The sequence below is a fragment of the Anabrus simplex genome, chromosome 5 (assembly GCF_040414725.1).
Source record: "Anabrus simplex isolate iqAnaSimp1 chromosome 5, ASM4041472v1, whole genome shotgun sequence".
Classification (NCBI taxonomy): Eukaryota; Metazoa; Arthropoda; class Insecta; order Orthoptera; family Tettigoniidae; genus Anabrus; species Anabrus simplex.
The window spans coordinates 445,970,834-446,115,012 of record NC_090269.1 but is presented as its reverse complement, the minus strand read 5'-3'; the positions used below and the strand labels follow the sequence as shown (position 1 = coordinate 446,115,012).

General features: G+C 41.0%; 1 pseudogene; it reads right to left on the bottom strand.

The window, feature by feature from the left end:
- Positions 1 to 34,498: 34,498 nt before the first annotated feature.
- Positions 34,499 to 124,255, bottom strand: LOC136875087 (zinc finger protein 160-like; annotated as a pseudogene).
- Positions 124,256 to 144,179: the final 19,924 nt, after the last annotated feature.

Here is a 144,179-nt window from a genome sequence, read left to right as displayed (position 1 = left end):
GACTCCTCCACTACTTTCCTACGCCCTCCTCCTTCTGGAAGGAGTTAGCTGAAGTAGGTACATTTTAACGCCCTCCTCGATCGCTATCAGCAAGAACGCTTCTACTGTGTTAAGTGTAGAAAATTAATCTTTATTGGTAAATGGTTTTATATTCAGAACAAGGAATGGTACCTAGGGGACACGTCTTATGAGAATTACCTTATAAAATCCCCGAGGTGCGATGAGTTGCGTTTTTCCAACATAAATCAGTATCTGCTTGATTGTTTTAAGTGTTTGGAACACTGAACTTTTCAAGAAGGCAGCAGTGAGGTTAGCGATGTTCTGTTGTTGGATTTTCAATTTTGCGCTACGACATGCATAAGGTGGCAGCCTTGAGGTTTACCACCGTAAAGATTGCAACAGTGAGGTTAGCGATGCTCTATTGTCCTTCAAATTGAGGTTAGGGTCCGTCAAGAAGACAGCAGTCATAAAAGCACGTACCTTTGTTTACCAACAAGAGCACGTGGTCGTGACATCATGGTTAAGCGATATGCTACGTCAGCATGCGAAGTTCAATGTCTACACCTACGTAGTTAACACTCTGCTATGTTCACAAGGTTTTTGTACACATAACTATTCTTCATGCTTTAAGTTCGTGCGCATAGGTTATGTTAAGACAGCAGCAGATACAAGCGATGGTCAAACGCTCTAGTAGAAGATGCATGCATCATTGATAAGTGATGTGTACATGCTTTTAAACCTTGCTATTCTTACCGCTGCCTTGTTCACAAGATTTTTAAACATCGCTATTCTTACTGCTGCTAAGTTTACAAGATTTTTAAACATAACTATTCTTTGTGCTTTAAGTTCGTGCACATAGGCTATGCTAAGATAGCAGCACAAACACATGCGAACGTTGTACACTCTAGCGGGAGAAGTTTAGTATAATCGTTGATGCATGCATCATTGATAGGTGATGGTGTACACGCTTTTAAACTTTGCTATTCCTACTGCTGCTCTGTTTACGAGATTTTTTAACATAGCTATTCTTTGTGCTTTAAGTTCGCTTACATACAGGGGTGGTCAAAATAATAGAGCCACCTGGCAAAGGTTTGGAATAAAGTGCAAATTTATTACTAGACATGTTTGCACTATGATGGAAACAAAATTTTACGTTGTACAGGAATCATTACAACAGAGTCACATTGTACCACAGTCAGTTTTATAGATAACACAACTCAAACTGATCAATAATATTCAAAAGAATACCAGACCACAGGGTCAAAAATATAGAGCCATTTGACACAAATATTTTGTACTTGATCTCAGTCTTATGAAATTTACAGGAACAGTCGTTTTTGCATAGGAGTACATGAGTACTCCTTGGGGTAACCTTTATTTTTGAGGATTGCCCTGCACCTCTTACCCATAGAGTCGACTAAACGTCTGCATTCGTCGCTGCTGATCGCATACCAGGCTCTCTGGATTTCTTCCCAAAGGTTATCTGAATATGTAGCTTTTGAGCGGTCAATTCTCTTGTCTACGATCTCCCATAAGTTTTCAATGGGTGATGAGTCAGAGGATTGAGGTGGCCACTCTAATACTTCTTGAAAATAATCTTGAAAAAACTGCCTTATGATCCTTGCAGTATGCTTTGGATCGTTATCGTGGCATTTCCTCTTCAGCATAATGCAGCATCACATTTGTACATTTCTGCGTTCATTATGCCGTTGATGCCGTACCATGAAAAACATCCCCATACCGTATTTCACAGTTTTTAAAGTGTACTTGGTATTAAATTCCTGGTTTGGTGGGCGGCGCACACAGACTTTTCTGTCTACGCCAAACCTATTATACTTGGATTCATCGGACCAAAGGATGTTCTTCCACCAAATATTAGGTTTTTGTTCATTTCTCCGGGCGAAGGCCAACCGCTTCCGCACATTAGCTTTTGAAACATGTGGCTTCTGTCTCGCAATGCGGATCTCAGTCGTCTTTGAATCGTTGAGGTTGATGGTTGAACACCATTTTTGTCGCTAAACGAAGTGGCTTTCAGCCGTGATGTTGAGAAAAATGGGTCTTTCTTTACCTCCCTAGTGGTAAGTCTGTCTACGCGAGGAGTAGTTACACGAGGTCGCCCCCTGTTCTCCACCTGCGGCTTTTCTTGTTTTGCCAGTCTAATGGCGTTCAGGATGACAAAAGATTGACGAATTTAGAAAATAAGAAATAAAATTCCACCGACGGAGAAAATTGTTAGAGTTCAAAACAAAGTAATGTTTAGCCGTCAAAAGGGGCTAAATTGAGACCCATTCAACCACGCTCTGCTACCACTTGTTCCGAGGGTTTGGTGGATCAGCAGAGGTGAAAGAAGGTGCGGACTGGAATGGGTTTAATTACAAAGCCGAAAGATGCATTAAAATTTCACTAAAGGTTATATTTTCACAAAATACCAAAACTTAACAAGATTTAACAAGGAGTTTTAGACTTCAACCAATAACCAACAATAAGGTCTAAGACCAGGAATGTCAGGATTTAGAAGCAATTTAACATATTTTCACTAGGTAATAAAACAAAAATCAGGTACAAGTATGATTTTCCAAACTCAAACACAAGTTCAGGGATCTTTACACGTACTGGGCTTCAAGCCCCAGTTTTACATTCCTTGAGCTATTAGCTTCACTTTACCACGGTACACACTTGATCAAAAGGGCAGAAAACCCTTTCACACAAGGAGCACTTGCTCCCACCTAACACAATCAGGCCTTCTAGAGGCACTTATCAAAATACAAGAAGGAGCCGGACCGCTCTCGATTTTTTAGCGTATCAAAAGGCCATACACGGACTTTACTACAAACTGCCCTCAAGGCACACTTACAAAGAAACAGGGGTATCTTGTACCCATTTACCAGGCATTAGTGGACAAATACTAGGTTAATTTAAAGGGCCCAAAACGCAAAAGAAATGGAGGCGTGAATTAGCACTCCTAAATACACATTTTAAAACCTAAGAGGCACTAGGCCTATTGCATAGGGGCTAATCCCAATCTATGGAGGTGACTTGTATACAAAATAAATTTAACACATTAAGAAGGAAGAGAAAAACGGTTACGAAAACGTAGTCACCTCAAATTCAAAATGAAGGGTAGCTCGAGAGGGTAAAGCACTCTCTATCCCCGAATTACAGTTGAAGATAAATGAAGTTTTACAAGATAGGAAAAGATTTACATGTTTTATGTTATGGGTTACATATTAAAGGTTCGAACCTGCCCCGCGGGTTAAACTGCTGAGCTAGCAAGGAAAAAAGAAAGATGTTAAACGGCCATTACCTTGTTGAAGAGAAGCTGCCTGAAGGAAGAGGCGCTTCCCGCCCCGTGCTATACTTCCATACACTAAGCTAGATGTTGTTGAAGTGGCGAAGAGCCGAGAAAATCAGCAGTTTTTAAACCCTCGTGGAAGATTCGAGACCTTTCATGAATAATAAAGAGACACCCACTCAACTTTATTGGGTAGCTAAGAGTTACACATGGAAATTCGAAGATGAAACCTCTGATAGGTGGAAAATTAATTACAGAAATTACTGATTGGCTGAGTTCAATACAGGCGGAAAGAAAGCTTAATATTGCCAACCCACAAATTAAAGAACAAAATTTAGTAAGGACCAAAACTTATAAATACAAAATTCTTCAACAAAAGTTCCTTCACTTCGCACCAGGGTGCATGATCAGAGTTTTTTGAGTAGAGACATCTGTTAGCGAATATCCACACTTCTTGATCCATAGAAAACAAAACACGTTTAAATCCACACAGTATAGACAACTTTGTAATCCCAAAATTTATAGTAGAGACTTCTTCTAAGAAAACTCATGTGTTAATACAGTTCTAAAAGTTCACAGTTTCTCCGGTAGAGGAGGATTTATTGGCGGAATATTTAAATTTGCTGCGCCGTAGAGGTGTACCGCCCGGTACAGATACCTTCCAGTGTCTCCAGGTATCGTCCACGTATACAGCCGTCGTTTGTGGTGTTTGAACCAAGTATTGGCAAGGACTAAATTATGATCAGTGCAGAATTCAACCAGCCGACTTCCTCTTTCGTTCCTTTGTCCCAATCCGAATTCTCCTACTGTATTACCTTCTCTTCCTTGGCCTACCACTGCATTCCAGTCTCCCATCACAATTAGATTCTCAACACCTTTTGCATATTGTATTAAATCTTCTATCTCTTCATATATCCTTTCGACTTCCTCATCATCCGCTGAGCTAGTAGGCATACAGACCTGCACTATTGTGGTGGGCATTCGTTTGGTGTCTATCTTGACGACAATAATTCTTTCACTATGCTGGTCGTAGTAGCTTACCCGCTACACAATTTTCTTATTCATTATTAAACCAACTCCTGCATTTCCCCTGTTTGTTTTTGTGTTGATAATTCGGTAGTCGCCTGACGAAAAATCCTATTCTTCCTGCCAACGTATTTCACTTATACCAACTACATCGAACTTTAGTCTATCCTTCTCCCTTTTCAGATTCTCTAATCTACCACAACGATTCAAACTTCTAACATTCCACGCTCCGACTCGCAGAATGTCAGTATCCATCAGCCTGATGATCGACCCCTCTGGTGTAGTCCCCACCCGGAGATCCGAACGGGGGACTAGTTTACCTCCGGAATATTTTACCCGGGAGGAAGCCATCATCAGTACAACATTCATACAGAGAGAGCTGCATGTTCTCGGGAGTTAGTTACGGCTGTAGTTTCCCGTTGCTTTCAGCCGTGCAGCAGTATCAACACAGCTAAACCATGTTGAGTATTATTACAAGGCCGTATCAGTCAATCATCTAGACTGCCGCCCTTGCAACTTCCGAAAGGCTGCTACCCCCTTTCGATGAACCATTCGTTAGTCTGGTCTCTCAACAGATACCCATCCTGATATGGTTGCACCTGCGGGTCGGCTACCCGCATCATTGGGACACGCAAGCCTCCCCACCGCGGCAAGGTCACATGGTTCGCAGGTGAAGAGTAGTAGCATAGTCCTAAGTAATTCCGGAGTTCATATACATCTCTTTGGACAGGCCATTCTTTTCCTGCACGTATCTTTTCTGGATCTACGGCTACTCCGTCTTTGGAAACGACATCCCCCAAATAAGTGCCCTTTCTCCGGAAGGGCTGGCATTTATTTGGATTCACCTTGAGCATGGCTCGCTGCAGACGCTTAAAAACTTCCTCCAGGTTCGATAGGTGTTCATCGAAATTCTTACCTTTTGCTATCACGTCTTACAAGTAAAGAAGTTTCCCATGCCAGACTTCGGAGTACTGTTTCCATCAGTCTTTGAAACGTAGCTGATGCATTGCACAGTCCAAGAGGCATGGCCATGATGAACATTCTGGGTTTCCTTTGTGTTCTCTACACGAACAGTGGATTATAACGGATTACAGCAGGCCACCTGAATGCCTCTCTTCAGTGATACTGGGAAAACATTTAGGTCCACCTTTGTGATTATGGTAGACTCCCTAGCATTTACAGCACCTTTTCCCACTAATAATCCTGGGCAGACTTCCTCCTCGGCAACGGTCTCGACAATTCCCCTCACTTCTCGGTCTGTATTAACCATTTTACCCACGATCCCATTATCGCTTCTATGATGAAGTAACTCGTCTGCTTCAGCTGCGATAAATGACTTCTTCGTTTACGAATTTCAAGCATCCTCACTTCAGATCCAATGTGAGCCCAAATTTAGTCATTACATCCCTCGCAAAGTAACATCTGTGACATCAGCCACTATTACTCGATGTTCTGTCAACTTGCTCCTCAGTACGATGTTGAATTATTTCTCGCCGGACGTGTTCATTGGGTCTTCTGTTGCGGTTTTCAATAAATCTATTGTAGGTTTCAGATCTCATTTTAGTGTCCTTCGCGACAACGTTGGTTTGGCCCCGGTGTCCAGAAGCAAATTACGAGCCAAACCATTCTGTTATCCTTCGACAATGATACTGTCTAAGTGAAGCACAAGTGTAATGACATGTACCACTTTTCTCGGGGCAGCAGGGTTGACATGTGGTGATCGCCCCTTAGCGCCGGCCTTTTATTATTTTTCCTGAAACTTTAAATCTTTATGGCAGTGACTACTGACATGTCTAAGCTCACCAAAACTCCAATTGCGAATCTTCCGCCTTCGAGATTCTCCATATTCATTGGACTATTTTTTCAAAGCAATCCTCTCTACTTTTCCGTCCAGAGGCTCCTCTTCGGCGAGCCGTCGAAGCCGTGCCTGTATATTTTAGGTCTGTGTAGCAGATTTAAATTAAAATGCACGAACTCACGCATCATATATCGTGTTTGTGTGCGCCAGAGGAAGGGCTCTTTGCAATCCTGGGTCGTATGTTCCCATCACAAGTGACTCAACATTGTTTGGAGCTTAAGAATATGGAGAATATTGTGGAGTTTTATCTCCCGAATGCAGTTATCAGACTGTGCCTCTTAAACAGGCTTCTGATGAGATCACCCGCATACACCCCAGCGTCAGTGGGTAGGGTCTGACACATCCCACTCTGATGAGTCTAGTGTCAGACCAAAGACGAAACGCTGCTTAATAGAGCAAACGCGTGAAAAGCCATACATCTAATTTTTGATCAGGCTTAAGATTATGCCATACAAGCAAGAGGCGCGAAGTCTGCCTCAAATTCTTGCAGTGTCTCTTCATGTTTTTGGTGTCTGCTGTGAAGTTGACTATTGTAAATTCGTTGAAAGTCTTTATCATCGTACCTCATCTCTAATCGGGCCTCCAGAGAATAGAAATTAGATTGCTGACTGTCTGGAATCGTTAGGAGTATGTCTAACGCATTACCTTGCTGAAGAATAACCAAGGCAGTGGTTTTTACTTCTCTAGTCAACACATTGGTCGCGGCTGCCTTCTATACGTAGACCGCGGAGTTTTGCAAATATCACGTGATGGATTCACACGCATCTTCTATGCAACATTCTCTCATTTTAGTCTCAATTCAGCAGTAGCCCTGTTCTTTCGTATGGACTTCTTTTTTGGTGCGGTTAAGGGTAGGCAGTTGTGAGTTTGCTGTCGGGAGTTATGGGGTTCGACCCCCCTGTCGGCAGCCATGAGAAGAGTTTTCCGTTATTTCGCATTTTCTTACCAGGCTAATGCTTGAACTCTGCATTTTTATGCCTACGTCCGATTCCTTCTCACTGCCAGACATTTCCTATTGAATCGTCGCCATAAAACCTGTCTGTGTCGGAGCGACATTGAGAAAACTGTACTCAAACACGTTCACAGTAATACTGATAATTTTAATCAAAGTAACATTCGGAAATTCCCGAATCCTTATTCATTCACAAGTACATAATTTTTCTTGCCCGGGCATACAGGATGTCATTCAGAACAAACGACAAAAGATTATTGTTCTTTCCGCCGCATATTCTGTCTGTTCGTACTTTTTTGCGTTGTGATATTGAACTGGTCTCCCGGTCCAGCTGAGAGTGTTATACTATGTTCGCGTCACAGTAAATACTATTTTGTCGTCGCCATAAGACCTACCTGTGTCGGTGCGACGTTAAGAAAATAGCAAAAAAACAAGACGTAAAGCAAGTAGCAAAAAAAAAATTTTGCTAGTTGCTTTACGTCGCACCGACACAGGTAGGTCTTATGGCGACGATGGGACAGGGAAGCGCCAGGAGCGGGAAGGAAGCGGCTGTAGTCTTGATTAAGGTACAGCCCCAACATTTGCTTGGTGTGAAAGAGGGATACCACGTAGAACCATCTTTAGGGCTGCCGACAGTTGGGTTCGAACCCACTATCTCCCGCACTGGCCGCACTTAAGCGACTGCAGCTATCGAGCGCGGTATATAAACTATTTGCCACGATTGAGCTGATTTTACTGACTGTCGGCAAAGAATGTCCTGAACACTGGGATTCTTTCAAACGACAAGGGCTTTTACAAGATCTAATTACACTCCTGACACAAACCACAATGTGGTTCAATAAGATCTGAACTCCAAAGCATATGCCGCCCGTTTCGGCTTGACCGCTTCTCCTCGTTCATTCCTTAATTGAGGTAGTCCGTGAGCTCGTACATTACTAAATACTCAGAAGATTATTGCGTTTTGTATTGTGATGTTAGGCATTCGAGAGGAAAGACGCAACATCTCCTCGTTACAAACATGTGCTTTTGATATTCACTATTACACTCTAAATTTGACTTGAGATGTCTTTCATCCTCAGACATGTGATGGTTATTAGGAACGAGCTCTCTGCAGGGGATATCAGTGAGTGAGACTTGTAGTGGGATTGAATGTTGAACTATGGGTCACATGGTTTAAATTTGTCACTGTAGATCGAGCCCAGAACTGAGCAACGCAAATCATCCACCTCCGGAAAGCAGACGTCATCTCAAGAGAATCAAAGGGAATATTCCGATCACTTGCTATCACTGTGGAAAGCTGTTCAGGAACCGAAGAGGTGAGAAACTAAACTCTTGCAATGTCTGTGCAAAGGCATTTAGGAAGAAAGGCGTTCTGACGAAAGAAATTGGAACGCACACAAGTATTCAGCCATACACCTGTAATGTGTGTGGCAAAGCCTTTAGCCGTGACGCCGATCATGTCAATCACCTGCTATCTCATACAGGCATGAAATCTTACAGCTGCAATACGTGTGGTAAGCCCTTTAGACGTAAAGATAGTCTCACCCAACATCTGCGTACGCATACAGACGTTAGGCCATACTTATGCAGCGTGTGTGCCAAGTCATTTATCTATAAAGCGGATTTGACGAAACACCTTCGGACGCATACAGGAACAATGCCATATTCTTGCAATACATGTGGGAAGGGGTTTTACAGAAGATCTAACCTTATGAATCATTTGAGTACACATACAGGAGTGAGGCCATACTGTTGTAATTTGTGTGGAATGGCCTTCAGCGTTAAAACAGCCCTAGCCAAACATCTGCGCACGCATACAAGGGACGAGCACTGCTATTGCAATACGTGTGGCAGGGCGTTCAGCCGTAAAGAGTGTCTGGCCGTACACTTGATGGCACATGCAGGAGAAAGGCCGTACATATGTGATATATGTGGCAAGGCGTATAGCCTTAAACACAGTCTAATCGACCATTTTAAAACTCATTCAGGCGAGAAGTCCTATACCTGCAATACGTGTGGTAAGCTCTATAGTCGTAAGGACAGTCTCACCCATCATCTGCGGATGCATACAAGTGAGAGGCCGTATTCCTGCAATACGTGTGGCAAGGCTATTAACCGTAAAGGTGATATAATCAAACATTTGTGGACACATACAGGGGACAAGCCTTACACATGTAATACGTGTGGTAGGGCATTTAGCCGTACCTATAATCTTAGCAGTCACCTCCGAACGCACACACGAAAGAGGCCAAACTCATGCAATATATGTGGCAAGGTCTTTAATCGTACGAACAATCTTAACCGTCACCTTCGAACGCATTCAGGAGATAGGCCGTAATTTTTGCAAAGTATGTGAAATATAGTCTTAAGGACGATCTAACCATACATTTGTGGACGCATACAGAAGATAAGCCCTGCTCCTACAATACGTGTGGCAAGGTCTTTAGGTGGATATACAATATACCTAAAGACGGCTGCATACAGGATAGAAGCCATGCAGGTGAGAAATACATTCACCCGGAGGCCAACGCTGTTGTAGCAAACTTGTACGGATACGTGCTAGAGGGCAAACGTACGCTGACTAATGCTATCAGATATCCACTCGTGGAACTTAAAAGTGCCATCTGGACTCACACTGGCGACAAGCCTCAATGCGGTATGTTTCTTGGTATACCGATTGCAGCGCCATACTGTCCATAATAATCATGTTACTGATTAAATAATAATGATCTAGCCAAACCTCTGCAGCGGAATTGATTAAATAAAACTGGGATAGTCTGTAACACCCAAACATTTGAAAAACGCGCAAATAATAATAGCTTTAAATATCAAACTACCTTCATTATGAATACTTTAATCACATACACGGTAAGATAGAAAATAAGTTACATAAAAATAGTCATCATTTCAGTCAAGAATCAAGGACTTAGCCAAATGTTTCGCTTGGAGAATGCTCCATGTATACGAGCGATTGTGACGCATTTTATGAGCTTAGAGTGGATTGGATCAAAATTGGACCGAACCACAAAATCTATTGGATTTAAAAAATGTTTGTATTTATCATTTAAAGTTGTTCTAGGTGAATATAACGTGCATTCCATTCCGTTTCATGTAACAGCAGTAACATTCATGTAGTACCGAATATAATTCTTCGCATGAGATATTTATGACGCCACATTATGGACATCGGAGGATCAACTTTTTGAGAGGTAGAAATTATGCCTTCGACGCCCATTTAACCCTGCTGGAGTCCTTCTCATTTTTATGTTAAAAGGGTTACATATATATCATAGGTGCATTTATTAGGAATAAGGAGAATTTATGTATTTATTTTGCGTTCTAAGACTTATTAATATATTACAACAAATGCACGATGAGAACCTTGTCCTTATGTCTTGCAGTGCACTACAACAGCATTTTCCATTTTTCGGTTTTGATTCTGTGGTGTTTGTCCGTTAAAACTAGCTTCAGTGCTCTCTACATGTACGGATGTGACAGGAGAGTACTTGAATTCGGGAGTGAGTGTAGGTGTTAAACATTCCTTTGGATCCTCATCCGAGGTTTCCTGGGAAACCTTTCAGATCACACTTCGCGTCCTCCAAGACACAATCAACGTGTTTGCAGCTTCTTAACTGATCCCAGTATGAATTCGAAGTATGTCTTAATACATGCCTGTGCCCTTTCAACTGGTTCATTGCCGAAAGGGTTCAGGCAGGAATTACATAAGTTTTATCAATATTTCGTTTAGAATAGGTTGAAATATGTAATATAAATGTCGAAAACATGCACAATAAACACGACATTTGAAATGAACGCACTAATCTCAAATATATTAAAATATATCTATGCATGCATTATTAAAAACAATAATTGGTCGAATATTGCATTCAAGCGCACTTCCTTTTCGGTTTTGTAGCTCCACATGTCAGCATTTTTATACAAATCCGATGTCTGCTCATCGTAAACTGTAACTGTGTAAAATAATGATATTAATGAGTCCTTGATGTGAGGCTAGTAATATGAATCTGCGGCTATGTTAATGAGTCCTTGGTGTGAGATTAGTTATATGAATCTGCAGTGATATTAGTGAGTCTTTGATGTGAGGCTAGTAATGTGAATCTGCATTGATGTTAGTCCTTGATTGATGTTATTCCTTGATATGAGGCTAATAGTACGAATCTGCGATGGTGTTAGTGAGTCCTTGATGTTAGGCTAGTAATGTGAATCTGCACTGACGGTAGTTAGTCCTTGATGTGAGACTAATAACACGAATCTGCGATGATGTTAGTGAGTCCTTGGTGTTAGGCTAGTAATAGAAATCTGCGATGATATTAGTTAGCCCTTGATGTATTGCTAGTAATGTGAATCTGCATTGATGTTATTCCTTGATTGATGTTATTCCTTAATATGAGGCTAATAGTACGAATCTGCGATGATGTTAGTGAGTCCTTGATGTGAGGCTAGTAATATGAATCTGCGGTGATATAAGTGAGTTCTTTGTTTGAGGCTAGTAATGTGAATCTGCGATGATGTTAGTGAGTCCTTGATGTGAGGCTAGTAATATGAATCTGCGGTGATGTTAGTGAGTTCTTTGTTTGAGGCTAGTAATGTGAATCTGCGATGATGTTAGTGAGTCCTTGATGTGAGGCTAGTAATATGAAACTGCGGTGATATAAGTGAGTTCTTTGTTTGAGGCTAGTAATGTGAATCTGCGATGATGTTAGTGAGTCCTTGATGTGAGGCTAGCAATATGAATCTGCGGTGATGTTAGTGAGTCCATGATGTGAGGCTAGTAGTATGAAACTGCGGTGATATAAGTGAGTTCTTTGTTTGAGGCTAGTAATGTGAATCTGCGATGATGTTAGTGAGTCCATGATGTGAGGCTAGTAATATGAAACTGCGGTGATATAAGTGAGTTCTTTGTTTGAGGCTAGTAATGTGAATCTGCGATGATGTTAGTGAGTCCTTGATGTGAGGCTAGTAATATGAAACTGCGGTCATATAAGTGAGTTCTTTGTTTGAGGCTAGTAATATGAATCTGCGGTGATATAAGTGAGTTCTTTGTTTGAGGCTAGTAATGTGAATCTGCGATGATGTTAGTGAGTTCTTGATGTGAGGCTAGTAATACGAAACTGCGGTGATGTTAGTGAGTCCTTGATGTGAGGCTAGTAATACGAAACTGCGATGATGGTAGTGAGTCCTTGATGTGAGGCTAGTAATACGAAACTGCGATGATGTTAGTGAGTCCATGATGTGAGGCTAGTAATACGAAACTGCGATGATGGTAGTGAGTCCTTGATGTGAGGCTAGTAATACGAAACTGCGATGATGGTAGTGAGTCCTTGATGTGAGGCTAGTAATACGAAACTGCGGTGATGTTAGTGAGTACATGATGTGAGGCTAGTATTACGAAACTGCGGTGATGTTAGTGAGTACATGATCTGAGGCTAGTAATACGAAACTGCGGTGATGTTAGTGAGTCCTTGATGTGAGGCTAGTAATACGAAACTGCGATGATGGTAGTGAGTCCATGATGTGAGGCTAGTAATACGAAATTGCGATGATGTTAGTGAGTCCTTGATGTGAGGCTTGTAATACGAAACTGCGGTGATGTTAGTGAGTCCTTGATGTGAGGCTAGTAATACGAAACTGCGATGATGGTAGTGAGTCCTTGATGTGAGGCTAGTAACACGAAACTGCGATGATGTTAGTGAGTCCACGATGTGAGGCTACTAATACGAAACTGCGATGATGGTAGTGAGTCCTTGATGTGAGGCTAGTAATGCGAAACTGCGATGATGGTAGTGAGTCCTTGATGTGAGGCTAGTAATACGAAACTGCGGTGATGTTAGTGAGTACATGATGTGAGGCTAGTAATACGAAACTGCGATGATAGTGAGTACATGATGTGAGGCTAGTAATACGAAACTGCGGTGATGTTAGTGAGTCCTTGATGTGAGGCTAGTAATACGAAACTGCGATGATGGGAGTGAGTACATGATGTGAGGCTAGTAATACGAAATTGCGATGATGTTAGTGAGTCCTTGATGTGAGGCTAGTAATACGAAACTGCGATGATGGTAGTGAGTCCTTGATGTGAGGCTAGTAATACGAAACTGCGATGATGTTAGTGAGTCCATGATGTGAGGCTAGTAATACGAAACTGCGATGATGGTAGTGAGTCCTTGATGTGAGGCTAGTAATACGAAACTGCAATGATTGTAGTGAGTCTTTGATGTGAGGCTAGTAATACGAAACTGCGGTGATGTTAGTGAGTACATGATGTGAGGCTAGTAATGCGAAACTGCGATGATGTTAGTGAGTACATGATGTGAGGCTAGTAATACGAAACTGCGGTGATGTTAGTGAGTCCTTGATGTGAGGCTAGTAATGAGGTTTATAATTTGCTTTACGTCGCACCCACACAGAGCTGTTTTATGGCAGCGATGTGATAGGAAAGGCCTAAGAGTGGTAAGGAAGTGGCCGGGGCCTTTATTAGGGTGCGTTCGCATTTGCGTGGTGTGAAAATGGGAAAACTCGGAAAAGAGCATCTTCAGGGGCCCCGACAGTGCGGCTCGAACCCACTGTTTCCGGGTGCAAGCTCACAGCTGCGTGCCCCTAACTGCATGGCAACTCTCCCGGTAGTAATGATGTTAGCACTGGATGTGATGCTAGTAATACGAATCTGCGACGATTTTAGTGAGGCCTTGATGTGAGGATAGTAATATGAATCTGCGATGTTCTTGGTGAGTCCTTGATGTGAGCCTGGTAATATGTAATTTTTCTCTGGTTGGAGCTCTTAGATTAGCTTATTCCTGTTCAGTAAGATGCACAGTTATCAAACCGTCTTGCTGTTGAATGTTTTGTGAAAGTTACGCGAGACCACTCACCATGCTAGGGTATTGTAATTTATTTCCATGTAAATAGTAGTGTTAATGATGTTGTTGGTAGTGTTCTCTGTATTCTGTGGAGTGTCGGTTCAGACCTCCACAATTCTCTAGTTTAGTTATGCTAAGGTTCCATGTTAAAAAGTAGCTCAGATGATCGCAGGATGGTGACTAACCATCGCTAATAATATGTCATAATTATTCTGATTTCTCGCCCTCATGCTAATAATAATAGTAAATGATTACGTCTAAATTTAATAGATAATCATTATAATTAGCCACAAGCAACTTATGATGATAACCTTTCTGTTCTCTAACCGTGAATATAATCACATTAATGAATCATTAATAAGACAGTGAATGGCAAATAAATAGAGCAATAATAATAATAATATGGATGATACTGATATTTGTGATGCATTTAGTATGGGATATGCTGTTCTTCTTGTTGTCCTGTGCTATAGTGGTATTAGTACGTCCACACGTAGTAACGAAGTGTTTCATTAGATAGCTTGTGTTGTAGGGGAAGCTGGACTTTGCCATCTGTTTCCATGTCCCTTTCAGTTAGTAAAAATACATGTATATGCCTACTTTCTGCTAGGATTCAGTCTGGCTTGGACGTTTAAATAACATTCTTGCCTTGTTTTATCTGTAATTAAATGCAATATGATAAAAAAAAGGCTACCATTATGTGATGATATTTTATGCTGTCCATTAGGCCATCAGCGTCTGTTTAAATAAGTTTTAAATCTTCTTAATGGAATAAACTGATTGATTATAAATAATTATTTTTTTATTTCCAGTTGGGCTGGACAAACCAATCAGAGCATTGAGATGTGTTCAGTGATTTAAATGATTGTAAGCTAATATTAGATGATCAGATCAGCGATAACAATAACAATATTTTACTATGATTAACTTTGAGCCATTAAACTAATTTTAAATGATATTCTCTTTTATTTCTAAATTTGAATTATTTGTTACCCATTCCTTCACCTTTATTAAACTTTACCACTTCGACATGGAAGTTTGCCATGCTACCCGGTATGTATAGTCACGAATGTGCAATATATTTTTGAATTAGAGTACTCGGCAATGCCCAAGCATCATATTTTCTATGCCATACGGCAATATTTTACATTGAAAGATTGTATATTACTTTAAGGTATCCTGGTTTTCAGCAGTACACTCCTAGAAAAGCCAAGTGTGAATGCTATAAATGCACTGCCGAGTCTAAACCTTGATATGGTGCTCCTTATTTCAGTGAGAACCTTCATCACAGATTTTTAAGAATATGTACTGAACCCATGAGCTTTGTGTCCCAAGAAATTTGTGTCGTAAAGTTACAACATGAGGCCCCATATTAATCGTATTTTAGAATCTAGAATATATATTTATATCACAGAGGCGACACGAGGCAGGAAGGTGGCTACTTTCTATCCCACGCTATGAGATGTGACGTCATCCGCCCGTGTCGAGGGTGGATGGATACAGAGGAAGGTGTAAGTATGTCTAATAAAATGAATTAGCAGTGAACGTAGTACAATGAGTGTCCTGTAACAATCTGTAAGACAATTGGTCCTTAGTAATACAGATTTGAGATTGCTAAGCCGCTTCCGTGAATATTTCATGAAAAACGCGCGTGTCTATTCAACCCACGCCAAGTCGTCAGAGTATAGTGCCTATCAAATGAGGTCAATTAACCAGTTAATTTGATACGGAAAGCAATTTAGCAAGTACTTGGTTACAGGAAAAAATGCTTCAAATACATTTCCGCAAAGTCGCAAATAGTACGCAAATTTTCTCGGCGGCAACACATATGCGTAAGAGAGGGGACGTAAAACTATAAATAGAGGGAGGCGCAATCTTGAAATAACCCAACATTGTGTAATTGAAGCTCGCGAGAGAAGGTTATACTGCTGAGTCAATTGTTCGGCGAGAAAGAGACTAAGTCCAGCGAAACTTAGATTTTGACCGATGTGGCTGGGGTTGCTTCCAAGTGGAGATAGTATTCAATCTGATGTAAAGACGATTGTCAAGATACCGAAGTAGTAGTAGTGAAATTCTAATAATATTGTGTCGTAAAAGAAAATATTTCGTGTGCGGACGACAGTCCAATCATTCGAGCTTGGTCCGCGAAAACATCGAGTGAAGGGCATTTCTTTTTTCTGTGCTTTATTTTTCAGGAAAAAACTTGAATAAAACCAAACGTGAAGCCAAAATCACCGCCTTTGTGCCTGTTTTACGATGTCACAATTATATGTATTTGTAATGGGCATTTATGACGCAGTTTGGTCACCCACTTGTTTCGTGATTTTCAGATATATTTGTTTTCTTTTTTACGCTTGGATAAATTTTATAAAATATTGCGAGTGCCGTGTAATGTGTTATAAATAGACAATAATGAGGGTCACGGAGTGATATAACGTCCAAAGTAGATCATTTCCGTGAATTTATTGCCTGTATTTTGTGGTGTCAAGTTAATATTTGTTTAATCTGACGTAAAATATTTCTTTTGGAATTATGACCTAGGTGGTGCGAGATATCCGTGGTTACCCAGTTTCAATCGGGTGTAAGCTCGCTGTCGATTTGAATAATGCAGATCGGCGAATATCTGCCACGAAGGGTAATGCTATTCTATGTCCATTTAAACTGTGTCTGATTGGCAATAAATGACAGTAAAGCTTCTCAGTAATTTTTGTGAAAATCTATTTTTAAAGAAAATACGAGGTCACGTTATGGAAGATGCGTTGTGGATTCTAAAGATTATTATTCCATTCTTTTGTCATTGAGATTTGTCAATTTTGAGGCAAGAGGTTGGATTTGTCGTATAAGTTGAGGTAGGATTTTTGAACAGGTGATTGGAAGCCTGTAATGATGCTGGGAGATTCTGCGTGAACCAGAGGAAGACATTTCTATAATGTTTGAGATGAAATCGTGAGAGAATCCACGGAAGTGTTAATTTGTGATGTGTATAATTATTGAATGACATCTTAAGGAAATCTCTGTACATGTCTGTTTGGGCAATAAATGTCGTACTTGTAATTTTATTTGCGAAGTCGAAGATTTCATTCTCTCAAAACCTGTTAAGCATGAAGTATAGGACAGGTGTTTTCATTCAAAGCTATGACAGCGAAGGGTAGCTTCTTCCCGCTAGCCAGCTGAGCGAGGGTTCGCTGCTCGGAGATAACGGTATTTGTCCTGCCTGTTAAATGTTTAAAATGAGATTGTATTCTCTAGAATAAAGTTCGTATCTTTGCAAGAACTAGTAGAAATTTTCATTCATGAGTAACGTGTGTGTTAATAGATAGCATTCGATAATATTAAGTTGCTTAACCGAGAACAGAATGTGTATTTGAAGCCACGAAGTTAGACTATAATGAGCGAAGTCAGCCAATTTCAGGGTGTCCAAAATTAGAATGTTGGTAGTAGTTATTGATTTATTTTTGAGGGGCGCACAAAGCATTATTTAAATGTCATGATGGGATATGACAGTATTTGGCTTACATTTTACGGCGAATTACTTATGCAGACTTTTTGTTCTTAATAACTAGGGTTATCCAAGTGTTAATAATTGCTAGTGTTAGATTAAACTTATAGTGTCATGTCATGAAACAAGATATAATACTCGAAATAAATTATGTAAATTGTCTTCCCGCTGCGCGATACCAAACGACGATAAATATTATAAAAGAGTTATACAATATAATCACGTCATAATTTGAGTAGGTACTTGTTAAAGAAACCATTCGTCCGCGGACATAGAATTATTTGTTAATTAGGATTTATAAAAATCATTTCAATTTATTACATTATTAAAATTAGTGAAAACCGTATTTGTGAAATAACTTAAAGCCAAGTGAATAAACTGAAGGCGTATTCTGGAAATCCTAGTTTATTTTATGGGAAATTTGAAGTATTAACGTAACGCTTAAGGGAAAATGTCCGAAGGTAATGGATTTTACTGCTACAAAGAATTGTGAGCATTGTTTATGTTGTATTATTTGACTTTGATTGATTGAGCATTAAATGTGCTGGGATTAGTAAAGTGGAAACCTTGGTCATCAAGCGATGTAACTTAATTGTGTTAAGCCTTCAGCTTAGAAACTTGGATGGTCATGGTGTCATCATCCTCAGTGATTTAGATTAAGGCCATATGCCACTATTTAATAATTTTTCCAGCCGACATCGTCCGCAATGACTTTAAAGTAAATTAGGAGGTTAGATGTCGGTTAATGACAGCCGCAGGTCACATCGACTCAATTAAGGGTCCATGCCTACAACCACTGTGTGGCACGCACCGATTGGATTGCCTTAATTATACCAATACCCCAGATTTCGTGTTACGAGGGCGGGACCATCACGAATCATTATGATGGTACATGTAGTATCACATGGAAGCCGAATTTAAGGATGTCCAGACTTTCGTTTCTTCATTCTTAACTTAAGACAATGGTTTCTAGGAAGTATGCCCATCAGGCAGTTAAGTCAAAGGCTCAAACATGTATACATCTCCTTTGCGTTTTAAATATTGTTGCACTGATTGGGCAAGATGAGATCAAATTATAATGATGATTTCTAAAACGTTCCTCGTTATTTCTTTAATAAACATAGCATTTTCTTCAGTTAATCTTTCATTCGAGTAGCTCGAGTAGATATAATGAAAGCCGCCCTTACCTCAGCAAGTGACGAAGAGCTCGTAACGACCCAAGAGACAGATCTCATGCGAATTGTTGATAGGTAAGAAATGTAGGTATCCTTTATGGACCACCAAGTGTTCAGTACATTTTAATTTATTCCGTTTGTATTAAAATATTAATCAATCAATCAACCAAACAATCACCACTCATCTGCTTTTTTGGCAATCACACCTATCCGTTGTTTACCTAGTCTCTCCTTTTCAGCCCTACTACAACCCCTAAACACCCTCATAACCGTGTGAGAGACTTTCACCCTACACATACCATTCTGTTGTTCACTAAAATGTGTATGACTGTCAATGATGCTTGACATCATGTTATCTTTAGCTGTCTTCTTCCCTAAATCCAATTTTCTAATAAACTCCTTCAATATTTCGTTACTCCTTAACATGTCTAACTTCATTTATTGTAACCTGCACCTTCTTCTTAGTCTCTTTACTTCTCTGTTATATTACAGCGAGCCTTTACCATCTTTAAATGTATATAACTGTTTTCAGATTCCTCGACAAATGCTGTAAACCCATCCCACGGACTGTTTACATATTTATTTACGGTCTTCCCTTGATCATACTCCCTCATGCCTGTCTTATCAGCCATATGGTGGTGCCTAATAGTCCTGCATTTAAGACCGTCCTTTCTATCACTGTTAGTTTTAACAACGAGGAGAACAGCTTCGTGATCACTAATACCACTGTCCAGCGTGCTGGTCTTTGGTCACAGGGGCCCCTGGTTAGATTCCCGGCATGTTCGGGAATTCTAACCAAAATTTGTTAAATCCCCTGGCACGGAGCCTGGTTATATGTGCCGTCATCTCATCACGACGCGCAGGTCGCCTACGGATGTCAAATTACAGGACCTGCATACGACATTCCGTAGGGGAGCAAACAGTATTCTAAACACGCTGAGTCGGCACTTTCTCTGGTGCGTCACCACCCGGGGTCATTGACCACGTGACCGTGACGTCATCACCACGTGCTCTTGTTTGTAAACAAAGCCACATACTATTTTGACAGCCACGTACATTTTAACGGCTGTCATTCGCTATTTTTAAACAACAACTAATCGCTAACCTCAGTGCTGCCATCTTTACGGCACTAAACATCACAGTCACCACCTTTGGCATGTAGTGACGGGCAATATGAAATTCCACGTGCTTTCTTGACAGCTATCAGCAGCCATCTTTAAACCAAGCCACTTGCTCTTTTTGTAAACAAAGCCACGTGCTTTTGACATCTACCAACTTTAAAAAACAGACGATCACTAACCTCAGCGCTGTCATCTTAACGACACTAAACCTCACTGTGCCACGTAATAGTGGGCAATTTGAAAAATTCCACCTGCTTATCTGACAGCTCTCAAGCTGACAGCCACGTGCTTTTATGACAGTAAACAAGAACGCATCGCTAACCTTAGTGCTGATATCTTTACGGCACGAAACTTTATAGCTACCACCTTAGACATGCAGTGGCGGGCAATTTGAAATTCTACGTCCTTTCTTGACAGCTGTCAGCTCTAGTAAACAAAGCCATACGCTTCTTTTGACAGCGGCCATCGTTAAACAAGAGAGAATCATGACGGGGCTAAATCTTCATTGATGCCACCTTGGGCACATGGGCGCGCGAAATTTGAAATTCAACGTGCTCTCGATTGCAAACAAAGCCTATCCAGTATTCGGGAGATAGTAGGTTCGAACCCCACTTCCCGACGCTAATTACATAAGATGGCAGCTGCTAGCTTAGAGGCTACTACAAAAGATGTGGTTTATACATAGGCTGCTATGACTTCCGCCTCCTCCTCCTCCTCTGTCAAGGCACAATATGGCGGCTATAGATTGGCTGTATTGGAAGAAAGCTAGCTTAGAGACTACTACACAAGATGGGGCTATACATAGGCGGTTATGACGTATTCCTTCTCCTCCTCCACCACCTCTTCCTATTCCTCTGCCAGGGCATAGCTTTATCGAACAAGTTTAAACATGCATTACTGTAACGACGCGAAGGCAAGAGTGTGCACGTGTTTTTAACCTGCAGCGATGACATCATCATAGTTATACATGTTTACACTTGATCACATACTTACGAAGCTGCTGTTGAAAACATATCACGACTCGAATCGCATACTATATTCAATGTTGTGAGTGTTCAGAACATATTAGGACTAGAATCACATACTACATTTGATGTGAGTGTTCAGAGTATTAAATAAGTGAATCGCACACTATAGCCCATGTCGTTACATTCAACAGATGTTCAAAATACTGTTTACTGCATTGCAAGAGATAAACAAGACTAGTATCGAACAACAGAACACTGTTCAGAGAGATACCTTTGTAAAAAAATCCCTTCTCGACATACTAAACGGCACTTCTCCTAGCAAGCTGAGCGCTCGGTAAACGGTAATATGAATATAGCAAACGTACATCTGCAATGATTTGGCTGATAGAGAAATCAGAATCCACGGAAACATATAGTGCACTTACCGTGTAGCTAATTCGCTCAGCAAACGATAATATGAATAAACCAAACGTACATCTTCAATGTTTTGGCTAATAGAAAAACCGAATCCACGGAAACATATATTGCACATATCGCGTAGCTAACTTGCTCGGTAAACAACAATATCAATATAGCAAACGTACATCTTCAATGATTTGGCTAATGCAAGAACCAGAATCCACGGAAACAATTAGGGCATATATCGCGTAGCTGCCTCGCTCAGCAAACGATAATATGAATAAACCAAACGTACATCTTCAATGATTTGGCTAATAGAAAAAACAGAATCCACGGAAATACATACTGCACATATCGCGTAGCTAACTCGCTCGGTAAACAACGATATCAATATAGCAAACGTACATCTTCAATGATTTGGCTAATGCAAGAATCAGAATCCACGGAAACAATTAGGGCACATACTCCGTAGCTAACTCGCTCGGTAAACGATGATATGAATGCAACAAAAGTACAACTTCAATGATTTGCTCAATCCGAAGATCAGAATACACAGATACACATACCGCACAGCTAACACGCTCAGTGATTGAAAATTCATCACAACGGGTTATCGAGCAGAACACTGATATACGCATACACATCACTCATTTTTCCGGAACACACGCGGACAAGAATGTTGTGAGATAGCACTTACACAGAGAGAGAGATGAATTACCTAAGATACATGAAAGCAGTGGAGCTGGAAAAAGATAATATCATATTTTTTTACATGTAGTCTGCTCGAAGTTATAAAGGCAAATGAAAACACTACCGCTACTTCTTGTAATCTGAGCAAAAATACACATTACTTTGTTCGCCTTCTGCTGCTTGCTTGCAAAAATACGTGAACGGAGGTGTCATGTCAACACAGCAAGGTCGCCCACACATGATGGATACTGCGGTTCAAAATCCTGGTGTCTTAACGTCCTGTTACTTGTTAGACCTTTGGCGGCAGGAAGGGCATCCGGCCGGAAAACAGATATTGCGTTGCCGTCAACAAAGCTATCTTTGATTCTTGCTAAAAGATCAACACGGCATACACATGGCCTACTGCTATCTTGGTACGGAATTTAACGGGACAAGCAAGTCCGCCTCTGTAGTGTAGTAGTTAGTGTAATTATCTGCTACCCGGAGGCGCGGGTTCGATTCCCGGCTTTGCCACGAAATTTGAAAAGTGGTACGAGGGCTGGAACGGCGTCCACTCAGCCGCAGGTAGGTCAAATAGGGGCGTTGAGCAGAACCCTTGTTTCTATTCTACAGGAGTAGGCTATGTGTCGGCACCGCGCCGTAGTTTTTTACGAGCTAAATGCTGCGGAGCTGTGAGGGCATATCACGCTGTCTGATGGAGGCGTTGAGCCGAACCCTTGGTTCTATTCTTCTAAAGTAGGCTATGTGCCGGCACCGGGTCTGAGATGCTAAAGTTCCGGGCAAGAAGTACCGTGGGTGTTATAATAATATTATTGTGACATTAGCCCTACCTGGTAGTTACGGCGCTGACAGCAAGTTTAGCTGGTTCAAGGCGCACTTTTTGCAGACCCCTTGGTGCTGGAGCAGGCTATGTGCCGTTACCGGGCCGAGTCGAATAGGCGCGTTGAGCAGAACCCTTGGTGCTGGAGTAGGCTAAGTGCCGTTACCGGGCCGAGTCGGATAGGCGCGTTGAGCAGAACCCTTGGTGCTGGAGTAGGCTAAGTGCCGTTACCGGGCCCAGTCGGATAGGCGCGTTGAGCAGACCCCTTGGTGCTGGAGTAGGATATATGCCGGAATCGGGCTGAGTCGGATAGGCGCGTTGAGCAGAACCCTTGGTGCTGGAGTAGGATATGTGCCGGCACCGGGCCGTGTTTGATGGGCGCCTTGGGCAGAACCCTTGGTGCTGGAGTAGGCTATGTGCCGGCACAGGGCCGTGTTTGATGTGCGCCTTGGGCAGAACACTTGGTGTTGGAGTAGGCTATGTGCCGGCACCGGGCCGTGTTTGATGGGCGCTTTGGGCTGAACACTTGGTGCTGGAGTAGGCTATGTGCCGGCACCGGGCCGAGTTGGATGGGCGCCTTGGGCAGAACACTTGGTGTTGGAGTAGGCTATGTTCCGGCACCGGGCCGAGTTGGATGGGCGCCTTGGGCAGAACACTTGGTGCTGGAGTAGGCTATGTTCCGGCACCGAGCCGAGTCGGATAGGCGCGTTGAGCAGAACCCTTGGTGCTGGAGTAGGATATGTGCCGGCACCGGGCCGTGTTTGATGGGCGCCTTGGGCAGAACCCTTGGTGCTGGAGTAGGCTATGTGCCGGCACCGGGCCGTGTTTGATGGGCGCCTTGGGCAGAACACTTGGTGTTGGAGTAGGCTATGTTCCGGCACCGGGCCGAGTCGGATAGGCGCGATGAGCAGAACACTTGGTGCTGGAGTAGGCTATGTGCCGGCACCGGGCCGAGTCGGATAGGCGCGTTGAGCAGAACACTTGGTGCTGGAGTAGGCTATGTGCCGGCACCGGGCCGAGTCGGATAGGCACGTTGAACAGAACACTTGGTGCTGGAGTAGGCTATGTGCCGGCACCGGGCCGAGTTTGATGGGCGCCTTGGGCAGAACCCTTGGTGCTGGAGTAAGCTATGTGCCGGCACCGGGCCGAGTCGGATAGGCGCGTTGAGCAGAACCCTTGGTGCTGGAGTAGGCTATGTGCCGGCACCGGGCCGAGTCGGATAGGCGCGTTGAGCAGAACCCTTGGTGCTGGAGTAAGCTATGTGCCGGCACCGGGCCGAGTCGGATAGGCACGTTGAGCAGAACCCTTGGTGCTGGAGTGGGCTATGTGGGGCCGTGTTTGATGGGCACGTTGAGCAGAACCCTTGGTGCTGGAGTAGGATATGTGCCGGCACCGGGCCGTGTTTGATGGGCGCGTTGAGCAGAACCCTTGGTGCTGGAGTAAGCTATGTGCCGGCACCGGGCCGAGTCGGATAGGCGCGTTGAGCAGAACCCTTGGTGCTGGAGTGGGCTATGTGGGGCCGTGTTTGATGGGCGCGTTGAGCAGAACCCTTGGTGCTGGAGTGGGCTATGTAGGGCCGTGTTTGATGGGCACGTTGAGCAGAACCCTTGGTGCTGGAGTAGGCTATGTGGGGCCGTGTTTGATGGGCGCGTTGAGCAGAACCCTTGGTGCTGGAGTGGGCTATGTGGGGCCGTGTTTGATGGGCGCGTTGAGCAGAACCCTTGGTGCTGGAGTGGGCTATGTGGGGCCGTGTTTGATGGGCGCGTTGAGCAGAACACTTGGTGCTGGAGTGGGCTATGTGGGGCCGTGTTGGATGGGCACGTTGAGCAGAACCCTTGGTGCTGGAATGGGCTATGTGGGGCCGTGTTTGATGGGCACGTTGAGCAGAACCCTTGGTGCTGGAGTAGGATATGTGCCGGCACCGGGCCGTGTTTGATGGGCGCCTTGGGCAGAACCCTTGGTGCTGGAGTAGGCTATGTGCCGGCACCGGGCCATGTTTGATGGGCGCCTTGGGCAGAACCCTTGGTGCTGGAGTGGGCTATGTGCCGGCACCGGGCCGTGTTTGATGGGCGCCTTGGGCAGAACCCTTGGTGCTGGAGTAGGCTATGTGGGGCCGTGTTTGATGGGCACGTTGAGCAGAACACTTGGTGCTGGAGTAGGCTATGTGGGGCCGTGTTTGATGGGCGCGTTGAGCAGAACACTTGGTGCTGGAGTGGGCTATGTGGGGCCGTGTTTGATGGGCACGTTGAGCAGAACACTTGGTGCTGGAGTGGGCTATGTGCCGGCACCGGGCCGTGTTTGATGGGCACCTTGGGCAGAACACTTGGTGCTGGAGTGGGCTATGTGCCGGCACCGGGCCGAGTCGGATAGGCGCGTTGAGCAGAACCCTTGGTGTTGGAGTACGCTATGTGCACTCAGCGAATTACCTGCACGGTTAATTAAGCTACTTAAAGCTAGAGGTGTGTAAACTGTGTGTGCTCGCTGCTCGCTGACAACGAGTGGACACTTCCTTACTTCTGTAACACACAGATACTTCCTCAAAGACAATATTCTAACTTTCGGTCGGGAGATAAAACTTAAAAAAAGGACTTGTACCTCGCCTAGGCGGCTTTCCCTGCTATTCTGAAGAAAGACCTCGTCCAAACAGAAGTTCTTATGTGCTAGTAAATATATCTACAAGAGGCTGACATATTTAACAAAACACCGAGTACCCGAGCCAGAATTAAAACACGATGTTCCTATGCCAAAATCATTTGCGATTAGAATTACAATATAGCTACGCCGCGTAGCCAGTTCGCTTAGTATAGCTTCTTACTATTTCTTTCTTAATCTGCTTACCCTCTAGGGTTAGTTTTTCTCTCGGACTTACCGAGGGATCCCAACTCTACCGCCTCATGGGAAGTAAGACATTGGGTCGGGATATAAAACTAAAGAGAATGACCAGTACCTCGCCCAGGCGGCCTCACCTGCTATGCTGAATAGGGGGCCTTGGTACGGGATGGCAAGATTCAAAGGTATAGACAAGGAAGCGACCGTAGCCTTTAGTTAGGTACTATCCCGGCATTTGCCTGCGAAACTACGGAAAACTACTTCTAGGATAGCTGAGGAGGGAACCGAACCTACCTATACTCAGTTGACCTCCCGAGGTTGAGTAGACCCCGTTCCAGCCCTTGTGCCACTTTTCAAATTTCGCGGAAGAGCCGGAAATCGAACCCGCGCCTCCGGGTAGCAGATAATTACACTAACTACTACACTACAGAGGCGGACTTACTTGTCCCGTTAAAATCCGTACCAAGATAGCAGCACGCCATGTGTATGTCGTGTTGAGCTTTTAGCAAGAATCAAAGATAGCTTTGTTGACGACAACGCAATATCTGTCTTACGGCCGGATGCCCTTCCTGCCGCCAAAGGTCTAACAAGCAACAGGACGTTAAGACACTAGGATTTTGAACCGCAGTGTCCATCATGTGTGGGCGACCTTGCTGTGTTGACATGACACCTCCGTTCACGTATTTTTGCAAGCAAGCAGCAGAAGGCGAACAAAGTAATGTGTATTTTTGCTCAGATTACAAGCAGTAGCGGTAGTGTTTTCATTTGCCTTTACAACTTCGAGCAGACTACATGTAAACAAATATGATATAATCTTTTTCCTGCTCCCGTTTTTTCATGTAAGTAGAATCTCCTTGAACCATGTCCTAGCAGAGGTATGCATATCATTGTCTGTGTACCTCTGTATTATGCTGCTCTACTTGTGTGTATGTTTCCCCCTCCCCTCGCTTCCGATTACTAGCGAGAAGGCCGGGGCCTTGACCTGTGTTGGGGAATCCATCTTGCAGTTTTACTCCTGTCTACAGCTGGGAACGGTAGGAGCGGAGCGGAGCAGTTGTTTTCGCTCGTCCTCCGGAGACCTCCGGTAGTCCTCCGATTGAATTCACTGGCGGAAAATTCAAATGCTTTAATGTGGGCAATGTTGTAACGGTGATGTTAGGAGGAATTCCAATTTAGATTTCATTACTAATTCCACAGATGCATGTGTTCCTCTACGTTTGTCATTCAAATGCTGTAGTCGTTTCAAGATCGCCGCATTATTTGTTATGCTATGAATAACAGATTTTGATCAGCTGACATTCAGTTTGCAACAGGTAAAGGTGGATTGAATATTGGCATATGTTATACCGTTGCAAATTCATTTACAATATTATTAACAGTAAAAAAAGTTTGAGTAATACACTGACTGACAGAGCAAATGCAACACCAAGAAGGAGCGGTCAGAACTTTATGCCAATTGCAGGGTAGACTGACGTCACTGAGGTATGCTCATGATGTGAAATGCGCCGCTGTGCTGCGCACGTAGCGAACGATAAATGGGACACGGCATTGGCGAATGGCCCACTTCGTACCGTGATTTCTCAGCCGACAGTCATTGTAGAACGTGTTGTCGTGTACCACAGGGCACGTGTATAGCTAAGAATGCCAGGCCGCCGTCAACGGAGGCATTTCCAGCAGACAGACGACTTTACGAGGGGTATGGTGATCGGGCTGAGAAGGGCAGGTTGGTCGCTTCGTCAAATCGCAGCCGATACCCATAGGGATGTGTCCACGGTGCAGCGCCTGTGGCGAAGATGGTGGCGCAGGGAGATGTGGCACGTGCGAGGGGTCCAGGCGCAGCCCGAGTGACGTCAGCACGCGAGGATCGGCGCATCCGCCGCCAAGCGGTGGCAGCCCCGCACGCCACGTCAACCGCCATTCTTCAGCATGTGCAAGACACCCTGGCTGTTCCAATATCGACCAGAACAATTTCCCGTCGATTGGTTGAAGGAGGCCTGCACTCCCGGCGTCCGCTCAGAAGACTACCATTGACTCCACAGCATAGACGTGCACGCCTGGCATGGTGCCGGGCTAGAGCGACTTGGATGAGGGAATGGCGGAACGTCGTGTTCTCCGATGAGTCACGCTTCTGTTCTGTCAGTGATAGTCACCGCAGGCGAGTGTGGCGTCGGCGTGGAGAAAGGTCAAATCCGGCAGTAACTGTGGAGCGCCCTACCGCTAGACAACGCGGCATCATGGTTTGGGGCGCTATTGCGTATGATTCCACGTCACCTCTAGTGCGTATTCAAGGCACGTTAAATGCCCACCGCTACGTGCAGCATGTGCTGCGGCCGGTGGCACTCCCGTACCTTCAGGGGCTGCCCATGCTCTGTTTCAGCAGGATAATGCCCGCCCACACACTGCTCGCATCTCCCAACAGGCTCTACGAGGTGTACGGATGCTTCCGTGGCCAGCGTACTCTCCGGATCTCTCACCAATCGAACACGTGTGGGATCTCATTGGACGCCGTTTGCAAACTCTGCCCCAGCCTCGTACGGACGACCAACTGTGGCAAATGGTTGACAGAGAATGGAGAACCATCCCTCAGTACACCATCCGCACTCTTATTGACTCTGTACCTTGACGTGTTTCTGCGTGCATCGCCGCTCGCTGTGGTCCTACATCCTACTGAGTCGATGCCGTGCGCATTGTGTAACCTGCATATCGGTTTGAAATAAACATCAATTATTCGTCCGTGCCGTCTCTGTTTTTCCCCCAACTTTTATCCCTTTCGAACCACTCCTTCTTGGTGTTGCATTTGCTCTGTCAGTCAGTGTAATTATATTCCATTGCATGTAAACATGTATTATATCCGATGCCCTTACATTAATTATACTCGTAGCTCATTTATTACGGAAGAGTACGTCCGGCTCAATGGCTACATGGTTATCGTGCTGGACTTTGGTCACAGGCGTCCCGGATTCGATTCCCGGCAGGGTCGAGAATTTTCATTTTAATTAGTGAATTTCACTGGCACTGGAGCTGGGTGTATGTGTCGTCTTCATCATCATTTCATCCTCATAACAACACGCAGGTCGCCTAAGGGAATCAAATCAAAAGACCTGCATCTGGTGAGCCGAACTTGTCCTCAGACACCCCCGGCACTAAAAGTCATACGCCATTTCCATTTTTACTGAAGAGTACGAACTGTTTGGAACTAGTTATATGCTGTACCGGGCTGAGTAGTTCAGACGGTAGAGCCTTCTGAGCTCAAGCTTGCGGTTTCAATTCCGACGTTGCTCGGCGATACGAGAGTCTCATGTCGGCAGGTGTACCGGCACATTGAAGAACTCCTGTTGGACAAAATGCCGGCATCTTAGCGTCGCAAAAAACACAGAAGTGGTTATGGGAGTACAATAATAATAATAATAATAATAATAATAATAATAATAATAATAATAATCTTTCTATCAATTTACCCTTCAGGGTTGGGTGTTCTCTCGGACGCAGAGAGGGATCCCACCTATACCGCCTCAAGGACAGTGTACTGGAGTGTGAGACTTTGGGTCGGGGATACGTTTTATGTTTATTTTTACGTCGCACCGCCACAGATAGTTCTGGGATAGGGAAGGCCTGGGAGTGGGAAGGAAGTGGCCGTGGCCTTCACTTAGGTACCATCACGGCATTTGCCTGGAGGAGAAGTTGGAAACCACGGAAAACCATCTTCAGAGCTGCCGACAGTGGGATTCGAACCCACTGCATTACAACACTAGGTTTTCACAGAAAACTAGTATTATTTTAATTAAATTAATGAAGTTAATTCACAAACCAAGACAGTTATAACTTCCAGGTTATCTTCAAGTTGAATATTGGGTTTAATTGAACACACGCAAGTAGATTGTAATTAAATGAGAAATAATGAATAACTGTTTAGACTAACACCTGTTTGGTGATGAAACAAGATCCCGGATTAAGTATGTGATTTTAAGAGTATTGCCTAACACTCTATGACAGTTAATTAAACATAATATCAGTCGTCGTATACATATTGTTAGGTTGAAGTCGGTTATTGGAATAAATTCAAGAAAACCTGTGAAAAGAAATCATGTGCTACTATAATTAACTATGCTATCATTGTTATTACGCTAAATGAAACCCTAAAATGAGATGTGAAGTATACTCGACACACGGGTAACCATTAAATATTATTAATCAGGAGTCTCAACTACATCCGCTTAAACAGCCTTCTAAAATGTAAACACGAAATATTACAAGTACTTCATGTGCAGAGTAAATTGTGCAGTTAAGATTGATTAAACAGACTGACTGACGGTGCTCGCTGTACATGTCTACCTTTTAATGCTTCCATTCCGGAAGTGTTGAAAGATGTACGCTCATGGGACGTCACACATGTGTGTGTCGTATAGGGATGCCGATGTTCTTGAGGCACTGCTGAGCAATTAACGAAGATTATATCAGGGTTATAACCTCGTTGCGAACGTCCGCTGTTAAAGGACGGAGGACAGTATCAGCCTCATGTTCATATCCCCAGAAGTTGCTTTGGCTGTTGAAGTCACCAACTCCAATGTGGACTGCTTGATTGTCGAGGTTCCTTGGTTTCTGGAAATGGAATGCAGACTTTGTGTGAAGCTCATTTGTGACATAAGATGCACTTTGTTTTGTGTGTGTACAATAGGTTATTTATATTTTAAGTTTTTCACCACTCTGACACGAAATAAATAAGTCGGTAGTGTCCCGTGGACTAATGGTAGAGCATTACTACATCGTATGGAATTCCACGTGTTAGCCACTCCCTGAGTCAAATTTTCATCCTCACCTCTCATCTAGGAGTGGGCAAGCTATACTACGGTCCAAAAGATAGGAATAAGTTACGAGTAAACAGCGCAACATGTAATAGACCGCAAATCGCACAACATATGCAAATACCAACCTCATGTGTTCGCTCTGTGTAGGAAAGGAGTGTTCCTTGCTTTGACTAGCGGCGTAACCGTAAGGTAAGCAGAGCCAGTGCCTGAGCTTCATATTCCCTCAGTCGTGGTGGACCTGTTATCGTGTGTGTAGTGTAGCCTTGTGGGAAAGGAGTGGTCCTTGCTTTGACTAGCGGCGTACCCGTAAGGTAAGCAGAGCCAGTGCCTGAGCCCCATATTCCCTCAGTCGTGCTTGACCTGTTACAGTGTGTGTAGTGTAGCCTTGTGGGAAAGGAGTGTTCCTTGCTTTGACTAGCGGCGTAACCGTAAGGTAAGCAGAGCCAGTGCCTGAGCCCCATATTCCCTCAGTCGTAGTGGACCTGTTATCGTGTGTGGAGTGTAGCCTAATAGGAAAGGAGTGTTCCTTGCTTTGACTAGCGGCGTAACCGTAAGGTAAACAGAGCCAGTGCCTTAGCCCCATATTCCCTCAGTCGTGCTTGACCTGTTATCGTGTGAGGAGTGTAGCCTCGTGTTAAACGTGATAACATTATGACACAACTACGCCATTTGGACCCTCTTCTTCAGGGTAGAATACTCGGCCACCCGGAAGCAGGCCAGACAGAGACCGAAGTCGCCCCAACCTTGAATGAGCTACAAGGCTTCATTTCCAGGCTTTGGAGACGATTTCGAGACACAGGAGGTGTCAGTCGTAGGCCAGTGCCAGGTCGACCAAGGGTAACTACCCAACAGCAGGACCGATATCTGGCCTCAAACGCCCAACGAAATCGGAGTGCACCTGCAAAACAATTGTCGGCGGAGCTTGCAGCCACCTGAGGGATTGCCGCTTCCCGGCAAACTGCGTACAGGAGGCTCAGAACAGCAGGGCTGTTCGCCCGACGTCTAGCGGTGTGCGTCCCGCTAACTGCAGCACTGAGACGGGCCCGTTTACTGTGGAGCCGTCAATATCGAAACTGGACCTTGAATGAATGAATGGAGGCATGTGCTCTTCACAGATGAATCCGTCTTCAGTTTGCAGAACGATTCCCGACGCACATTAATCTGGAGAGAACCGCGTAGCCGATACAACCACAGGCACATCGTGGAACGGGACCAGTATGGTGGTAGTGGCGTAATGGTGTGGGGCGGCATCATGTTGGATGGCCGTACGGACCAGCACAACTGCATGGGTGGTCCGAGGAACACTGTTAACGCTTAGAGATAAGGGGATGAGATACTGAGACCACATGTTCGACTCTTCAGAGGAGCGGTTGGTCCAGACTTCCCCTTAATGGAAGATAATGCCCGACCAAACCGCGCTGATCTGGTGGATGAATTTCTGGCTGGGGAAGTCATTCGTCGCATGGACTGACCAGAGAGGTCTGTGGATCTGAATCCTATAAAACATGCCTGAGAAACATTGAGGAGGCGAACTGCATCCCATCAATATCCAACAAGAACCCTCCAAGACTTTTGCACTGTCCTTTCCGAGGAATGGGATCGACTGCCACAAGAGCTCTAGGACCACATCGCTGCGAAACCGTATAAACCGTATTAACAGTAAATTTTGTTGTAGAAGACATTGCCAAGTTTTGTTAGTTGTTGCCAAAGCTGTACCTTAGCTATCAGAAAACTTCTGACCCCCTTTTTGGACAAGTTGTGGGACATATGGTGGGTGATTCAGCTTCTGATTGTTAAGCAATCCGTCTGACATTCCTATCAGGCTGTATGGCCACGTTTAGTGATTATGCTTTACTTTTGGACACTAGAGTACATTATTTCATTGGTCCAATTATGGGCCAGCAATCCCATGAATCCATTCTATGCAGTTCTACCCCAATCCTACTGTTCAACCCCAGGACACACCATCGACAATACTTAACGTATAGATACAATACGAACATAGAACCTACATATCTAAAGACAGTGACACTTAAATAATTATTAAATGGTCGACGGTAATACGAACTAACCCTGTGTTATGGAAACAATGAAACTGGAATATTAAGCCAAATGTTCGGATATGCCATCGAGAGCCCACTCTATGATTTGCCTATGCAAAAGAAATGAACACATGAAAAATCATGCGCCCTAACCCCCGTGTGCGTGGACAACACGGTGCTGCGTTCAAACGATTTCCACAAAACATACACCAGTGAAGCTTCTCGCCAGTATGAAACCAATAAGGCTTTGTTGAGTTGCAAGACGCTCTGGATTGTTTATCGTAATACTCAGCCCACATTTAACTTTTGCCCGTATGATTCCACGTATGTATCGAAAGCGTGCTCTAGAGAATGAAGGATTTGCAGCAAAATCTATAGCAGTATTACTCTACATGTAAACCGACCACGCTCACTGCCTAGTGAAGGAACTGCAACGGATACTGCAGGCAATAGTTTACACCTGATGCAACCGCATCTGATATCTTCTTTCAGGCTACAGGATCTGCCACGTGGTAGGGCACCTTGCGAGGATGAGAACACAAGTGATTGGCCAACTAAGCTTCTTTGTTAAACGACATACCACAGATATTACATAAATATCGCTCCTCGTCTGTATGCGTCCGCACGTGAACGGCTAAATAAGATTTCCGGGTATATGACTTGGCACATATATTGCATTTGTTCAACTTCCCGTCTGTATGACACCGCATGTGTTTGGGTAAATAACCTTTTCTTCTAAAGGACTTACCACAGATATTGCACTGATTGCCTTCACGCCTCTATGAGTTAGCAAGTGTTCGTTCAGATTGGATTTATTCCTAAAGGCTTTGCCTCAGGTTTGCAGTGGAATGGCTTTTCGCCAGTATGTGTGCGCAGGTCTTCGGTTAAGTTTGACTTACGACTGAAAGCCTTCACTCAACCATTACAGGGGATTAGCTTCTCGCCAGTATGCGTCAAAAATGTTTCGTTAGCTAATTTTTAAGGCTAAAGGACACACCACCAATATCACATTGATTGAGTTTTTCTCCTGTATGACGGCGCGAATGTGTGATTAATTGGGGTTTCTGGGAAAAGGACATGTCAGAGATTTGGCAGTAATATGGCTTCTCTCCTGTATGTGTCCAGATGTGTATTTTTTTTATAACTTTTCTGGATATTAGATTTCCCACAACTATTACAACAAAACGGCCTCTCGCCCCATGAGTCCACAAGTGATTGGACAGGAATTCATTCCGGCTGAATGACTTGCAATTGATATTTGATGGGATTGGCCTGTCGCCTACATGAGGCTGCAAATGTTTGTCTAAATGAGCTTTCTTTCTACATGACTTGCCTCAGATAGTGCATTCGCGAGGCTGATTTTCTGTATGAATTCGTATGTGTTTCATTTGCGGTTAAACGTCTTGCCACATGTTCTACATAAGAATTGTTTCTCACCCGTATTCGTCCACAAGTGTTTCGTCAAAGGCCAGAAGTTTTTGAACATTGTCTGGCATACTGAGCAATCAAATATCTGGCCATCCGTATGCAATCGCTTGTGCACTGTCAGTGAGCTCCCATCTGAAAAGCATTTCTGGCAATTTCTTCATAAGTAGTACCTGGTCCACGAGGATCATGACGTGCTCAGACAGGCTGCTTCCGCTACTGTACTGCTTCCCGCAGTGATCGCAAATGGATGGACGAACCTGATCCTGTCTCTTGAAATGTCGTCCGCCATCTGGAGGTAGAACACCTGCGTAGCTCACCTCTGGGCTCGATCTACAGTGACAAATTTAAACTAGCTTTGCAACACATATTGCCATGGAACTATTTCGCGCCAGTATGCGTGCGCGTATGTCTGGTTAGACCGCCATTATAGCGGAAGGCCTTACTACAGATATTGCACGGGTACGGCTTCTCGCCCGTATGTATCTGCATGTGAGAATTTAGAAGTATTTTCAGTCAAAGGACCTTACAACAAATATTGCAAGATTACGGCTTCCCTCCGCGAATGCATCCGCATGTCAGTGTTTAGTGTTCCGCATGTCAGTGTTCTAAGGAACTTCCAGACGTATTGCGACGGCACGGCTACGCGCTTGTATGCGTCCTGACGTGGGTGATTAAATTTCTTTCTGAGTGAATGCCTTGCCACACGCATTGCAGTTCTATAGCTTCTCGCCTCCATGATTCCGCACGTGGTTGTTTAACTTTTGTCTCTGTGTAAAGGCCTTGCCACACGCGTTGCATTTCTATTGTTTCTCGCCTGTATGCTTCCGGACATGCCTGTTTAGGTTGTGTTTCACTGGAAAGGCCTTACCACACGTGTAGCATTTCCACGGCTTTTCGCCTGTATGCGTGCGATCGTGCTTGGTTAACTGTGCTTTCTCTATGAAGGCCTTGCCACACGTACTGCAAGAGTACGGCATTTCGCCTGTATGCGTGCGAACGTGCTTCGTTAACTTTCCTTTCTCTGTGAAGGCCTTGCCACACGTACTGCAGGAGTACGGCTTCTCGCCTGTATGCGTCCGCACGTGGTTGTTTAAGTTTTGTCTGTGTGTAAAGGCCTTTCCGCACATATTGCAGGAGTTCGGCTTCTCGCCTGTATGCGACCGAACGTGGATGTTTAGGTTATGTTTCATTGTGAAGGCCTTACCACACGTGTTGCATTTATGTGGCTTCTCGCCTGTATGCGACCGAACGTGGATGTTTAGGTTATGTTTCATTGTGAAGGCCTTACCACACGTGTTGCATTTATGTGGCTTCTCGCCTGTATGCCTCCGCACGTGGTTGTTTAAGTATCGTCTGAGTGTAAACGCCTTTCCGCACATAATGCAAGAGTACGGCTTCCCGTCTGTATGCGTGCGGACGTGGGTGTTTAGGTGATGTTTCAGTGTGAAGGCCTTACCACACGTGTTGCATTTATATGGCTTCTCGCCTGTATGCATACGAACGTGATTGGTTAACATTCCTTTATCCACAAAGGCCTTACCACACCTACTGCAGGAGTAAGGCTTCTCGCCTGTATGCAACCGGACGTGCCTGTTTAGGCCATGTTTTCGTGTGAAGGCCTTGCCACACGTGTTGCATTTATATGGCTTCTCGCCTGTATGCGTACGAACGTGCCTAGTTAGCGCTCCTTTTACTATGAAAGCCTTACCACACATACTGCATACGTTCGGCATCTGGACATTATGCTCCCTGACGTGAGTGGTTAGGTTACGTTTATGTGTGAAAGCCTTGCCACACGTGTTGCATTTATATGGCTTGTCGCCTTTATGTATCCGCATGTGTAGTATCAGCACTTTTGTCTGTCTGAAGGCCTTCCCACATATATCGCACCGATGCGGTTTTGTGTCTGTATACGTCCGCATGTGCTTCATCATACTCTTTTCGATGCTAAAGGCTTTGCCACAATGCGGTTCTACTGCTGAATGGATCGGCATATGCTCGATTAAGTCGCTGTTACAGACATAGCTTTTGCTACAGATTTTGCAGGAGTAGGGCTTCTCGTCTATAAACGTCCGCAAGTCGCTTATTGAACACTCGAAGCTCCTGACATCTGTGTGCAACCCCATGTGCACTGTCAGGTTGTTAATATTTGTAAAGTATTTCTTGCATATTCCGCACTCATAAAGCGCTCGTTGCTTGTGGATCATGACGTGCTTAGACAGGCTGCTTTGGCCATGGAACAGCTTACCACAGTCATCGCTGTTGAATTGACAATCCCCTTTGTGTCTCGCGAGATCTTGTCCACCATCTGTAGGTGGATGACCTGCGCGGCTCACATCTGGACTCGATCTACAGTGACAAATTGAAACCATGTGACCTATAGTTCAACAGTCAACCCCACTAGATGTCTCAAACAGAGGAATGACTACTGAAAATTTCATTCACTGCTATCCCATGCAGAGAGCTCTTTAATAATGACCATCACATTCCTGAAGGTGAACATTTCAATTCAATATTTTAATTTAAATATACATCATTTTAACACCCATTAACGGTGGATATCGGCAGGACTTCAAGTTCTAATGCAATTTTATTCATCCTTATCTCAACATTTTTGAACTACGCAAGGCAACTTCAAGGACACTGTGAATTCATATCATCACAAGACGTTGTATTTAATTAGACATTAATTAGACTATATTGTGTTTTTAATTTGTACTTGACAAAATGGGATTTTAATTCTATGTTTGTACTATCCAAAATTTTTAAATGTCACATTGTCATACTCATTGTTTTGAATTTTAATGGGGGCCCCCGTATTTTAGTCAGGTCTTATTGTATAATGAATTTTAATCTACTAGCTAAGGAAGAGAATGCATTATATTCTAGAAACATGTACTAGATGTTAAGGTGAAAGGTAAATAAATGAATAGTATTGACTAGGCGGACTATCTTCCAACATATTTATTGTTACTAAGTCAATACGGATCCAATCCCGACCATCATGGTCAAGATTATTAATAATGATTATGCCAGCCAGGCTAGAAAAATGATAAACAAATTTAAGAACACCAAGGTTAAAATTCTTAGTATTTCAAAAGACCTGAACTTTCTTAAGAAATGTATTAAAAGTGACGTTATACCTAAACATTTGATTTCCGTACAAAAGAGAGGTAGATTGCTGCGACATGAAATGAGAACACAGCGGAAAGTAAATCACTTGTGGATTAAAAATGAAATCAGGTTCTTACACCTTAAAAAAACGAAGCTGAACAACACGCTTTATGAATTACACCTACTCATCACTAGTCAAATTTCGACTCTGGAATGGGAGGAGGCGCAATTTAACATTGACCTCTCATTATTTACAATATTAAAGAAAAAAGAAAATACCAGAGGCTCATTGAAGACAAATGCATCACCAAAAATGAAATACGAAATAACAACACATACACGACAACACACACATTTTATCCGCCACTCAAAAACCTGACCAACGTTGATTTCAACGATGACGAAGTCGAAATCTTAAATAAAGGTCCCAAACATAACTGGCCACACACGAATAAGACTGTCCAAAATAAAGAACTAGTGAAACTGATAGCGGAATCTGAAGTAGCAATTGCAGAAGTACCCATAGACGAACAAGAGAACATGAGGTTCGAGGCTAAAAATAAAATTTGTAAAATAATGGAACATAAAACCATCGCAGATACCCACACTAATAACAATCTCCGAAAGATTAATAAGAAGACTAAAGATAATAACATAATTGTCACGAAAGCTGACAAGGGTAACACTATAGTTTTAATGAATAAAGATGATTACATTAGTAAAACGAATGATTTCCTGAAGGGTGACAACTTTCGTCAGATAAAGAAGGACCCTACTAACAACATGCAAAAGACTTTTAAACAAATTTTAGCTAACACTAATTTTTTGATGAATTCGAATGAAACAAAACGCTTGGTAAATATGAACCCAGGATTGCCGAAATTGAGGGCTATGCCTAAGGTACACAAAGAAGGCATACCTATTAGACCGATTGTTAACTTCAGAAACAGTCCTACATATAAAACGGCCAAATTTGTACACACGTTTTTAAAGAAACATTACAGATTTAATGTAGATACAAGTCTCCGCAATACCATAGATTTTTGTGATAGGACAAAAAATTTCATTTTATCGCAATATAATACTATCCATAGCTTTGATGTGAAAGATATGTACTCGAATATTCCGATCACGGAGACTATCAACATTGTTAAGAACAACTTAAACACACATAGTTCGTTGAGTAAAGTAGAAATTGATGAATTCATCAACTTATTAAAGTTTATATTAGAAAACAACTTTTTTACTTTCAACAACAACGTGTACAAACAAGTTAATGGGTTGGCCATGGGATCACCAGCGTCTGGTATCCTTGCAGATATATTTATGGACCATATGGAATCTAATAAAATAATCGGTAAAATAAAAGGATTAGACTTATGGTTAAGATTTGTTGATGACGCGTTCGCTATCATTAACGAACAAGAACTCAAGCCAAACGAACTGTTAGACCAATTAAACAACCTTGATAAACATATAATGTTTACAATCGAGTCGGAAGATAATAAAAGTCTAAACTACTTAGACGTAACATTAACTACAGACAATAAAAACCTGATTTACCAAGTATTTAGAAAACCTACACAGACAGATGTTGTTATTAGGAAAGACTCGAACCACCCAGGAGAACATAAGAAAGCGGCATTTTACAGCTTCATCAATAGAGCAGTAAGAATACCATTAAACAGAAATGATTTTAATAAAGAGATAAACATTATACAAGATATTGCCAAAAGTAACGGTTACCCCAAAAGCTATGTCAATAGGATAAAGAGTAAGGTCGTGAATAGACCTAACACCCTACTTGTAAATAAGGAAGAAAAAAAGAAATTCGCTACATTCACTTACATTAATAAACAATCATATAGTTTGGCTAAACTATTTAGAAAACACAATATCCATGTATCCTTTAGGACAGACAATAATAATAATAATTTATTGTTCAATTCGAATAGCGTAAACACCAACAGTAGGTTCAGTAAATCAGGAGTATACAAACTGTCGTGCCAAGATTGCGGAAAAAAATATGTCGGACAGTCAGGTAGAAGTGTGGTGGTACGGTATAAAGAGCATGTCAATGCACGAAAACATTCTAGATACTCTGCAATGTGTGAACACATGCATGAAAGCAACCATCATTTCACAAATATTGAACGTGATATGACTTTATTACATTCATTAAGCAAAGGCAAACAAATAAATGCCCTAGAGAAATTAGAAATATACAAATTGCAAAAATTTTATAATGAGAACAACCTAAATGAACACATTGCAGAAGACAATCAGTTGTTTAAATTGGTAACCCAATACCCTAGTAAGAGGCCAAATGATGTCAAGCGTGTAAGGGGGGAAGTATGACTGTAGTATCAGGGGCGGTTCCTTCCACCCCTCCTTCCATCCAACACGCAACCCAATGTAATTCTGTAACCAGTTGCCAAACAACATCAGGTGCCTCAACATCTATCTAACACATGCATGCTACACGTAATATTTACATCATCACAATGGTAAGGTTTAATATTTTTACCCCGTTGTATTCTCATTTGTTCATGTCGGAGCCTTTTGTTAATTTTCAATCCATTTCCTTTTTATAGACCATTTTAATCTATTTTCAACCTGGCTGCATAATACATCTATCAACCGAAGATAATGGAAGGACTCCAAGTTTTAACGCAACTTCATTTATTCTTGTACAAATCCAATTGAACTACGCAAGATAGTATTATAATTCCTAGGACACCGTAATTTCACATCATTATACGACGCTGTGTCCAATATTTTAATTTAAATAGACATCATTTTAACACCCATTAACGGTGGATATCGGCAGGACTTCAAGTTCTAATACAATTTTATTCATCCTTAACTCAACATTTTTGAACTACGCAAGGCAACTTCAAGGACACTGTGAATCCATATCATCACAAGACGTTGTATTTAATTAGACATTAATTAGACTATATTGTGTTTTTAATTTGTACTTGACAAAATGGGATTTTAATTCTATGTTTGTACTATCCAAAATTTTTAAATGTCACATTGTCATACTCATTGTTTTGAATTTTAATGGTGGCCCCCGTATTTTAGTCAGGTCTTATTGTATAATGAATTTTAATCTACTAGCTGAGGAAGAGAATGCATTATATTCTCGAAACATGTACTAGATGTTAAGTTGAAAGGTAAATAAATGAATAGTATTGACTAGGCGGACTATCTTCCAACATATTTATTGTTACTAAGTCAATAAGGATCCAATCCCGACCATCATGGTCAAGATTATTAATAATATCAATACGCAAATAATTAGGAAGAGAGATAATATGCGGCAGAAATGAGAACAATTATTTGTCGTTGGTTTTGAATGTCGTGCTGTATGCCAGGCCAAGGAAATATATGTACTTGTGAGTACGAAGATTTTGATTTCTTGCATGTTATTTTGATAAAAATTATTAGTATTGGCGTAAATGTGTATTTGTGTAGAGATATCTCTGTGTCGCACCGACACAGACAGGTATTATGACGACATTGCGATAGGAAAGCCCTAGGAAAGAGAAGGAATCGGTCGTGGCCTTAAATTATGCAGAGCCCAAGCATAAGGCTGGTGAGAAATTGGGAAACAACGGAAAAAATCTTCAAGACTGCCGACAGTGGGGCTCGAACCCACTATATCAAGGATGCACGCTGACAGCCGCGGGCACCTAACCGCAAGGCGAACTCGCCCGGTGTATAGTTTTCTTGGTAGAGCTGTAATCAGATTTACAAGATATTCCTACATAAAGGAAATTGACGTACGTTCGCGGTACTTACGAATGTAACAGGCGTCAGAGGTAGGATAGTATTTGGGCAATTCGTGACCTTTAAAGGATAGTGCGATATACGGAAGACGATACCAGGAATGATGGCTTTGATGAAAGTGACTTTGATCAATTTACAATTTACCGATATGAAGTGCAAGCTGGAAGAACGCGATGAGGATATTTCAGAAACCAATACCGCGTTACGGTCATGACTTCGATCAGTAGTAGTAGCAGAAGGTAATGATACTGATAAAGAAATTATTGAAATAGCGGATGTTGCTGACTTATTGGCACAAATTGTGGAAGTTCGTAAGAAGTTCTAAGAAGACAAGCCGAAAATTTTAGATTATTGGAGAAAAAGCTAGCGAAATGTTCTCAGAAACGAGCTGAAAATTATAGATTGGTAGAATCTAACATAACTGAAATTGATCAAGGACTAAAGCAAATTGAAACTGATGTAGAGCATAAAACAATGACTACAGAGGACCGATTTGCATCACCAGAAAAGGGGTCTATACGAAAGTAGAGGCTTATTACTGAATTCTGAACAAAATCAGATAATGTAGCAGGGAAAGTGCGTGTGAAAGCACCACCTTAAGATTGTAAAACTCCATGGTCTACGTATCGAAGGCAATTTTAAGCCGCAGCCGCCTCCTATGGAGTGACTAGAGAAGAAAAAAGCACTGCCTTGGTTATTGCGCAGCGACGTGATAAGTTGGATATACTCCGAGCGATTCCAAGACAGTGAGCAATCAAATTTCAGTTCCTGGTAGCCCGATTAAAGATTGGATACGGTGGTAAAGACCTTCAACAAATTTAACATCGTCAACTTATCAGACGCCAGAAACGTGGCGAGACACTACAAGAATTTGAGGCAGACTTCGCGCGTCTTGCTTGTATGGCTTATCATTCACCTACATGCAATTTCACAGAAGAACATTAATTCTGTAGAGCCTTTGATGATGAACATATCCGACCCAGAATTGCAACGACCTCTTAGTCTGGCGAACCCAAATACGTTAGATAATGCGGTGGCTCGTGCATTTTAATTCGAAGCTGCTACACAGAGCTCGCATCTACACGTGCAGCTTCGACGGTTGAATGAGGAGGTGCCTCTAGACGAAGAGGTAGATATGATTGCTTTGATAACCCAGTGCAATGCTGATGGACAACCTCGAAGGCGGGAGATTTCTGTTGGAGTGAGCTCGGACATGTGAGTAGCCCTTTCAGACCTGAAAGAAAACTGAAGGTGTGAATTTTTGTTTGTACGTCAAGAACTGAATAAAATGCTCCTCAATACACATATTAATAGTTTATTTTACAAAATAAAAACTAACATCCGAAAAACAGGACCCACACAATTGTGCGTATCAAAATTCAAACCTCGTTGTATCACGTACGATGGTGTAGCTTCAAAATTTACGTTCACTAACCAATGTACACACTTCATTGAATATATTCCGGTATCCAGTAAAGCTTCTAGATTAATATAAACGCAGTAAATAAATACTTACTTTCGGCACTACTGCTTCCTGCCATCTCGCCGATCAACTGTGCTTTTTAAACTCGTCTTCCTTCGCCCTGGCGGTCAAGCGCATACTAAAATCAATTGAAATACACGCCACGTGTCCTGCACAATCACTGCAGTCCGGTGTAGCGCCGAAAAAACATCAAATACGGTCAGGGATAACTAAAATACGAACCCGCACAATTGTGCGTACTCGGTCTGAAAGGGATAAAGACTCAAAGTTTCAGCAAAACTAAAAAGGGCCGGTGCAAATGGGCAAGCACCGCATGTCATCGCTCCTGCCCCGGGAAAATTAGTACATATCATTTCACTCGTGCGCCGGTTAGACATTATTTTTGTCGACGGAGAAGTGAATAGTTCTGCTCGTACTTCGCATCATACATCTGGCCCTAACTAAACATATATAAGCAGGGTGTTACTGAACCGTCTAGTACTCCCTGGACGTCACCCGTGGTTTTAGAGAAGAAAAAGAACGGGTAGATAGGTTGTTGGTCAGCAACTTTTTCGCTCCTTCCAGTTGCTTTTGTTGTGTGGCTAGGGCCAAATTGTTGGCTCAGAAGAATTTTCTGGCCGGAGTGTATGGAAGGTGAGATATGTAAAAGTTGAACAGTAATGGTGAACGAACGGATCCTAGGGGCAATCCAGCGTTAGACTTCCTCTCCTGGCTTATCTTGCTTCCAACGAGTAACTGAAATTTCCAAACACTTAGCATGTATTAGCGCCAAACGATGTCGAAGGCTGGAGTAAAGTCAACAAACACCAAAGTTGTTTTCAAGATGTAAGAGGCACCACTTGCTCACAGCAATTATATTCTTGTCTCAAGCCTGCCTCATAAGTTCAAATATGCTCTATGACAGTGCTACTCATTCTGTTATAGAAGAGACCTTCAATCAGTTTACAGGAGTACGTAGGAAGGGCTATGAGGTGACAGCTTTCAGCCTAGTTGCTTGGTTTGCTAGGTTTTAAAATACAAATGGTCTTCACCTTTTAATGACCAGTCAACAGGATGTTGGTGAAGAATTTTGCCATTCTTTAGCACTTATACGTACATGAATCATGAAGTGAATGCAGGAGCGTTTAGAGTCAATGTCTGAAAATGTGGAGCAATGGCCAGAATCAGATATGATAAAAAACAGTTATTATCAGGTTTTGCAGCTGCTGTCGAATGTACCTGGTATGTTTTAATCAGGAGATAAAAACGTGCCTCGTATACTTTCATGACGTCATTGCAATAGGCAACTTTGATATACACCTATCGAACCTGGAGGAAGTCTTTAAGTGGCTGCAGAGGGCCAAACTGAAGCTGAATGTAAAGGAATGCCAGCTCTTCCGGGAAAAGGTCAGGTATTTGTGAGATGTTTCCAAAGACGGTGTAGTCGTAAACCCGGACAGGATACGTGCGGTAAAAGAATGGCATGTCCCCAGAGATGTATATGAATTCCGGAGTTTCTTAGGCCTATGCTCCTACTATCAATATTTCGTGCCCGGATTTGCCAACAAAGCTAAACGGATGAAGAGGACGAATGAAAAACAGCTTTCTTAAGTTGTAGCCGACAACCAACTTCACTGGGATGAACACTTGCTATTATTTCAATGGCATATCGGTCTTCGGTCCATGAAACGACAGGACAGACTCCGGCCTGTGCTCTCTACGGCGAGGAGCTGCGTTTTCCCTGCGATCTGGAGTTCGGCAGTAGACCCGGCGAGCACCAGACGGCTGGGGATGACTACGTGAGGTGTTCGAGAGAAGGAATGGGTCAGATTCACGGCCTCGATCGAAGAAACACAGAAGCTGCTGGTGGCCGAATAACGCATACCTACGACGCGCGGGCCGTAGAAGGTGGATTCGAAGCCAAGGATTTGGTGTGGCTCTTTAATTTACGGAGACAGCGGGGTCTGCCACACAATCTCCAGCGTTCATGGGTGTTAAAGACTTTATATATCGTATTCTTAGTCTTTCCAGGAGAATGCCAAAGGTGGAGCATTTCAACCGGTTAGCAGCATACGAAAGAGCAACTTCCTTGACTAACGGGTAATCGAAGACTGTTTGCTAACTGGTCCAGCACGGAACAGTCTTAGGGGGGCGGCAGTATTACGAGTGAAGGAGTAGTAATATCTCCCTCAGCTGGACTAGGAGACAAGTGACGATCGCTAAGCGAAAAAGTGAGACAGAATGCGCTGCAGAAGTGAGAATAATCTTTTGTATGTGGTTGATGAACGTCATGCTTTATGCCAAGACAAGGAAATTTGTGTACTCGTGAGTGAAAGATGATTTGCAAAGTGTTGTAGGCTATTTTGATTAAAATTATTAGGATTAGCGTTAATGTGTGTGTAGAGTTCACTTTGTAATTTGGCAATGCGATTTACGAGATATGGAGCCATAGAGATTACTACCGAAGAGAAATGTACGTACGTTACCGGTACTAATGAGTAGTAGGGCAATGTATGTTGTAGAACAAAGGGTGATGCATCAGCATTTTCCCACGACGTCATTGACCCCTAGCAGTGGAGATATGGGGCATGAGTCCCATCTAAATTATAGTCTGTGAGGAGAGAAGGGCATCTGAGCGTCAAAACGGAGCCCAAGATGGCGACTGTGTAGTTAAGCTCTTCTAAAATGGCAAGGGAAAGGCATCTGTCCGTAAAACTGGGCGCTGTGTAGTTAGGCCACTCCAAGTTGGCGACGAGGAGGGCATCTTTACGGAAAACCCAGTCAAGATGGCAAGAGTGTAGTTAGGCCCTCCGAAACGGTGAGGGGAAGAGCATCTAACCGTAAAACAGGGCGCAAGATGGCGACTGTGTAGTCAGGCCCCGCAAAATGGCCACGGGAAAAACACCTGACCGTAAAGCTGGCCCCTCCTAGATGACGTCAGGCAGGGCATCTGGACGTAAAACTAGGTGAGACCCTATGTGTCCCCTCTGGTGGGAGAATCAAAGTGGCGACGGGTAGGTCAACTGACCATAAAGCTGTGCCCCGTGTAGTTAGGCCCCTCTAAAGTGGCGTCGGAAAGGGCATCTGTCCGCCGAACTGAGCCAAGATGCAATGGTGTAGTCAGGCCTTCCAAAACTGTGACAGAAAGGGTATCTAACCGTAAAACCAGGCACAAGATGGCGACTGTGTAGTTAGACGGACCAAAATGGCGATGGTTAGGGCATCTGACAGTAAAACTGGGCCATGTGTAGCGAGTTCCCTCCAAAATGGCGATGGGAAGGTCATCTGACCATAAAACTGTGCCCTGGGTATTTAGGCCCTCAAAAATGGCGACGAGATGGGCATCTGACTATAAAGCTAGGCCCTGTGTAGTTAGGCCCTTCAATGAGATTAGGCATGCTCTCCTACTCGAATTGCCCTATGCCCTATTAATCAAGATGGCGTCGCGAGAATTCCTATTACCCTGCTACTCAAAATGGCTTCGGGAAGGGTATCTAGCCGTAAAAGTGAGGTTAGGCACCTCCACGAGGTTACGCCTGCTCTCTTGAGCGAATCCACATTGCCCTACTACTAAAGATGGCTTCGGAAAAGGCATCTAGCTGTAAAAGTGAGGTTAGGCCTCTGCATGATGGCGAATGTTGGCGTCGGGAAGGGTATATACCCGTATAAGTGAAGTTAGGCCCCTCCTAAATGGCGTCTGTGAGGTTAGGCTTGCTCTCTTATCTAAAATCCGCGTCGGGAAGGGCAACTGACCGTAAAAGTGTGGTTAGGTCCCTCCAGGATGGCGACTGTGAGATTAGGCATTCTCTCTTATGGAAAATCCGTGAATCGGCATTGCCCCACTACCATACAATGGGTCAAAGACCTCATACCCCGGCAGCCCCACTACCAGGGGTCAATGACCTCGTGTGAATATCCTGACGCAGCATCTGTTGTTTTAGAACATACATTGCCCTACTACTCTCGTGAATGTAACATTCTTGACATACAAGTGTAGCATTCTATTATGTCACAATTACATAGATTTCATGTGCAATGAAAGAGAGCCGCCTTAAATATAGTACAACAAGATTATACTAAGAAGTTCATACTCACTACCATGTATTACATCAGTCTATGTCTTAATTGCTTTCTTTAACAGAGGCCATATACAACATGGAAACCATTAATCCTGATGAAATCTTGGAGAAGCTTAAAGATAACAAGCAGACGATGGCTCTTTCCCTAACTTTTGACGTTTCCACATCATCTCCAGGCAATGCTGTCTTAGACGTTACGATGGGGACAAAGAACATGGCTTAGGTTGTAGGTTTTATTAAAATGTTCTGATAGCCTGAAATACCCTTTGAATCCAAATGCAAGCTATACTGGCCATGAGTATTCTTGCAAGTGATTCTTGGAAAGTACAGCTAAAATGAGCATGAAAATCAAAGCTTCAACCATACTTCAATACAATATAACATTGAAATGCACCACTGTGTCACATAGAAAATATCGAAATATGCATACCAAGCAAATTACAGCTGCTATGGACAAGAAAAATAGAAACTTCAAGGTGCCAAATATAGACTGAGTACACATTAAGACGGGAATCCCCATGCAGATTAGTCCAAACTTGTCTGAATATTGTAGACCGGCTTGCAAATGCATTCAGTAACATTTAAATACTGGAAATAGAACACTACACGCACCCATGGCAGTTCAAGTGCAGTAAACATGAAGGTCGATAAGTAATCCCTGCTCTAGACTTAAACATCATTCACAGTGAGCACATCGAATGAAGAGTGCGACAAATTTAACTGTGGACAACAATACTACTGTATTTGTTATGAGCCGTACCATCATTTTAAATGGACGGAAAACGAAAGCATCCGATGTTTACATCAATCCAGTACATTTTGCAGGGATCAGTTTCTTGTGAAATTCAACATCTTCTGGAACTGCCTCATTGTATAGAGCATCATCTTTATTTCCTGTCGAAGAATCAACCAAAATAAGAATTCTATTTCTGCCATGCAAATGCGGCCATACCACGTGGTCCAGGAACACTTTCAAATCCTGCTTTGTCATGTTTGGTGATTTGACAGCATATGTAATTCAAGTGTCCTGCCTGTTGGAAATTTCCCACTGGGTTCTGAGACAAGAACATACATGTGTGGAAGAACGGTGCCATCCATTAAAATAGCAGGCATTATCATGTATGAATGGGTGGTTGCTGCAACTGAACCCATCGCACCATAAATCATCTTTGCTCCCTTAACGGCAAGAGTTCTCCCACAATGTAACTCTTTACTACAAAATCTTGAGTGATCTGCATCAATTATCTGCTCTGCTGTAAAATTATACTCATCAATGGAACGCCTTAATTCCGTAACAAACTCAACAGTTTTCTCTTCTATATCAGCGGCATCGCCAACAGATCTGCTGCCAACTTTATGCGTGATCTTGCAAGAAAAAATCCTGTTTCTCTCAAACCACTGCAGCCATGATTTGGAAGCTTTGAATGTTAAGGTCTTGCTTGCATCAATTTATAGTTTGAAAGACATCGCCGAGATTCGTTAGCGTTTGGTCGTGTATAATTCCATGTTGTTTTCGCACTGCAATGAACTGACAATGTACCTCGTTATTTATTCTTTCTTTTAGCACTTTCCTGTCTCTACCACTTCGTTTCAGCGTCTTTTCGAAGTTTTGCATAATTGTCTTGTTTTTTATTTGTCCTAATGTGCTGTTCCATTAGTAAATAAGACCTTAGGGATACTCCAGGAGGGCAGCACTGTGGAGGATCATATACTCTTGATAGCTTTGTCCACATTTTGTAAGCTACAGCCAAGTAACCTTCAGGATATTTCGTTCCAGTCTTCTTTAGTGGTGATGAATAATACGAGGATCCACTGCCACAGAATGCTAGACCGCTTTTCAAAATCGACTTATTTTCCCGATGGATCATCCCCAAAGTCACCCTCAATATCATCTTCATTGATGAATTCTTCGTGTACCATAAGAGTTACATAATTTTCAACAAGAAACTTTTCATCAAAGAGCTATTCCGCAACTACCCCTTTCTTTACACTCCATACGCCCCTACCCCTCTGCTTCCCATTCCAGCGGTCTATGACACGTCAAATTGTACCAAATATCGCTTCTGATGTTCTGAAACCTAAATAAACTGAGTTCGTCAGTGAGAACAGTTGGGTACTCTTTCTTGTTAGTTCCCGCTGGGACCTGATACTGTTGTCTGAGACCGCCCAGTAAACTCCTGCTCTCGCCTAACTAAAGTTGTTAAATCCCGCAAACCACTTTCATAGGAAAGAAAGGAAAAGCTAATAGCAGGACTCAAGAGGTACTGAGAACGAAAACAACCATTCAAAAAGAACTAGTCATAAGCACTCCCTAGTGGGTTAAAGTAACCTTACTCCATACATTTTATTACAAAATGATCTTAAAACTACCCCAAACTAATCAACAGTCACAAGTTCATTGATACTTCAACCAAGCAGTCTGCTGTCCTCAGCAGGTAGTCTGGGCATGCAACTTTACACATTGACAACGAGCTGCTTTCTGTAACATGAGCTGGCAGTTATTTACTATGTTCAACTGTTTTGTGCATTTCTTATGATGCAATAAGGTCCAAAGTGTGTGTGTCAAGGTCCAGAATAGTGGGAAAACTTTATCCATTGTTTAGCAGCATGTTCCCCATATTAAGACATTTACCATTATATTAAACAATATTTAATTCAGACAATGTACATTGTCCCACGGTAGTTGATAACTGTCATAATTCAAGAAGTCCAAGTTTATGTGTTTCGTATTTCTGACAGTTATTCAGTTAAGTTTGTACTTTGGTACTCTCAGAGAACAAGATAAATACATAAGGTCATTGGTTGAAATGAATAGCACATGGATTAGCTCATAGGTTATTACTTTATCTGAGTTTTTGTTTTATTCAGACTGTTAAGTTTGTGATGAACGGTTAGTTGGATACATGTAATTTGTAAGGTTTTTTTTGCTAGTCACCTTAGGTCGCACTGACACAGATAGGTCTTTTGGCAGCGATGGGACAGGAAAGGCCTAAGAATGGGAAGGAAGCAGCCGTGGCCTTAATTAAGGTACAGCCCAAGTACTTGCTTGGTGTGAAAATGGGGAAACCACAGAAAACCATTTTCAGGGCTGCTGACAGTGGGGTTCAAACCCACTATTTCCCGGATGCGAGCTCGCAGATGCACGCTCCTAACCGCACGGCCGACTCGCCCGGTTTGTAAGGTTGTACCATAATAATTTCGTGTGGCTATTTCTAGCCGGGTGCAGCCCTTGTAAGGCAGACCCTCCGATGAGGGTGGGCGGCATCTGCCATGTGTAGGTAACTGCGTATTATTGTGGTGGAGGATAGTGTTATGTGTGGTGTGTGAGTTGCAGGGATGTTGGGGACAGCACAAACGCCCAGCCCCCGGGCCACTGGAATTAACCAATGATGGTTAAAATCCCCGACCCGGGACCCTATGAACCGAAGGCCAGTACGCTGACCATTCAGCCAACGAGTCTGACAGGTTGTACCTTGAGAATAATTATACTATGGGTATATAACAAAACCACAAATTGATTACTGCCATGGGTGATATTAAACCATCCACACTAACAATGTGCTCATACGTGACCTGTAACCATAGTAAATATGTTTAGAATTCTCACACCAGGCAGTTTATTTATCAGAGAAATCACCATTTCCTGCCTATTAATATTTACTTCAAGAAATGTGAATTCCGGACATGTTCGAATAACCTGGGAAGTCATACATAATACGTGGCTCCATAGGTCATGCCTACAACAAACTGCTGCCTGGCCTCCATGCCTTCCATCTGACCAATCATACTGTTTTAGATCATATCAATCAATTTCCAACATAGAGGATTGAATTTGTACTTGCTCTGAAAACAATAACCACCACCACAACCACCACCTGCTAGGAGTCAGCAAGGTTTCAGAAATGCACAGAATTCTTGTTTAGTGCTAAAATTTCGACATGAAGCATGCAAGACAAAGAGAATATACATGCCCACACTGCAGACTTTGTGAAGAGGATGACAATGCCAGTTTCAAGAGAGTACGTGCTGCAAAGAGAGAGCCCAGGCAGGTGAAATTATTGATACTGACACTGCTAAGGTGATATCTATTAGAGAATACATGGTGTTTAAAGAAGGCAACTCATCTCAACTTCCTTGAGAAAGAGACAGTTTACTATCACTTGCTGGCACTTGCAGATATGTCCACATATTCTTAAGAACTCTATAACAACAATTACAATAAACATTACTTTTATTGCTATCTCATTCAAAATTTAAATGTTTCAAGATTGCATCTGGGGTAATAATCTAGGATTGGGGTAATAATCTAGGATTGTTGTCCGACTCGTTGGCTGAACGGTCAGCGTACTGGCCTTCGGTTCAGAGGGTCCCGGGTTCGATTCCCGGCCGGGTCGGGGATTTTAACCTTAATTGGTTGATTCCAATGGCCCGGGGGCTGGGTGTATGTGTTGTCTTCATCATCATTTCATCCTCATCACGACGCGCAGGTCGCCTAAAGGCGTCGAATAGAAAGACCTGCACCTGGCGAGCCGAACCCGTTCTGGGATATCCCGGCACTAAAAGCCATACGACATTTCATTTCATCTAGGATTGTTAATGTTGGTGCCATATGGAAGCACATATCTATCTTGTATCTATAAATTTTTCATGCCACATCAGATGACTGAACTGACAATCAGCTAGAAAAATACCGAGGAAGGTTCCAATCGAACCTTGCAGACGAAGACAATGTGGTGAACGGTTCGGCATAGAGCTGCACATGCACAGTCTGGAGTAGGCAGCTTGCTCCATTTTTGTACTGCATATGTGCACCTGTCATGGCCTATTCTGATTCTGTTCAGGGAACTCCAGGTCTTGCAAGATATCCGATATACACTTGAAAGTTTAGCACCTGACAAGATGTTAATACAGGTGCAATTCTCTTGCTACTTCTTGTCAAACTTTTCATTCTTCAAGAGATTTAAAACACCTGGCAACCACGTCAGCAGCATCACGCAGTGGTGGATGATACAACTGTAGCCTTTGAAAATGTTTAAGTGGCAGGTCCCTATGTGGGAGTTGAAGAGACATTTTGGAATTCATTTATAAGGACAGCAGATCTGCACAAATGAGGTGGCATTATATTAATCAACAGTGAATTGGAGTGATTGGATTGCACATAGTAGTGGTCAGCTGGGTGTCAACCAAACAGGTGTATAACACTCTGCACTTGAGTAAATCAAACCCAAGGTTGAAGATTACAGGATGGTTGCTCAAGTTCCCCAGGTAGTTCCACATAATTTATGGAAAATGTTCTTATGATTCCTGAATTTCTGAAACTATATTTTGGTTTCCAATTATGACAAAGGACTCTGCTGCTGAAACTGATGCCGAGTTTTATGTTTACCAAATAAAAGCAAGACTGGGTTGAAGTTGCCAGTTTTGGAAGTAAGTATACAATATAGACAAGCTGTTAGTCAGCAACTTTTCTGCCTCTTCTAGTTGCTTTTGTTTTATGGCTAGAGCCCGATTGTTGGCTCAGCAGAATTTTCTGGCTGGAGTGTCAGGAAGGTAAGATATGTACACGTTGAACATTAATGGTGAATGAACTGACCCTAGGGGCAATCCATCGTTAAACTTCCACTCCTGGCCTATCTTGCTTCTAATTATTAACTGGAAATTCCAACTACTCAGCATGTTATTAAGTCCAAACAATGTTGAAGGCAGGAGTAAAGTCAACAAACACCACAGAAGTTTTCAGGATGTAAGAGATACCTAATGTTCACAGTAATTATATTCTTGTCTGAAGCCTGCCTCATCAGTTGGAATATGTGCTAGGACAGTGCTGTTATTCTGTAGATGAGCTTTACAAAGAGCTTATAGGAGTAGGTAAGAAGGGCATTGGGGTGACAGCTTTCGGCCTAGTTGCTTGGTTTGCTACGTTTCAAAATAGAAATGATCTTCACCTTCTTAATGACCAGTCAACAGGATGTTGGTGAAGAATTTTGCCAATGTTTAGCACTTACTCGGATATGAATTAGAAGTTGAATACAGGAGCCTTTAGAGTCAATGTCTGAAAATGTGGAGCAACGTGCACAATCGGATGTGAGAGGTAAGAATCATTTTCAGGTTGTGCACCTGTTGTTGAATGTACCTGGTATGTTTCTTATCAGGAGATATTCTAGTTATATTAATGATGTGAGAAGCAATTTGGTTTGGTGTTACTTCAGGATGTTTTCTGCATACTGGTGGACTACTTCTTCCCTGTTGATGACCTAGTTATTAGGTCCCTTTAAACAACAAGCAACAAGCTAGAACTTCTTCCCAATCTTCTAAGATGACTCCATCTGTCACTGTTGAAGTGGGTAATGACCAATTTCTGCACTGTGTTTGTCCATTTCTGCCTCCGAGAGAAGGCAAAACTAGACAAAACTTGGATTAATAATTCAGGGCCTCCACTTTGATGGAAGTGTTGATACAGTATTTCACTTTCATCATTCCATCCCGGAATGTGTTCTTTACAGTATCCTCGTGGCATACACCCTTTAGCTGTTGTTCACACAGTTACAAAGAAAACTCATTCCAGTCATCTTTCTGTAAGTTCCATCAGACATGTGGTGTTTATTGGATGACAGGGACTATAATACCTACAGGTCTGTATTCGTTGTGAGGATAGGCATCTAAGACTTTTCCCATGACAATCATGGGATATTAGTTTCATTGCAGCTAATAAAACGTAAGTCAGGATTTGGATACTTGAACCCTGCAGCAGACCTGAAAGTACCTTGATGTTGGGCATCAAAGTCTACATGAAGGTTGTCCCCCTTAGCCTATTCTTCAAACATGCTATCACTTACATCTTTATCAGAGTACAGTCAAAATTTATGATGACTTGAAGTTTCCTATGTAAATTGCAGTGTTCTGCAGTGTGTATGACATATTTAGGCCAGAATGTTTGGGTGGCTTATAAACATTTGTGACAGTGAAGCCATGAATATTGTGCGATAACTGTATCTATATCTGCATCCAAATTCTCAGAAATCAGCAAGGCCTCATCTATGTTGCTCCGGACATATGTAGCAACGCCATACACCTCGTGGTATGTTGATCCTAGTGTGGTATACCCCGTAATTTAACCTGTACTTCAGAAATTTTCTTCACTGGAAGCATGCCATTCCTGAATGATGACAATATCAATGTCTAGCAAGAATTTTGACAGGTAGTCACACTTTGCCTTTTTAACATTTTAAACATTAAGTTGGAAGAGTGGAATGATTGGCCCAACGTTTCTCATTAAAGAACTCTGAGAAGAACTATGTTTACTACTTTGATATGTCATTGTGTGTCACTGTCAGGAGATCCTATGGATAGCCTGGCTGCCTGTATTGTTGTTGATCATTCTGCACCATCCACTGATAGACATAGCATATGGACTTAATTTTAAGCCTAGTGCATCAGCAAGCTTACCCAACATGGAGTTCATCTGAGATCTGCTACCAAGTGATACTCAACAGTCATAAAAAAACACCTCAACTGCCCCTTACTCTGACAGCGACAGTAGACAAAAGAACTTCATATTCCTGAAAGGTTCCCTTGACTGATCAGTACGGCTGATTTCTCACCGTCTTATTCTGTGTGCAGGGATTGGTTGCATATCCTGCTGTTTTCCAGTGAGCACCTACTATGTTGCTGATGAACTAAATACAGTCACTTACAGTCATGTTTTTGATAATAGTTCATTTTATAGATATTGAGGACCATTACATCACTCATATGATAAAGAAGTAGAAGTAAGTGGCTGAGGCCCTCTTGTGGCTATATCAGGTTCATACGACTGGATTTAGTAAATGTTGCTTTGTGGATGACACAAGCTCAAGACTCTGACAACTGCTCTCTTAAAATTTTAGTGAACCTTGTAAACAGTGAGATGCTTCACCTAAACTATTACCCTCCCACTGCTTCTGGAAACATGTACCGATTACGTCCATGGTAAAAGAAAGAAACTGAGTGTATACCTCTAACACTTGTCCAGTACTGAGATTACTGAATAGTTTTTCATTCAATAATTTTACATAATTTGATGATTCTGATCAAACTATAGGTTCTGGAAATAACTAATTTTCAAATTCAGAATTAATCTGGGATTAGTGTAATGACTGCAGATAAGGTCCCATTATATCATTAAGTTGCCTTGGGTTACAGGCAATCAGCTGATGCAGTCCATCTGACATGCAGGGCAACAGGTAATATTAATACTGGGTGTCAGTCAATGAATTGTTTTCAATTATCAAGAGAGAAATGTATCATGGTAATGCATGAATTCAGCAAGTGAACCCCTGAATTTTGGGAATGAAGCTGTTGGCAACTGAGTATTGTAACTGGAGGTTGTAGGTTGCTGATTTATTGAGGAAGGTGGAGTTACATTAACCCAATTGCTCCAGAAATAATGCTCCAACGTGATTGGTTAGAAATTAGAATTAAACTGCCCTCAAGAAATATAAACCACCCCATCAGAGATACTGTGCACCATTGTGAAGTAAATATCATAAATTATTATAAATTATAATTATTATTTATTCTCCTTAAATTGTACAAGTACAATCTGGGGGTGGTAGATAGAGAATGTACACAGGAGTGCCTCCATCCCCACATGTATGTTTACATAACCTCTACTGAATATTTACATATGTGTAAACAATTTTAAATTTACATATCTACACTCCAAACACTGTATACTTAGAATAATTATTATCTTGATTTATGCAATACATATTAGAGTAAGAATACCCGGTCCTTTATTCCCTCACTCATACCCCTCTGTAGACACTCATACACAGCCACTCCCACATACACACGCATACATATCCGCGCACATTCGACTTTACTTGCACAAATCGTTCTTAATTTGCATTTATACACGTTGTATACATCACATATGGGATTCTATTTATATATTTTCTATACTGCATGGAGAAGGTGAAGAAGAGGAAGCAGTTTTATTTGAGATGGAAGACAGTTCAAGACATGAGCTGACCCTGCCTAAAATTCATTACTATGAGGTAGTTCTGGCGATGGGGAGGGGGGGTGAGGACACAAGAGTAACTCCTTAGCCTCTACTAACAGAGTAAAAATTAAACTGTAGGGAGAGATGTGTCTTGTCTGTCAGGGATTCCTTAAGGAAGGCTACGTCTAACGAGTTCACTGGTGGCAAAACCTGGCTGTGTATACAGGGATGTTTGTTTATTATATATTTTGCTCGTCAATCAACACCTTCTAATTTCCTCATATTATCTGTTGTCGTTGGGTGCGAGGAAGGAAGACCATATAGTGCTGCACCCGAGAATTATAAGCTGTTTGTAGGGCTTATCTCTTCCTCCAGAGAGCCATCTACAGACAAAACCTAGCGCTCAATATGCCTTGCACCTAATTTCGTTGACGTGCTTATTCCATTGTAATTATCCTTAATATAAATACCAAGCAGTTTGATGGAGTTAGAAATTGGTAGGTGGAGTCCATATAGAGTAGGCAGGTTCGGGAGTGGCTGTCCAGCTCTGCTTAGTCTTACATATTTACATTTCTTAACATTTATACCATACCACAGAGCTATACTATCCAGATCCGAGTAGAACTGTACCAGATCATCTGTAAATGTGTCATCAGCATGCTATGCCATGGTCGAATTTATACAATCCAGTAAGTCAAGAGCATAAATCAGGTACAGGAAGGGCGCTATCTCACTGCCCTGAATTACTCCAGGAGTAATTGGGGTTTGGTCTGATTTGGATACTCCATGTGCAACACACTGCATTCAACCCATCAAAAATGACCTCGGCCATGCCAGCAGTTTACCCTGAATGTTGTAGTTGTCAAATTTTAACACAAGTCTTTGATGTGACACCTGGTCAACAGCTTTGCCCCAGTCCAGTGTCTATTTGTGACACCCGCCTGCTCCAGTCATCAATAACTTTTGTTAAAAGAGTTGTGCAGGATTTTCCAGGGATGAAGCCGTGCTGGTTTGAGTTTAACGGGTTTCTCTCCAACATTTATAAAACAACTAGGCATCCCATACACTTACAGACCCCTGATGTTATTGAAACTGCTCAGTAATCATCCACATTTTCCTTGTGTCCATCTTTGAAAAGTGGGAATACATTGGCTTCTTTCCACAGGCAGTGTCCTGGTATTCATAAAACGACTGAAAGGAGTGGAAAGAGAGGGCACAACTCTTGAGAATTCTTGCTGACATTCAATCTGGCTCGGTCACTGAATGTGGTCTTGTTTACAAAAGCCTAACCTTGACTTCACTTTTTGAGAAATACAGATTGGTTAGAGGGAAGAGAGGGATAGTTGTCCAAGAATAGGGCATGTTCCCTTCCTCAGTAGGGGCTGAGAAGTTATTAAATTTCCTGTTGAAGGTGCCTGCGATTTCTTGTGGTGTAGAGACTGCCGTACTGTTAGGTTGCTATGATGCAACCTCTACTTCAGAGAAAACCCCATAGTTCCATGCAGTTGGTGTTGAGACCGTGAATATAAGAATCACACGAATGTCCAATAGAGTGTTTCGCCTTGGTTTGAGCCAATCTGTACTTCTCCCACTCACAGTTGATTGGGTTTCTTTTGCAATTTTAGTACAGGCGGTTCCTCATTGAATCTCTCGTGCTGCCTCCTTGGTGATCCATGGGGATTTATGTTTGCTGGTTATATTTACTATTGGTGTGGCTTCTTCTACGCATCAGAAAAATGTTCCAATAGTCTTGCCATATCTTCTTTATGTCTGTATTGCTGGTGATTTTTGAGGTGAGAGTGGATAGGCAGTTTGACAGTAAAGTGCACAGTTTGTTCCACTTAGTTAAGGAAAATTTAAAAGATGTTCTAATATGGGGCTAGGGAGATGGTTTTATGTCAGTCAGTGATGTAGGAATTGCCTGAAGGTCACAGAATCCAGGAGTAATATTAAGGGATTGGACACACTGTGATATGTTACCTAGGAAAAGATCAAGTGATGAGCTTGTTGTTCACATAATACGCAGGGCTTGGAATATTGAGGAAGGAATAAATCATAGAAATGGGAAAGGAATCTAATGCCAAGGGTGTTATTTGGAACAGGGGCAGAATTTCTGGACAACATAACTTCTAGTTTGAAATCAGCAACAATAAAAATGGCATCATAATTTTGTTGTACATCTTGTACAAGCTCGAGAGAGAAGCGATTAGTTCATCGTTCATCTCCGGAGATGACTTAGAGGCGTGGTAAATTGATCCCATATGCTATTTACATTTGTTGCATGACCGGAAAAAGCTCCACATTAGCTCACCTAATGAACTGAACTCACATATGAGGCAGTTAGGTGGATTATCGGAGCGATATGACAATTGTGATGTACCCAGCAAATGTTTATTATTATTATTATTAGTGTGTGTGTGTGTGTGTGTGTGTGTGTGTGTGTGTGTGTGTGTGTGTGTGTGTGTGTGTGTGTGTGTGTGTGTGTGTGTGTGTGTGTGTGTGTGTGTGTGTGTGTGTGTGTGTGTGTGTGTGTGTGTGGTGTGCCTTAACCAGTCAGCAGTCCATTTCTTCAGGAAATCCAGGTAAGACTTTTTTGTCTCAGTTAAAGTATGCCCATTAGTCAGGTAGCTACAGTATTTCCTCATGACAATGACCTCTCTAAGAATAGCACACCCCTCACTCCTTCACATAACATAGATGCCGGTAACCTTTTGAAACAAGAACTTTCACTATATCCTCATACTCTCCATTGTTGTCACGTGAACAGCCTAAGCTTGCCCGCACATATTGACGAAATTCAGGCTATATTTAACAAAAATAGCGTCCATTTGATAGGTATTAGTGAAAGCTGGTTATCGCCATCAATTCCAAACAACATGGTTCGCCTTGACGGCTATAAACTCTACCGCCATGATCGTACAAATAAGAGGGGTGGAGGTATTGTTCTCTACTGTAGAGATGACCTGAAGAGCCGTGTCGTTTGAACCTCATCGACCGGTGAATTGCCGAGGATGGAGTTTATGTTCTTTGAAGTAGTTGCTAGTGGACAGAAAATACTTATTGGAGTGGTTTACCGACCACCTAAATTATCTTACTTGACCGAGTTTGATACGCACCTACTTAACCCAACATCGGTCGATCTTAGTAACGTCATATCATCGGTCAAGGTGTTAGCGCAGCGCTCACCCTAATGAAAAAGAAGTTCAAGTCTTTCTTATGTATATCAATCGGAAATTATCTTACTAGGAAGTTTATATTTTTATTCTTTTGTCACCTTACGGAGTACTTTAATTTATTTTTATCACTTTTGGCCTCCAAACCCAAAAAAACGTAAGTCATAATGCCTTATTATGCCATATTTGGCCGGCTTCTTTGGCATGAACTGTCTAAACGCACATCTACCACGAAATGACTCCAGCATTTCGTCAACTGTAGCGTATTCAGAAATGCTGTAGCTGTTCACACATCTTGCTACGAAACCTTCAAACACATTTCTGATCGGGGCTAGTCTATCAAGTGCTCCCCTTGTAAACCTTGTCCGTGCATCATCGAAACAAAAACCTCGCAACAGTAACAGAAACTTCGGTAAATCATTGTAAATCAAAAATATTCTGGAGCAGTCCCATCATTATCCTATAAATCCTCCACAATCTGGTGTGACGAATTTTGCACGCCTGCTAAATACGAGAGACCTGGAACTGCCCTTATTTCATGAGGATTTGTATCTATAACATCACTTTTCCTGCTGTAGTTACTTCGAATTTTATGAAGGCAATCGTTTGTGCACGCTGTAATTTCTTCAATCACTTCGTCAAGGAAAATTATTTTCCATGCATTGAGAACAGTGCTAGCGATTTATACAATTTCTCCTTTGACTCCCGGTGGATGAATAACTATACTTCTGCGCTTCCTACGTACTTACTGGCGTGCTGCACGAGCATGCCAAACAGTCAGTTGCTCCTTACCGATATACTCCACTCAAGGTTCTGTTATTTCCTGCTCATCACCGGCAGATTGTTCACTTACACTATCATGGTCACTGTTATTCAACTCTTCTGCGTCTGAATCAACTGAATCATCTAACTCTTGAGATGAGCCTATTTCAGTGTCATTATCAGATTCTTCCAACACCCACTGAACTACCTGAGCATCTGAACGATCCATAGTTCCTGATGAATACTACATGTAACTTCACGTGCACTGAAATAGCAAACAGTGAACTCAAAATATCTAATCCAATTCTTCTATTTCAATAATCATGACACAACATTACTTAGAATTCAAAGGAACACCATCGGTCGAGGTGTTAGCGCAGCGCTCACGCCTCCACAAATAAGCAGTCTAGGTCACTCTGATGACAACTTCGCAGCCGTTAACAGCACTATTCGATTGTTGACATATCACCGGCCAGTTAGATAGTAGCACACGTCAGCAGAACAAACGAAAAGCAAGCAGTGGCCAGATAAAATCGTTTGTTAGCGCTGCGCTCCTCCCTCGACCGATCTTGGGTTAACTTGCTACCAGCCTATCAACATATCATCATATTAGGCGACTTAAGTACAAATCTACTTATGAAGAAATACGGTACTAAGAAACTACAAGACTTGTTTTCCTCATGTGACTTGACTATCCTTCCCTCTGACCCTACATTCCATGTACGTACTGCCAACAACATTTCCCACACCTTAATAGATCTCAAAGTAACAAACAATCCTCAGAAAGTGGTAACTCACGGACAAACTTCAGTGCTGGCTGTGTCCACCCACGATCTTATATTTCTCGCATACTCACTTCGAGTTCCAAAATATAAACCTAGGCATATAACGTAAATACCTTTAATACGTTAATACACAATCTATACAACAAACATGCACCGAAAAGACAGAGCAGAATATACCACAAACCTAACCCATGGCTAACCCCTGCAGTTAAAAATATGATGTCTCAACGTGATGCTCTTTACCAACATTACAAACGTACTCAGGACCCAAATGACTATGAACAGTATAGAATAATTAGGAATGAAACTAAACAAATCACCCGTAATCTTAAATTTAAATATTTTCGTGAATCAGTAAGTAACCTAAATACAGCTAGTGGCTGGAGGCATCTCTGAGCCATGGGCATAGGAAAAACACATGAACAGCTTCAGGTACCTGACATTCCCTCGATGATTTAAATTAGTATTTCACGGAAGAGAGAGCACAGTCTAACCCGCTTAACAGACCACGCGTAAATAACGTCCCAGCACCTGTCCCGCAAAATGGCCCGTGCTTTGCCTTTCGTATCGTCAGCACTAATGAAGTTAAAAAGGTCTTGTATTCTATTAAATCCAAAGCAAGCGGTGTGCATGAAATTCCTATTACTTTCATACATAATATTATTGGCGCTATTCTACCCATTCTCACCCATATTTTTAATTACTGTCTCAAAAATGGCACATTACCAACAATTTGGAAGTATGCCAATGTAGTTTCACTTCCTAAAATCCCAGGTTCGAAACTCCTATCCGATTACCGTCCCATTTCAATTCTCCCTGCTCTCTCCACTCTCTCCAAGGCAATAGAACGGTTGGTACATGCGCAAATATTGGAATACCCTCAGGCTCACTCTCTTCTTGACCCCCTGCACTCTGGCTTCAAGAAGGGTCATAGCACAGCCACTGCCTTACTCAAAGTGACTGAGGACATCAGACAAGCAACGGATGAAAGACAAGTGACTATACTCACACTCATTGACTTCAGCAGTGCTTCTGACACGATAAACATCCAGACATTGCTGATGAAGCTCAAATCGTTTTTCGGTAATGTTGCTTTAAAATTTTTCACCGCATATCTTACAGATCGTATGCAACGTGTTACAGTACAGGATAGTGCTTCTCAGTGGCGACTCTGGAAGGCAGGAACGCCCCAAGGTTCTGCTCTTGCTCCCCTTTTGTTTGTCCTCTATATAAATGACATCTCCTCTAAAATAAAGTATAACAGATATCACCTCTTTGCCGACGACCTCCAAATTTACGGCCACGTTAATATAAATGATGTATCGAATGCAATAAGAGATATTAACTCCGACCTTCAACAACACAGTGTGTACGCCAGTGAAAACTCTCTCCTCCTCAACCCCCAAAAAACTCAAACAATTATTATCGGTTCTCAGGTATTATTAAACATCATTAATAAAAATTATGCTATTCCTCCGGTGACATAAAATGCCACTATAATCCCGTTCAGTAAGGAAGTGAAAAACCTAGGTATGACCGTGATTGAAACTCTTGACTGGTCTGCACACGTAAGAAATACAGGTAGAAATATGTACGCGACGCTACACCCTCTGAAACGACATAAGGACATCTTGCCAAAAGACGTGGAGATAAAACTACTCCAAACTTTGATACTACCAATACTTGACTACTGCGACTTTGTCCTCATTGATGCTACCCGTGAACAAACTATGAAACTTCAATGAGCATTGAACTCTGGTCTTCGATTTGTTTTTAACTTGAGTTACGATGCACACATAACCCCTAGCTACACATTTCTTTCCTGGCTGAAACCCGAGAGGCGACAGAAATTCCATGTACTTACGTTGATATATCGATCTCAGAAGGAAAATCTACCCAAATACATCTCTTCAAAATTCCATTTATTATCCACATTCCATAATTGTAACACTAGATCTGGCACTTCCCTCGCTATTCCCGTCAACCACTCTTCAATGTATAACAGATCCTTCGTTGTGGCTGAGTCACAACTTTGGAATTTACTCCCAGCTGCTGTCAGGAACTCAAAATCAATATCGAAATATAAGACTGAATGTGGAGATTACCTGTTGAATACCGCTGATTGTTTCGTGTGTATAATGACGTATGATAGGTTGTGTGATTATGATGATGATTATTATTATTATTATTATTATTATTATTATTATTATTATTATTATTATAGTGCAATGTACATTATATTTAGCTACTTACTCATGTACATAGATCACTTTTACGGCCATACTTATATTTCCATTTACTTTATTACTTACTGTGTTCTCTTTATGCACTGCTTATTTCTTCCAGTTTGTATCTTACTTTTTCATTATGACTGTCTCTTTCTCATTATCTATACGCTCAGAATTTTATTCTATTTTATAAATAGAAATTATATGTTGTCCAAATCTGTAATTTTTAGCTTATCTTTGATTTTATGATAGAATAGTGTTTTTCTTTTATATATGTAATTATCTGTAGATTAATTATGTGGTTAAGTGTAAGAGACGGCCACGAGCCCTAACTTCGCCACTGCTAAAGTCAATAAATAAATAATAAATAAATTTCTACCCACAGGGCTTTGGCAATTGTCTCCACGTAACAAACTCAAGTTGGGTGACATTCTGGCTTGACTGCTATTAGAACTCCCCCTGCACAGCTATGGGACCGAGCCTTACGGAAATATATCAGCGCGTCATGAAACAGTTCTGAGTCATAAATTTTGTTGGACAACCAGCTCTCACTGACACATACAATGGTCAGGTCAAGGCTTTCACGTGATGCGTGGATATTTTGTAACCATCCAGGTGGCATAATACTGCGCACATTTACGGTGAAAAGTGACAGATGTTTATTTACATATAGAATTATTCACTGAGTCACTGTTAAATGTAAAGAATGAGCCTGATAATGGCCAGCATAACCATCCCGGAACCGTTCTTTATTTTCCTGACGTCAGACTTTGAATGCATTGTGCAGGTTCTATGGCCATTTAGCGAGCAGCTACTACACCACACGAATAATCGGCTCCTCCTACAGCTATTTCCGCAAATTGTGTACTATTGAGAACCTGGATGAGTTTGATATCCTCACTTAGGTCAAGCACCAACCATAATGGTGGCAGATCAGCTAACGGCAGTCTGACAACACTGTTCACATCGCTCCGCTGTGGCCGACGTATGGATGCCAGCTCCAGGCTTTCAGCACTGCATTATGACAAACAGTGGAGAGTACATTTTTCATTCACCAATAATTTTTCCAATAGAAATGTTATCTGAAGTGATTATAGCACTTTTGGAGTATTGCACTGCAAATCATTACCACCAAAAAATATCATTAAACTCTGCCAAGGACCTTCAGAGCTCTGATGCCATGGGTTACGTTTCAAAGTTTACGAACCTGGGATATCAGAATGCAGAGAGCAAAGCAGGCCTTAATGTCATCCCCATTAGTGTCAAACCACTTGATATCATGTATCCTTTTCTTTTCTTATCTGGTTCCATTAATTGTCCCCAGCTAAATATTTGTTTCCCATGCAATGCGGAAAAGCAATGGGTAAATAAACTCCAAAATCACAGGGATTTCTGATACAAAATTATCTAAATATTTGCCTCTCAGTTCTCCCGACACCCCTAGAGAGCCTGTAAAGTGATCAATATCATTACTACTAACCCACAACCCAGTCATTATGTTTTGCTTTCGCACATGGAACTTTCAATACAATTTCACAGTAACTTTTACCTGATGAATTGTCACCTTCACTTAAAATCTCCTTACCATTATCATGATAACTGCCATAACTGTCCTCCAAATCATTTTCAATAACTCAGCAATAGCATTGCTGTCACTGGCCTTTACTACATCTGGAACCGTGGCAAGGAGACTGACTAACACCTAAGAAAAGTTTGTGCTTTCAGAGGCTAGAATTGGGCGATGTGTTATGGTAAAAGTTCTCAGAAGGAGAGCCGAAAATAAATCACATTCCTGTTCTACTTATAGAAGATCGCAAAAGGGGGATCACAGAAAGGAGACCTGAAACATGATCGTTTAGCATGTTCATAACATGTAGGTTTATCTGTGATTGCTAAGAGCTTGCATTAGCTCTCGTTTGACTTCACTAAACTGGCTATTAAATATTCCCCAAACTGTACCGCAGAGGGCAGCGCCCCTGCTTTGTAAACGGATTGTCCTTCCTTCCGCGAGTCTTTGACTTTTATCTCCTTGACATGATGTCTTTGTTGTTGTTATGACCTAAAAGAAAAAAGATGGAGTCGCCTCTACTCGGAATAGCATTTTTGAATTATCGATGGGTCTTTATCAGGTTTAAACTCTGCCTGTATTCATATTCTGATTTTTAATTGATCAGCTCCAACCTCAGGTAATGTGAGCTGTGTTTTCACTTTTATTTTATGTTTATCTTGTGGCTGTTCCAAGTGCCTTGTAATCACGACTGACTGATATACGTCTTTGCCCCGCGATATGAATGGGTGTGTGTTTGCGGGCATTATTGTGGTGGTGGTGACGAGGTAACTGGGTCTCTACGAGAATTGTCATCATGTGCACGACATTATACTTCTTTATTGCCACCAAATGTTAGTAGGCTCTGGGTGTCGACACGGAGATACGTCGTACCCAGCGCCTGTGTTGGTGGGCTTGTACGTGGGCCGTGGGTCCATATCGTCCTGCTTATAACATATTTGCAGTGTGCACGTTTCTACGTCGTGTGTGGGAACTTACTTATGGCCAGGTGAGTCATACTACATGTGTTTACGATCTGTTTTGAAAAGAGGTTATTGACCCTATTGTTGCCCGATATCGACAATGCCTGAATGTTTGTGTGTATGTGTGAGAGCGAGCGATGGGCTAAAAGGATGTCGTATCAGTCAGTTAATTTATGTTTCCTTTTTATTTATTCCTCGTACACTTGTTTTTTCACTTCGAGTGCAGTGTTTATTATTTTTGTCTTGGTCTATTTTATGACCGTTTTGCTCGTTCTTATGGCCGCCATTTTGGTTTCATTTTTAATTCGGGTGATGCGCACACCCGCTTTATTTTCTTTGCCCTTTTGTGTGCTCTTTGGTACAGAGATGCTGCTCCCCTGGCCATCTCAATACCTTCATTGCCTTCATGTAACTATTGTTCGCTCTACTCCGAGAGGCTGCGTGATGTCTTATCCTTGAGATGGTCATTGTTGATGCTGTAATAATGATGGAGGCTTGGGTAACGTTTGGTAAATAAAATGTGAACTACTTCGCGGAAAGAAATGACCAATATAAGTCCATGAGGATCTTTTCCGTCAATGATTTTTCAATATGTTGTGAATATATTAATTAAGCAGTGAGCAGGTCATAAGGTATTGTTTATGCATATATTATTGGTATGTTGGGCTTGAACGGTTACGATGCTAGCTTCTACTAACCTGAAGGACAAAAGCACGTATGTAATAATTTTTTTTATTTTCCTTTGGTGGCTTCTTTTCTTGCATTTACATTTTTATCTTAATAAACCCTCATTTAATTTTATTTGATTTTTATTGCTGGTAGTTAGCTTCTTTTTCCTTGTCATGAATTATTATTATTAATCAACGTCTTCAGTTCGAGGCTGTTATCTGCCTCTCCTGATCGGAGTCCACGTCCTCGAATCTCCCGCCGTGTTTTTACGTATTGGGTTCGGTGCAAATGGTAGCAGATGCGTGCTCGATCAGGACGTCTCCTCTGTAATAGACTCGGACGAGATGGAACTGTAGGTGGTGATTTATGCTTATTTTATTATATGAAGCCTCAATTTCTCTTAATTTATCTTGTGAAGCCACTATTATTCTGACCTTAATTTTGAGTCATATATTCTATTTATCTGCATTGTTGTGCCAATCGGCGTGTATGCGTTGTGTTTATTTGAGTTGAATACAATCGTGTGGATAATGGAGAGTCAGAAAACGATTGTGATGAGTAAACATACCGATGTTTTGACTACGGAAATGCCCGACACTGTGAGAGATAAAGGGGAGGATACTGATGAGCTTAATGCTTCAGTTGCGTCCGATAATGATAGTGCTAGGTGCCCTGATTGTGGAAATGTTATGGAGTGTCGTAATCGTGCCCTTGACCTGAACCGTGAGGAGCCCGTTTCTCCTATTTCCAGTCCTGCTTGTTAACCGAACGCTAATGCAAATGTTAATCCTGTGTTTGATGTAGTCCGTAAATGGAAATTAAATTTTTCGGGGGAAGGCAATAGTTCTAGCGTGATTGAATTCTTAGAGCGGGTGGAAGACATTGCGGAGTGCAGCTCGCTCCCCCTCAATCTATTCGTATCCGTCATCCCCGGAATGTTAGAAGGGCCGGATTTGAGATGGTTTAGATTGATGAAAGTCAATATTCGGTCGTGGGATGATTTCGCCGTCCGCATTAAGCAGCAATTTGGTTTATCAGACATGGATTATTGTTTGAAACAGGAAATTTTTAGAAGGACTCAGAGAATGGGAGAAGGTATTGACGATTACGCCACAGGCATTCTAAACCTATTCAATCGTTTTAAGCGTTAAGGCACCGGAATATGAGATCTTTGACCAATTTTATCGAAATCTGGCCCCTGACTATAAATTATATATAAGAGGTGCCAAGTAGACTGTGTTGAAGACATTATAAATTTAGGCCGTGAGTTCGAATCGACAGTCAGTCAGAACAAGATGTATCATCCACCTCCTACTCCTTCCAATTGTTCTTTTCCCGATGTTGCCTGTCGTGTACCCATCAAGTCGGTTTCCTTTGGTGCCACCCCCTCTTCGTCTCGGCCTTGTGGCAGTCCCGATCGTAAGTCCGACCTTGCATCCCCACCTCGGCGCTATGTCAACGCCATTCAACCCTCTAATCCGACTACCATAAGCAACGCCACTGTTAGAAAATGCTGGAATTGTGGTAAACTGGGACATATTTCAAAGTACTGCCAGTCTAACAGTCCTCTCAAATGTTTTAATTGTGGTCTTACTGGTGTTACTCGGCGCGTGTGTCCGCGATGCAATCCTGAGCAGGGAAACTGAAGGCGCGCTGGCATGATGGCCCACCGTTGGCGCCTGATATTGGTGTGAATAAAAGAATCTGGGGTCACCCCTCGTCTACACCCTGGGCCAAGATTTTGATAGGATCGCGAATTGTTTATGCCTTATTGGATACCGGGTCGAGTGTTTCGTTCATCAGCCGCCAATCCCTTGTATCTTCCCTCAATTTGACGTATATGCCTGCCTGTGAGGACCTGGGAAAGTTCATGTCCGCTGATGGGCGTCAGCTGTGTGCCGTGGGTCGAGCCGAGTGTCATATCAAAATTCGTGGTTTGTCATGGGACTGGACGTTCAATATTGTTCCCGACTTGTCTCGGTCATTTTAGGATCAGATTTCATGTTGGCAACTGGTTTGTCCATTGATTTCATCAGTCGTACCTTTGCCTTTCGGTTCAAATCTGATGTGAGTTAGCCCTTTGAAACCCCCTTTCAGCGTGGCACTGCATGCGCCATCGTGGAATCTCCACTGCCCAACGCCTCGTGTGAATTGACTGAAAATCAAACCTTGATGTTGAACGGTCTGTTAGAAGAATTTTCCGATGTGCTGACTGCCGATCTGGGTTATGCCAAGAATTTTTCCTATTCAATCGAACTCAATAACGACACCCCTGTTAGGTCCCCTCCGTTTAGCTGTTCACCCCCTAAATTGTGCTCTATGCGCGAAATGGTAAACGATTTGTTAGAAAGGAAGGTCATCAGTCCCTCAAAATCGCCCTATAGTAGCCCCGCTTTCCTTGTCCCCAAAAAGGACGGTCGATTTAGGTTCGTGGTCGACTATCGAAAAGTCAATAAGAACATCGTCTTCGACAGTTTCCCGTTGCCTACCATCGAAAGAGCATTTCAACATTTTCATGGTGCAAGGTTCTTCACTGTTTTTGATTTCAATTCGGCGTACTATCAAATCCCCTTAGACCCCAAGAGTCGTCCTTGCACCGCCTTCGCCACTCCTTTTGGGCTTTTCGAATTCAATAAAGTGCCGATGGGTATCTCAATTGGTGGCCAAGCGCTTAGTCGGGTGATGGACTTGATCTTCGGAGACCTAAAATATTCTAGTGTATTCAATTTTTTGGATGATCTTCTCATATATTCCACGAGCTTCGACGAACACCTAGCTCACCTGCGCGAGGTACTCACCCGTTTGCGCAAGCACGGTTTTACCATCAATCCCAGAAAGGTGTCTCTCTGCTCTAAGCGCCTGAATTTTCTTGGCCATGTCATCTCCGAGTCCGGCATTGCTGTGAACCCTGACAGAGTCAAATGTATTAGAGAATTTCCTCGCCCAAAGAATGTACGTGGCGTTAGAAGATTCTTGGGTATGGTTGGCTTCTACAGTCGTTTCATTAAGGATTTCTCCCAAATTTCGGCCCCCTTAAACCTTCTCAAAAAGAAAAATAGTCGCTTCGTCTGGGACGAACCTCAAGCCAATGCCTTCAATCAGTTGAAAGATGCCCTCTGTCAAGCCCCTGTTCTTTACAGTCCAAATTTCTCCCGTGATTTCGTTTTACAGTGCGACTCTAGTGAACTTGCAGTTTCTGCCGTATTAAATCAATCCGATGAGGATGGGAAGCTGGTTCCCATTGCGTTCTTCAGCAAGTTGTTGTACGGAGCTGAATTGCGGTACTCTATCTATGAAAAAGAATGCCTAGCCATAGTCTTGGGAGTTGAAAAATTCCGGTCTTATTTGGAACACCGCCATTTCTTTGTCCATACGGACAACCAAGCGCTATCATGGATGAGCGCTAATGTCAAACGACTCGGTAGAACGGGTAGATGGATACTCCGTTTGTCAGCTTATAAATTCACCATTGTTCACGTTCGAGGAAAAGAAAATGTGGTGGCCGACTGTCTGACGCGCATGTTCGATGGAGTGCCGGAGAGTGAGGTCGAACCCAAAGACGATTGTTATCCATCCGAGTTGTTGAAAGCGTCAACATTTTGCACAAAGTTATCCCTGGTCTTTCACAGACATCTCCGAGCATCAAAAAAATGATATTGAATGTCAGGAGCTGATGAAGGGTGTCGCCGATGGGTCTCTTCGAGACAAATCATTTGATGTCAAACGAGGACTGTTAGTCCACCGCAGCCGTAAAAATGGCAAGACAAGGTTTTCGTTCCTCTGGCATTATGAACCATGATGTTACACTACTACCATGACTCTTACCTAGGTGCTCATCAGGGTCAATTCAAAACCCCGAATAGTATCTCTCGGGATTTCTTTTGGCCCAACCTGAAAAAGAATGTACTGGAGTATGCGAAAAGTTGCGACATATGTCAAAGGTGCAAACCTGCGCAATCCTGTCAAACTGGTCTTCATTCCGCTGACATTGCATTTTACCCCAGAGAAAAGTTGTTTGTAGATTTTTTTGGCCCTCTTATGAAGTCCAAAAATGGCAACATCGGAATTCTGTCGGTAGTTCACGCCTTCTCTAAATTCGTCTGGTTGTTTCCGGTTAGAAAAATTAACTCGAGCAGCGCCATTCGCCTTCTATCTCACCATATTTTCCGAGTTTATGGCCCCCCGAAAATGTTAGTAACTGACAATGCGTCTACCTTCAGTGGCAATAAATTTCGTCATTTGTGTTTCGGATGGGGAGTGAAGCAGGTTTTTCTGAGCCCCCACTATCCCAAACCCTCACACATCGAAAGATTTCATCGCAATCTCAAGGCCTGTCTGAGTGCTTACCATAGCGCTGATCAGCAGACCTGGGATGAAAATCTTGATTTTTTTGTTCTAGCTTTCAACAGTGCACTCCACGAGTCCCATTGCCCCAGCCCGGCAGAATTATTCATTCATAGAAATCTGGCTGACCCATTGGAGTTGAAATGGAATATTGAATACCTGAGCAAACCGTCAAGGAACGTAGAGATTGAACAGAAATGGAAAGAAGCAGTCGCCCACTTGATCCGTGCACGAGACCGGGTGGCTGAACGGTTCAACCGGGGCAGAAGAGAGGTCGCTGTGCAAATTGGAGACTTGGTGGTGGTGAAAATGTTTCCTGTCAGTTCTGCAGCTAACCAGGTCACTGCCAAACTGTGTCATAAATGGTCAGGCCCCAAAAAGGTAGTCAGATTCTTGGGACCTGTCACCGTTGAACTACAGGACCTGAAAAGTAACAAATTTAGTAAGGCTCACGTGTCTTTGTTGAAAGTTTATCATCCACGGAGCCAATAATAAATACTTCATTAATTTGTCATATTAGGTTTAATACTTGTACATGTTCTTTTGCTTGTAGCAAAATTGGCAATCTTCTAAAATTCCTTTTCTTTCTGGGATAACATTGATGAAAAAGAGAGACCGGAAAGGAAAAATAATAATCGTATGTCGTGAATTGGAAATGAGACAAAATGAATGCAGATTCCATGGAGAGAAGAGGACTCCCAATCTCACTTTCACTCAGCTATTCCGACCATCGCTGGTGGAGACATGAAATAAATTGCGTAAAAATAAAGGGATAAGAAAAAAGGGAAGAGAGGCTGATTAATTCAGCCTGTTATTGTTAATCAAGAAAATACTGAACTTCAAAATGAGATGAACTGGATTTCATAATACCTTGATGTGTACATAGCTCGTAACTGTATCTGTCTTGTGTGTTTCATTCAGTTGTAGTTAGGATGTAACATTCTTTAGGTTTAGATGTGTGCACACTCTAGTTATAAGGTTTGAGTCTCATTTTAAAATGTGTCCCTTGGCTGATCACCAAAGGAAGACACATTTTAAAACGGGGCTGTGGGATGATGAAACAGGCTCGTTTAGCATGTTCATAACATGTAGGTTTATCTGTGATTGCTAAGAGCTTGCATTAGCTCTCGTTTGACTTCACTAAACTGGCTATTAAATATTTCCCAAACTGTACCGCAGAGGGCAGCGCCCCTGATTTGTAAACGGTTGGTCCTTCCTTCCGCGAGTCTTTGACTTTTATCTCCTTGACATGATGTCTTTGTTGCTGTTATGACCTAAAAGAAAAAAAGATGGAGTCGCCTCTACTCAGATTAGCATTTTTGAATTATGGATGGGATTTTATCAGGTTAAAACTCTGCCTGTATTCATATTCTGATTTTTAATTGATCAGCTTCAACCTCAGGTAATGTGAGCCTGTGTTTTCACTTTTATTTTATGTTTATCTTGTGGCTGTTTCAAGTGCCTTGTAATCACGACTGACTGATATACGTCTTTGCCCCGCGATATGAATGGGTGTGTGTTTGCGGGCATTATTGTGGTGGTGGTGACGAGGTAACTGGGTCTCTACGAGAATTGTCATTATGTGCACGACCTTATACTTCTTTATTGCCACCAAATGTTAGTAGGCTCTGGGTGTCAACACAGAGATACGTCGTACCCAGCGCCTGTGTTGGTGGGCTTGTACGTGGGCCGTGGGCCCATATCGTCCTGCTTATAACATATTTGCAGTGTGCACGTTTCTACGTCGTGTGTGGGAACTTACTTATGGCCAGGTGAGTCATACTACATGTGTTTACGATCTGTTTTGAAAAGAGGTTATTGACCCTATTGTTGCCCGATATCGACAATGCCTGAATGTTTGTGTGTATGTGTGAGAGCGAGCGATGGGCTAAAAGGATGTCGTATCAGTCAGTTAATTTATGTTTCCTTTTTATTTATTCCTCGTACACTTGTTTTTTCACTTCGAGTGCAGTGTTTATTATTTTTGTCTTGGTCTATTTTATGACCGTTTTGCTCGTTCTTATGGCCGCCATTTTGGTTTCATTTTTAATTCGGGTGATGCGCACACCCGCTTTATTTTCTTTGCCCTTTTGTGTGCTCTTTGGTACAGAGATGCTGCTCCCCTGGCCATCTCAATACCTTCATTGCCTTCATGTAACTATTGTTCGCTCTACTCCGAGAGGCTGCGTGATGTCTTATCCTTGAGATGGTCATTGTTGATGCTGTAATAATGATGGAGGCTTGGGTAACGTTTGGTAAATAAAATGTGAACTACTTCGCGGAAAGAAATGACCAATATAAGTCCATGAGGATCTTTTCCGTCAATGATTTTTCAATATGTTGTGAATATATTAATTAAGCAGTGAGCAGGTCGTAAGGTATTGTTTATCCATATATTTATGGTATGTTGTGCTTGAACGGTTACGATGCTAGCTTCTACTAACCTGAAGGACAAAAGCACGTATGTAATAATTTTTTTTATTTTTCTTTGGTGGCTTCTTTTCTTGCATTTACATTTTTATCTTAATAAACCGTCATTTAATTTTATTTGATTTTTATTGCTGGTAGTTAGTTTCTTTTTCCTTGTCATGAATTATTATTATTAACCAACGTCTTCAGTTCGAGGCTGTTATCTGCCTCTCCTGATCGGAGTCCACGTCCTTGAATCTCCAGTCGTGTTTTTACGTATTGGGTTCGGTGCAGACCCGTGCAGGGGTGATCAAAATATAACCTAGTAAGTATGCCATGGCGCGTGAAAGTCTCATCATTTGAGTTGAAGGCCTAGCCAATATTCGCATGAACGTCAAGTCATTTAAGTCCAGTAGGTTGTTAAAATTGGACAGAATTTCCAAACATAAAAAACATGATCCCACAGTGCTACAGCCATAATGGGCCTACCTTGGCCTACCAAGCGATCACTACTCAGCCTCAAGGCCTGCACATTATGAGGTGATTTCTGGTCAGTGCAATGAATCTTCTCAGCCTATATTCTTGGATTTATCGACCTGGGCAGCCATCTCACCATCAGATACCTCCACAATTTTCATCAGGTAAGCTAAGTGGCATTTGAACCAGTTCTTGGATTAACGTAAAAATACACGACCAGACCAGAAATTGAAACCAGAGCCTCTGGGTGATAAGCAGGCATGCAGGACATCTGGCTGGCTGCTTTTCTATCTCACTCTAAGGTCCACTAGATAGCAAAGTACACCGAAGCTCTCGAGGGTCAACGGCTGAGTTATCATGAATTTGGTTGGGTACACTTGCTGACATTGTACAACACAAAGTATCACACTTTTAACATTATGACTACCTGGGCCATGGGATCCCGAGGTTGACTTGTACACAGAGGGAGTTAGTGTTACGGGTGTAAGATATAAAATGTACTTACTTCTCCTCTTCTTTGAAACATTGTACAAGTTGATCAACTGTAGGTTCTTCAATGGTTACTTCATCCTTTACATCTGCTGAAGCCTATAAGAAATATGGAAAGTAAATTGAAAGTATAATAAAGGGATAACAAGAATAAAAGTGTAAAAGGTGTCCCATATTCCTACAGTAGGTAATATTGGTCAATGGTAGAATAACCCCATAATTAAATATCCAGAACCAATACCTGTTGAGATGAGGGCAATCTTATCTCTGCCGAGTATGTGTAGCATTCGGTGATGTAGACCGTCTTCCCATTGAAGATCACTGTTCATTTCTGATGGTTGCGTTTGCAGTGCACTGAGTGTGTTACTGGTACATTTCAGGTTGTGTTGCTAGTGCAGTAATGTATCAGAACAAAACTGGAGATTCAGTAGAGAGTGAATGATTTAAATGGTGAAAATGAGTCTTACTATTTCTTGAAGGAAATGCCAGACATGGAATTCCACTATGGATTAGCTACAGGCCCGTGTTATGTATAATGAACAACATCCACAATTCCACATTCCTTCTGCAGTATTATTCAGCAGGCTATCCTGCTGACTTGCAGACATAGGATCATTTGCAGCAAGGAGAACAGATCCAGTAGGAGTCACACAGTCCACTGCTGGAGACGGAGATGCTTGTGTTGTCCCTTAAAAAACGTAATTCTTCAACAACAATTTTGTGAAGAACTGAAAATACTGAGGATAACCACACACTCCTTATCCAACGTGTGCAAGCTCTTTGGCCACCAGACAACTGCACTCATGCTCATAAATTAAGGATAATTGCGTATTGTGGTGCCATACGTGACACTACACAAAACTGGCGCTAATAGTATAGGCACATAGTGAACACAAACGAAACATATCCGTAAGTCCACGGTATTGGTGATAAGTTGAGAAAACCGTCCCAAAACAAATGTGCTACAAAACGCCACTGTTTCCTGCGCATGTACCCCGACATCAATATAGGATGTGATCACCATGCACACGTACACAGGCACAAAGGTTTGGCATACCCTGGATCAGGTGGTCAAGCAGCTGCTGGGATATAGCCTCTCATTCTTGCACCGGTGCCTGTCAGAGCTCCTGAAGCGTCCTAGGGGTTTGAAGACGTGCAGTGATACATCGACCGAGAGCATCCCAGACGTGCTCGATGGGGCTTAGGTCTGGAGAAAAGGCAGGCCACTCTATTGGCCGGATATCTTCTGTTTGACGGTACTCCTACACGATGGCAGCTCGGTGGGGCCGTGCGTTATCATCCATCAGGAGTAAGGTGGGACCCACTGCACCCCTGAAAAGATGCACAGACTGGTGCAAAATGACGTCCCGATACACCTGACCTATTACATTTCCTCTGTCAAAGACATGCAGGGGTGTATGTACACCAATCATAATCCCACCCCACACCATCAAACCACTACCTCCATACACGTCACTTTCAAGGACATTACGGGGTTGGTGTCTGGTTCCCGGTTCACACCAGATGAGAACCCGGCGAGAATCACTGTTCAGAGTAAACATGGACTCGTCTGTGAACATAACCTGAGACCACTGTTCCAATGACCATGTACTGTGTTCTCGACACCAGGCTTTACGGGCTCTCCTGTGAACAGGGATCAGTGGAATGCACCTTGCAGGTCTCCAGGCGAATAAACCATGTCTGTTCAGTCGTCTGTGAACGGTGTGCCTGGAGACAACTGTTCCAGTGGCTGTGGCAAGGTCCCGAGCAAGGCTATCTGCAGTACTCCGTGGCTGTCTGCGGGCACTGATGGTGAGATATCAGTCTTCTTGTGGTGTTGTACACTGCGGACGTCCCATACTGTAGCGCCTGGACACGTTTCCTGTCTGCTGGAATCGTTGCCATAATCTTGAGATCACACCTTGTGGAACATTGAGGGCCCGTGCTACGACCTGCTGTGTTTGACCAGCCTCCAGTCGCCCTATTATTCTACCCCTCATAACGTCATGAGTATGTGTTCGTTGAGCCATTTTCATCACACAGTCACCATTAGCACGTCTGAAAACATCTGCACACTTATTACAAGATATTAGAATCATTCTGTATTGATGGTTTTCACTTTACAAAGGTGAAAAATGAGAGTATCCTCCTATTCAATACATCATATATTCCATCATTGGACGGAGTAAACAAATTAAAACATGTTTTGGCTCGTTTGAGCCATCTTCAGTGAAAAATGAGGGGGGTTGAAATAATTTACATAATATAAGGTAAAAAATGCCAAAAAACATAATGAAGGAGCAAATGAAAAAACAAACAAAAGAGAGCCTAGACGGAAACAAAATTAGCACAAGTATACAATATTTACATCAATATGCAGGGCAAAAAACAACTCACTGCGACAAAATTCAGTGAAACAGGTGTTCATTTAAAATAAGAATTGGAACTAAAAACTGTGTTAACCTAAGTGAGTTGTTTTAGGCTCTGCATATTAATATAAATATTGTATGTTTGTGCTATTTTGTTTCCATCTAGGCTCTCTTTTGTTTTTTCATTTGCTCCTTCATTATGTTTTTTTTTGCATTTTTTTACTTATATTATGTAAATTATTTCAACCCCCCTCATTTTTCATTGAAGATGGCTCAAACGAGCCATAACATGTTTGAATTTGTTTACTCCGTCTAATGATGGAGTATATGATGTATTGAATAGGAGGATACTCTCATTTTTCACCTTTGTACAGATCTGCACACTTACTCGCTGCACCGTACTCTGACATGCACCAACATACCTCTGCATATTTGGACTGCTGCCAGCACTACCGTGCGACGAATGCAGGTCAAATGCAGCAAATGCTCATATACCAAGGTGATTTAAAACCGTAATCCGCCCACCATACCATTGTTTCACCATGTATCAGCATTATCCTTAATTTCTAAGCATGAGTGTATGTCGACATTACAGTTCTGTCACTGGTTCCTAGCTAGGACACTGAAGATGCACTGTCCCCAGACAGCATTTTATTTACTGAAGTTGCAGGATTCACAAGAGATGGCACATTAATTTACCAGAACACATCCGTGCAGGCAGATGTAAATTCTTGAGCAATCATGGAGATATAGCATTAGGTTTGCTTCAGTATCAACTGTCGGCAGTTATCGTGGGTGATAGACCCGTAAGACAACACATTTTACCACAAACTTTAACATTAACAGGTACCGAGTATCACCAATTTCCATACCTACAATGAATTGGCAGCTCTATTGGGGAACTTCACCATTGCAGAAAGATAACAGATGTATTTCATGCACGATAGGCTAATAATTCAAGTTCTGTACCTTATGCAACAGCATCTAAACCAAACATTTCATGGGTGAATGATTAGTTGAGTAGATGCCAGTAGCAGAGTCTCCCCATTCACCTGCCCTGAATCCTTTCAATTTCTGCCAATGGGAACACTACATACATGGGTGTAAGCCCAACCTATCCATAACATACGTGTTACAGGGGCCTTAACAATTCACACAACCAAATCTGAGTGCAGGTATGACCCCAAGAGTTCATGCTTCACTGACAAGAGTGTCTGAAGCATGTGTAAGGATGGATGGTAACCACATGGAGCGCCTCCTTAGTGTCTATATCTACGTAATACACAGATGGGCATCAGATGAGAGATTGGCCCATATCTCAACAGCTGACCAAATAAATTTTATTCTTCCACAATAAAATCAGTATTTTACCATCAATGTTAAACTTAAAAATGGAAATGAACCAACAAGCATTGTACCATGTCATAATTGTTAGCGCTATTAGCTGCCCTACATGTGTCCAGCAATGGAAGGAGAAAACAATGAAACACTTGTAGAAGTGCTAGTTGGAGAGTTTGTTTACTATTCTGAATCACCTAGAATAACCCCGAATGTTCACTAATTAAAAGAGTAGGATATTAAGGAGTTCAGTTCCAATATATATTAACACAGAATTGTTAAACATGAATTAAATTCTAGTCACTATAAATTAATTTGGAAGGATACTTACAAATGACGTACTTGCTTTTTCATCAAACAAGACCGGTTCTTCCTTGATCTCAACTTTCTGGTCCATTTCACACAGCACCTGAAGTATTTATTACTTCCACTAATTTTCTACTGAAACAAGGAACAGAAAATATATCATCACCATCATCATCATCGTTTGGGCTACAAGTTCATGGACTAACCAAGCACGGAAGCAAGCCTGTAGCTTTCCATGACTGTCAATTACTTTATCACAGCCACACAACCTCTATTCTTGAATGGAATCCAAATCACACAGGTTCATAGCTTTTACTTCAAACAATAACACATGCAATGGCTGAGAATAAATCATAGGCACATTCGTGAGAAACTGCGGACAATGCTAATATATTACCAGTGCCCCTCCAACTCTAGAGACTGGTTCATGTCACCATATCCTGTGCTAACCTTCTTAATTTCTTCATAAGCATTTGCACATCCACTGTAATGTATACCAATGCCTTACTTAATCCCCACCCCATACACTTTTCTGAAGTCAACTGTGAGAATCCTGGGTTACTCAGCATGCATCCTACCAATAACATTTTTCATTCTTTATGTCGCACCGATACAGATAGGTCTTAAGTCGACGATGGGGTAGGGAACGGCTAGGAGGGTGAAAGAAGCTGCCATGGCCTTAATTAAGGCATCTGGCATTTGCCATTTGCCTGGTGTGAAAATGGGAACCACAGAAAGCATATCCAGTGCTGCCAGCAGCGGGGATCAAACCCACCGTCTCCCAAATGCAAGCTAACAGCTGTGTGCTCCCAACTTGCTTGTTACGAACCTCTCTTTCAGGATTTTTGCTAATCTTTCTCCTCTTACCAACATTATTTACTATCTAATTATTTGCAACCTGAATTTTCAACATCACGTTCAACATAAAAGCACATTTCATTAGTTTCCTTCATGTTATTTCTCTATCAGCTCTTATCCATCATCATTCCCATACAGTCAATGCCATACCGTAATATATTCTAAACATCTTTAGGAGTATCTATACTGACTGACAGAGCAAATGCAACACCAAGAAGGAGTGGTCAGAACTTTATGCCAATTGCAGGGTAGACTGACGTCACTGAGGTATGCTCATGATGTGAAATGCGCCGCTGTGCTGCGCACGTAGCGAACGATAAATGGGACACGGCGCTGGCGAATGGCCCACTTCGTACCGTGATTTCTCAGCCGACAGTCATTGTAGAACGTGTTGTCATGTGCCACAGGACACGTGTATAGCTAAGAATGCCAGGCCGCCGTCAACGGAGGAATTTCCAGCAGACAGACGACTTTACGAGGGGTATGGTGATCGGGCTGAGTAGGGCAGGTTGGTCGCTTCGTCAAATCGCAGCCGATACCCATAGGGATGAGTCCACGGTGCAGCGCCTGTGGCGAAGATGGTTGGCGCAGGGACATGTGGCACGTGCGAGGGGTCCAGGAGCAGCCCGAGTGACGTCAGCACGCGAGGATCGGCGCATCCGCCGCCAAGCGGTGGCAGCCCCGCACGCCACGTCAACCGCCATTCTTCAGCATGTGCAAGACACCCTGGCTGTTCCAATATCGACCAGAACAATTTCCCGTCGATTGGTTGAAGGAGGCCTGCACTCCCGGCGTCCGCTCAGAAGACTACCATTGACTCCACAGCATAGACGTGCACGCCTGGCATGATGCCGGGCTAGAGCGACTTGGATGGGGGAATGGCGGAACGTCGTGTTCTCCGATGAGTCACGCTTCTGTTCTGTCAGTGATAGTCACCGCAGACGAGTGTGGCGTCGTCGTGGAGAAAGGTCAAATCCGGCAGTAACTGTGGAGCGCCCTACCGCTAGACAACGCGGCATCATGGTTTGGGGCGCTATTGCGTATGATTCCACGTCACCTCTAGTGCGTATTCAAGGCACGTTAAATGCCCACCGCTAAGTGCAGCATGTGCTGCGGCCGGTGGCACTCCCGTACCTTCAGGGGCTGCCCAATGCTCTGTTTCAGCAGGATAATGCTCGCCCACACACTGCTCGCATCTCCCAACAGGCTCTTACTGGTACATGCTTGGTGACGGACGTGAGTGAGTGAGGCTCCACAGTAATCAAGTGATTTGAAGGTGTTATACAGCAGTGAAAGTGAAAAAAATTGGCGGAAGTGTTACATTTGTATTGACCAATCAATATACACACACGTTTTGTTGGTATTGATCTTCTTTTAATTCCAAATTAGCATTGTAAAGAAAATGGGTCGCCGAAACAACGGAGTTGGAAGCCCAGCCATTACCAGTGCTGCCAACGTAGACCGCCTCGTGAAGTGCGCGCTGGACGACTTCATTAACTCGGACAGCTTCCTTGAAAAAATTGTGCAGGCCATTTCGACCCGCATAACAGAAGTGGTCATAAAAGAACTTGAAAAAAGTTTAAAATTTAATATCGAAGCGTTGTCAGAGTTAACTGAAAAACTTGATAAGAAGGAGGCGGAAATTCGCAAACTGAAGGAGGATATGGACGCTAAGTGTGATTCATTGGAGCAATATAGCCGGAGAAATAATGTAAGAATTTTCGGCATTCCTGAAAGTTCGAACGAAAACTGCGATGAACTAGTGCTCAACGTGTGCAAAGCAGTAGGTGCAGATGTGAGACTTAATGACATCGATAGGTGTCACAGAGTAGGACCTCGATCTCCAGGAAAAACACGACCTATCCTAGTGAAATTTGTGTCTTATCGCTCACGGCAGGACGTCTTCACGAAGAAAAGGAAACTGAAAGGATCATCTACAACAATCCGTGAAGACCTTACGGCTGTCAGAATGTCCATCTTGAAGACAGCAATCCAGCGTTTTGGGCTTACAAACACTTGGACTGATTCAGGAGACATCATAATCAAGAAGGCGGACGGGATGAAATTAAGAGTTTGCCAGTTAAAGGATCTTCCTATGGCATAAAGTTTTGTTGCAGTGCTGCTTTATCACTTGATAATGTGAGTCTACTTCCCATCCTTTACCGTAAGTCACAGCCGAGAAGCTATCTTTCAATTTAGTTTAAGAAAATCTATCTATCTATCTATCTATCTATCTATCTATCCATTTACCGTATTAATTGATCTAAATATCGATTAGCTTATCTGTCTTCTTATCCTACCATCTGTCGATTGACTTACTCTTTAATCACTTTCCTAACTGGTTCTAATTTAAATCAGGTCCCCGTATTTACGTCTACATAGATCTAACATCTACACTACGGAGAATAAGCTCCTACTCGAGTTATTCTGTACGCGTAATCTGCTGTTGCACGTTATTATTATTATTATTATTATTATTATTATTATTATTATTATTATTATAGACAATTTAGCTATCTAAAATACGTAAATTGCTGATTATTCATTGGATGTATTCGCATGCTGTGTTCTACTTCTAGTTAGTTTTCATTTTAGCAATTGGCAATGCATACCACTAACAGCAGTAATCCCTCTGACCATAGCAATACTTTTCCTTGTCACACTTCCCCTTCTCCACCCATCCCTTCAACCTGTCTACCTGCTAGTCCATTGACCCGAACCCCACCCCTTGAAGCTACAACACACATTCTCCAGTCAGCCCTAAATAGACATAAAAGCGCACTTCACATATGTCACCTTAATGCCCAGAGTTTAGTTTCTCAAACTCGTATAGATGAACTCAAAGCGATTTTCATTCCCCTGTCCTTTGATATCATCTTATGCAGCGAAAGTTGGTTGAAAGTCAAACATCAAGCTAAGAATCTTGAATTACCTGGCTACTGCCTTCTGAGTAATGACAGACTTGGCAAAGGGGGAGGTGGGGTCTGTGCTTTTGTCTCTTCGCGCTTGAAACCTCAAATTATCTGTCAGTCGCCTCAACAGTACGAGCGTAAACCTGAGTACATGTTCATAGAGATACAGGTCGCTACTGTTAAATGCTTGGTAGGTGTAGTATACAAACCGCCTAAAGCTCGCCGTCTGAATGACTTAGAGACTGATATTAACAGACTGTTACCTATGTACGAACATTTTATAATGATGGGCGATTTTAATACAAACCTTCTAAATCCAGATTCTTCCGAAGCCACCCATCTATTGAATACGTTTCAGGCATGCAGCTTGGCGGTCCTCCCACTTGCTCCCACTCACCACACTAAAACTTCACACACACTACTGGACCTAATAGTAACGAACAACCCTGACAGAGTATTACATCACGGCCATACATCTGCTCCCGGAGTGTCAGCCCATGACATCATCTTTATGTCTTACGCACTGCAATGCCCTAAACATAAACCTAAGTACGTGACTTACCGAGACTATAGCCGTATTAACAACGAAAAATTATTGGAAGACGCTTTTTCGATGCCGTGGCAGGAGATAACTCATAAAACTAATATTGACGACATGGTCACCACTTTCAATAACATGATAATACATATTTTTGACAAACATGCCCCTATGCGAACAGCACGCGTCTGTAAAAGACTCTCCCCGTGGCTAAATGATGATATTAGAGCAATGATGGCTAAGCGTGATGCAGCTCATAGGAAATATAAACATTACCCGACAGAGGAAAACTTTATCTATTACAAACGACTACGTAATAAAACGACTCAGACAGTAAGAAACGCTCGACTACGGTACGCCCATGACCTTATAAAACCTGACGTAAGACCCGCTACTTTATGGAAGTCAATCCGCCATTTTGGACTAAATAAACCGGACAAGGTAGACGATTTGGAAGTTTCTCTTGATGAACTGAATAATCACTTCGTATCCTCCCATGTACAATTAAACGAAGAAGCAAAAGAAAACCTTTTGTGTGCAAATTACAACACACCACCCGTAGGCAGAGACAAATTTTATTTTAGTTATGTCTCACCCCTTCAAGTGAAAGCGGCTATCATGCGAATCAAAACCAAATCCACAGGGGTGGACAATGTATGTATTATAATTATAAAGAAAATTATCGACGCTATTATTCCAGTATTGACATTCATATACAATTTCTCCCTTCAAAATAGTGTATTTCCAACTGTCTGGAAAATGGCCCTGGTGCATCCTTTACCAAAGATAAAATCCCCTAGACTAAACAGTGACTACAGACCTATAAATATACTGTCAATAGTAGCCAAGGGACTCGAACACATTGTGCATAATCAAATCACCAACTATCTCAACGACCACGACATATTAGACCCACACCAGTCAGGTTTCCGACGCAATCACAGTACATGTACTGCCTTACTAAGCGTGACTGACGATATAAGACAGGCTATTGATGAGCAAAAACTGACTATCCTAGTATTATTGGACTTCAGCAAAGCATTTGACTCTGTAGACCATGAGTTGCTCCTATCCAAACTTTATCACCTAGGGTTCTCCTACAGTACTCTGAGATGGTTGGGAGCTTATTTACACCAACGTCAACAACGTGTCATCAATCAAGGTGCATTTTCTTCGTGGCAATATGTAAAAAGAGGTGTCCCACAAGGGTCAACCCTTGCTCCTTTGCTATTTTCTGTCTATATCAACGACCTAGCTAAACAGCTGACACATTGTAAACGTCACATCTATGCTGACGACGTACAATTTTACATCCATGCAAAACCAACAGACGTTTTGACAGCAATCGAGAAAATTAACATGGATCTAGAGGCCATAAGTAAATGGTCTTACCAGCATGGACTTATTTTGAACCCGAAAAAGTCCCAAACTATAGTAATTGCCCACCCAAGACTTATTTCCGACAATTTCCGCATGTCCATCCCCGACGTACAACTTCAAAATCAAGTGTTGCCCTTTTGCAAGAGCGTAAAAAATCTCGGAGTAACCATTGACCAGCACCTCTCGTGGACGGATCAGATAATATCTGTGAGTAGACGAGTTTTTGCTACGTTGCACACATTAAACAATTTCAAATTTACTTTTCCGTTCAGTTTAAAGAAGAAACTAGTTGAAACCCTCGTTCTTCCAATATTCGATTATTGTGACGTAGTTTACAATGATGTGAAAACCGAGCTTCGAGATAAACTACAACGTGCACAGAATGCCTGTGTAAGATTTATATGTAATCTGAAATTTTCAGATCATGTTACCCAGTCTTACGTCGACCTCGGATGGCTACGCCTTGAAGACAGACGCAAGCTGCATACCCTGACTTCATTGCACCGAATCCTTACCTTACAATCCCCATCTTACCTGTATGAACGATTTCATAGCCTTTCTGAACACCATGATAAAAACACCAGAGCGCTGAACTCGACATTGCTCGCTATTCCTAAGCATGAATCCTCAACCTACAACAATTCCTTCACTGTTGTGGCCAGCCGTGAATGGAACTTCCTTCCGCAGGAGGTCAGAGGGATATCAAACCACGGAAGATTTAAAAGTATGTGTTCAAAATATCTCTATGAAACGAGCTCGTAGTGCGACAGTCTTCTTCTTCTTTTCCTTCTTCTTTATCATGGTCATTCTTCTTCTTCTTCTTCTTCTGGTCATTCTTCTTCTTCTTCTCATGGTCATTCTTCTCTCCATGGTCCTTCTTCTTCTTCTTATTATTATTATTCATCAATAGTGTTAGAAAGTACTCAGCTGTGGTTTCCTGCATAGTTACCCTTATCCCTATCCCCATTTGGCAATGTTTTTCACCCACAGTAAACACATGAAAACTGAACATTCGTCAATGTGATATACTTCTGGAATTGGACAAATTAATTGTAAATATTAGTAGGTTTATCTATATTATTATTATTATTATTATTATTATTATTATTATTATTGAAATTGTAATTCGTTCTTTGTTGTATGTTAATTTCTTCGTACGAAGCAAAATGTTAATTTATATTGTGTATTATAATAGTTATTTTTATGTACAGCAGGATAGCATAGTACCGTAGTAATTTGTTTCAGTCTCTTTTTTTTTCATTTATTCAGTATGTTATATATTTTATGTTAATTATGTATATCACTGGTTAAGTGTAAGACAGGGACGCGTGTCCCTAACTTTGCCAGTTAAAATAAATCATATCTATCTATCTATCTATCTACGAGGTGTACAGATGCTTCCGTGGCCAGCGTACTCTCCGGATCTCTCACCAATCGAACACGTTTGGGATCTCATTGGACGCCGTTTGCAAACTCTGCCCCAGCCTCGTACGGATGACCAACTGTGGCAAATGGTTGACAGAGAATGGAGAACCATCCCTCAGGACACCATCCGCACTCTTATTGACTCTGTACCTCGACGTGTTTCTGCGTGCATCGCCGCTCGCGGTGGTCCTACATCCTACTGAGTCGATGACGTGCGCATTGTGTAACCTGCATATCGGTTTGAAATAAACATCAATTATTCGTCCGTGCCGTCTCTGTTTTTTCCCCAACTTTCATCCCTTTCGAACCACTCCTCCTTGGTGTTGCATTGTCACTGTCAGTCAGTGTATATTTGAGATGAACAACGGTTTTCTATTATTACTTTTATCATTTATCAAACTATGTGATTATAAGAACTTCTTCTTCAGTGAGTATCAGCTCTAGGTGTTCCTTACGAACAGTGTCCTAAGACAGTTGGTGTATTTATTTGATCACAAGGAACCTCTTGTTGTCACACCCTAGAGATCTCACCCTCAATGTGGAAAAAGGAAGCAACAAAGAGATCCATGAAAAATGTATACCAGAGAAACTAAGGAACAGTCACTGGACTTACATATAACTAGTCTGTAATCCCATCAACATACCATATGATGGAGCAAAACTGTTTTGTACGTAAATCACTCACTTGATTAAAAAAACAACAGTTATTACACTTATGACACTTATATAACATATTATAATACATAATACTGAATATTGATGGGCAGATGCCCTTGATAACAGTCAGTCACATGTTCCCGTCTCCTCTCGCACGAGGCACCCAAGCATAACAGTCTCTCATCCCCTTCCATCCACACCACTTCCAGCTGGGTGCTGAAGGGTGCTGCTATCTGTCCTAGGAAGTGGTAGCGAGCAACTAGGTGGTCTAGCCATAGCTAGGCCGGAACATGCTCCTCACCATTGAATCACCATGATTCAACCAAAATAAATTGCCTGATATGCCCTCATGAGAGTTCAGTTCAATTTTCAAGTCTCACACAGGCACTGACATATAGAGTTCATGTTCAGTAACCAAAATGAGTTGATCATTCAACAAAATATATACATAAACATAAGTAAAACAGAAACACAAGCAACAAAATATTTACACACTGTTGATAGAAGGTACTAAGTAGGTTGACTGTGTCCTCATCCATTATTATGCAGTATGAATTAAGCACACTATAAGTTCTCAGTTCAAATCACACACAACACCATAATTACACTCTGAAATAAACAAAGAAACAAATATTTACATGAAACACATTATGTTTAGCCACACGATCCCGTTTAGTTCTCAATAGGTAATGGAATTAACTTCTTAACAGGTCGTTTAAAAAGACCACTGGTCGTTCTGATGGTAGCCACTCGTGCAAGTCCATTCTTCCTAGGGTGAACAGTCTCCACCACAGCCAACTTCCAACAGAGAGGAAGAACAACTGTTTCAGTAGATACGTTCTCCTTGAGACAGGTCCATTTCTTCCTCTGCTGCAGTGAGTTCAGGTAATCGGCAGACCACCTCTTCCTTAACTGCTGCTGCATTGACTGGACACGCAGCCATCGAGACAATCTGTTCATGGGCAGGTCAGTAATGTCAGGCTCAGGAATGGTTTTAAGGGGGGCACCAATTAGGAAGTGAGCAGGTGACAAATAATTAAGGTCACTGGGGTCATTGGATAAGGCAGATAGGGGGCAAGAATTAAGACAGGCTTCTATCTGTGCAGTAAGTGTACATAGCTCCTCAAATGTCAGTAGCGCATTACCCGCAACTCTTCTCAAGTGGTACTTCATGGACTTGACAGCTGCTTCCCATAGTCCGCCAAAGTGTGGAGAGCTGGGAGGTATAAAGTGCCACGTGATGCCTTCCATCGCTAATGAATTCCTTATCTCTTCACAAAAGCTGGTTGAAAGGAATAGTTTTTGGAGATCCTGCATTCTTCTATTGGCACCAATGAAGTTAGTCCCATTATCACTATAGATGATGGAGCATTTCCCACGTCGAGCTATGAATATCCTTAAGGCTGGCATAAAGGCATCAGTAGAGAGGTCACTCACCACCTCCAGGTGAAGAGCCTAGGTAGCCAGACAGATGAACAATGCAATGTAGCTCTTCGTTGTCTGTTTGCTTCTTACATTTCCCCTCTTGACGAAGAAAGGACCAGCATAATCAGTTCCTACATTAAGAAATGGGCGACTCTGTTGCACTCTGGTAACAGGGAGCTGTCTCATCAATTGTTCAGCTGTTGACGCCTTGAATCTAAAACAGGTCAGGCACTTGTGGATAACTCCTCGAACAACTGCCCTAGCCGTGGGAATCCAGAATCATTCTCTTAATGATACAATTACTAACTGAGCATCTGCATGTAAAAGCCTAATGTGCTCTGCCATCACAACAAGGTTTGTGAGATCATGCTGGGGAGGAAGGATAAGCTGGTGCTTAGTGTCATAAGGTAGTTTTGAATTTACTAGTCTTCCTCCTACCCTTAGCATTATCATCTAAGAAAGGAAGTAAATCTGCAATTTTACTCTTCCTTGCAGCATTTAGAGTTGAGACTGGCTATCTCTTGAGCATAACACACTTGTGCAATTTTGATACAGGAGTGCAAGGCTATCTGCAGCTCTTGTGCACTTAATATCCCTAACCTCTTGTCTTGAGGATTTGCAATACTGTGAATAAATCGCCAACAATATGCAGTAACTCGAGTCAGTCGGGACAGTGACGAGTACTTCAGCATAAGTTCATCCCAATTTGTACCTACCAATATGACTACAGGAAGTGTGCTTCGTGACTCAAGTAGTTCCTCTTCTTAATGGACCGATATGGTGTCTGGCCATGATTCAGTGGGCTCAGTTAACCAGGATGGTCCGTGCCACCACAGGTTCATACCTCGTAGTTGTCCTGGAGCAACACCTCTGGATATTAAATCTGCTGGATTGCAACTGGTAGGAACATGTCTCCATTCTGCCTTGTGAGAGTATTCTTGATTTGAAGAGACTCGGTTGGCCACAAATGTTTTCCAGCGAGTGGCAGGAGATGCGATCCAGGCTAAGACAATGGTGGAGTCCGTCCACAGGTACAACTTGCTGACTGGCAGAGACAAAGCTGGAAGGGTCTTGTGGAGTAGTTGGGCAAGTAGTAGCGCTCCACACAGTTCAAGTCTTGGTAGTGTCAGTTTCTTCACCGGTGCTACTCTGGATTTAGAACATAATAACCTGACACAGGTCTGTCCTCCTTTGTCGACAGACCGTACATAAAGACAAGCCCCATAAGCTTGTTCTGAAGCATCAGAAAAACCATGAATTTGTATATCAACAGGGGGTCCCTTACATGTGACTAACCGCTCAATACAAAATTCTCTTATTGCCTGTGGCTTAAAGTGAAGTTCTTCCCATTCTCTGACTAGTTGAGATGGTAGTCTGTCATCCCAGTTCAGACTGACTAGCCAAAGTTTCTGCATAAAAATCTTGTAAGAAATTACCAAAGGACTGTCCAACCCACGTGGATCAAATATTGATCCAATAACAGATAATACCTTTCGTTTAGTTACATGAGTATCAGTATGATAGGGACTGTCTGAATATAGATTGTCACAAATGAGAAAATGATCAGTAACTGGATGCCATAATAGGCCTAAAGATTTCACGTTAGTGCCTTCATCAAGACTTGAAGGCAGCTGGGTTTCCCTGTCGTCTTCTGGAACTGCTTCTAGTAATGCTGGGTGGTTTGAACACCATTTCCTGAGGTGAAATCCTCCACTCTCTAGTAAATTAATAATGTAAGACTGCAACTGAAGAGCATCCTGGATATCGTCACAGCTGCTTAATAAATCGTCAACATAAAAATTATTGTTGTTATTGTGAAATTGTTGTTATGGATCATAACTTGAAAACTGTCCACGAATGAGAGCCAGTTTTCGTATTTTCCATTGAAATGTGGAATGTTAATAGCCGGCAACTTTAAACTCGCAACACTGCTGACCTGAATTCTTCCTGAATCTACCGTGTTGCGTGATGCCTCTTCAAGGTTCGCTATTATTTTACTCATTTCGCCCTTTACCTTGTAGTATTTGGTTTCGAATTAGGCACGCACCTGATCATGAGCTTGCTAGTTTTCAACGTCTCCTAATTCTAATTCTGACTGCACGTCATCAAACTTCGACATTAATGCATTCATGTCTTCGTATCGTAGTTTAATTTCATGCGAATTCGAATGTTGCTGAGCGATGAAATTCTCAACGAAAGTTTCCCAGCGGGTAAGTTGCGCTTAAGAAACTTTTGCCTTGTTGAGGATTCCATGATGGAGGGGGTAAGACAATAACAAGGAGAAAAGGAGAGCCTTAAATGGATAGTACTGACCTGCCTTCAGTTTAGTTTACCTCTGGTGCTGGAACATCGAACCCGGGACTGCCAGATAATGTCATTCAAGTGAACTTCCAAGTATTTCCACGTGACTGTTGAAACTAGTCGTCCATACTACATGCCACGCTGGTTTCACGAGGTCCTCGTGGTGTAGATAATCCGGCCCGGTAATTGGACCATGTTTTGTACATAATCACTCACTTGATTAAAAAAACAATATTTATTACACTTACGACACTTATATAACATATTATAATACATAATACTGAATATTGATGGGCAGATGCCCTTGATAACAGTCAGTCACATGTTCCCGTCTCCTCTCGCACGAGGCACCCAAGCATAACAGTCTCTCATCCCCTTCCATCCACACCACTTCCGGCTGGGTGCTGAAGGGTGCTGCTATCTGTCCTAGGAAGTGGTAGCGAGCAACTAGCCATAGCTAGGCCGGAACAAAAACCATGGAATGTTTGGAGAATGAGTGCTACTGTACAAGTGGTTGTACAACGTGGCCTGCCTTACCTAAGGAAATGCATGGACTTGGTCTATACTTATACAGGTATCATGTGTAAATATATGGAAAAAGTATGTCTGCCTGCCAAGTGCAGAAATTATGAGAAATTCCAAGAGGTTAGAATTACTGTAAGAAACGAATAGTGAAGATGACCAAGCTCGATTGCTTCAGTCGCTTAAGTGCGGCCAATAAACTTAACTAGTAATCAGGAGATAGTGGGTTCGAACCATCCTGCTGGCAGCTCTGAAGATTGTTTTCCGTGGTTTCCCATTTTCACACCAGGCAAAAGCTGGGGCTGTAACTTAATAAGACCAGGGCCAATTCCTTCCCATCCCTAGGCCTTTCCTATTCCATCGTCGCCATAAGACATATCTGTGTCGGTGCGACGTATAGCAAATAGCAAAAAAATATATATGTATAGTGAAGATGCTATGCATCAAGATTACATGCACTTCAGAAAGGGCACAGGAACAAACACTACTGCTGAAATAGTTTGATGAGCGCTTCAGTAAGTGGAAATATGAACAACGCACATTTTTCTAATGGGAAAAAATATATATATATTTAATTATATATTTAATTATATTTATATATATTTATATTATAATGAATGTTGCCTTTTGTGAATAATTAGAAAAGTAGCACAATGCTGAAATAAGACAGAGCCATTCATCCTGGCCTATTTCTACCCTTTGTGCCACACTGAAATAAGGAGGCTAACAGTTCCTAGTTACAGTATTTACTTACTGCTAGCACTGTTTGATGGAATTGAAACTGTGGTGGTTTCGCTGCTGTCCATCTGTTGAGCAAAGAGAGGAAAAGACTTCCCTTGCTATAGCAAAAACAAATATAATATGAGCATCATCTACAATACACAGAGGATTCCATATTACAGGAACAAAAATTAAATAAAATTGTCATGCCTATCACAGAAGAATAAAAAAGGGACAATTTACGCAATGGATATTCATTACCTATATAATCACAGGAATTAATTCATTCAAAAAACAATGCCTTAAAGACAACAAATCAGTGTTAAATCCCCTCAGGTAATAATACTTAATATATACATATTATTATTTTCTTTTTCTATATTTTGCTTCTTTCAAGTGGCAAATTTATGGCTCTTTGTCCTCTCTTGCACATAACCCCATCCACTACAGTTATTTGCAGATAGATGAATGTATAATCTATCAGAGTTTCATTATACTAACACTCTCACATGTATAATAAAATTAGAACAGTACACTGTACATTAACCAATATGAAATAATACTCCTCAAACAAACACACAAAATAAATACACATATTTCACAATTATCAACTCGGTCTAATATACAAGAAATACACTCATGCACTCAGCTGTAAAGTGCACAGCTTTCAACAGGTAATCTCAGCAAGAATCAATGTCTGATAGGAAATTTCAAAGTCTGGAATAGTTCACAGTAAAATAACTCTTATACATAGATGCAGAATGAAGAGGAATAGCAAGGGTATGGCATTTCGAGTATTACAATTATGACAGAAAACAAAGTGAAAAATTTAAAGTAAATGTACTCAGGAGAGTTGCTATATAGGAGTTTCTGTATTAATACATGTGATACTAACAACATTTTTCAGGTTTCAGCCAGTGAAGTTCTTGATACTAAGGAGTCATATGCACATCACAGCTCAACTTAAAAAATTATTGTGGCAACAGTTCAAACCTTGCTGCAATTTCATCGTTCATTCCTTAGTTGCATCATCAAGGACTACAACACAGTTGTAGAGGTTTGGAAGAATTAAAGACTGGATGAGTCTTTGTCACATGTCCACTGGTAAGACAACCAGCATTATTTTCAATGGATGAAAAAAGGCAAAATATTTCTGACATACATTCTTGGTATGTTCTATCCGATTTAGAGTTTAAGTCATAATCTCGCCAAGGATTTTCACTACTGTATTGTAGTTCTATTAGCAGAGGTGGATGTATACACTGTTGATCATGCACAGGAGTTTCTGAGAAGCAACTTAGATCATGTAAATTTGTTTAGTTATATCAAGTCAGCAATGATTTTTGAAATACATCCGATATTCATTTATTTTGCAGTGGATACATCTTTGAAAATCATCTGCAGATAAGTCGTAAGAACATGACTTTAGTTTAGAGATCTCATTGATGTACAACAAATAATACAGTGGTCCCAAAACACTTCCCTGTGGTTCCCTACTTTCCTAGTTTGCAGTTCTGAAAGGCTGTCACGAGCTGATACCCACTGCCGAGATCTTCAAGTAAGATGTAAAATCTCAGTGTTAAAGAGTCAAACCAGAAGGATTCCATCTCTCTAACTAACTGCTGTTGGTTATTCTGTCAAAAGCACCACCAGGCATGTTTCCATAGCAAGTCACATCAAGGGGAGCAATTGCAGTACTGTACCCCTTCTTGAAACATGATTTGATAGGGTCAAGAAGAGAACTAATTTAAATATCACAGTACTCGTTTGAACCCAAGTTGTTCCAAAACTTTAGGAAGAACCGGGAGAAAGGGTTAGGCAATAATCAAAAGTTAGTCTGGGATCAAGTTTCTTAGGCAATTGTATATTTCCAAAATGAAGAAAAGCTAACAGTTTTAAGACAGTAGTTGAAAATGTGTCACAACAGGAAAAATGGCACCCGTAATAGTACAGATGAAATTGTATAATGGTGTTATCTACATTACAGCCGCAGATTTAATTGAATAAATTACTTTCATAACATGGTTGCCAGAACAAAACGTCGGCAATTACGCTGTGAGGTGAATGACTGGTACCTGTTTAGGTGATTGGGTTAGGAGGTATTCTATATTCTACAAAATATGTATTAAGTTTGTTGGTTCCATCTGTTGCTGCTGACCTCTCACAATACCCAGTGCGCAACTGTTACTTGCGTTCAGTTTACCTCGATGAGTTAAGTATTTATATTTCTGATTTCTTAAGACTCACTTGACTCAGTTTCTAACCACAAGGTAGCTTTGGAAATCACATCCACTGAGAATTCTCTTGTACTCTCGCAAATGTGCATGATAATGAGCATTCGTATTTTCAATTTTCTCATTTCACCATGGGTAGGGAGGGTGACTAACTTTCACAAGACATTTGGGAGCAAGCTTGTCCTGCAGTCTGGTATCAAGAGCATTAAATCTGTCAACTTTTGTGTCGATATTTTCTAGAAGTAGAGTATCATTTCAGGTTACGTTATGGGCATCATACCTTACGTTAGGCAAATTGATATTTTTTATATTTCTACATGTGTTGAAGTTTATCTTGTATTTGGGTACATGAGATCATGAGTTGGGATTGATGGAATAGGAATTTGGCCATGATTTACAACCTTCTGCAGCTTGTTAGCTGTAAGATCCATTAATATATGAGCTGTGTTTATGTGTATATCTGTGATTAACAGGATTTGAAGTAAGGATTGCCCAGTTAGAGAAAGACATCATGTCTACAAATATCGCAGTATGGGCTAATTCTTTGTTTAGGTTGATATTAAAGCTACCTATAATTATTATTATTACAAGTTCATAGATAGGCACAAAGTCGAATCAACAAGCTTCAAACTCAGTCATGTCCATTGTGCCACGAGCTCTATGGACTAATGCACCGGCAAACAGTAATCTCAACAAACCTGAACTCAGGCCCCAGCTGAGCAACATGCAATGGGTTACAAGTCATTTCTATAATAAAGTGTTACTCCACCTCCTTTCCTACCATTGGATCTGTCCCAGTGGACAAGTTTATAGCTATCAAGTGCTGGTTGGTAGATGTGAGCCAACTTTGAGAAATATATAGGACGGGTAGCAGGAAGAGAGAGGACATTGTAAGCACTGTGATGTGGAGGGAAGGACCTGATTCAATAGAATATCTGTGGTGATTGGATGGGAAGTGTGGAAGGAATAGTGTCGAGTCCCTCACCAAGGCAAGCACCAGGTAGTGGACATGGTTGTACCTGTATGGTAGAATATTCTTACAAATAAATTGATAGCAACCATGAACAGTCAGCTCATATTCCTGGAGAAAAAGAACACTGACCGAAGCTAGTACTATAACACACACACATTTAAAGAAAATATAAAAACAATTAATGAAATAAAATATCAAAAATGATCAAACGCACGGTGACCATAAATCATGAAATCCAACATCCTTCATGTTACCATGGTTTGGTGGATCAGCAGAGGTGAAAGAAGGTGCAGGGTGGAATGGGTCTAACCACAAGGCCGAAAGAAGAATTAAAATTTCAACAAAGGTTATATTTTTGAAAATGACCAAACTTAACAATATTCACATAGAATTTAACAAAAACAATCAACAACAATCCAATAATCAGGTACACAATATAGTTTTACAAAGAAAGCTCGAGTTCCGGGGGTTTACAAGTTCAGGGGTCCGAGCCCCAATCTTCACAACCCTTGGGCAATTAGCCCACCTTCACACATTTATTCAAAGGGCAGAAATCCCCGAAAATCATATCGGGCCTCCTAGAGGCACTTTATTACATCAGAAAGAACTGACCCGCTCTCAATTTCTCACGCCTATCAAAGGCCACAACAACTTTCCCCATAAAGTGCCTCTCAAGGCACTTACAAATAAACAGGGGTAACTTGTACCCAACCTACAGGGCCTTCGTCGAAAAAGAACAGATTAATTAAATGGCCCAAAATACCAGGATGAATATAGGCGTGTACTTGCACTCCTACATGAGGCTTATTAAAACCTAAGTGGCGCTAGGCCGATAAGCAGGGGCTATTCCGATACTATGGAGGTGACTCGTACAAGCAAATTTTTAAGATATTACAGAAAGAAAGAGTAGAAAAGCGGTTACAAAAACATAGTCACCTCAAATGCAAAATGAATGGGAGCTCTAGAGGGTAAAGCAATCTCTATCTCGGATTTACAGTTAAAGTTATGTGAAAATTTTACAAAGACCGGAAGATTTTACATGTTTCAATGGATGGTTTACATATTAAAGGCTTCGGACCTGCCCCGAGGGTTAAACTGCTGACCTAGCAAGAAAAAAGATGTTAAACGGCCATTACCTTGTTGAAGAACTGCTGCCCGAAGAAAGAGGCGCTTCCCGCCCCCTGCTACATATCCACACACTGAGCTAGATGTTGTTCGAGAGGTCCAGAGACAAGAAAATCAGCAGTTTTATACCCTTGTGAAGATTTGAGACCTTTCATGAATAATAAGGACACACCCCCTAAACTTTATTGGGTAGGTAAGAGTTACACATGGAAATTCGAAGAAGAAACCTCTGATAGGTGGAAAATTAATTACAGAAATTACTGATTGGCTAAATTCAAAACAGGCGGAAAGAAAGCTTAATACTGCCACCCCACAAATGAAAGAACAAAATTATGAGGGTATTTAGAGGATGTAGTAAGGATGTAAAAGAGAGTCTCTGGTAAGAAAGCAACTAGAGTATGGTTCCAGAGTATGGGACCCTCACCAGGAATACTTGATTCAAGAACTAGGAAAAAACCATAGAAAAGCAGCTCGATTTGTTCTGGGTGATTTCCGACAAAAGATTAGCATTACAAAAATGTTGCAAATTTGGGCTGGGAAAACTTGGGAGGAAGGAGACGAGCAGTTCGACTATGTAGTATGTTCCGAGTTGTTAGTGGAGAGATGGCGTGGAATGGCATCAGTAGACGAATACGTTTGAGTGGTATCTTTAAAAGTAGGAAAGATCACAATATGAAGATAACGTTGGAATTCAAGAGGACAAATTGAGGCAAATATTTGTTTATAGGAAGGGGAGTGAGGGATTGGAATAACTTACCAAGAGAGGTGTTCAATAAATTTCCAATGTCATTGAAATCATTTAAGAAAAGGATAGGAAAACAAGAAATAGGAGATCTGCTACCTGGGCGGTCGCCCTAAATGCACATCAGGATTGATTGATTGATTGCTTGATTGATTGATTGATTGATTGATTGAGATTGCCCCATTTGATAATATTTAAAATGAATATTTATGTAGTACTATTAGGAATGGTCCTTGGGTAATATTTAATGTAGATTTATTTATTTTTATTTATTTATTTAATTATTAGATACAGGCTATGGAGGGCCATTTTACACTAATAATAATAATAATAATAATAATAATAATAATAATAATAATAATAATCATAATAATAATAATAATAATAATAATAAGTATAAAAGATAACAAAGGTATAAACAACAATATTAAGTAACAACAAAACAATTTTAACAGTAACAATGTAACAACAATGACAACGGTAACTGGCAAGTGTCGGTTTCAGAAATTAGGAAGAAGAAAGGTCAAGGATTGGAGGGACGGAAGAAAGTGAAAACCTGGAGAGGACTTCAGAGGAATCTTTTAATTTTTTGTTTGAGGATGCAAAAGGTGTGAATATGTCAATATCGGGTAGTGAATTACCAAGAGTAGGGAGACGGTGGAAGATAGAGCGTTGTTGTAAGGTTAGGCGCGGATGGGACTCATGATGGGTGCGCCGGTTGCGTGTAGGGCGGGGAGGAACGTATATAGGGAAGTACGCTGGAAGAGAATTACATTTGGTGTAGCCATTGATTATTTTGTGAAGGTAACATAGATCAGAGAACTGTAAACGGCTTCTCAGGTCAAGTATACCCAGGTAGTTCATAAGGTCAGATTTAGTTTTGTTCTTAAAAACAGGATTGCGAGTCTTAACAATGAAGGTGAAAAAGTTAAAAATACCATTTAGTTGAGATATGTTTGTGATAGCAGATGAGGACCAAATAGGGGAACAAAAGTCAATAATGGAGAGAACATACGAGACAAAGTATAATTTTAAGGCGTTAATATCATTAATTTCAGTAAACCTATAAAGAATGCCTAGAGTACGCATAGCACGGGATTTTATAGAGTGAATATGAGCAGAGAAGGTTAGTTTACAGTCTATTATAATACCTAGGTCTCTTACCTGAGAAGCCGATTGCAATGTACTTCCCTGGATGGTATATGCAGTGTTCATTCCTTGCTTTAGCAATGAAAAGGAGATTGTATTGCACTTCTTAAAATTGGGAGAAAGATTCCATTTCTTAAACCAGTCACCACACGAATTGAGAACAGTCTGTAATTCGTCACAGTCATCAGGCGTAGACACTTCTCCTTGGATTTTCAGGTCATCAGCGTACAAGAGGAGGGAACACTGACTATTTCGGGTGCAAAAAATTATGTCATCGATATTGAGAACAAAGAGTAGGGGTCCCAGAATACTGCCCTGAGATACTCCTGATAATACAGATAACCATGACGAGGCAGATTCAGGGAGTACCACTCTTTGTTTTCTGCCGGAGAGGAAACTTGTTATCAATGACAAGACGGGGCCGTGGATATTAAACCTGGTAGCGAGCTTATGAAGAAGAAGTGTATGATCCACTGAGTCGAATGCCTTGGCCAGATCTATATAGATTGCATCTAACTGAGATTTATTTTCCATTGCTGAAATGATGTGGTGATTGAGAACAGTGAGGTTAGTGAGGCATGATTTTCCGGGAGTGAATCCGTGTTGTTCTTCAGATATGTACAGCTGTGTGAAAAAGAGGAGTCGGCGGTGGATTATTCTTTCGAGGACAGAGGATAGTATTGGAATGATAGATATTGGGCGATATGATAAGATATCATATTTGTTGCCAGATTTGAAAATAGGTGTGATATCAGCTTGTTTCCAGCTGTCGGGGAATGTACCAGTAGCCATACACAGGTTTAAAATTGTAGATAACGGTGCACAGAGAGATGCAGAAGTGTTTTTTAGGAATATAGGGCTAATATCATTGGGCCCGGTGGAGCGGTTTGTTGGGAGACTATTGAGAATATTTTGTACTTCGTTAGGGGTCGTTGATATTTGTGACAGTGAGTAACTGCAAACACTATTGATCTGTGGTAGTTCTGTGATAGGTGCAGGAGGGCTAAAGGTAGAGTGAAAGTACTCATTGAATTTTTGAGACCTTAATTCAGTTGGGACATCATCACTATGTAGTTTAAGATTCAGTGGTATCCGGGGTGACTTTCTACATGACGAAATTAGGATCCAGAACGTTTTAGGGTTGTTTTTAAGGTTTCCAGTTATAGAAGTGATGTGCCGGTTGTAGTCATTTTTCAGATGCGATTTTGAGATTTTCCTGAGGTGTTTAAAAGTATTATACGTGTGTGAATTGGGGATAGACTTCCAGAGTGACCACGCACGGCTTTTGTTCTTTAGTAGCAATTTAGTTTTGGCACTCAGCCAGGGGGGATATTTGTGTGTTCTGGGTTTGGAGAAAGGTACATGCTGTTTAATGGTGGTAAATATTAAATCCTCAAACAGGGAAACCGCACTATTGACGTCAAGCTCAGCTGATAACCAGCACCAAGGGAGGGATGACAAGTCCTGGTTGACGACTAGCCAGTACACTTTACTCCAGAGCGGAAATGTTTGCCTCGCAGCGGGTGGGAAGTCTTTACGTTGACAAGCAGGTAGGCTGAGGGTAGCCTCGATTGAGTCATGGTCAGCGCTAAGAGTGTTTCTGCCAACAGATACACTAACACTAGTTACTGTAGAGAAGAGGAGGTCCAATGTTGCCAGATTTCTGATGGGTTTTAAGCAGAACTGATGTAGATGAAGACCGTTTATGAACATACATACATACATACATACATACATACATACATTATAATTATAGACTGTTATGCCTTTCAGCGTTCAGTCTGCAAGCCTCTGAGAATTTACTAAATGTCGCCACAATCCTCGATTTGCAACTAGTGTTGTGGCCTCATTTAGTTCTATACCTCTTATCTTTAAATCGTTAGAAACCGAGTCTAACCATCGTCGTCTTGGTCTCCCTCTACTTCTCTTACCCTCCATAACAGAGTCCATTATTCTCCGAGGTAACCTATCCTCCTCCATTCGCCTCACATGACCCCACCACCGAAGCCGGTTTATGCATACAGCTTCATCCATCGAGTTCATTCCTAAATTAGCCTTTATCTCCTCATTCCGAGTACCATCCTGCCATTGTTCCCACCTGTTTGTACCAGCAATCATTCTTGCTACTTTCATGTCTGTTACTTCTAACTTATGAATAAGATATCCTGAGTCCACCCAGCTTTCGCTCCCGTAAAGCAAAGTTGGTCTGAAAACAGACCGATGTAAAGATAGTTTCGTCTGGGAGCTGACTTCCTTCTTACAGAATACTGCTGATCGCAACTGCGAGCTCACTGCATTAGCTTTACTACACCTTGATTCAATCTCGCTTACTATATTACCATCCTGGGAAAAAACACAACCTAAATACATGAAATTATCGACCTGTTCTAGCTTTGTATCACCAATCTGACATTCAATTCTGTTGAATTTCTTACCTACTGACATCAATTTAGTCTTCGAGAGGCTAATTTTCATACCATACTCATTGCACCTATTTTCAAGTTCTAAGATGTTAGACTGCAGGCTTTCGGCACAGTCTGCCATTAAGACCAAGTCGTCAGCATAGGCCAGGCTGCTTACTACATTTCCACCTAACTGAATCCCTCCCTGCCATTTTATACCTTTCAGCATATGATCCATGTAAACTACAAACAGCAAAGGTGAAAGATTACAGCCTTGTCTAACTCCTGTAAGTACCCTGAACCAAGAACTCATTCTACCATCAATTCTCACTGAAGCCCAATTGTCAACATAAATGCCTTTGATTGATTTTAATAATCTACCTTTAATTCCATAGTCCCCCAGTATAGCGAACATCTTTTCCCTCGGTACCCTGTCATATGCTTTCTCTAGATCTACGAAACATAAACACAACTGCCTATTCCTCTCGTAGCATTTTTCAATTACCTGGCGCATACTGAAAATCTGATCCTGACAGCCTCTCTGTGGTCTGAAACCACACTGGTTATCATCCAACTTCCTCTCAACGACTGATCGCACCCTCCCTTCCAAGATACTTTGCCTGGTATACTAATCAATGAGATACCTCGATAGTTATTGTAATCCTTCCTGTTCCCTTGCTTATAGATAGGTGCAATTACTGCTTTTGTCCAATCTGAAGGTACCTTACCAACACTCCACGCTAATTTTACTACTCTATGAAGCCCTTTCATCCCTGCCTTCCCACTATACTTCACCATTTCAGGTCTAATTTCATCTATTCCTGCTGCCTTATGACATTGGAGTTTATTTACTATCCTTTCCACTTCCTCAAGCATAATTTCACCAACATCATTTTCCTCCTCCCCATGAGCTTGGCTGTTTGCAACACCACCATGATGATTTCCTTTTACATTGAGAAGATGTTCAAAATATTCCCTCCACCTCTCCAGTGATTCCCTGGGATCTATTATGAGTTCAACTGAATTACTCAAAACACTGTTCATTTCCTTTTTCCCTCCCTTCCTAAGATTCTTTATTACTGTCCAGAAAGGTTTCCCTGCTGCTTGACCTAGCCTTTCCAGGTTATTACCAAAATCTTCCCATGACTTCTTTTTGGATTCAACAACTATTTGTTTCGCTCTGTTTCTTTCATCTACGTACAAATTCCTGTCTGCCTCGGCCCTTGTTTGGAGCCATTTCTGATAAGCCTTCTTTTTACGTTTACAGGCTGCTCTCACTTCATCATTCCACCAAGATGTTCGCCTTTTCCCATCTTTACACACAGTTGTTCCTAGGCATTCCCTTGCTGTTTCTACTACAGCATCCCTGTATGCCACCCGTTCACTTTCTATATCCTGAACCTGCTTACTGTCTACTGTTCGAAACTTCTCACTAATCATATCCATGTACTTCTGTCTGATTTCCTCGTCCTGGAGATTTTCTACCCTTATTCGTTTGCAGACAGATTTCACTTTCTCTACCCTAGGCCTAGAGATACTTAGTTCACTACAGATCAGATAGTGGTCTGTATCATCGAAAAATCCCCGAAAAACTCGTACATTCCTAATCGATTTCCTGAACTCAAAGTCTGTTAAGATATAGTCTATTATGGATCTGGTACCCCTAGCCTCCCATGTGTAGCGGTGAATAGCCTTATGCTTGAAGAATGTATTCGTAACTGCTAAACCCATACTAGCACAGAAGTCCAGCAAACGCTTCCCATTCCCATTAGCTTCCATATCTTCCCCACATTTACCAATCACCCTTTCGTATCCTTCAGTTCTATTCCCAACTCTTGAAATCACCCAGTAGCACTCTTCTATCCTTGCTGTTGACCCTGACCACAATGTCACTCAATGCTTCATAAAACTTGTCAATTTCATCCTCATCTGCACCCTCACATGGTGAATACACAGACACAATCCTTGTCCTAATTCCTCCCACTGACAAATCTACCCACATCATTCGCTCATTTACGTGCCTAACCGAAACTATGTTGCGTGCAATGGTATTCCTGATAAAGAGCCCTACCCTAGACTCTGCCCTTCCCTTTCTAACACCCGTCAAGTACACTTTATAATCTCCTATCTCTTCCTCCTTATCTCCCCTTACCCGAATATCACTTACTCCTAGCACATCCAGATGCATCCTCTTTGCTGACTCAGCCAGTTTTACATTCTTTCTTCCATAAGCCCCATTAATATTGATAGCTCCCCCATCGAATTCCATTTCGTTCGCCAAGTTGTTTCCAAGGAGTCCCTCGCCTGTCAAATGGGAGTGGGACTCCATTACTCCCATAGGTCCGAGGCCTGCTTAAAGTGTTCTGAGCTCGGTAAATTCATGAAGCAGGATGCTGCCCTACTTGCACATAGTCCAAGTGAGGATCTCTCCTCTAACGGGTTATGGACCACCGGTGAATTGTATAGTCCTAGCCGCCTGAGCACAAGGAGGGCCACGACTCAGAATATGTCCGAGATGTCCACTCCCATTCCAGAGCAACTGGTATCCCGACTCTCAGGACCACTTACTAGGCCACTCAGCCGTTGCCCATGGTTCACGAACTAGGACGCGACTACAGTAACCCACAAACATGAACCATCCGTTTATGAAATTAGACAAAATAAATGAGTCCACAGGGTCGGTTACTGTTCCAGTGGTTGTAGATTGCCAGGATATGTGCGAATTGAAATCACCGATTAGCACAATATCATTGGATTTATTTAGAGCCAAAACCGTTGAATTAAAGCAATTTTCTAACACTGTGATATCACCGGAGGTGGGCGGTAGAAGCAGCCAACTAACAAGTTTTTACTTCTGGGGATCGTAATTTCAACCCAGGTTATCTCACATTCAGTTTCTAGGTCGGGCCTGTGACGGGCTTTAAGTTTATTACTTACTGCAATCATTACACCACCCCCCACGCTTACCGGTACCTCTGCTTTTACGGAACACTGAAATGTTAGACGAGAATGGAAGTTCACTGTCCGAGACAAAATCAGGTAACCAAGTTTCAGTGAAACATAAGATATAAAACTCGCTAAATTCAGGTTCACTGAGTACACAGTCAGTTAATTTGTTTTTCAGACTCTGGGTAATCTGATAATAAACATTAAGCGGTCCTGGTTTTAAATGAACGTCGCCAGAAAGAAGTAGTAAGACAGCGAACACAGCACGTGAGAAAGCATGGCAACCTTTCGTCCTTTCGCTGGAAGAGACAGGGGCATGGCGAAGCACAGGGAGATCAGAGACGGACAAGCAGAGAAAATATAATGCTGTTCAGCAAAGCACCATTGCAGTACTGAATCACACGACACTTCACTTGCTTCAGGGATGGTTGTAGATATGAAAGCACAGTACGACACACTTCTATACACAAGAAAGACTAAGAAAAGAAAGTAATATGTCGGAGGTACAAAAACACGCCCGTTCCCAGTTACCGCCATCTTGTAGAGTAGAGTTGGGTCGATTCGTGAACAAATCGTTCATTTGAACGACTCAAAACAAACAATCGTGTGAATCGATTCGCGGTATGAATGAGTAGTCATTCAAATGAATCGTTGAATCTGAAGTCGCCCGAGTAAGAATGAATCGATGTTCAAATGATTTGTTGTGAATCGTTGAATTTGGTGACTGTCTGTCGTTGTAGCCAACTCCGCATGAAGCTGGCAGCGACTATTACCGATCCGTCCCGAAGTTCGCGATGTGTGAGATGAGGGTAATGGTGAGGACGTATGTTTATAACACCTATGACCTGGCCTTCACGCTGTTGTAAGAAAGGCATTTCCGGCCTACAGTTCAAGTCACCTACAGTATGTATAACACAGAGATGAAACATCAGTTTTACATTTACTGTTGCACAGCTGACTATTCGTCATCGTTCCACATGAGCATTAATAAATACAGCTGGTAATAAGTACGATTTCCTAACATTTTGTACGGCTACAACGTACTGCGCTGTAAAAGAAATAAAATATTGATGTAAATAAATAATGTTTGACTGAGATGAGCGGCCTGTTAGAGGGTACGGCAAAGAACAGGTAGAAGGGGATAACAGTAGATCGAAACAATGATGTATGAAAACAATGAGTACATACCTTATGTTGGAAGATTTAGTAGACACATGATGCAAAACATATACTTGGAATTTCACTTGAGTTTATAAATTATAATTGAGGAACACTATCTTCGATAATTTTGTGGACGTAAGGCGCCGTCTCGGCTCAATTAAAGTATTTCCCGCTCTGGAAAAAACACGCTCACATGGAACAGAACTACCAACAACACACAGTCGTCTTAACATCAGCTGGTACAGCCTCGGGTAATAAATTCTTTTCTCTTGCCACCACCTAAAGGGATCTATTTTCCTTGCCAGCAATGGTTCATCAATATACTTATTGCACCGTACGGGGTACATTAATTCGTATTGTGCCTTTTCCCTCACTGCCTCAAATACTCCGGCTAATACTCTAATATAAAATGTTGGATGGACTAATAAATATAATCATCTCCTAAAAATTTAGGACGACGCGCAGATAAGAATAAAATAATTACATCAGCATAGGTCTGCGACCAAATCATATTACCATCATCTGTATATAAAAAAAAATCATTTGTATCTTCCATCCCATCCAACACGTGCATTCACTTATATACACCGACACTGGCCTATCTCGGTGAATAACACATGAGAACCATATTTTATCATCAAATCATATATTCGATCGCTGCACAATACCTTTCAGGGATACTCATTTCAATTAATCTTTTTTTATATCGTGGACTCAACTGACAAATGCACAGCCTTTTCCCCAAATCCGTCCGCAAAAACCAATTCCAATTAACTGTAGTCAACAATAAAATAGATCTTTGACTTTATCTATTGATTATTTATAAGTACTCCATCTAATACCTCTTCCAATGATGAATTGAATAAATAACAAGAATTCCAGTTGAAATCCTAATCTCCTATTTTATTGAAAAATTCGTTGTACTTGGAATGAAGTATACTTACAATTACATATTCTGTTACACTCTTATCCAATTCCAAATTGAGATACAATTCAATAATTTTCTTTATCATATATAAAAAAAAATTGTTGACATTAACATTACAATCTCATTTCAATATTTTTGAAATATTAATAATTCATCGAAATGTTATTAAAACCTTGTAAAATACCCCCTAAATATTGTCGAGATGTCGTTGGAATGGTCGAAACACCTTGGAATATCGGTGAAAATCATGTTTAGATATTGCTTAATAATTATTGAAAGGTCACTGAAGTGACTGAAATTCCATGAAATATTGGCGGAATAATGTTTCGATATTGCTTAATAATTATTGAAAGGTCACTGAAGTGACTGAAATTCCATGAAATATCGGCGGAATAATGTCGAAATATTGCTTAATAATTATTAAAAGGTCACTGAAGTGACTGAAATTCCATGAAATATCGGCGAAATAATGTTTCAATATTGCTTAATAATTATTAAAAGGTCACTGAAGTGACTGAAATTCCATGAAATATTGGCGGAATAATGTTTCAATATTGCGTAATAATTATTAAAAGGTCACTGAAGTGACTGAAATTCCATGAAATATCGGCGGAATAATGTCGAAATATTGCTTAATAATTATTGAAAGGTCACTGAAGTGACTGAAATTCCATGAAATATCGGCGGAATAATGTCGAAATATCAAGAATATTAACTAAGTATCACTCAAATATCAACTAGACATCATTATAATAACGTTAGAGTTTCTTTGTATACCCTAAAAAAAAAAAATTTATAAATTTATGATCTTTGCTTTCTTTGTTTTCTCATGTCTTCATTGTGTAATAACGAAAACAACATAAGTAAGTTCCATAAATATGGTTCAAGAATCACCATACAGCTATATATATCGACTCAAAATAAAACCGAAAATGAAATATCCTTTATACTAGGTAAACTAATTCGGTCATAAAACCATCTGAAAAATAAATAAATAGGATTATCCTATCATAACATACGTATGCAAACAAGCTAATCAAACATCTAGGAATGCAATACTTTCATTCGTAAATAAACATCTTTCTGCGAAATTAAAACAGAAAATGGTATCGGAAATTTGCCTGTCCATAAGCAGTAGTCATTTTAGTCATGAAGACGTTTCCTCCCTCCAAACCTGCGTTCGACAGAACTTCAACTTAGGCTTAGTTTATTATGTGAGATTCAATTGAAAAAAAAAAAATATATGTTGACTTTCAGTCGCGAATGCCTTGTTTTAGGATATAATTTTTGATGACCATATACCATAAGTAGCCTGTAAATTCATTTACCTCTTAGAATCGTATGCATGTGCCACATAACCCAACTTCGTATACTGCTACGTAATTCATACGACGAAAACATCAACTGTAACGTAACATTAGCATTATGTCGCTTAAATATTACCAACTGCTCCAATCTATTCGTATTTCTCTAAATACTCATTCTGCCAATAATAATTCCTTATTACTTATACACTTCCCTATCTCCATTCTTTAGCTTATAATCTCTAAAGATTATCGGTCATAACAACGATTCCACCTAACAAAATCATTCGTTGCTCTAACTGTAGTGCAGTATACGTATAATCCATTCACATATTCTCATCATCTATCATGGGTTTACGGCATTCCGAAACACAAGCAATCACATATTCTCAGCAAAACAATGCGAGTATTAATATTTCAGGTTCTACTTACTTACTTTTAGTGTCAACTTATCGTCAAATGAAATTCTATTAATTTAGAAGACGGTCTAATACCATTCTGCATTGGACTGGAGTTGAATTACCCAGTGAAAGGCATAAGTCTTTAGAATTACATCGATAACGTCGGTTTTCAAAGCTTCACATAAAATAAACAAGCACTCCTACTCGTTGATTATAGATTTGAAACGTCAAAGACTACCTAACTCCGTATCTTAAATAAACTATAAGGATTCCTTTTTAATGACCCTACTCATAGAATTTTATCTTGAAGAATTAAACATTAACCATATTGCAATCATGTATTAAATTAAATATTTACTATCGTTCATTCAAATATACGTAACTTTAACTACGAGAATTTAAATATAAGGAACTTGACTTATCTTGCTTTCGTTATTCGACTGGGATGGTCTTCATTCTGGATCTCTGCCTCCCGACTCGACTTGCGGTCCACGTCATCATTGGTTACTGGTGACTGGCCTCGGGTGTGGGTGATGTCGGCTGGCACGGGCTCCCACCGGATTGCGATCCCATTCTTGTGGTTTAGCTAGCCATCGTATCTCCGTCGATTACGTGCGGTAAAAACATAATAAAAGATAGCATTAGGGAATAAATAATTTCGAATATATATATTTTAGCTATCTAGTAGGTTATTCGTGAAGATGCAATATTTAGCCCAAATACTTTCGGTATTTCTAGTTTGTCGCTAGCTTAAAGAATAAGCTGCCGATCTCTAATTCTTCTTTAAAATTTCGGCTATGAGTTCGTGTTGGCAAATCTTATGGGCGATTCACTTCTTTCACTCCCGATGCTTTCACTTCGTACTTTATGGCTTATTCACCGCTGTAATTATATTACTCGCAGATTTCTTCTGTAAATTCAACCTCTTCTTTTGTTGAATATCAGTTCTTGCTCACAATCTCGTTCTGATGATGCATACCATATTTTTTTAAAAGTGTCGTCTTTTTTTTTTTTTACTTGGGATAACAATCTGATTCTCTTATCAAGGCCATTTGGATTGCTAAGGTCCGATCGTCGCAATATTAACTCATGGCCTACTTGATTAGTTATATCTGCATTTTCTCTTCCATTATGTAACCTCCGTCATTTTTATCGCGATGCATGGCAAGTATTAGGGATGCAACTCCCGATCATGACGCAAATCGGGCAATGAAATGGTACATTTTACTTCCCCGTCAAAAGGTAAATAAATGTACTGCTTGCAGTATATTTATTTCGTTTCTACTTCTGTATAAAAATGGAGCTTTCATTGACCCTTTTGTTTCAGATCGTCCCACATAAACTTAATAACGTATTTTCTTTAATATTTAGATCCTATTCTTGGTCTTCTTCATAATACAATTTTAGACTAGATGCGTTATATACATTCCTGTAGGTTCCAGTTAAGTTCTCGACTACATATGCGTTGTTGCCTAACGCTTTCCTTATTACGTATGGACCATCATACAAATGAACAAATTTCGCGAATATTCGTTCTGATACATTGGAATTAGGTGCTTTTCGAATCAATACTTTGTCATTAGTCTTAAAGGGTAGATGGAACTTTTTATTTTGGACCCTTTTTAACAGTTTATTTGCTTGCTTTACGAGTTTGGCTGTCACCATCTGATTGATCTCGACGCTACTGGGGTTGGGTTCATCATTTTCCCCTATAACTTTATCCCAAGGTCTTTGTGGTTGTTCATTCAAGTGTATCATACGGGGTATCTGATTAGTTGATTCATGGATAGTATTATTCATGCATTCCTCGATTATATTTATAACGTTGATCCATTTCCAACGGCTTTCTGAACAATATATTCTACAATATTTTGCTATTTCCCGCATACATCGCTCTACGGGGTTCGCTGATGGGTGTCTGACCGAACAGAGTATATGTTTAATTTCCAGGTTCTCCATCATCTCTTCAAACTCTACTGACGTAAATTGGGTTCCCCTGTCAGTTAATATTTTTTTCGGCTTCCCCATTCGAGGTATTATGTCTCTACTTATTGCTTTAAGCACCTGCTTAGATGTTGCTCTTTGGATTGGTTGTAATACTGTGAATTTTGAAAATACGTCCATGGTAACGATTATATATTTATGTCCTCTAACAGCTGTTGGCAACTTTCCATATATGTCCATTGCAAAAATTTCTCTCGGTGCTGTTGGTATTATAGCTATCGGTTGATGCTTGGTTAGGAATGAATTGTATTTTGTTCTTTGACAGATATCACATGTTTTAATCACGTCCTTAATGTTTTTCGTGATTCCTTTCCATGTGAACCTCTCCAGTATTGTTTTCGTTACCTTTTCTATTCCCCCATGTCCGATTATTCTGTGAGTATGCCAGATTAGTCCTTTTTGTAATGATGCTGGTACTACTATTCTCAATTTATTGAACTCCTTGTTAATACGTTTCATTAGCATTCCGTTTTTTAATACAAATGGATTGCTTTCATCTTGTAAATCCCCGTTTTCTGAGTTATCGTGCTCAATTCTCCTGATCTCCAATATTAGGTTCTCGTCTGCTCTTTGCAATAGTGCGATATCCCCTAGTTTTCCCAGAAATTCTTCATCCTGTTGTACCAATTCAATATGTTGAACAAGTTGTTCTTTCTCTACCGGGTTTCTACTAAGTGCATCCGCAAGAATGTTGTCTTTTCCACTACAATGTTCGATTTTAATGTTAAACTGTTGCGTAAATAACATCCATCGTGTAATTCTTTCACTCGACATGGCTGCTTTTAACCCAAACTGTAAGGCTTTGTGATCTGTTCGGATCTTTACTGGGAAACCGTATACTATCTTCTTCCACTGCTGTAGGGCATATATAATAGCTAGTAATTCCTGTTCAGTCGTCGTGTAATTGATTTCATGGTTACGTAATTTTCTACTGGCAAATGCTAAATAGGTTCGACTCTTTGGATCCTCTGTCGTTTCCTGATATAAGTAAGCACCAATTCCTATACTGGAAGCATCAGTCTGTATTATAAATTCCTTAGTGTAATCAGGATATCCCAGCTTTATGCTATTAGCTAATAATTTCTTCATTGCGAGGAACGCTTCTTCGGTCTTTTCGTTCCACTTCCATTTGTTGTTTGCCTTTAACAACTCTTGCAAAGGTGCTGCCGTTTCCGTATACCCTTTGCAATGGTTGGCAAAAAATTGTGTCATTCCCAAGAATTGCCTGACTTGTTTGATCCGCATTGGGCGTGGGAATTCGCATATCGCTTGAATTTTTATTGGGTTCGGTTTTACCCCATCTCCATCAATGACATGTCCAACGAATAAAATTTGTTCCTGACAAAATTTTGATTTTTCCAAATTGATTTTAAACCCTGTGTTTTCTAAATTCTCTAATAAACGATCGAGTTTACTACAATGATCATCAAATGTTTCACTTGCCAATACCAGGTCATCTACGTAACACGTCACGTATTCTTTTACCTCAGGTAACAAATTTCTATCCAGGGCTCTTATCAACACAGCGCAGCTGTTTTTTAGTCCAAAGGGCAATCTGCAGTACGCGTAAGTTTGATTGTTGAACATAAAACCGGTTAGTAGTCTGGACTTCTCTTCTAGCAATATATGATGAAATGACGAAGTAAAATCTAGGCTTGTGAAATATTTCATATTTCTAAATCTCCTTATTATTTCCTTGATCTTTGGGACTTGATCATATTCTGGGATTAGTTTTTCATTTAATCTCCTAGCATCTAGGCACATTCTTAGCTTTCCATTACTTTTTTTAACGATAACGATCGGATTCAGATATGGTGTTGTTGTATTAACGATTATTCCGTCATCCATCATTTCTTGAATAATTTTCTTTACTTCTTGAAAATACTTTTCGGGAACATCGTATAATTTTCCTTTGAACGGTGTCCAATCGTTGACAATTATTTTATATTTAAAATTCGGTATTTGACCAGGTTTGTCTTTAAATATCTCTGAGTGCTTCTCTATGATTGCGTATAACTTCAGCTTCTCTTTGGCCTCTAGGTTGGTTTCAGCAATTTTTTTCCATAAACTTGGTTCTTCTTTTTCTTCATCGACCGCTAAAATCTTTTCCAAACTTTGTATTATTTCTTCTCCGCTCTCGGCTTCAGTCAGTCTCCCGCTTGATTCATATTCATCCATTAGCCCCTGTACTTCCAATCCTTCGAATTTCATAAGTTCTATGTCTTGAATCACGTTATTCAATTTAATTCTCTCTTTAGTTATCTTTCCATCATCCTCAGTGATAGGAAACCTTATTTCTTGCTTTCTTAGGTCTATAATCATTTTTGTAGTTGTCATAAAGTCAATCCCAAGGATCACATTGTATCTTATTTTGTTCATCACTATGAATGGTTGTTCGAATATTAGTTCGCCGATCCTGATTTTCAAATATGTTTGTATTTTGCATTCAATTGATTTATCGGGTATTATTCCCCGTATCTTTGTCTGGGCAATTGGTATTATGGGTACCTTCTCCTTTCGACTGATTTCGTCGAATAATACTTTCGATATGACGCTAATACTTGCCCCAGAGTCGATTAAACAGTGTGTCTTCAATCCATTCACTCGTATCACAATAATAGGCAAACGTGCTTTATTTTCTTTACTTCTTTCCACCGGTTCATCCAATAACTCGTCTGGGTCTACGTCCCACGATTCGATTTGTAATATGTACCAACTTCCAATTTTGTTATTTGTTTCATTCCAAGTACAACTTATTTCATTTGCTAATTCAACATCGGCGTTTTTTTTACTCCCGACGTCCAATTCGTATGTCTGGGCATCTGGGTTTAGTTTATGTTCGTCTTTCATCTTCCTTTTAAATTCTTGGAGCTCCAAACTTTCGGCTCCTTCTAAATCCCCATTAATGTTCTGGTTATTAATTGCATCCTCCCATTTCTTCCTTTCCTGGGTTTCTCTCCTTGAATTTTGATTATATTGCCTGTTTCTGTTTTCTCTATTATAGTGATTATTTATTTGTGTTCCTCGATATGTTATATTTCGTCTAAAACTGCCTCGATTTCTGCCGTCTCTGTACTGAATGGATGGTCGATGATAAGGCACAAATTTTTCATGTATTTGCCTTTCATTCCCATTACCATTCTGTTTACACTTACATCGGTTTTGTTCTCTTAATCCCCCTTCGTCATCACTATATTCCCTTTTCTTGGGATTCTTATCGGTATCTCTTCGCTCAGGAAACGATCTTTTCTGATTGTTTTCCCAGTTCAGCACATTTATCTCCTCCTGGTTACTTGTATTTCTATTTATTTTTGGCGCTGTATGACTAGATGTCATATCGAGTTGCCTCAATATGTTCTCCATCTCCACTGCTGATTTTACATTTGCCGCCGCCAGCAATCTTTGAGTTTCCGGAGGGAATTGTTTCTGAATAGTTCTTATCGCTTCCAACTCACTGGGCGCTGAATCTAGGTCTTGGAACCTATGGAATTGGTACGAAAAATAATCGCTGTACCTAGTCTGCCCTATCGATGAATATTTTCTAGAATACAGTTCCAGCCTAAGGTTTTGTTGGATTTCTGGGTTCCAAAATCTTTTTAAGAAAGCAATCTTAAATTCCTCATAATCGTGAAATGTATATTTAAATGCTTGATACCATACGTTCGGATTGGCATCCAGATGTTTCTCAATTACTCTGAGCTTCTTCTCGTCGGGAATTCTATTCTCCCGGAAGTACTCTTCCATTTCTCTTAAAAATCTCTTCGGAGACATTGCTGCAGAGTTATTGAAATGCTTAGGTCTGTCATCGTAAGTTTTGATGATATTGATTATCGCTGGGCTTCCATTCCCATTATTTCCAATCATCATGTCCTTGCTACTTCGTTCTGTTTCTCCACTTATCGTGGGTGTCCCTTCTCTTTCGTTGATGTATATCCACCATCCTTTGCTCGTTTAATTGTTTTGATACCTCTGCTTTCGTTATCTGTATTTCCCCTCTGATGTTCTGAATCTCTTTCTTCATTTCGTCTATTCCTTGCTCTGTTCTAAGCATTCTCTCTTCTGCTTCGTTTTTATTCTTTCTCATTTCATCATTTATCATCTCCATTTTGCTTCCAATCTGGTCATGTGCTAGAGTGAATTTATCCTCCACAGTTTTGTTTGTGGACATTACATTTTCATTTATCTTCTTTAACTCCTCATTATATTGACTCCATTTTTCCTGTGAATCTATACTTATCGATTCCATATTCTCGGTCAATTTCTTGATCTCGTCTTCTTTCAATCCTTGGATACAATTCTTACTTTCCGTTAGCTCGCTTCTAATTTTATTTATTTCACCGTAGATCTCTCTGTTCTTGTCTTCCATTTTCTCCATCATTTCTGTTTGCAGATCATCTAATCTGGCTTTCATCTTGGAAACTTCTTCTTCAATTTTTCCAATTCCTGTCTTTATCATTTCCTCTTGTCTCTTCTCCATTTTTCTTATCTCTTCCATCTGGTTTCGATGCCTTTCTTCTTGCTTCTGCTGATATTCTTCTTGCTTCTGCTGATATTCTTCTTGCTTCTGCTGATATTCTTCTTGCTTCTGCTGATGTCTTCCTAATATCTCTTCTAACTGCTTCTTCTGTCTTTCTTCTTGCCTCTCCTCTTGTTTCATCATCATTTCTCGTAACATTTCTATCATTCCTTTTTGTTCTTCTTTCGTCTTCTCTAGATCCTCGGTTATCCTATTTATCTTCTCCTCCTTTTCTTTCAATCTCTCCTTCTGTTCTTCTTTAGCCTTTTCAAACTCCTCGATTATTCTGTTTATCTCCTCATCCTTTTCCTTTTGGTATTCCTCAACTTGTGACCTCAATTGATTAATAGTCGCCATTTTATGTCTATTATTGCTCAACCTCGCTAAAGACTCTATTTTGCTAATTGTTTATAGTTTACAACCAATAAAATATATCAGTATTTCAATTCAGTATGAGATCAACAATCCGGTCCTCCCCACATAACCAACCATTCCATCGCCCCAGTTATTTATGAGACTTGAGAAAACAAAGAAATCATTCTTGATATTTCGGGACTTATTAACTTATTTGCTATCTCTACCTTAATAGAAAACAAAAATCATACAGCGATCTAACTTAACATTATTAACTATCTTAACTAACTATTTATCTGAAATATTCCTGCTACATATTCATTATCATTATCATCCACTTCTTCTTCAACTCCCATTCTCGACCATATGACTCTTTGCTTAGTTCTCCATTCCTTCTTCTCTAGGTTTCCTTCATAATTATCGACTCTCAATCATTTGCTTCCTATCAGTTCTGCTTCATATCTGGGTAAATCTTTCTCACATCCACCATTTTCTATTTAACTCTTCATGTTACATCTCCTCAGTTTTACTTCGTTCCTGGGTGTCAATTATTGCAATTATTCTTCTCTAACGACGAGCGTTAATTAATGTCGCAGCTATTTTCCAGAGACTGCTCGGCATTGTCAAATAATGTGCTAACAGTTAACTAATAATTTGGTTTAGCATCCACAGCCTTGCTTTAACAATGAGAGCAAATTAATGCTCATTATTCATCTCATCATCGGACTGGGTGTCCTCACTTTACTTCCATGTTAATGTTAATGCTGTGCGCCTAGGTATCCTCAGTTTCTGCTCCACGAATGGGCGCCAATTTATGCACCGTACGGGGTACATTAATTCGTATTGTGCCTTTTCCCTCACTGCCTCAAATACTCCGGCTAATACTCTAATATAAAATGTTGGATGGACTAATAAATATAATCATCTCCTAAAAATTTAGGACGACGCGCAGATAAGAATAAAATAATTACATCAGCATAGGTCTGCGACCAAATCATATTACCATCATCTGTATATAAAAAAAAATCATTTGTATCTTCCATCCCATCCAACACGTGCATTCACTTATATACACCGACACTGGCCTATCTCGGTGAATAACACATGAGAACCATATTTTATCATCAAATCATATATTCGATCGCTGCACAATACCTTTCAGGGATACTCATTTCAATTAATCTTTTTTTATATCGTGGACTCAACTGACAAATGCACAGCCTTTTCCCCAAATCCGTCCGCAAAAACCAATTCCAATTAACTGTAGTCAACAATAAAATAGATCTTTGACTTTATCTATTGATTATTTATAAGTACTCCATCTAATACCTCTTCCAATGATGAATTGAATAAATAACAAGAATTCCAGTTGAAATCCTAATCTCCTATTTTATTGAAAAATTCGTTGTACTTGGAATGAAGTATACTTACAATTACATATTCTGTTACACTCTTATCCAATTCCAAATTGAGATACAATTCAATAATTTTCTTTATCATATATAAAAAAAAATTGTTGACATTAACATTACAATCTCATTTCAATATTTTTGAAATATTAATAATTCATCGAAATGTTATTAAAACCTTGTAAAATACCCCCTAAATATTGTCGAGATGTCGTTGGAATGGTCGAAACACCTTGGAATATCGGTGAAAATCATGTTTAGATATTGCTTAATAATTATTGAAAGGTCACTGAAGTGACTGAAATTCCATGAAATATTGGCGGAATAATGTTTCGATATTGCTTAATAATTATTGAAAGGTCACTGAAGTGACTGAAATTCCATGAAATATCGGCGGAATAATGTCGAAATATTGCTTAATAATTATTAAAAGGTCACTGAAGTGACTGAAATTCCATGAAATATCGGCGAAATAATGTTTCAATATTGCTTAATAATTATTAAAAGGTCACTGAAGTGACTGAAATTCCATGAAATATTGGCGGAATAATGTTTCAATATTGCGTAATAATTATTAAAAGGTCACTGAAGTGACTGAAATTCCATGAAATATCGGCGGAATAATGTCGAAATATTGCTTAATAATTATTGAAAGGTCACTGAAGTGACTGAAATTCCATGAAATATCGGCGGAATAATGTCGAAATATCAAGAATATTAACTAAGTATCACTCAAATATCAACTAGACATCATTATAATAACGTTAGAGTTTCTTTGTATACCCTAAAAAAAAAATTTATAAATTTATGATCTTTGCTTTCTTTGTTTTCTCATGTCTTCATTGTGTAATAACGAAAACAACATAAGTAAGTTCCATAAATATGGTTCAAGAATCACCATACAGCTATATATATCGACTCAAAATAAAACCGAAAATGAAATATCCTTTATACTAGGTAAACTAATTCGGTCATAAAACCATCTGAAAAATAAATAAATAGGATTATCCTATCATAACATACGTATGCAAACAAGCTAATCAAACATCTAGGAATGCAATACTTTCATTCGTAAATAAACATCTTTCTGCGAAATTAAAACAGAAAATGGTATCGGAAATTTGCCTGTCCATAAGCAGTAGTCATTTTAGTCATGAAGACGTTTCCTCCCTCCAAACCTGCGTTCGACAGAACTTCAACTTAGGCTTAGTTTATTATGTGAGATTCAATTGAAAAAAAAAAATATATATATGTTGACTTTCAGTCGCGAATGCCTTGTTTTAGGATATAATTTTTGATGACCATATACCATAAGTAGCCTGTAAATTCATTTACCTCTTAGAATCGTATGCATGTGCCACATAACCCAACTTCGTATACTGCTACGTAATTCATACGACGAAAACATCAACTGTAACGTAACATTAGCATTATGTCGCTTAAATATTACCAACTGCTCCAATCTATTCGTATTTCTCTAAATACTCATTCTGCCAATAATAATTCCTTATTACTTATACACTTCCCTATCTCCATTCTTTAGCTTATAATCTCTAAAGATTATCGGTCATAACAACGATTCCACCTAACAAAATCATTCGTTGCTCTAACTGTAGTGCAGTATACGTATAATCCATTCACATATTCTCATCATCTATCATGGGTTTACGGCATTCCGAAACACAAGCAATCACATATTCTCAGCAAAACAATGCGAGTATTAATATTTCAGGTTCTACTTACTTACTTTTAGTGTCAACTTATCGTCAAATGAAATTCTATTAATTTAGAAGACGGTCTAATACCATTCTGCATTGGACTGGAGTTGAATTACCCAGTGAAAGGCATAAGTCTTTAGAATTACATCGATAACGTCGGTTTTCAAAGCTTCACATAAAATAAACAAGCACTCCTACTCGTTGATTATAGATTTGAAACGTCAAAGACTACCTAACTCCGTATCTTAAATAAACTATAAGGATTCCTTTTTAATGACCCTACTCATAGAATTTTATCTTGAAGAATTAAACATTAACCATATTGCAATCATGTATTAAATTAAATATTTACTATCGTTCATTCAAATATACGTAACTTTAACTACGAGAATTTAAATATAAGGAACTTGACTTATCTTGCTTTCGTTATTCGACTGGGATGGTCTTCATTCTGGATCTCTGCCTCCCGACTCGACTTGCGGTCCACGTCATCATTGGTTACTGGTGACTGGCCTCGGGTGTGGGTGATGTCGGCTGGCACGGGCTCCCACCGGATTGCGATCCCATTCTTGTGGTTTAGCTAGCCATCGTATCTCCGTCGATTACGTGCGGTAAAAACATAATAAAAGATAGCATTAGGGAATAAATAATTTCGAATATATATATTTTAGCTATCTAGTAGGTTATTCGTGAAGATGCAATATTTAGCCCAAATACTTTCGGTATTTCTAGTTTGTCGCTAGCTTAAAGAATAAGCTGCCGATCTCTAATTCTTCTTTAAAATTTCGGCTATGAGTTCGTGTTGGCAAATCTTATGGGCGATTCACTTCTTTCACTCCCGATGCTTTCACTTCGTACTTTATGGCTTATTCACCGCTGTAATTATATTACTCGCAGATTTCTTCTGTAAATTCAACCTCTTCTTTTGTTGAATATCAGTTCTTGCTCACAATCTCGTTCTGATGATGCATACCATATTTTTTTAAAAGTGTCGTCTTTTTTTTTTTTTACTTGGGATAACAATCTGATTCTCTTATCAAGGCCATTTGGATTGCTAAGGTCCGATCGTCGCAATATTAACTCATGGCCTACTTGATTAGTTATATCTGCATTTTCTCTTCCATTATGTAACCTCCGTCATTTTTATCGCGATGCATGGCAAGTATTAGGGATGCAACTCCCGATCATGACGCAAATCGGGCAATGAAATGGTACATTATCATATTCTATTATCGTGGCAGCCAGCGGCGTAACGGGGTTTGTGAAATGTTTAACACTGGAGTCGAACTCTCCCCACAATAAATCTTCATCTGAGTCCTCTGCATGTTGTTGCTCCTCTGATTCCCTTACTACCACATCGCAGGAAATTCTTACAGATGCAGCTTTTTGGATAAGCGATTGTTTCGCCTTATTGTACGCTGCAGTAGACAGAAAAGCTTGCTTCTTGAATCTGGGATCGAGCAAGGTGGCTTCAGCTAAAATGGTTCTGTCTTGAATGTCTTTGAACCGTTTATCAAGTTTGGTTTTAATTTTTGCAACCACTGATGATATTTCTTTTGGCTTATTTACATTTTCAATTTTCTCAAAATAATTATTTAAGCACCGAGCAAATAAATTCAGTTTGGAAACAGTCACTTGTTTCTCAGAGCTTACATCCTCGGTGATCTGTAAAAACGGTTTGAGAATTTTGCACATTTCATCCAAAACATCAAAATCTTCACTGGAGAGAATGATCCCGGGATTCACTAGCGCCAAAGTTGACACAACAGCTTCTCTATTTTTCACCACACTTTGAAACATAGCATAGGTGGAATTCTATCTGGTAGGCACCTCTTGCTTAAGAGTTTGCTCTGGAAGTCCCATTTGTTTCTGGATCCCTTTTAATTTAGAAAGAGCACGTGGACTCCGCTTAAGATATTCTACCACATCTTTCACTTCGGTTTTGAGCTCTTTAATTTCCCCTATAGCGTTCTGCACTATAAGATTTAAAGTGTGTGCAAAACATGGAATGTGTTGATATCCTAGGTTTCTTGCTGCTGCAATCATATTTGGTGCACTGTCAGACACAACAGCAACAATTTTACTGTCAATTTCCCATTCCTGGCATACCCGCTTTATTTCATTGGCAATGTTTTCTGCACTGTGGCTTTCATTGTACACGAAACAGTCCAATAAGGCACTACACACTTTGGAGTTTCCATCCAAATAATGAGCAGTTAAGGCAACATAACTTTCAGACGCTCCTGAGGTCCAAATGTCCGTGGTCACGCAGCATGCTGTAGTCTGGGATAAGCTGGCCTTTATTTTGTCTTTAACATTATTATATGTCGAATCGAGAAGTGCATTCGGTAAAGTTTTTTGAGAAAGCAATACATAATTTCGATTTAAATGATGCAGCAATTCCCTAAACTCTGGCTGTTCAACTATTCTGAACGAATGATATTGTTTCACAATAAGTTTTAACACAATATTGTCCAACATTTTGCTTTTCGACACTGGAAGAGGTCTGGAAACAAAGTCGCTCATTTTGTTCTGTCCAGTTTTTTTGCCTTTTGGCTGGTGGCTGCGATGATTCTTCGGTAGATGTTGAGGGTATAGGTCCAATGGCAGATGTTGAGGACACCACAGCAGATGTTGAAGGCACAGATGACCTATATTCAACAACTCCTTCTTCGGTATTGGGCTGCGGCATTTCCGGCCTAACAGCAGCAGTAGGATGCTTTGTTTTTAAGTGTCTAGTTAAATTTGAGGTGGTTCCAGCCTTAAAAGAATAAACACCGGAACATATTTCACACTTAGCACGACCGGGACTTATATCTAGAAAGTATTTCCAGATAAAACTTGTTTTCCTATTACTCCGATCCATTTTGCTCACATAGACAACACGCACAAAAGCTAGGCAAACCACCGAGGACTGAGTTGCTCAAGATATCACGTGACCAGTGTTGCCAACATAGCTTTTTCTCGCTAAATGTAGCTTATTTTAATCCTACGTTTAGTGCCAAGAAAAAAACAATCCCACTTAGAGAGATTGTAGGCTTTAGAAAATTTAGAAGATAGTATGTCGATCCAGGTCAATAAAACCTCGAGAAACCCAGTCGTGTTGTAATCATGAGCAACGTGCTCATGTTAACGTTTGTTGGTTGATGCTGTCGCAGAACACCTACGTGGAGGCATCAAAGTAGTTCGTTATCCAATTCATATCATAAGCAATCTTACATGCAAAACGTCAAAAATATGCAAGAACCTTTTGTATCCATTGTAATTAATATAAGTAAGTAATTCAAATTGAAGAATACCAGGGACACATGCCCTCATGCTTAACCCGCCATTTTGTATCTGTAATCTCTAAGACACCATTCGTTCGCGAAGGTTCAATGGAAGCTGCACATCAATAGAGATTGTGTGGAGCCTGGTGTGTTGGACTTAATAATAAAACTCCTAGACGTCAGGACATGAATAAAGCTCTGATGAGTGTAATAGCTGAAATGTAGCATGCCTTTGTTCATCACGTGGTGGCAGATCGGTCGGTATGTGCGGTATCACTGTCGACAGTCTCGCCATTAATCAGAATGATACGAGCAGCAGTGAAAAAGAGGAGATATGGTGGTGGTGGCGATTATTGTTTTAAGAAGAAGTACAACTAGGCAACCTTCCTCTATATAACACTAATCAGAGAGAAAAAATGGAAGGGGTCCGACACTTCGAAGAATGAAGGTATCGGCCAAAGGAAGACAAGGGCCACGAAGGGCGTGAAAATGAAGGACTCCCTAGCCCTCGCAAACCTAACAGCGTCGGGGTCGGAAAAGAACAAGTGTTGACCAAGAGAGGTCGGATAGGATAGATGAAAGTGATTGCCTGGCATAAGTAAGTGTACGCAATGCCAGGACTCAGCTAAGGGCCCCATGGTTGCCAACCCACGTTCCAAAGTTCAGAGCCCTTGGGCCCCTTTTAGTCGCCTCTAACGACAGGCAGGGGATACCGTGGGTGTTATTCTACCGCCCCCACCCACAGGGGGGAAGGAGACAAGATCAGAAAAAGAGGAGAGAGAGAGGGGAATCCTACTTGGAAGTTCTCCTTTATAATTTTTTTTTATTTTCTTAAATATTGGCTTTTCAAAACGATGTTTCCGATCTAGAATTTAATTTTCACTGAAATATTGAAAGTGTGAATTTTCCTTTTAAGTGCTGCTGTGAATGATTTATTACGTATTTAACTTTTGGGCATAAACTCAAATCAATCCACCTTCCGTAATTTAATTTAATTTATGAGATGTCAAATAATCCAGATGTGATAAGTCATTCGCTTGTTGTTTATTCCTCGCAGACAGTGAATATAATTTGCTTCGTAATCCATATCAGCATGGCATTTCATCTACATGTTGATATCAGTGGCATCCGGAAACAGTCTGGCTGCAATCAGGCGAGGTAATGACAGTTCCTACGGTAGACAACCACACATCAACACGTGGAGGCTCTTGCCATGCGTTCTGAAGTAACCCAGTCATTCTCCAATCAACGTGGAGATCGCGTGCGGATACATGATGTTGTATGTTTCCATCATTGTCTGTTCCCTCGATGATGGTAGAAATACTGGAATATACTTTGATGATGTAACATTATGGCACGTGTTGATGATTTCATTCCATCTCAGTTTTAGGCCTATTTACTATCCGTATGCTCACGAAACTTCAAAATACGTGAACTACTCATTTAAAATTTTTGGTGAAATCTAGTATTACGAATTACTTTGTTTGACAAAAACAATACTTTAATTTCAATTAGAGATTCAGTTTACTTTAATGTTGCTCGTGATATTTTGTATTTACACAGAGTAGTGACTAGTGAAGAAACCTTTCACGCATCTATGGATTTTGGAATCCTTCTCCGTCCGGCTTGAACGAGTCGCGAAAGAACTGGAAAAGAATCGTGAACGAATCGTGAACGAATCGTGAGAATCGATTTGTAATGTATGAATGAATCGTTCGAATCGATTCTTGAAAATGAATCGTAATGCCCAACTCTATAGTAGAGCCAACAGTAGAGTTGGGTCGTTCATGAACTAACTAGTTCATTTGAACGACTCGATTATTTGAACTAGTACGAGATCGTTCAAATATTTTGAACGAGTCGATCACGCGAGCATACAGCATATTAAAGGAGGACGAAGATGTAAGCAAGCACCATCTATTGTAAAACTTACGTACTAGCTCAAGTCCGGCACGGAATACTATCTCTCTTGCGCCGCTGTTGCTTCCATGAAGAAAGCACAAATGAACTACCTCGTTCATTTGAACGACAAAATAAGCTCGCACAAAAATGGCCAATGGCGTGCCATGTTAATGGTCACGTAACAGCACATTTCTAATCTGCTCATGAAATTCCTCATTCATTTGAACTAGTTCATTTGAACGACTCAATGCGATGAACGGTATCGAATGAAATAGTTCAAGCAAATGAACTGACTGGACCCATCCCTCCCAACAGCAACCCCAAATACTCAGATGACATGGAAGCCTAGACCAACACCTCCACAAAGGAGAAATATGCAAATCCGCCGTCCTAACGAAGCACAAGCAGAAACACCGCCGAGAAAGGAATATGAGTTGGTGCAGGTAAAAACTCCAGACCTGGAATATGCCAATTTTCCGGAGCAAGTTGCCAGCAAATCAAGTAGACAGCAAACTAGACAGCAATACGCAATGATAAGCACAGGTCCAAGAGTTGAAGAATTGCAAGCGGCAAAGAAGAAAGCTTGGCTCTTTATGGGGCGTTTGAGCCCGCACACAACCTCCGGTGTCATAAAGAAATACCTAGAAAACAGAGGAATCAAAGACGACGTTACGTGTGAAGAAATAATAACCAATTACGACACGAAAGCTTTCAAAGTGGGGATTCCATTTGATCTAATGGGCAGGGTATATGATGAGGAATTCTGGCCGAAAGGGATTACAATCAAACGTTTTCAATTTCGATCCTTTCGCCCCATACGAGACAATGGACGCTCCTTCGAATAATTCGGAAAAGAAAATAGTTGAAGGAAGAAACCAAAACTTAAAAGACGCTTCAAGAAGTCTAAGAATCATGATGTGGAATATAGAAGGGCTAAAAGGTGCAATGAATATGAGCCCGGAAAACTTTCTATTAGGGTACGATATAGCAATTTTATTGGAAACATTCGTCACTGACGACTGGCAACACCCGGACTTCTATGGTTTTCATCTTACAGCTAGACAGGGAGAAAAAGGAAGACCTTCTGGGGGGATAACTATCCTCATAAAACCACACCTAACCCCAATATTATCAACAAGGCAACAGAACCATACCCTACTACTGGAAATAGGCGGCCTCGTAATTATAGCCGCTTACTTCCAACCGAACATAACAGCGATCGACATAATGGACGAGCTAGGCCACATGATCACTCAGAGCAAGCAAGATAAGCCAATAATTATAGCAGGTGACCTTAACTGCAGACTGGACATTCCGAGTTACAAAGCAAAGCTAGTCCTCGAAAAACTGGAAGAAGAAGGCTTCATCCTGCTAAACAACCCCACTATCCCTACATACATCTCACATAATGGAAAGAGCACAATAGATATTGCACTTACGAAAGGACCAATAACAGGCATCATGACTACAATATGGACAACAAACCAAGCCGTGATTAGGAAACACTTACCAATTGAAATACGTATCCAAGGGGAGTGGGAAAAACTACAGAAAAAGACAATTCACCCCCTTTCAAGGAAAATAGATGTTGAGAAAGTTAAAGAAATGCTAGATTCAACTACACATCTAGACACATTAATAGATAATTCAAGATTGGATGATGCAACAGGAATAATAGAAGAAATCCTACAAAAGGCCGCCATTCCGCGGGCCACAAGAAGAACAAAGATATGGTTTGATAATGAGTGCTATAGGCTGAGGAGGGAGACCCTAGACAAATTGCAACAGTTAAGGCAGAACTTGAATAATCAAAGTCTAATATACATATACAATGAGAAGAGGAAACTCTACAAAAGAACACTGAAAGAAAAGAAACGCGCCTACTTAGAATCGGAGAGCAAGAAGCTAGCAGAGGAAGCCAAGAAAAATCCGTTCATAGCCCTACACCCAAAGAAACAACAACAGACGCACTACATACACATGGAAATCTGGGAATCGCACTTTAGTAAGATTCTCAACATCGAAGGTCCAGTGCACCCCAGAAAAGATCTACATACCACTACTCCACATATACAATTAGACTGGGTACCCCTGACCATAGAGGAAACTAGAACCGCTATAGACAGCACCAAAAACAAGAAAGCCGCAGGTCCGGACGGGATCTATAATGAATATGTAAAAGACACTGCACACCTGCTAGCCCCTATATAGACAAAATTATATAACAAATGTATAGAAACTGCTTCCATTCCCGACCAGTGGAGAAAGTCAATTGTAAAAGTTCTATATAAAGGCAAAGGAGACCCAAGAGATCCCAACAAGTACAGAGGCATAGCACTGGAAAACTGCCCCTTCAAAATATTCACCAAAATTATAACAGGGAAAATAAATGAGGAAATAAATGAGCATCTGCCAGAGAACCAATTTGGTTTTAGGAAGGGACGATCTACCCTAAACGCCATTGAACTCCTGCTAAACCAAATCTGGGATGCCTTAGAAGACAACGGAAAATATTACACCATCTTCATAGATTTTACTAAAGCTTTTGACCTGATAAACAGGAAGCTAGTGATAGACAAGCTTAAGGAGATGCTAGGCACGAACAACATATGGACCTATCTCATCACATCAATACTACAATGGAACGAAGTACGAGTTTCGGATAACCTCACTCTATCAGATCCAATAGCTCAATCAAACGGGGTCCTACAGGGTGACCCACTGAGTCCTTTGCTGTTTATAGTTGCAACCGCAGATATCCTAAGAATTACCCAAAAGGAGGGAGTATTTTCTTGCGCGTATGCCGATGATATTGTAATTGGCTCAAGAGACATAACAAAATTAGAGGAAACTGTAAATGACGTCCAAAACTGGTGCTCCGAAAACAAGCTGTTCATAAACATCTCAAAAACAGACACCATGGTGTTCAGAAAAAGAAGGGAGAGTACCCGCCTCAGCAGAGACCTTCATTCGGGATTAAAAAAATTAAAGATAGTATCAGACTTCAAATATTTAGGCATCACCCTGCAATCGAGCGCATATTGTTTCACAAAACATGTCACAGAAAAGGCAACTCAAGCAATGATGGCAATGCATGAAATAAAAGACATTAGATCACTTAGTCTGGAGACAGCAATGTTGCTATTCAGAGTAAAAATTCTTCCAATAATGACTTATGGCATTGAAATTATCTGGACACATTTAACAACGAGGAACTTATCAACCTTGGAAAAGGTGAAAGCGAACTATATAAAGAAGGTGATAGGTGTATCAAAAACGACACGATCTAGACTTGTATATCTCCTCGCAAGGGAATCATTTCTCATAGAAGATCTCAGGACAAGTATGCCACTACCGAACACCGGTGTATGAAAGAAACTGCTAGCAAATCTGACGGAGAAGAGAGAAGAAGTCCAACCAGACTTCTATGGCACAGGGGCAATGATAGATCGCTCGTGGACAAAAGCTAATTTTGAATTAAGACATGTCATTACAAGATTAGCAGTTCACGGTTTTCATCACCTACTCTGCAAATCAAAAACACTTACATGACCCAAGTATAGACTGTGAGTGCAAACTATGTAGAAAAACGTGTGAACAGTACCACATTGAATTCTGTACAAGAAGAACAATGTCTATAAGTGATTATGCAAATATGTAACCCATCAATGTAACCTATATTCTCTGTTATGGCTATTTGGCTGCATTAAATATATTATATAAATATACTTACCGTTGCTCTTTTACATGAATATATGTACAAAACAATGAAGCTTACCTGTTTTCTTATAAGGTCACGGAAGGTATGAAGTTCTTGGTTGAGATCTGGAAGCGTAAAACAGTAAATGCCTGAGATTCGACCTTTCCCAGCAGTGTGTCAAAGGGCTGTGGTCACAATAGAAAATGAAAGGAATCACATTAACTTGTTAAAATCTGAGAAGTTCTCGCGCCATGCAACGCCAACTACTTCAAAAACAAACCCGAACGGTCAATGGCCCGCACAGCGCCACCTCGTCCTTGTTGTGGCGTTAGGCCAACATCACGATAAGCAGTAGGATCTCAGAGGCTATAAGGAGAAATGTCAAACAATTATATTCGAAGAGGGCACGAAATTAGAACACTGCTTGGCTGTTGTGGTTAGGCGTAAATTAAAATACGAACGTGGACATATGGTTAAAATTTGTAAACATTTTCGTAATACACTGGTAATTGATACCTGCAGTTTCGAGAGACACTGTTACAAGAAGCATGGCCTTCATCTAAACAATTCAGGTAAACGAAAGATAGCAAATATTCTTCTAGATTTTATTAATCTTTAGATATGTACTGCAAAAAAGGCAACACCCTTGAGTTATAATACTGACCAGGAAAACTAGTAGAAAGAGCCAGCTGTACTTCAAGCTGGCTCAGCCAACTAGAAAATAAAACTCAGGAAAGTAAGGAATTTCAAGTTACCCAATTGCAACAGTCAAGTTTTAGGGAGGAAGGGGGTCTGAGATTGCTCTGGGTAAACTGTCAGAGTGTAGTAAATAAACAATTAAAATTTGGTACATTGATGGAATCTTAAGAGACTGATGTGGTGATAGGAGTGGAATCGTGGTTGAGAGAAGGGGTGGGTAATAGAGAAGTATTTCCAGAAGGGTACACAGTCTATCGTAGAGACCGAGAAGATAAAAAGGGAGGGAGGGGGTGTTTATTCTGGTGAAGGAAACTTATTGTTCACATGAATGGTTTACCGATGAAAGGGATGAAATATTAGGGATAAAATTAATTTGTGATAATATGAAGGAGGTGGGAATTATACGAACATACAGGCCTGGAAGAGAGGAAAGAGACATGGAAATATTTGAGAAAACAATAGATTATACTCATAAAAACAATAATAATGATGTGGTAATAATTGGGGGAGATCTAAACTTGCCGGAAGTTGAATGGAATGGAGCTGCAAGTGAAGCCCATGAACAGAAACTGGCAAATAACTTAATTTGGGAGGGAGGATTTGGACAAGTAGTACAAGAACCAACTCGTCTCAATAACTTACTAGATGTATTCTTGGTTAAACCATGGGAAATTGTTGATAAAACTGAGGTAATTAAAGGCATAAGTGACCATAAGGCTGTAATAATGGATGTGGGACTGGTACCAAAAAGGCTTAATAAGAGGGTCACACAACACAAGAAATTGTACAGAAAAACTAAAGTTGATGAATTTGGGACTTACCTTAAATCACAATTCAGTTGTTGGATAAGTGAAGGGAGCAATGTGGATACACTTTGGGCTAAATTCAAAGTAATCGTTTGGGAAGGAGAGAATAGATTTGTACCTGTTAAGAAGGGTAAAATGACCTCAGACCCTGTTTATTATACAAGGGAAATAAGAAAATTAAAAAGAAAATGTAGAATAGTAAACAGGAAAATCAAAGAAGGTAGGGAGAGTAGAGAAAGTAGAAAACAGCTAATGAGGGAACTGAATAGAGTGAAAAAGGAAGCAAAAGAGAATTATATGAATGGCTTTCTTCAAGAGCATAATGACCACAAAGGGAAATGGAAAAAGCTGTATTCATAAATCAGGAATCAAAAAGGAAAAGGAATCCAAATTCCTACAATGGTGGGAGAAGGGGGTGAACACTATTTAACAGATACTGAGAAAGCAAACCTCTTTAGTAGGGAATTCAGCGATTCAGTAGATGATTGTCAGGAGTTGGAAACCGAAACAGAAGATAGAGAGGGAGAGACATAGAGGGAAACAAGAAGCTTCTCATTCACAAATGAAGATATTTTCAGAGAAATCCAACTGCTCCAGCAAGGAAAAGCAACAGGAAATGATCAAATTACTGGGGAGGTGTTAAAGGCAATGGGGTGGTACATAGTGCCTTATTTAAAATTTCTCTTTGACTATGTCATAAATAATAGTGTAATACCAAAGGAATGGAAGGAATCTATAATAATACCAATTTATAAAGGAAAGGGTGATAAAAGGAAACCAGAGAACTACAGACCAATCAGCCTGACCAGTATAGTTTGTCAAATACTGGAGAGTTTAATATCAAAGTACATCAGAGGGATATGTGATGATAAAAATTGGTTCTTGAGGAGCCAGTATGGATTTAGAAAGAAATTTTCTTGTGAGGCACAACTGGTGGGATTTCAGCAGGACATATCAGACCAATTGGACTCAGGAGGCCAGTTAGATTGCATAGCCATAGATCTTTCCAAAGCCTTTGATAGAGTGGAACATGGAATATTATTAAAGAAATTGGAGGGAATAGGATTGGACGTAAGGGTTACACGTTGGGTAAAAACATTTCTAAATTCAAGGGTTCAAAAAGTCAAAGTAGGAAATAACGTATCGCAGGAAGAGAAAGTTTGGAAGGGAATTGCACAGGGTAGTATAATCGGTCCATTACTTTTCTTAATATACGTAAATGATTTAGGGAATAATATAACATCAAAAATAAGATTGTATGCAGATGACATAATTTTTATAGGGAAATAAATACCATTGAGGTTTGTTCAGAATTACAAAGGGAACTTGAGAGTATCCAACAATGTGTTGAAGAGAATAATATGAAGATTAATGGAGGCAAATACACTGTTACAACATTTACAAACAGGAGTTTTAAAACGGAATTTGAATATACTTTGGATGGGGTAGTTATCCAAAAAGATGGCAAGTGCAAATACTTAGGTGTGCGATTTGAAAGTAATTTGCACTGGAAGGGTCATGTGGATGACATTGTTGGGAAAGCATACAGATCGTAACATGTCATAATGAGGCTACTTAAAGGATGCAACAAAGAATTAAAAGAGAAAAGTTACCTAAGTATGGTTCGTCCATTATTGGAAAATGCAAACAGTGTTTGGGATCCTCACCAAGAATACCTAATAAAAGAAATAGACAGTGTGCAGAGGAAAGCAGCAAGATTTGTAACAGGGGATTTCAGGAGAAAGAGTAGTGTATCAGAAATGTTAAAGGAACTAGGGTGGGAAACTTTATGTAAGAGAAGGGAGAAAACTAGACTTACAGGATTATATAGAGCCTATACAGGAGAAGCAGCATGGGGAGATATCCGTGAGAGGCTTCAGTTGGAAAATAATTATATCGGCAGGACTGACCACAAATATAAAATTAAAAGGAATTTTAGCAGAAGCGATTGGGGTAAATTTTCATTCATTGGGAAGGGTGTGAAGGAGTGGAACAGTTTACCAGGGGTAGTGCCTGATCCTTTTCCAAAATCTGTACAGATATTCAAGAAGAGAATAAACAGCAACAGAGAAAATAAATGAAATGTTAGAGGGCATTCGACCAGTGCAGGTTAATATAAATAAAAAATGTGTGTGAATAAATTAATTCCATCCCCTGGTCTAAGGAGTTGGACAGCCAAAGTAGGGGACTGCCTGTAGGGGTGAAGTACAGTGGGGACTTGGAGGGCCCTGGGACCGCTACGGTAGCTGTGAAGGCCCTTCAGGAACTCTGAAAAGTGGTGGCAAAAGGGGCTCTGGTTAAGACGCAGCAGGTCGTTATGCTACTTAGGTTCCAGAATGGGTAAAGAAAAAAAAAGTAAATAAATGCAATGTAAATTTTAATCTTATACCAGTTGTCCAGTATCATTTGAAGTAATTCCACATACTGTATATCAGTTGACTATATTTGTAAGTAGTACATGAGATATTATAAGTAGAATTTTGTAAACAATATAAATTTATTAATGATGAGCTGTGTGTTTAATAGGAAAAATTGTTACCGTAAATTGTATAATATTGTATTATAGGAAAATTTTCTTCTCTTGTTAATTTAATATTTAGTGCTTGACAATAATGTATTTTAGTGTACCATTTGCCACCGAGGTAGACACTTCATTTGCAAATAAAGAGATTTTGATTTGATTTGATTTGATTTGATTTGATTTGATAAATGAGATATGGGATGGAAATTGTTAAAACCGACAGGGACCTATGATAGGATACAACCCCATTACGATGGTATTTTAGCAAGCATTGGACACCCGTGAATAACACAGTAATTGTTTAAATGTTAATTATTTTCAACAATCTATGGGACAAATCAAATTACCACATCATATTGGAATTACCAGCTGAAAGGTAACCATTGAAAGTTGTTCGTAAGGAAGTGTAGCCTAATTTCAAATACTAATGCGACGGACATCTACAATAAACCCCCATAACATTCACAAACAACTGTAAAATACTGTGTTTACCATGCTTGGTGAACTTTTGACTGAAATGGGTGTACATCAAAGCAATCCCAAGCACAACACGAAGAGTGACACATAGCCTACAGGTCCATTATGGAAAGAAAAGAACGGAAGTTTCATAATTCAGTAAACCACACACCACCAACATATGACAATAAAAATGAAACCTCAAGAGCAAAATATAAACAGTAACAAGAAATTTTCACTTATCATAAGTTTGAAAAAATTTTCACAATACAGTCGGGTAAACTGCAGATCAGTTGACTCTGGTTGCTGTACTTGTCTGTATATGTAGCAATAGTCTTTTATACGCTGTCTCAAACCAGCTAGCTGTGGGATTGTTATGACCACAAAAGCAGTTCGATTTTTTCTGAATGATTTCCAACAAAAGAGTAGCGTTACAAAAATGTTGCAAAGTTTGGCCTGGGAAGAACTGGGAGAAAGAAGACGAGCTGCTCTACTAAGTGGTATGTTCCAAGCTGTCAGCGGAGAAATGGCGTGGAATGACATTAGTAGATGAATAAGTTTGCGTGGCATCTTTAAAAGTAGAAAAGATCTCAATATAAAAGGTAATATTGGAATTCAAGAGGACAAATGGGGCAAATATTCATTTATAGGAAGGGGAATTAGGGATTGGAATAACTTACCAAGAGAGGTGTTCAATAAATTTCCAACGTCATTGAAATCATTTAAGAAAAGGCTAGGAAAACAAGAGATAGGGGATCTGCCACCTGGGCAGTTGCCCTAAATGCACATCAGGATTGATTGATTATTTGATTGATTGATTGATTGATTGATTGATTGATTGATTGATTGATTGATTGATTGATTGATTGATTGATTGATTGATTGATTGATCAATTGATCGATCGATCGATCTTAAATCACTGAAATTACTTCCAAGTGATCCTGACTAGGTTTGCAAGTGAGCAGAAAATGCATCTTCAGTTGTGACATGTTCAAAACTGAATCATACACTCCTAAGACAGACTGTAAACACACAATCAAACCTATGAAACCAGTTTTCCTAGAGGACACTACATGAACACCACCAGCCATCGTCTGTATATATTCAATAACCTCCTCAATATAGGCCTTCGTTCTCTACTTTCAAAGGTTTCTACCATCCCTTTCAACAAAGATTGTGGCTGTTCAAGGTGTCAAATATATTGTTCATAAGCCTACGGTAACAGATTTGACTGTTTCCTCACACCCTTGAGAAAGGTTTAAGTCTTTGTCACAATATGTCAAGGCACTAGCAACACTTTCACTCTTTCACTGAATGTTTGTGTGGTGAGCTTTATTTTCATCGCTTCCTTCTCCCATTCCCTTCTGGTAAGTTTTGTCCCGAGATGAAGACCCTCGCTACTCTGAAGTCTCCCTAGCTTTTCCAAATCCCTCCTATCTATAACATTCACCGCTGGCAAAAGTTCTCTTAGCCCCTAAAATATTCCTTGCTAATTGTATACTATGGCAAGCATATAGAGGAATAAACACTTTAACATCAATTGAGGGATTTTCAAAAAATTTCACCACATTATTTTCATCAGAGGAATCTCCCAGACAACGGGCCATGGATAAATTAGAAGTAGCGCCATCAAAAGTAAGTGACACTATGATTATATTTAGGTCATTTTAAAATTTAAGGCACTCAATTACTAAGTTTGCTCACTCCAAGCGACCTAAACCATTAATCAAGAATGAAAAATTGGAACATTCCAGTGTCCATTTAGTGAGACCAGAAACACTAAAGCCGCCTTTGCTTCGTGTAAATCCAGATCCACGATTTCAGCACCACAATTCACATAAACCACAAAGTATTTTTCTGACAAATTCAATGTGTTTCCTGATGCACATTTCATCCATCATCAGTGCACACACTAGGGGCTTTCCATTGATAGCCATCTCCTTCCCTTATGAAATAGAGCAGTTGCTGCCTCTGAACTGAACATTGGCATGCAATCCATTGACTGAAACCACTTCCGCAATGTACTGGGATGAGGCAAACCATGAGAAAATACTTCCTTCAAGTAGCTGTATGCACAACATGAATGGTACTTCAAATTGAGTGCAAAGCAGCGTAGTTCATGAGGATACTCTGCTCTTGTATCACCAATGTTTGTTCACATCAGAAGTTTTGCAGCAGCAGGAGAATGACATTTCTGAAACAATGGAAGTTAAAAGGTACATTATGCTTTTTTGAAAGTCAATTTATGGCTTTACATCACTTCTTTTAACAGAAATTGTGATAAAATAAGAACAAACTACAGACCTCTAAAAGATCCAAAATGATGTCTATCTGTTCAATCATCAGCCCAGAGGCTGGTTGGATCCTCAAATATTATGTATTACTCTCTGTTCAGTCATCAGCACAGAGGTACCATAAGTATCAGTGAAGAAGACCTGCAGAAGACCATGCAATTTAAGTACTTGTGATCCGTCATCACCTCAAACTGTGACACCACTCCTGATACTCGGATGAGGGTAAATGCAGCTTGGCTCAAGTGGAGACATGTCACTGGAGTCTTCTGTGATAAAAAGGTGCCTCAATATCTAAAGGCAAAAAATTATAAGAGTTTGGTATGGCCAGCAGCGATCTATGGGACTGAATGTCGCCCCATGACGAAACAACAGGAGCAAATGTTGACAACCATGGAGATGAAGATGCTTCAATGGTCCATGGGGCTGACCCGATGTGACCACATAAGGAACACGGACGTCCGGCAAAGGTTTGGTGTCGCGCCCATCATAGACAAAGTGAGGGAAGTCCGTCTCCGCTGGTACGGCCACGTCATGAGAAAACAGGACGACTCAGTTGCCAAAACAGCGCTCCACATCAACCCAGAGGGAACAAGACCACGAGGAAGACCGGCAAAGAGATGGACTGACAACATCAGGGCAGACATGCACAGTGTTGGCTTAACACCAGAAGATGTCAACGACAGACAGAAATGGAGGAGATGTAGCAAAGCAGCAGACCCTGCAAGTCGGGATTAATGCTAAGAAAGAGAGAGAGAGAGTCATCAGCCCAGAGATTGGTTGGATCCTCAAATATTATGTATGTCTGCCAGTTAGGTCGTCAGCCCAGAGGCTGGTTGGATCTTCAAATAATGTGTATTACTCTCTGTTTGGTCATCAGCCCAGCGGCTGGTTGGATCCTCAAATATTATGTATATCTGCCTGTTAGGTCAACAATTTCAGAGACTGGATTGGTCACAAATGTTATATATGTCTGCCAGTTAGGTCATCAGCCCAAAGGATGGTTGGATCCTCAAATATTTCAGTCAGTCAATCAATCAATCAATCAATCACTACTGACTAGTATTTAGGGCAGTCACTCAGATGGCAGATTACATATCTGTTCCTTTCCTAGCCTTTTCTTGAAGGTTTGCAATTATACTGGAAATTTATTGATCATCTCCCTCAGTAAGTTAAACCAACCCCTAACTCCCCTTCCTAAAAACAAATATTTGCCCCAATTCTTCCTCTTGAATTCCAATTTTATCTTCGTATTGTGATCTTTCCTACTCTTAAAGCACCACTCAAACTTTTTTAAACAGAGATATCATTCCACGCCTTCTCTCCACTGACAGCCCATAACATACCACTTAGTCGAGCAGCTCATGTTCTTTCTCCCCAAGTTTCCCCATCCCAAATTTTGCAACATTTTTGTAATGCTACCATACTCTTTTGTTGGAAATCACCCAAAACAAATCGGGCTATTTTGCTTTGGATTTTTCCAGTTCTTGAATCAAGTAATTCTGGTGAGGGTCGTATACACTGGAACCATACTCTAGTTGGGGTCTCACCAGAGACTTATGTGCCCTCTCCTTTATATCCCTACTACAACCCCTAAATACCCTCATAACCATGTGCAGAGATTGGCAGCCTTTACTGACAATCATATTTACGGTGTGTGATTACCCCATTGAAGATCTTTTCTTATATTAAGACCTAGGTATTTACAATGATCCCCAAAAGGAACTTTCACCCCATCAATGCAGTAATTAAAAGTGATAAATAATTTTCCTATTTGCAAAACTCACAGCTTGACTTTTAACCCAGTTTATTATCATTCCATTGCCTACTGTCCATCTTTACAACATTATCGAGATCATTCTGCAGTTGCTCACATTCTTGTAACTCTTTTATTACTCTGTACAGAATAGCATCATCTGCAAAAAGCCTTATCTCTAATTCCACTTCTTTACACATATCATTGCCATACCCGGTACCGGTATATAAGAAAACATAAAATTCTAATAATACTGCCTTGAGGCATTCCCCTCTTAATAATAATGGTGGCAGATAAAGTACTGTATATTCTAATTCTCAGAGTTCTTTTTCTGGAAATAGAGCCACCCATTCTGTTGCTCTTTTGTCAAGTACAACTGCACTCATTTTTGCCAGTAATCTCCTATGATCTACCCTATCAAATGCCTTAGATAACTCCATTGCGATACAGTCCATTTGACATCCTCAATCCAGGACATCTACTATATCATGCTGGAATCCTACAAGTTGAGGTTCAGTGGAATATCCATTCATAAACCCAAACTCCCTTCTATCAAACTACTTATTAATTTCACAAACATGTCTAATATATTCAGAAAGAATGCTTTCCCAAAGCTTACATGCAATGCATGTGAAACTGACTGGCCTGTAATTTTCAGCTTTATGTCTAGCACCCTTTCCTTTATACACAAGGGCTACTATAGCAACTCTCCATTAATTTGGTATAGCTCATTCATGAAAACAGTAATCAAGTAAGTACTTCAGATATGGTACTATATCCCAACTTGTTGTCTTTATTATATCCCCTGAAACCTTATCAATTCCAGCTGCTCTTCTAGTTTTCATATTTTGTATCTTACTATGAATATCATTGTTAGATTTTAATACTTTTTTAAGCATTATTCACCTCCTCTATCTGGACATCATCCCCAGAAACCAATAATCTTTACATACTCTTGACTGAATATTTCTGCCTATTGAAGATCCTCAAATACACACTCTCCTTGTTCATTAATGATTCCTGGGATGTCCTTCTGGGAACCTGTTTCTGCCTTAATGTACCTATGCATGCTCTTCCACTTTTCACGGAAATCTGTGTGACCACCATTTATGCTTGCCATCATGTTATCCTTATCTGACTTTGTTGCTAGATTCAATTTCCTAGCAAGTTCCTCCAATTTTTCCTTATTTCTACAGCCATTTCTAACTCTATTTTTTCTAACTTGCTCCTCCTTCTTAGTCTCTTTACTTCTCTGTTATAATATAGTGGATCTTTACCATTCTTTATCACCTTAAAAGGTACAAATATATTTTCACTTTCTTCAACAATTCTTTTAAACCCATCCCAGAGTTTGTTTACATTTTTATTTATCATTTTCCACTGATCATCGTTACTTTTTTTTAAACTCACTCATGCCTGTTTTATCAGCCATATGGTACTGCCTAATAGACCTAATTTTAATAACTTCCTTTCTTTCACATTTATTTCTAACTACCACAGAAGAAAATTTGTGATCACAAATACCATCTACTACTTCGGTTTGTCTATGGAGCTCATCTTGCTTTACCAGCACCACATCCAGAATATTCTTCCCCCTAGTTGGCTCCATCACTTTCTGAATCAGATGCCCTTCCTATAATAACTTATATTCCATTTGTTGGTCATGCTTTCTGTCATTTGCATTACTTTCCCAATTGGCATATCCGAAACAATCACGTTCCTTTCCTTATTGTTTCCCACACAGCTGATTATCCTATAAAAAAATTCTGAACCAGAGTTGGCACTACGCTTTCTCAGTCTGTACCCTTCACAGACATCAAGTTACCTATTATCTTTAGAGATGCGCCTATACCTAGAATTTCATGTTTGTCATATTTAAATTTTTCGTTGCTCACAAAATCTTAAAAAGAACCAGGTCATATGAAAATTCTTCAAAATTTATAAGCATATAAATGGAAATCAATACTTATTAACTTCAAGAACCAACGACCACTTTCAATCCTCAACTTTCCTCAAGATTTTAACAACATGCCCTTTGACAATTAAATGGAATGCGCTTTCTGATTTTATTTTTAATATCAGTGAAATGATTGTTTTCTTTTTAGACTCAAATATTAACACAATATTGTTAACTAATAATATACCATATTTCATATTAGTTGTTTAATGATCTCCAATCCATTTTACAAGATACGGTACACTTTTTAACAGTATTCATAAGTCATTTCCAATCAGGTACCTGATCTATTCGTAAGGTAAAAGAATGGCTGATGATGCCTACTGTCGATAGGCAAAACGTGTACCATCCAATGTATTAATTTGATGTTAATATTTTTATAAGGTTTAAGTCCTAACTTTTAAGATTGTATTGTATCGAATAGGTGGGAGAACAATATAAACTTTCTGGTGTTATTTAATTCTTCCTTCAGCAGAATGAATAATCCCCCTCCTACCATTCCCATCCTATCTCTATGATACACACTCCAGTTCCGTGAGAAACTTTCTGCATACATTATGTCATTTCTCGGCCATGATTCAACTCCTTTTACAATATCTGGTAAGTATATATCTATTAAATTAATTCTATAGCTTTCTTTACAATACTTCTCCAGTTCAGCACTAACATTTTAATGTCATCCCTACTTGACTTCCAGTTCCCCATTTCCTTACCACCGCTCTAGACTACACCGTTTCCCTGAATGTACCTCCCTATAACCCTTCTAAACAAATTTCCTAACTTATATGTAGCAGTGCCGTTTAGGTGAAAGCCATGTGAGCGCAGATCCCCTTCTCCTGCCCAACCATTAGGATTTAGAAATCTCACTCCCAGTTTCCCACATGCCCACTCCATAGTCTTATTTAAATCCCCAATCACCTTCCAGTCAGAATCCTTCCTACACAGTATTCCACTGATAAAAATCTCCACTTCCTTAAACTTAACCCATGCTGCATTTACCAGGTCTCACATATTCCCTACTATGTTAGTACTTATACCTGCTTGTCTTACGTTGTTCGTACCAATGCAAAACACTACCAACATCTCCTTTCCCTCCTCCTTCTCTTCTACTTTCCCAACATCTGCCTTAACCTAATTCACTATCCTCCACACATTTCCCTTCGTGTCTAACATTGGAATCCCCCATGACCAAGGCCCCAACCCTACCCACCTCATTTGATCCCGCCCCTCCTGCTCAATTAAATCTATGCTCACAGCTGCAGAAGCTATTCCTCCTCCATTTTTTCCATTCCATGGCACAGTTCCACCTGTCTTTCCTTATCCACTAATCCACATTTCCCTTTCCTACATTTTCCCTTCCTCCTACATTCACAGTTCTCTTCCCTTTCTTGTACCTCAAGTGACTCATACCGATTTCTCCTCTCCTGAATCCTGATCCTGAATTGAGCCCTTAACCTGCAATCTTCTTCCCCTTAAAACATTATACCACCTAAAATCCCGTCCTTCCTTTCCTATCCCTATTTTACAATTACTGTGTCCTGCACACCGTCTGAAGGAGGCCTACTTTCCTTCCTGTCCTCTGAGAGATTCCTAGCTATCTCCCTCAAACTCCTTAATGTCTGGCCACACCCGGAGTTCCTACATTTGCACTCCTTAGCTATTCTTTACTGATTACCGGTAATGAAAAGAGTCTGGTTGGGTCTTCAAGTATTATGTTTGTCTGTCTTTTCGATCATCAGCCCAGAGACTGTTTGGAACCTCAAATATTATGTGTATCTCTCAGTTACGACATCAGCCTAGAGGCTGTTAGGATCCTCAAATATTATGTATGTCTGTGTGTTAGGTCATCAATTTCAGAGGCTGTTTGGATCCTCAAATATAATGTGTGTCTGTTATGTCATCGGCCCACAGGCTGTTTGGATCCTCAAAAATTATGTACGCCAACCTGCATAGTCATCAGCCCATACACTGGTTGGATCCTCAAATAATATGTATGTCTGCCTGTTTGGTCATCAGCTCATAGGCTGCTTGGATCCTCAAATATTATGTATATCTCTTAGATCATCAGCCCAGAGGCTGATTGAATTTTCAAATATTATGTATGTCTGTCTGTTAGGTCAACAGGTCAGAGACTGTTTGGATACTCAAATATTATGTGTGTCCTTCTGTTAGGTCATCAGGCCTGAGGCTGGTTGGATCCTCAGATTTTATGTCTGTCTCTCTGTTAACTCATCAGCCCAGAGGCTGGTTTGACCCTCGAATATTATGTACCTATGTCTGTCTGTTAGTTCCTCAGCCCAGAGGCTGATAGAACCTTGAAATATTATATGATTCTGTCTGATAGGTCATCAGCCCAGACACTGTGTGGATCCTTAAATCTTATGCAGGTATGTCTTTTCAGGCGTCGGCCGAGACGCTGGTTGGTCCTCCAATATTACGCATATCTATCTGTTGGGTCATCAGCCAAGACGCAGGGTGGATCCTCAAATATTATGTATGTCTGTCGGTGGTAATCTCATAATCGTCTTACTAAATTTATGTATAATTTGATTTAAAATATACTTTATAATTCTGCCCCATATAATACTCTGCTTGGCACTATTGTCTTTAACACTAATCTCAGTATGTAACAATTTATCCCCTGGAATTTTGCCTCTAAAAATTTTAATCACGAAGAGGCCTGCAGACCCTTTCACTCTAACTCTCTATTTATGATCTTCCCATCCTCCTCTTCCATTTAACAGCACTCCTAGATATATTGAGGAAAGCAACGGGAAACTACCTAACTCCTCATTCCTCTAGTACGCCTCCTCAGTGAAGCTTAGGCGATCTATGGCAGCTGATGGCAGGGCTGTTGAGGATCCATCTAGCCTTAGGTCTGAAGACTGAACAAACACACATACTATACTCATGCTCAGAAATTAAGGATAATGCTGATACATGGTGAAACAACGCAATGGTGGGCGGTTTGCGGTTTTAAATCACCTCGGGGTACGACCATGTGGTGCATTTGACCTGCGGTCGTCGAACGGTGGCGCTGGCAGCAGTCCAAATACGCAGAGGTGTGTTGGTGCATGTCAGAGTACGGTGCAGCGAGTAGGTGTGCAGATGTTTTCAGACGTGCTAATGGTGACTGTGTGGTGAAAATGGCTCAACGAACACATATTGATGACGTTATGAGGGGTAGAATAATAGGGAGACTGGAGGCTGGTCAAACACAGCAGGTAGTAGCACGGGCCCTCCGTGTTCCACAAAGTGTGATCTCAAGATTATGGCAACGATTCCACCAGACAGGAAACGTATCCAGGCGCTACAGTACGGGACGTCCGCAGTGTACAACACCACAAGAAGATCGATATCTCACCATCAGTGCCCGCAGACGGCCACGGATTACTGCATGTAGCCTTGCTCGGGACCTTGCCACAGCCACTGGAACACTTGTCTCCAGACACACAGTCTACAGACGACTGAACAGACATGGTTTATTCGTCCGGAGACCTGCAAGGTGCATTCCACTGACCCCTGTTCACAAGAGAACCCGCAAAGCCTGGTGTCAAGAACACAGTACATAGTCATTGGAACAGTGGTCCCAGGGTATGTTGACGGATGAGTCCAGGTATAGTCTGAACAGTGATTCTCGCCGGGTTCTCCTCTGGCGTGAACCAGGAACCAGATACCAACCCCGTAATGTCCTTGAAAGGGACCTGTATGGAGGTGGTGGTTTGATGGTGTGGGGTGGGATTATGATTGGTGCACGTACACCCCTGCATGTCTTTGACAGAGGAACTGTAACAGGTGAGGTGTACGGGACGTCATTTTGCACCAGTATGTCCGCCTTTTCAGGGGTGCAGTGGGTCCCACCTTCCTTCTGATGGATGATAACGCACGGCCCCACCGAGCTGCCATCGTAGAGGAGTACCGTGAAACAGAAGATATCCGGCGAATGGAGTAACCTGCCTGTTCTCCAGACCTAAACCCCATCGAGCATGTCTGGGATGCTTTCGGTCGACGTATCGCTGCACGTCTTTAAACCTCTAGGACACTTCAGGAGCTCCGACAGGCACTGGTGCAAGAATGGGAGGCTATACCCCAGCAGCTGCTCGACCACCTTATCCAGAGTATGCCAACCCGTTGTGCAGCCTGTGTACGTGTGCATGGTGATCATATCCCATATTGATGTCGGGGTACATGCGCAGGAAACAGTGGCGTTTTGTAGCACATGTGTTTTGGGACGGTTTTCTCAACTTATCACCAATACCGTGGACTTACAGATATGTTTCGTTTGAGTTCACTATATGTCTATGCTATTAGTGCCAGTTTTGTGTAGTGTCACGTTGTGTGGCACCACAATATGCAATTATCCTTAATTTATGAGCATGAGTGTAGATATATTCTAACTTATCCACTTCTTCTATGCTCTCTCCCTCTATCATCCATTTCCTTTCATTCTCCTCCTCCTATTCTTACGTATAATTAACACCTTCGATGTATTACTGTTTTCCTTGCATATTCCGAAATCTCATTCAAACTTCTCTGTAATCCCCCTCCTGGGGTCTCTCTCTCTCCTCCGTGCTCCTCCAGTACGTCATTTAAGAATAATAAAAATAATATCGGCGATAATTTGCATCCTTGCTTCAACCCAATCTTGCAATCTACCGGCATGCTAGTCAGATACTCTTCTACTTTGTTACTTTCTGGTATACCTCCTCAATCGCACGGATCATCTTTCTTGAGATTCCTATCCGACCTAATTTTTCTATTAAGGCTTTTCTGCTCACCGTGTCAAAAGCTTTTTCAAAATCTATGGGCGCTAATTATACACTGCCTTTTTCCCTGCTTAGGTATTCTTCTATTATCATCTTTACTGTCATAATATTGTCTGTTATCCTACTCCCCTTTCTAAATCCACCCTAAAACATTGATAATATCGAATTATCTTCTTCCCAAACCGTTAATCCATTTGCCGGAACTCCTGTGTAGATCTTACTCCGTGAGTCTAGTAGAGTTATCCCTTGGTAATTGCTCGGGAGGTTTATGCTCCCTTTCTTTTTGTATTTTGGGAAGGTTATTCACCGCTACACATGGGAGGCTAGGGGTACCAGATCCATAATAGACTATATCTTAACAGACTTCGAATTCAGGAAATCTGTTAGGAATGTACGAGTTTTCCGGGGATTTTTCGATGATACAGACCACTATCTGATCTGTAGTGAACTAAGTATCTCTAGGCCTAGGGTTGTTGTTGTTTGAGTCATCAGTCCACAGACTGGTTTGATGCTGCCTTCCATGCCACCCTATCCTGTGCTAAACTTTTCATTCCTACATAACTATTGCATCCTACATCTGCTCTAATCTGCTTGTCATATTCATACCTTGGCCTACCCCTCCCGTTATTACCACCTACACTTCCTTCAAAAACCAACTGAACAAGTCCCGGGTGTCTTAAAATATGTCCCATCATTCTATCCCTTCTTCTCGTCAAATTTAGCCAAATCGATCTCCTCTCACCAATTCGATTCAGTATCTCTTCATTCGTGATTCGATCTATCCATCTCACCATCAGCATTCTTCTGTAACACCACATTTCAAAAGCTTCTATTCTCTTTCTTTCTGTGCTAGTTATCGTCCATGTTTCACTTCCATACAATGCCACGCTCCACACGAAAGTCTTCAAAAACATCTTTCTAATTCCTATATCAATGTCTGAAGTGAGCAAATTTCTTTTCTTAAGAAGGCTCTTCCTTGCTTGTGCTAGTCTGCATTTTATGTCCTCCTTACTTCTGCCATCGTTAGTTATTTTACTACCCAAGTAACAATATTTATCTACTTCCTTTAAGACTTCATTTCCTAATTTAATATTTCCTGCATCACCTGCCTTCGTTCGACTGCACTCCATTACTTTTGTATTGGACTTATTTATTTTCATCATGTACTCCTTACCCAAGACTTCGTCCATACCATTCAGCAGCTTCTCGAGATCTTCTGCAGTCTCAGATAAAATAACAATATCATCGGCAAATCTCAAGGTTTTGATTTCCTCTCCTTGGACTGTGATTCCCTTTCCAAATTCCTCTTTGATTTCCTTTATAGCCTGTTCTATGTAAACATTGAAAAGGAGGGGGACAAACTGCAGCCTTGCCTCATTCCTTTCTGGATTGTTGCTTCTTTTTCAAAGCTCTCGATTCTTATCACTGCAGACTGACTTTTATACAGATTGTATATTATTCTTCGTTCTCGGTATCTGATCCCAATCATCTTCAGAATCTTATATAGCTTGGGCCAATCAACATTATCGAATGCCTTTTCTAGATCTACGAATGCCATGTACGTGGGCTTATCTTTCTTGATTCGATCCTCTAAGATCAGCCGTAGAGTCAGGATTGCTTCACGTGTTCCTACATTTCTTCTGAAGCCAAACTGATCTTCTCCCAACTCAGCTTCAACTTGTTTTTCCATTCTTCTGTAAATAATACGTGTTAAAATTTTGCAGGTATGATATACTAAATTAATGGTGCGGTAGTTTTCACACCTGTCAGCACCGGCTTTCTTGGGAATAGGTATAACTACATTCTGCCGAAAATCGGATAGGACTTCTCCTGTCTCATACATCTTACACACTAAATGGAATAACCTTGCCATGCTGGTTTCTCCTAAGGCAGTCAGTAATTCAGAGGGAATGTCATCAATTCCAGGTGCCTTGTTTCCATTTAGGTCACTCACAGCTCTGTCAAACTCTGATCTCAAAATTGGGTATCCCATTTCATCAGCATCAACAGCCTCTTCATGTTCCAGAACCAAATTATCTACATCTTTACCTTGCTAAAACTCTTGGATATGCTCCTGCCATCTTTCTGCTTTGTCTTCTTTCCCTAGAAGTGGCAGTAGTGATAAAAGACCGCTTCTGGCCCAGGGGCTAATGGGCAAGATGGCCGCTATACATGGGCTCTTATGGGGCTAACCCACCGAAAGCTGGACCAGGAGCGAATGGCAAAACGGCGGATATATATAGGCTCTTATGGAGAAAGCTGGCCTAGGGTAGGATAGGCGGTATACATAGGACTTATGGAGATGGCCTAGGGGACTAATGCACAAGATGGCGGCCGTGTGCAACTTCCTGATGCTAGAGCTCCAGAGGCAAGACAGCCGCCTGGGGAGGTATGCTGGTGTTGAAAAAGTGTACGTGTTACGTAGTGTACTTCAAGCCAATCAGGACGCTAAAAGGTAGAAAACTGCCATTAACACCACTGCGAGGGTTGTAGCCCCGTCTGACCGAAGTGTAGCAAGTTCTCTACACCCTCTGTGAGGGCTCTAGCATCGACCGATCAAAGCCTGGGGAGGTATGCTGGTGTTAAAAAGGTGTATGGGTTACATAGTGTACTTCAAGCCAATCAGGACGCAAGAAGGTAGAAACCGCCATTAGCACAGCAGCGAGGGTTTTGTAAGCCCGTTTTACAAAAGTGTAGCCAGTACTCTGCTCCCTCTGCGAGGGCTCTAACATCGACCGATCAAAGCTTGAGTATACCATGAATCTAAAACTCTAACTATAAATGCTAAATGCTTTGTGGATGCCTCTCCTCCCTTATCCGGGCTTGAGACCGGCACTAGGGCTCACCCTAAGGCGGAGTTAACACCCTTAGAGAAAGAAGAAGTGAAGGAGTCTGGAACATTATAGCTACTCGGTCCACCATATGTTACAGAAAGTAAGGGTTTGAGGTTGGTTAGGTATTAGACATAGGATTTAGGGTGTTATGCTGCACTGTAGAGAGAGACGGCTTTTTCTTTGAAAGGTGTTTAATTTGACAGCATAATAATAGCATAAATTACTTTAGTGTAGAGGTAGCATAGTGTCCATGGGCGTAAGTGGATATCCCATCACCTGCGATTACCCTCTTATCATCATCAGGGGACAAGGCGATCTTGTTTAGACACACCGTCGATACGTGATGTAATTTGGAAGTAATGATGTTCATCGGCGTTCTTCTTATTTCTTTCTTCACGAGACAGTTTACATTGTCCTGAACGTTGATACATTGTTCAACAACACCTCGACTGATCCCTTTAATTTTTTTTAATTCTTCACCATCTATGTCCAGGGCGTACATTTTAGCTCTAAGTCCGACAAACTTTCTATTAATCTTGCTACTAGCTTCATCTTTAAATTTTCCTAAAACCTTCTTGTTCTTAGCTGTGCTCCGGTGGGTAATCAGATGTATCTAGATGTTCTATAAAGTTTAATTTGTCCTTGTAGATGTCTTCAGTCTGTACTAAATATATAAAAGAATCAGTGTCCATGTACATAAGTTTTAGATTTTCAGTCCCATAGTAGGGAAGTAGAACGTCGTAGTGATGGGAATACATAAGCGTTTTGGAAATGTCTAGTACGCTCATGCCAATATAGATAGGTTTGTTGAAGAATAGTTTCCGCTTCGCCATATGAATAGCCGCCAGGTTGGGTCCGAAGATCGTTCTGTCGATGAAGGTAGGTTTTGCTACGAGTTTTTCTACTACCTTGCTATCTATTACAAGACGTATGTCTATCCGTTTGCGAATGTTTTCCATGGTTTTTCCGAACATTGTATTATTAAAAAGTTTATAGAGGTCCTTCTCGAAGTCGTTCTTAGCTTGTTTTCTGAGATCGTTATTAATTTCTACGTAACATTTCAGCCAGCGTGACTGTCGAAATTTCAGCGCTCGATGTACCTTCTTTAGTTGCAGTCCATGGTTCAAAGCTTGTTGGAGGGTCATGTAATGCACCACGTAATGTTTTTGTTTTCCAAGATGAGTTATTAATTTTTTCGTTACAGACGATTCAGCCGGTTTCATACTTTCTGGAAGGAACGGTAAGTCATTATGAAGCGCATGTAGTTTAGGAGGATACTCAACGTCTACTTCTAAAAAGTAGCCGTACGGATCGTCTTCTTTCAGCGTATGTAGATTAATAGTGTCTGGGGAGGCCCACTGAAATTCTCCGTAAGGAAGGGGATGGCACATAGCCCAGCCATACTGATTGTTAGCATCTTCATATGTAATAAACCTGGATGGTTTCTCAGGATCGAAATCCGACATCTACTTATTATTAGCCTCTCCATAGCGATGTGATACTTGACATATCCCAGACGTATACCAGACTCTACCATAAGTAGCTGATAGTAATCTCTTAGTAACTCCAGTTTAATACCTGTATAGAGCAGCATAGCGTCCCACGTAAGTCCGGGCGCAGTGAAGTAGTGGGCCGGATCGACTCTATGGGTTTCCATGGTAGTAGCACGAAACGTTTCGAAAACATCTGCTAAGAGAAGTACGTCAGAAGTCAAGTAGAGATCGCTGTATTCTCCCAAAGTTTGTGTGTTGAAATGATTCCACACGTTGTTTGCATGTTCATAATCTTCGTCACTGTTATCGTCTTGTTTTAATTTGCTGAAGAAGGCTTCTTTAGTGGGTAGACATTTTTCACTTAATTTTTGCCAGGAGTCTAGGTAATCATACGGAAAGACGCCTTTTCGCGTCATTAAAACCGAATTTTCTCGTCCAAAGTATTTGGTTGTTTCAGGACACAACGTTAGATTTTTTACTAGTGTATCCAAGCTGCTATCGGACGGACAAAAGGATGAAAGGACTCTTCTT